Source organism: Pecten maximus, chromosome 4 (genome assembly GCF_902652985.1).
Source record: "Pecten maximus chromosome 4, xPecMax1.1, whole genome shotgun sequence".
NCBI lineage: Eukaryota > Metazoa > Mollusca > Bivalvia > Pectinida > Pectinidae > Pecten > Pecten maximus.
This window is the reverse complement of record NC_047018.1, coordinates 21,320,645-21,431,180: the sequence shown is the minus strand read 5'-3', so window position 1 is coordinate 21,431,180 and position 110,536 is coordinate 21,320,645. Positions and strand designations below refer to the sequence as shown.

At 34.4% G+C, this 110,536-nt stretch overlaps 2 protein-coding genes and 2 long non-coding RNA genes across 36 annotated transcripts; 1 reads left to right on the top strand and 3 right to left on the bottom strand.

Annotated features, from left to right (window-relative positions):
* Nucleotides 1–11,345: 11,345 nt before the first annotated feature.
* LOC117325485 (structural maintenance of chromosomes protein 2-like) lies at nt 11,346–44,001 on the bottom strand. 2 transcript variants are annotated; one of them, XM_033881741.1, is made up of 24 exons: nt 43,734–44,001; nt 41,418–41,567; nt 40,581–40,742; nt 39,654–39,764; nt 39,149–39,286; nt 37,785–37,862; nt 35,494–35,706; nt 35,129–35,318; nt 34,088–34,142; nt 28,427–28,547; nt 28,019–28,137; nt 27,601–27,739; nt 27,234–27,380; nt 26,282–26,486; nt 25,755–25,890; nt 25,270–25,394; nt 20,854–21,047; nt 20,200–20,343; nt 19,238–19,432; nt 18,324–18,524; nt 16,232–16,357; nt 15,856–16,007; nt 13,799–13,946; nt 11,346–12,503 (listed from the first exon to the last, which is right to left on the bottom strand). In XM_033881741.1, the coding sequence occupies exons 1-24, from the start codon at nt 43,899–43,901 to the stop codon at nt 12,291–12,293; spliced, it is 3,630 nt and encodes a 1,209-aa protein (XP_033737632.1). In that variant the 5' UTR covers nt 43,902–44,001; the 3' UTR covers nt 11,346–12,290. The 2 variants fall into 2 exon arrangements, with proteins under 2 accessions (XP_033737632.1, XP_033737633.1); XM_033881742.1 differs by lacking the exon at nt 34,088–34,142 and adding an exon at nt 30,870–30,924.
* LOC117325486 lies at nt 28,941–30,026 on the bottom strand. The gene is made up of 2 exons (XR_004532272.1): nt 29,807–30,026; nt 28,941–29,250 (listed from the first exon to the last, which is right to left on the bottom strand). It is a non-coding gene; the product is annotated as an uncharacterized LOC117325486 (long non-coding RNA).
* Nucleotides 32,148–33,244, bottom strand: LOC117325487. Its single transcript, XR_004532273.1, has 2 exons — nt 33,025–33,244; nt 32,148–32,468 (listed from the first exon to the last, which is right to left on the bottom strand). It is a non-coding gene; the product is annotated as an uncharacterized LOC117325487 (long non-coding RNA).
* A 271-nt stretch (nt 44,002–44,272) lies between the features above and the next one.
* Nucleotides 44,273–107,165, top strand: LOC117325482 (trichohyalin-like). 32 transcript variants are annotated; one of them, XM_033881728.1, is made up of 25 exons: nt 44,273–44,578; nt 46,316–46,417; nt 50,275–50,376; nt 55,091–55,183; nt 57,436–57,567; nt 61,940–62,101; nt 76,305–76,439; nt 77,540–77,719; nt 80,596–80,721; nt 81,757–82,284; nt 84,280–84,408; nt 86,619–86,720; nt 86,997–87,161; nt 88,786–88,956; nt 93,065–93,208; nt 93,738–93,881; nt 94,165–94,302; nt 95,355–95,519; nt 95,702–95,734; nt 102,032–102,178; nt 102,755–102,814; nt 103,191–103,249; nt 103,582–103,668; nt 104,095–104,176; nt 104,690–107,165. In XM_033881728.1, the coding sequence occupies exons 2-24, from the start codon at nt 46,331–46,333 to the stop codon at nt 104,171–104,173; spliced, it is 3,168 nt and encodes a 1,055-aa protein (XP_033737619.1). In that variant the 5' UTR covers nt 44,273–44,578; nt 46,316–46,330; the 3' UTR covers nt 104,174–104,176; nt 104,690–107,165. The 32 variants fall into 32 exon arrangements, with proteins under 32 accessions (XP_033737619.1, XP_033737618.1, XP_033737622.1 ...); XM_033881727.1 differs by having other exon boundaries at nt 55,088–55,183; XM_033881731.1 differs by lacking the exon at nt 50,275–50,376.
* The last annotated feature ends 3,371 nt before the right edge of the window (nt 107,166–110,536 follow it).

The following is a 110,536-nucleotide window of genomic DNA, read 5'->3' as shown; positions in this document are numbered from 1 at the left end:
CCATTTATGCAAAATCTGTTCCCCTTCCCCCTATGATGTTTTTGACCAAATTCGGTTCTAATCCTTTCATAACTTTATGATTAGTAGCGATTTAAAGATATTACCTCTGTGCCCCCATTAGGCCCCGCCCCTTTGGTCCTTTGGGGGTCAGAGTAACCATTTATGCAAAATCTGTTCCCCTTCACATAAAAATGTTTCTGACCAAATTGGGTTCAAATCCATTCATACCTTTATGACTAGTAGCGATTTGAAGGAATTACCTCTATTTCCCCATTAGGCCCCGCCCCTTTGGCCCCTTAGGGGTCAGAGTCACCATTTATGCAAAATCTGTTCCCCTTCCCCAAAGGATGTTTCTTACTAAATTGGGTTCAAATCCATTCGTAACTTTATGACTAGTAGCGATTTAAAGGAATTACCTCTATTTCCCATATGGGGCCCCGCCCCTTTGGCCCCTTGGGGGTCAAAGTCACCATTTATGCAAAATCTGTTCCCCTTCCCCCAAGAATGTTTCTGACTAAATTGGGTTCAAATCCATTGATAAATTTATGACTAGTAGCGATTTGAAGGAATTACCTCTATTTCCCCATTAGACCCCGCCCCTATGGCCCCTTGGGGGTCAGAGTCACCATTTATGCAAAATCTATTCCCCATCCCCAAAGGATGTTTCTGACCAAATTGGGTTCAAATCCATTCATAACTTTATGACTTGTAGCGATTTAAAGGAATTGCCTCAATTTCCCCTATTGGGCCCCGCCCCTCAGGCCCCTTGGGGGTCAGAGTCACCATTTATGCAAAATCTGTTCCCCTTCCCCCAAGAATGTTTCTTACCAAATTGGGTTCAAATCCATTCATAACTTTATGACTAGTAGCGATTTAAAGGAATTACCTCTATTTCCCATATGGGGCCCCGCCCCTTTTGCCCCTCGGGGGTCAGAGACACCATTTATGCAAAATCTGTTCCCCTTCCCCCCAAGAATGTTTCTTACCAAATTGGGTTCAAATCCATTCATAACTTTATGACTAGTAGTGATTTTAAGGAATTACCTCTATTTCCCCATTAGGCCCCGCCCCTTTGGCCCCTTGGGGGTCAGAGTCACCATTTATGCAAAATCTGTTCCCCTTCCCCAAAGGATGTTTCTTATTAAATTGGGTTCAAATCCATTCATAACTTTATGACTAGTAGCGATTTGAAGGAATTACCTCTATTTCCCCATTAGGCCCCGCCCCTTTGGCCCCTTGGGGGTCAGAGTCACCATTTATGCAAAATCTGTTTCCTTTTCCCAAAGGATGTTTCTTACTAAATTGTGTTAAAAACCATTCATAACTTCATGACTAGTAGCGATTTAAAGGAATTACCTCTATTTCCCTTATGGGGCCATGCCCCCCTTTGGCCCCTCAGGGTTCAGAGTCACCATTTATGCAAAATCTGTTCCCCTTCCCCCTATGATGTTTTTGACCAAATTCGGTTCAAATCCTTTCATAACTTTATGATTAGTAGCGATTTAAAGATATTACCTCTGTTTCCCCATTAGGCCCCACCCCTTTGGTCCTTTGGGGGTCAGAGTAACCATTTATGCAAAATCTGTTCCCCTTCACATAAAAATGTTTCTGACCAAATTGGGTTCAAATCCATTCATACCTTTATGACTAGTAGCGATTTGAAGGAATTACCTCTATTTCCCCATTAGGCCCCGCCCCTTTGGCCCCTTGGGGGTCAGAGTCACCATTTATGCAAAATCTGTTTCCTTTTCCCAAAGGATGTTTCTTACTAAATTGTGTTAAAAACCATTCATAACTTCATGACTAGTAGCGATTTAAAGGAATTACCTCTATTTCCCTTATGGGGCCATGCCCCCCTTTGGCCCCTCAGGGGTCAGAGTCACCATTTATGCAAAATCTGTTCCCCTTCCCCCTATGATGTTTTTGACCAAATTCGGTTCTAATCCTTTCATAACTTTATGATTAGTAGCGATTTAAAGATATTACCTCTGTTTCCCCATTAGGCCCCGCCCCTTTGGTCCTTTGGGGGTCAGAGTAACCATTTATGCAAAATCTGTTCCCCTTCACATAAAAATGTTTCTGACCAAATTGGGTTCAAATCCATTCATACCTTTATGACTAGTAGCGATTTGAAGGAATTACCTCTATTTCCCCATTAGGCCCCGCCCCTTTGGCCCCTTAGGGGTCAGAGTCACCATTTATGCAAAATCTGTTCCCCTTCCCCAAAGGATGTTTCTTACTAAATTGGGTTCAAATCCATTCGTAACTTTATGACTAGTAGCGATTTAAAGGAATTACCTCTATTTCCCATATGGGGCCCCGCCCCTTTGGCCCCTTGGGGGTCAAAGTCACCATTTATGCAAAATCTGTTCCCCTTCCCCCAAGAATGTTTCTGACTAAATTGGGTTCAAATCCATTGATAAATTTATGACTAGTAGCGATTTGAAGGAATTACCTCTATTTCCCCTATTGGGCCCCGCCCCTCAGGCCCCTTGGGGGTCAGAGTCACCATTTATGCAAAATCTGTTCCCCTTCCCCCAAGAATGTTTCTTACCAAATTGGGTTCAAATCCATTCATAACTTTATGACTAGTAGCGATTTAAAGGAATTACCTCTATTTCCCCTATTGGGCCCAGCCCCTTTGGCCCCTCAGGGGTCAGAGTCACCATTTATGCAAAATCTGTTCCCCTTCTGCCAAGGATGTTTCTGACCAAATTGGGTTCAAATCCATTCATAACTTTATGACTAGTAGCGATTTAAAGGAATTACCTCTATTTCCCCTATTGGGCCCCGCCCCTTTTACTCGGGGGTCAGAGTCACCATTTATGCAAAATCTGTTCCCCTTCCCCCAAGGATGTTTCTGACCAAGTTGGGTTCAAATCCATTCATAACTTTATGACTAGTAGCGATTTAAAGGAATTACCTCTATTTCCCCTATTGGGGCCCCATCCCTTTGGCCCCTCATGGGTCAAAGCCACCATTTATGCAAAATCTGTTCCCCTTCCCCCAAGGATGTCTCTGACCAAGTTGGGTTAAAATCCATTCATAACTTTATGACTAGTAGTGATTTAAAGGAATTACCTCTATTTCCCATATGGGGCCCCGCCCCTTTTGCCCCTCGGGGGTCAGAGACACCATTTATGCAAAATCTGTTCCCCTTCCCCCCAAGAATGTTTCTTACCAAATTGGGTTCAAATCCATTCATAACTTTATGACTAGTAGTGATTTTAAGGAATTACCTCTATTTCCCCATTAGGCCCCGCCCCTTTGGCCCCTTGGGGGTCAGAGTCACCATTTATGCAAAATCTGTTCCCCTTCCCCAAAGGATGTTTCTTATTAAATTGGGTTCAAATCCATTCATAACTTTATGACTAGTAGCGATTTGAAGGAATTACCTCTATTTCCCCATTAGGCCCCGCCCCTTTGGCCCCTTGGGGGTCAGAGTCACCATTTATGCAAAATCTGTTTCCTTTTCCCAAAGGATGTTTCTTACTAAATTGTGTTAAAAACCATTCATAACTTTATGACTAGTAGCGATTTGAAGGAATTACCTCTATTTCCCCATTAGGCCCCGCCCCTTTGGCCCCTTGGGGGTCAGAGTCACCATTTATGCAAAATCTGTTTCCTTTTCCCAAAGGATGTTTCTTACTAAATTGTGTTAAAAACCATTCATAACTTCATGACTAGTAGCGATTTAAAGGAATTACCTCTATTTCCCTTATGGGGCCATGCCCCCCTTTGGCCCCTCAGGGGTCAGAGTCACCATTTATGCAAAATCTGTTCCCCTTCCCCCTATGATGTTTTGACCAAATTCGGTTCTAATCCTTTCATAACTTTATGATTAGTAGCGATTTAAAGATATTACCTCTGTTTCCCCATTAGGCCCCGCCCCTTTGGTCCTTTGGGGGTCAGAGTAACCATTTATGCAAAATCTGTTCCCCTTCACATAAAAATGTTTCTGACCAAATTGGGTTCAAATCCATTCATACCTTTATGACTAGTAGCGATTTGAAGGAATTACCTCTATTTCCCCATTAGGCCCCGCCCCTTTGGCCCCTTAGGGGTCAGAGTCACCATTTATGCAAAATCTGTTCCCCTTCCCCAAAGGATGTTTCTTACTAAATTGGGTTCAAATCCATTCGTAACTTTATGACTAGTAGCGATTTAAAGGAATTACCTCTATTTCCCATATGGGGCCCCGCCCCTTTGGCCCCTTGGGGGTCAAAGTCACCATTTATGCAAAATCTGTTCCCCTTCCCCCAAGAATGTTTCTGACTAAATTGGGTTCAAATCCATTGATAAATTTATGACTAGTAGCGATTTGAAGGAATTACCTCTATTTCCCCATTAGGCCCCGCCCCTATGGCCCCTTGGGGGTCAAAGCCACCATTTATGCAAAATCTGTTCCCCTTCCCCCAAGGATGTCTCTGACCAAGTTGGGTTAAAATCCATTCATAACTTTATGACTAGTAGTGATTTAAAGGAATTACCTCTATTTCCCATATGGGGGCCCCGCCCCTTTTGCCCCTCGGGGGTCAGAGTCACCATTTATGCAAAATCTGTTCCCCTTCCCCCCAAGAATGTTTCTTACCAAATTGGGTTCAAATCCATTCATAACTTTATGACTAGTAGTGATTTTAAGGAATTACCTCTATTTCCCCATTAGGCCCCGCCCCTTTGGCCCCTTGGGGGTCAGAGTCACCATTTATGCAAAATCTGTTCCCCTTCCCCAAAGGATGTTTCTTATTAAATTGGGTTCAAATCCATTCATAACTTTATGACTAGTAGCGATTTGAAGGAATTACCTCTATTTCCCCATTAGGCCCCGCCCCTTTGGCCCCTTGGGGTCAGAGTCACCATTTATGCAAAATCTGTTTCCTTTTCCCAAAGGATGTTTCTTACTAAATTGTGTTAAAAACCATTCATAACTTTATGACTAGTAGCGATTTGAAGGAATTACCTCTATTTCCCCTATGGGGCCCCGCCCCTTTGGCCCCTTGGGGGTCAGAGTCACCATTTATGCAAAATCTGTTTCCTTTTCCCAAAGGATGTTTCTTACTAAATTGTGTTAAAAACCATTCATAACTTCATGACTAGTAGCGATTTAAAGGAATTACCTCTATTTCCCTTATGGGGCCATGCCCCCCTTTGGCCCCTCAGGGGTCAGAGTCACCATTTATGCAAAATCTGTTCCCCTTCCCCCTATGATGTTTTTGACCAAATTCGGTTCTAATCCTTTCATAACTTTATGATTAGTAGCGATTTAAAGATATTACCTCTGTTTCCCCATTAGGCCCCGCCCCTTTGGTCCTTTGGGGGTCAGAGTAACCATTTATGCAAAATCTGTTCCCCTTCACATAAAAATGTTTCTGACCAAATTGGGTTCAAATCCATTCATACCTTTATGACTAGTAGCGATTTGAAGGAATTACCTCTATTTCCCCATTAGGCCCCGCCCCTTTGGCCCCTTAGGGGTCAGAGTCACCATTTATGCAAAATCTGTTCCCCTTCCCCAAAGGATGTTTCTTACTAAATTGGGTTCAAATCCATTCGTAACTTTATGACTAGTAGCGATTTAAAGGAATTACCTCTATTTCCCATATGGGGCCCCGCCCCTTTGGCCCCTTGGGGGTCAAAGTCACCATTTATGCAAAATCTGTTCCCCTTCCCCCAAGAATGTTTCTGACTAAATTGGGTTCAAATCCATTGATAAATTTATGACTAGTAGCGATTTGAAGGAATTACCTCTATTTCCCCATTAGACCCCGCCCCTTTGGCCCCTTGGGGGTCAGAGTCACCATTTATGCAAAATCTATTCCCCATCCCCAAAGGATGTTTCTGACCAAATTGGGTTCAAATCCATTCATAACTTTATGACTTGTAGCGATTTAAAGGAATTGCCTCAATTTCCCCTATTGGGCCCCGCCCCTCAGGCCCCTTGGGGGTCAGAGTCACCATTTATGCAAAATCTGTTCCCCTTCTGCCAAGGATGTTTCTGACCAAATTGGGTTCAAATCCATTCATAACTTTATGACTAGTAGCGATTTGAAGGAATTACCTCTATTTCCCCTAATGGGCCCGCCCCTTTGGCCCCTTGGGGGTCAGAGTAACCATTTATGCAAAATCTGTTCCCCTTCCCCAAAGGATGTTTCTGACCAAATTGGGTTCAAATCCATTCATAACTTTATGACTAGTAGCGATTTGAAGGAATTACCTCTATTTCCCATATGGGGCCCCGCCCCTTTGGCCCCTTGGGGGTCAGAGTAACCATTTATGCAAAATCTGTTCCGCTTTCCTGAAGGATGTTTCTGACCAAATTGGGTTCAAATCCATTCATAACTTCATGACTAGTAGCGATTTGAAGGAATTACCTCTATTTCCCATAATGGGCCCGCCCCTTTGGCCCCTTGGGGGTCAGAGTAACCATTTATGCAAAATCTGTTCCCCTTCCCCAAAGGATGTTTCTGACCAAATTGGGTTCAAATCCATTCATAACTTTATGACTAGTAGCGATTTGAAGGAATAACCTCTATTTCCCCATTAGGCCCCGCCCCTTTGGCCCCTTGGGGGTCAGAGTCACCATTTATGCAAAATCTGTTCCCCTTCTCCAAAGGATGTTTCTGACCAAATTGGGTTCAAATCCATTGATAACTTTATGACTAGTAGCGATTTAAAGGAATTGCCTCAATTTCCCCTATTGGGCCCCGCCCCTCAGGCCCCTTGGGGGTCAGAGTCACCATTTATGCAAAATCTGATCCCCTTCTGCCAAGGATGTTTCTGACCAAATTTGGTCAAAATCCAATAAAAACTTTTTGACTAGTAGCGATTTGAAGCAAATGTTGACGGACGACGGACGACGGACGCTGCACCATGGCATAAGCTCACCGGACCTTCGGTCCAGGTGAGCTAATGAAGTCCAACAACGCTGACAAAGATTTTCTATAAATAGTAACGGTGACCTTGACCTTAACGTTGGCGCCCTGAAACACGAACTTGTTTGAGGTATTGCCATGCTTGACCCATATATGAAGTTTGGTCAGGATCCGTTCAAAAATGACGTCGCATTACAGCGCTGACAAAGATTTTCTACAAATAGTAACGGTGACATTGGCCTTGACCTTGGCGCCCTAAAACACGAACTCGTTCGAGGTATTCCCATGCTGAACCCATATATGAAGTTTGGTCAGGATCCGTTCAAAAATGAAGTCGCAAGAGTGCTGACAAAGATTTTCTATAAATAGTAACGGTGACCTTAACCTTGACCTTGGCACCCTGAAACACGAACTCGTTCGAGGTATTCCCATGCTGGACCCATATATGAAGTTTGGTTAGGATCCGTTCAAAATTGAAGTCGCAAGAGCGCTGACAAAGATTTTCTATAACAAGAGGCCCATGGGCCTTAACGGTCACCTGAGATTTGAAATATTTCAGTTAATTTAATTTACCCTTTTTGGCCCCGCCCATCAGCCCTCAGGGGTCAGTCAGGGCCAACATTTGCATATTATCAAACTTTCATCCCATGCTGAAAATGTTAACCAAGTTAGAATGAATTCCAATAGAAATCAAACAAATCAGTCAAAAATGTGATTTCCCTATATAAACTATAGTAAAATTTAACCCCTCCCCAGGGGCAAACTTATGACCCCCGGGTCATTAAATTAATAAATTTTAGTAGAGCACCTTAAGACCCTTCCAACTATGAAGAGTATTTGATTCTACCTTATTTCAGTCTTTAGAAGAAGATTTTTGAAATTTCAGCCAATTTGACCATTTTTAGCCACGCCCATCAGCCCCTCCGGGTCAATCAGGGCCAACATGTGCATACCCTCAAACTGCCATCCCAAGCTGATAATGTTAACCAAATTAGAATGAATTCCAATAGAAATCAAACAAATTATAGTCAAAAATGAGATTTCCCTATATAAACTATAGTAAAGTTTACCCCTTCCCCAGGGGCAAACTTGAGACCCCGGGGTCATGAAATTCACAATTTTAGTAAAGCATCTTAAGACCCTTCCAACTATAAAGAGTATTTGATTCCTACTTATTTCGATATTGAGAAGAAGATTTTTGAAATTTCAGTCAATTTGGCCCTTTTTAGCCCCGCCCATCAGCCCCTGGGGGTCAGTCAGGGCAAACATGTGCATGCCATCAAACTGTCATCCCATGCTGACAATGTTTACCAATTTAGAATGAATTCCAATAGAAATAAAACAAATAAAAGTCAAAAATGTTATTTCCCTATATAAACTATAGTAAAGTTTACCCCCTCCCCAGGGGCAAACGTGAGACCCCGGGGTCATGAAATTCACAATTTTGGTAAAGCACCTTCAGACCCTGCCATCTATGGAGTGTATTTGATTCCATATTATCCGAGAGTAGAGAAGAAGATTTTTGAAATTTCAGTCAATTTGGTCCTTTTTTAGCCACGCCCATCAGCCCCTGGGGGTCAGTCAGGGCCAACATGTGCATGCCATCAAACTGCCATCCCATGCTGATAATGTTAACCAAATTAGAATGAATTCCAATAGAAATAAAACAAATAAAAGTCAAAAATGTGATTTCCCTATATAAACTATAGTAAAGTTTACCCCCTCCCCAGGGGCAAACGTGAGACCCCTGGGTCATGAAATTTACAATTTTGGTAAAGCACCTTAAGACCCTTCCATCTATGAAGAGTGTTTGATTCCACCATATCTGAGAGTAGAGAAGAAGATTTTTGAAGTTTTAGTCAATTTGACCCTTTTTAGCCCCGCCCCTGAGGCCCCTGGGGGATGGGGACCATATAATTTACAATTTTGGTTGACCTTTAGCCATAGAAGCTTCCTGCTAAATTTCATTGAATTTGGTTTAGGGGTTTTGGAGAAGAAGTCGAAAATGTAAATTGTTTACGGACGCACGACGGACGACGACGGACAAAAGGGGATTAGAATAGGTCACTTGAGACTTTGTCTCAGGTGACCTAAAAAGTAATGCTGATCTTGACCTTGACCTTGGCACCCTGAAACACGAACTCGTTCGAGGTATTCCCATGCTGGACCCATATATGAAGTTTGGTCAGGATCCGTTCAGAAATGAAGTTGCAAGAGTGCTGACAAAGATTTTCTATAAATAGTAACGGTGACCTTGACCTTGGCACCCTGAAACACGAACTCGTTCGAGGTATTCCCATGCTGGACCCATATATGAAGTTTGGTCAGAATCCGTTCAAAAATGAAGTCGCAAGAGCGCTGACAAAAAGTGAACATACGTACGTACGTACGAACGGACACTATATCCCCTCCCCGACTTTCGTCGCGAGGGGATAATAATACTCCTGGTAAATTTTGAAAGGCATATAATAAAACAATGATAAAAATTGAATCAGTCCAATCAGTATCGAACTCCAGCAGGTACAAGTCTTTAACTTGTTAACCACTAGACCAAGGTAGTTTGAATAAAAGGTGACACAAGTACACTGTGTGTACATAGATTATTTGGCTATATGAAACTAGCCTTCTTGCATATATTAGGATGTTATGAATATTCTGACTTATACAGTGTAACAATATATTGATTTTCTGAGTTATAGATTCTTTATAGAAGATCGTACGTGGCAAAAACAATATTTGAATACAAGTTTGTGATCATAGATATCGCATGGCTAGTTCACAAATTTGTGTGGAAGGGGTAAAAATGCCATCATTTGTATATTCTTTTGGAATGCGGTAACATTATAAGCTTGCCAAAACAAGTGGTGCAGGTGCAGAATTCAGTTTGTGGTAAATACATCTACAAATGTACATGTATATAGTTTCAGTTTTGATGAAAACTAGGATTTATCTGGACATGATCTTGTACAGGCAGGCAGACAACCTGCTTTCAGCATTCCCCTTCAGTCACAGGAAGGATCGATATACTGCGAGAGCAGGTGTGACCAATTTACCTTATACAAGATAGAACTATTAACAACAATTAACACGTGCAATCAATGATTGTGAAAGCTCACCGGCGGCAGCAATCACACTATGCATTCATTTTTTATGTATGTATAAGCATGTCATTTTGAAATTGTACGTCACATAATATCGCTCCTAGACCTCTAATGGATGTATAAACCAAATCAGAAGGGCGTGGACTTACAAGCATTCCAAAAACTTACCCCAAAATCTTTAAAGCGAGTTTTGGTGCTAAAAAATTTAAGTCCACAAAATGGTAAAATTCGAAAAAAATCACATTTTTTTCTGCAAGATTTTGCTATAACATCACTCCTAGACCTCTAATGAATGCATAAATAAAATTAGAAATGGGTGAGGTGTATACTTTTGAACTAACACGCTTTCCAAAAACTGATCCCAAAAACTTTTTAAAGTGGGGTGGGACGCCAACGCTGGGGGTACAGCATTAGCTCACGGTTACTTGTAACCGGTGAGCTAACAAGAACAAGAGAAGGGATCACTGACAAAGACTATTCAAGAACTAATATAAGATGGGTACTGTCAAGCAAAATATATGGGAATACACTCCCTGAAGCAATTGCTTCACCAAGTGTGAATAGTTCTGAAACATTCCTTCCAGGCCCTCTTGCAGTGATATATTTCGGCCCAAATATGGTTTCAACCTGCCAATTTCCTTTCGAGGCCCCACCCTCATAACACTATATGCTCAGTCATGCCATACAGTGGCTAGGTGGCATGTTATAACTCATCTTTCACAACAACTTTATCTTAACCTTAAGTGAATACCAGTTCCTCTGCCTTGTGTAACATCTCTAATGCCATCATGTTGACGCTCTTTGACAGTTTGTCAAATTGGTGAAAAGGATCAAATACAAGCAGTCAGGTGCATACCAAAATTCAACCACTTTTCAAGCACCGTTTCTCAATTTTTCAGATGCATTTTTTGTCAAAAATTGTAGAGAATAGAGGTAATTTTTGTCTTTAACATGATGGAAATGAAAAAGATTGTGATGTGTAAGTAAAGTGCTCGAAAGACTGCGCTTGTAATAAACAACCAAACATTGCACTTTGGATGTTATCATGCTGGTGATTCAAAGCTTTTTATAACTTTCTTGTGATAGATTACTCATAAACATGTTTACAGCAAGGAGGTATGAATTGCACTCTTTTTCATGCACTGACCCCAAATTCTGGCAATTTTTATCTATATAAACAATGAACTACTCTCCATCCACTTCAGAGATTACATGAACATATCAAATAACTGCATATTTCTTATTTAAATGTTTTATTGCATAGATGTGTGTGTGTATAAAACTAAAATATCATTCATAGATAAATAGCATGAGAAATGTTCAGAAGTGTTTCTCTTGTAAGAAAAACACACATACATGCATATAGTACATGTACAATGTATTGTTATTTTCTAAAAAAAATATTGAATGTTCAATGATATATGGAAATTATACAAAACCAAATATTATTCATAGCTGAATATTCAAAGGTTTCAATTTCTTCAGAGAAATATTCGTAATTAGGCGATAAAGAAGCTATTCTGATTCACATCAAACTGTGTAAATCCACCTCCCTGCAATAACCTAAACTAAGGTGGCAGGCGAACTCTATTAAAGTGTCCACCACTAGAGAGTGACCCAGAGAGATGTTATCAAACAAATGCTCTCGGTAAGTTATGGTGAAAACTTATCTGCAAGAGTTTGAATTCAACTTATAGGTCCAAATTAGCGTCAAATCATCCCATTATAAGTTCACCTACCTGTATCAGACAAATTGTAAAACAAGTGCATTGTATTATAAAAAACAAAGAGATATAAACAGTATCATCTTTTTTTGTGTTCTGTGTCAAACTGAATGTTGAGGAAAAAATAAGTGAAAGAAAAGAAAGAAATGTAAGTAAAAAGAATTTGTGAATGAAAAAAGTTAAGAGTTGATATGCGATAGAATATACATGAATGATATATTTTTGTGGACATAAATATTAAAAATTTGAAAAAAAAAAAGAAAAGAAAAAAAGACAAAATTGGTCATCATATGTTAAATCTGTTGTACTATTTCTGCAATGATCTTGATCAGCCTATTGTAAGTATTGTTTCTGATTTTAACAAAACATTTGATATGAATTGTCAATGTATGAAATAAATAAGACAATAAGTAATTCATAATAAGACTATTATGGCATTTTGTCTGGTTCCATAATAAACCATAAATCCACATGATGATGAAAATTGTTTAAATCCATTTTTTCCCCAGGAATAGTTTGAATTCAATGAAATTCTGTTCGACATCAATGATGTTAACGTTGCTATTTCTCATTTCACGCTAATTTGATGTTGGTCAGTTTGTGATTTCTTCAAGTCGTGCACGTTTGGAGTTCTGTTTTTTCTTGTTTGTCATCTTTTCATTTTCTTTGTTGGAAACAACAGAAGAAGACCCAGATCTGGAGTGCTGCACATAACGAGTCACTGTAGAAACTCCATCCACGAATCTAGTCTTGTATAAAACATTGGCATTGTTGAACATACCATCCTTCAAAGACACCACAATGAACTGAAAAAGATTAAAAAAAAATTGTTCATACTTTCATGAAAATCTTGTCAACTCAGTTGCAAGTAGCAAAACTATTGAGATTTGAGCACAATTACTTTAACCAGAGCCCATCCTCCTAAAGACATCTTTACTATTTCTTTTTTAATAGGCTTATCTGTTAGGAGATAATGCACCTTGTGGTATTATAATCTTTTTATTAAAACTTTGTGTTGATGTATTGGACAATGCCTTTTCAAAGTGAGATTTACAAATACTTCTTATTTGACATGGACTTTGTAAGGTATGTAGACACTTTTCTGAAACAAATGAATGCCACCCAAACTTTGGATTCCTTTCAGACTGACATATAACTCATAGCGAAACCAATTAGAGCAATGTCGGACTATAAAGATCACATAATCATTCTGTATGTGGAAAACGTCCGAGATCAGCTGCCACTGAATGTTTGATGTATATAAACCTCATTTAAAGATCATAGACCAAATCATCATGTATGCAGAATGACAGATCGGAGAAGTTACAGTGCTGCACTTGAATAAGCGCAATGACTTGAGCATAACAGGCGCTGATATTAGAATACTGCTAAAATAAGTACACATACAGTATCAAAATCCAAGATGGTTGCCTGTTTGTTTTGTCCTTCTTGGCATGGAATTGTCTTCAATCAAGAAATGAGAGAAAGCTATTGATGGATTTGGGAAAGACCAGTCCAGTATTTTAATGATAATAAGTACTGTTTAAGAATGATGGACAGATTTAAATTAAAAAAAAAAAAAAATGCACATACAGTTAATCACCTAAAAATGAATTTTTCCTTCCCACTTACATATGACAACTATATACAGGGATGTTTGTTCATACTCTGGCATATTCTTATCTCTTTCCCAAATGTGTAGAACATTATGACAATTATTCAAAACAGTAGAAAACTGTAAAATTACTTTTTTTGTGGGTGATCTATTTTCATGGTAATATGTGAGGACAGGTGATCACAAATTCAAATTTTATTAGTTAGCGATATAGGAATATTGTGGTGTACATGACTGTTATAGCTAATCATTCAGTAAGTTGAAGTCATTCCTAGATCAGCATTCGCGAAATCATATATTCTAGAAATACGATAAGTTTGCGAAATATAAGTGATTTACAAGACATCATGAGAGAACTATTGTTTGTGAGTGTTTAGGACACATAAATTGAAAGTAGTACAAGTTCATATTCTATTAAACAAATTATAATGTAGTGACAACCATAGTTCTCTGCAGTCTAATGCAGTATATTTAATTTTTTTGTACCTGTGAATGTTTGAAGTGGGAGCGGATCATTTGACCAATGTTCTGTGTATGTGAGATGTCCAATGCAGCGTCCACCTCATCCAGAATATAGATTGGTGCAGGTTTGAACAGCAACATGGCCAGGATCAGGGAAAGGGCAATCAGTGATCTGAAAAGGTATAAGTTAATCATGTGATGGTAACATTTCTGAATGAATGACAGCAATCCCCAGATATATGTAGAAATGGAGCTGACCATAAAATTCTTACCCTTTTAATGTCAAAAGTTAAGAATGATATTTTTGTTCATAATTTGAAATTTAATTTACCAATTTGACTGCAAAGTAAAGATGTCTGATCCCAAAAGCACTTTCATGCAAAATATCAGATCCTATCTGACACTATCAATAAATGAATGACTGCTGTATAGACAAACAAAGGGTAACACTACCGTATCGCTGGTTAATGCCACAGGGATGATATTTTCACTAATTTACAGTTTATAGTTGTGATCTGGAAAATTTGGTCCATTTAATAATATGGAAAGCATAAATGTTATCTGTGATATAAATGACAATATTAGTAGCGTCACTAGCAAGCATGTTCATATTGGTTTGTAAATTGATTTGTTCAATTATATTGTAAGGCACTAGAAGACGAACATATTAGAATATTATTTTATACATCCTATTGATTCATGCTGATATATATCCCATGTTCCGCCATTTTTTTAATTGTAAATATAGCATTCCGGAAATCACCTACGGAAATACCCATTTAGTAAAGAATGTCTCTATTGAACTAGAAAATGTCTGTCAGACATAAATGCCCCGCTGCCACTTGGCACCTCATATCACAGTTTGGTGAGGATCACATCAGCAGTTCCTGAGATTAGCTAGTTACATTGCATCATGACGGGACGGGACAGACATGGGTAACACTATACATCCCCTCATTCATGGCGGGGGCAAAAAAGGCAGAGGAAACTGAACATAATCTACACATACAGCTGTACAGGTTTACACACTGAGATCAGTTCAGTGGTGAATACAGATGATACATTGGCATTTATAAATAAACTGAGAACAATTCAATAGTGTATACTGGTTATTCTCGAACGTTTTCTTCAGGTTGGTAATGTAAATATGATAGAAGTTATTTAACACAACCAATATGATATTTAAGAGTATAACATTTCCATGACTACACTGTCAACTTTATCAGACTAATGACCAATGTGAAGCGTACTAGCACTGACATATGTAGTGTCCGAGATGGTACTGGACTCGATTGACTGTCTCTATAATAATCCTATTAACACCAAGTTAGCAAATAGTGTGAGGAGATGGTAAAAATAAAAAAGAATCAAAGAAGTATACGAGATGGTATGATGTACTGTAGTTGAATCGGCTACACTTTGTTTAACATTTGGTCATTGATGTGAGAGTGAGTCTGTGGTCCCTATCGCCCCTGTTTAGTTTTGGACCAGTGCGGCATATCCAGATGGCCTCCCTGACCAGCCATCTGGACAAGTTGTTTTCCCTGTCGACAATTTTTGAATTCTCCCAGTCAATTTTGTGATTTTGCTGCGCAGAATGGTCCGTAAGTAGCGATTTATTGAGCTGGGACTGGGATTGCTTCTTCTCTGATCTGGTGAATTTTCCCCCCTTTTGGGATGCCATATCTTCTGATTCATATGTATGATGAAGGTGACAGTGTAGTCATCAAATGTCACACTCTTAAATATCATATTGGTTGTGTTATGTAACTTCTATCATTTGTATACTGGTTGTCATCATTTTTAGAATTACTTCAGTACACAGTCATCTGTACGGGATGATAGGCCATTTACAGTAAAAAATACTGAGACATATGTGAAAATAAGTTACTATCATATCTGTAAATCAGGAAAATTTAATTCGTGTAAATTTAATTTCATCCTTTTGAGTAAACATTGGGAAAAATTTAGAACTGATAATAAAAGCCCAATACAACTTTCTTTTATCAATATCTTAAACCAATATCATTACAAAATCAAAGTTATCACTAGTCTTTGACAATCTTGTCAGTGAAATATACCTTTGTCCTCCACTCAGTTCACCAAGCGACTCTTTCCAAACATCTCCGAATCCGACCTTGACCTCTAATCCATCAAGAACTGTTTGACCTTCTGGAGGCATCAGTTTAGCACACGCTCCAGGTAAGAGTGTGGAGAAAATAGAGCCAAAGTCCTACAACAAAACAGCATTTTTTACTTATAGGTCTACTTATTGATGTTTATCATACAAGAAAATTCTGAAGATAACTTTGATCAATTATAAATGTCAGATGAGACAGAAAGGAAAGGAAAATCAACAGAGAAGGAAGAAGAAATATAAAACAACATTCATTTGTCAGAAACTATTGAGATGTTTTCTAAATCTATTCAAGTGGAAAGTAGCCTAGTTCTTCTTACCTTGTTCACTTGTTCCCATGCCTTTTTTAATGCTTCGTTTTTCTTCTGATCCAATTCTGCTATAACTGCAGCAATCTTCGCTTTATCGTGTAGTACAATCTTTCTCTTCTTCAGCAGATCAGCATACTGGAATTCAGGTATTTTAAAGCTAATCAGAGTGGTAATCATTTGAAAATTTACACACAGTAAAGTATATATGTACAAAAGATGAAGATCAACCAATAATTTTATATAATCCACCTTTTCAACTGTATTCAGTTCTTGAAAAGTAACTTTCCTGTTCACCCTCTATATATACATACAAGGTAATTGTGGATTGAGACATTTAAGTTGCTGCCGTCTGTGGACAATGAAAGTGTAACACCAATGTGATCAGTATCAATTGTAAAGAATTAAATCAAAGGGACAAAGGCCCTGAGAAATGTCAGGGTCTGAGGTCATATAATAAGAAATTTAAAATTGTATTTTATAGTCAGACAGTTACATTTGTATCAGATGAAATGTCTTAATCTGGTTATTCCTATTCTATATATATTCAAGAAAACATGTATAACATATTTATCTACTGACAACTTTCCAATAGCTGAGTATATATAGTTCTTTCCCTATTTCTTTGATGCTTGTGGAAGATTATTGATATACTCCTGAATCAGTAAAGCTGCTTGTAAACTTTGGAAAAAAAAAAAAAAATCAACTGAACGACAAATCGGTCTATTAACAGAATATGTTGTACAACCAAAGATAAAATCCAAGATGTACACAGCCTAAGTTTTTTTTTAATTTTATTTATATAGGCCTAGCAAACATGACACCTAGTAACATATTTTAACTCCGATAGAAAATTGCGGTCGCGTTGTCTGACGAGACATATCTAGTTTTGACATTGACGCCAGTACATCAGTCACGGATCATAATCATTAGATTCTTTTCAAATAAACAAATAATAACCTTATTTAATAAAATCCTCACGAAAAACGGCAATGTAGTTTGTTACAACTTGCCTTCAATTCCTATTTCCTGGCGATATTTCTTGCATATTCTAGCGACATACAAATGAATATGAAACTGCGAACGGTCGTTGGTTTAGTTACATTAGACATAACCGGAAGTTATCTCGTGGAATGCTCGGGTGCATTTGACTATGTAAATAGGATTGGTTTTAGGCTTATATGAAATGTTCCTGCATATGAACTCAGGATGAACATATGAGTCTAAGACATGTGGATAGTTTCTCTGTGAATGCATGTAAATTTCCACGACGATCACTGTGAATGCATGTAAATTTCCACGACGATCACTGTGAATGCATGTAAATTTCCACGACGATCAAACTGATTTTTTACTTTCGTTTTCAAGGCAGGATCGAGACAGAACTACGTAATCCTACGCCATCAAAATTGCATATACTGATGAGGAAAATGTTTATATTTATACTCTAAAATAGTCTAGAACACAAAACATTCATATTTCATTTTAAATAATTGCAGTAAACACGGCTTACATCAGTTAAATCGTGTCAATAATTGCTATCAAAATAGAACTATATTAGGCTGCGGATGTATATCATTTGTATGACAGAAAAGAGGAATTGTTAGCCGGAAACAAAAGTGTCACTAATAACATTTTCCCACCACGACTATAATGGGAGGTGCCAAAGGCATCATGACGTTAAAAATTTAAAAGAATTTTACTTAAGTTATCTCCATATTAACATATACTGAAAATCAGGCTTACAGCTTCCAACTTTGAAATCTGAGTTAGCCTGTTTTGGAAAATAATCTAAATTTGATGGTTGGGTGGCAGTTTTGACTCACTTGCCTTTCACCGAGGTAGCTGGGGTTGATTACCAATCAGACATGTAATTGTGTAGGGACACCTGTCTAACTATGTGGGTTTTCTCAGGGTTCCCATTCCTCCCACACCAAGACCCCTCACAGCCTTCCATCCAAGTCAAAAAGCATAATTAATGTAAGTCGATATAATTTCTTTCCCAATTGTTGTAAAATAAATAAAGTTTATATTAGAAATTCAGTTCTAATTTAGTAAATTTGTAGGATATTTATTTAGTTAATATGTTACTTTCAGTTAGTACCTGTTCCTCTGCCTTGCCTAACATGTTCATTGCCCTCATGTTGACACTCTTTGACAGTTTGTCCTTCGTCTCCATCAGCTTCTGTATCCGCCTCTCTGCTTCCTTTGGGTCATTAGCCTTGAAGTCATAGGCAGTGTTTGCCTTACCGAAATACTTCTTCTCGTCCATAATCCATTGATGAGATTGGAGCAAATGTTCAACCTGTTTTATAAACAAAATAAGTGCGATAAATGATTGCGAAAGTTCATCGGCGGCAGCAGTCACACTATGCATTCATTTTTTATGTATGTATAAGCATGTCATTTTGAAATTGTATGTCACATAATATCGCTCCTAGACCTCTTATGGATGTATAAACCAAATAAGAAGGGTGTGGACTTACAAGCTTTCAAAAACTAACCCCCAAAATCTTTAAAGTGGGTTTTTGTGTCAAAAAAAGTAAGTACACTAAATAGTAAAATGCCAAAATGCCAATTTTTTTCTGCATGATTTGCCACAGCATCCCTCCTGGATCTCTAATGAATGTATAAACCAAATTAGAAGGGTGATAGGTGTATACTTTTGGACTTACCCCCAAAACTTTAAAGTGAGTTTTGGTGCAAAAAAAACAACTTTAAAGTGAGTTTTGGTGCAAAAAAAGTTAAGTCCCCAAAATGGTAAAATGCAAAAAAATCACAATTTTTTTTCTGCATGATTTTGCCATAACATCACTCCTAGACCTCTAATGAAGGTATAAACCAATCTAGAAGGGCATGAGGTGTATACTTTTGAACTTACAAGCTTTCCAAAAACTTACTCCAAAAACTTAAATTTTTGGGGTGGGACGCCGACGCGGACGCTGGGGTGACAGCATTAGCTCTCGGTTACTCGTAACCGGTGAGCTAATAACCCATGGATCTGATGGAAAAATATACCTGTCTGGCAGCGGCCTGGGAGTCACTCTGGAATTTGGACATCTTGTGTTCCAATTCTTGAATCTTTAGTTCAGCAGCATGGTGCTCCTTTGTGAGGCTATGCTGTTCTTCCACTTTCTGGTTGATGTCTGAATTACAAGCCTTCAGCAGTTCTTTCTGTTTGTTTAGCTCCGATTGGGCCTCTTTCACCAATGCCTAGAAATGAAGAAGAGAATAAAGAGTGGTAAAGCATACAAAAAATGTAACATTGCATTTTCATCTCCGCCTTCAAACACTAAATAAAATGTGGCAGAATTTGGCAATTGTGTTCTTTTCCAATATACTGAAGACCAGCTATAAGAAAATGTGTTCCTTTCATAGGACCTAATTCAGGTCCCAGCCCACACAAAGGCTTCAACAACTTTTATTCCTTTTAAGGTCACAGGGTATCTACAACCAAAACCACTTGGCTGTGGCTTTTCTAGAATTGAGAGTTTTGAGGGATGCCAAATGTTGGTGAACATCAGTCACAAATATTGCTTCTTTTGAATAGGCATGTACATGTACAGTTGCATTGTTTATAGTTTTCATGTTGAGGCTAGTGAAAATGTAATATTAAAGTTTGTGCTTGTAGAACTTTTTTTTTTAATATAGGCTTGTAGAACTTTTTATAAAGTTACAGGCTGATACTTGCATACCAGGTATAACTGAAAAGAAACATGTGTACTATCAAATAAATTCTTTGAACAAATGATTTATTCTCCTTGCTTCATCAAGACAACATAGATGTTTAGCTTATCCTTTCTATTCCAACTGAGACAAAAGTTGGTGACAACGTGTACTTGTTTTCCTCTTTTCTACAGATTCACTTAATAACCGTGTCACATACAGCCACAAAACAAACCATGCTTTCTCCACATTCAATACCTGCTTTATTTTCCTTGGACTTTACCTAAAGTTGCTGTGCCACACACAACACATACCTTGCTTTCCTTGGCCTTCTCTGTCAGCTCCTCTAACTGGGCCTCGTACTGTCCAACGGTCTCTGCCACTGTAGCCAGCTGTTCCTCATAACCCTTGATTCCTTTCTTTAGCTCTTCTATCTCGAGTTTAAGGCTGTCCACCTCCTGTCAACAACCATGGTGAATATTGCAATAGATTGTGTTTTTTTTTAATATCTATAGCAATTATCTATAATGTTCATTTTCAATATCCTTTAACAATTGTTCTATGTTGGATTCCTAGTACAAAAATTGTTACTTATTTTAGCTGAAAATTGTTGTATGTTAGTGCCAAATGATGATAGCAAATAATAAAACAATGTCTTCCTGCACAATATAGATAGCTGTATGGCTAACATCAGGAGATGTTTGTATCTTTAAAATAAACATGTCTACTGTAAAATATTGTAAAAATACTAATGTATATATCAATACTCCCCTCCCCCCTACAAACACGCACAAAGAAAAGAGCATGTGCTTCTCTCAACAAAATATGAAATCAGCTTAATGAAATCTCACATGCAAACCAGCATTCATTCTAAGATTCTGTAACATAATCATAATTATAGACCAAACATCTATGGGTTGATACTCATCTGACCCTAAACACAAAACCAAATACCTATTGAACCATACCTGGTATTTTTCCTTCATCAATTTGCTGGATTCCTCCATCTTTTTCTTGGCCTTTGTGACAGCCGTTTGAGCTTCCTTTAATTCCTGCTCCCTCACGGCCTTAGCATTCTTGATCTTGTTTTCGAGGTCCTTCACCTTCTTAGATGCCTTATCTTGGGTCTCCTTGGCTTTCTTCAGCAGTTCTTCCTGTTCCTCTGTGTAATGTAAAATTGCTTGTAAGAACAAGGTAGCACTATTGTTTTTGTAATGGATAGGCTCATGCTAAAATGATAACAAGAGCATTCCGGAGTGGAACAATATACAATGTTTGAATGCCATATTATTATATAGTGACATATAATATATTGCAATGAAGTAAAATTTGCATCCATTTATGAGTGGTTAGATGACATGTTATAAACCTCGCCTTTCATTACAATGTCAATGTTTAATTTTCAGGAGTTAGTCTCCAACTCATTAAATATAACTTGATATCATGATTACAGGAGTGGGTATCTTTCAATGATAGGCTAGTTTTACAATGCTTTGAAAACAAATACAGAGGAGCCCACTTATTTGCATATCGCTTATTTGAATAACCCGCTGATTTCCATAAAATTCTCAGATCCCGATTTTCTTCTTCTTTATCTTTGTATTTTAATCCCATGTATTTGCATCGACTAAAACATTGACTCCCGCTTATATGCATATAAAAATTCCAAAAAATCGAAAATTTTTAATTGATTTTAAGGTATTTTTGTGATTTTCCCGTAATAAAAGTTTTATGAAATGTGTTTTAACTTGCATATTGATTTGACACAATGTACGTTATCTAATCATTGGTTCACACTTCGTCATTACAGGTTACGTTCGATGCATCGATATCGACATTTAGTTATTACCCAGACCATATCAGTAGCATTGTACAGAAGAATTACTGAATAAAATATTTATATGCCTCATCTTTTGATGAGATTTGCTTATTTATTATAGCATCGATCCAAACCTGTGTTCTGTGCACTTGAACAATCGCTGAGGCAGGTTGCGTTCGTCATGATTGTTTACTAGGCGCGTTGCATTGTGGGGGCATATGTGTAATGAACGACAACTCTTTGTGTGTGTGCGCCATTTTCCAAAACAAACCCAACCAACAATACACATGTCACGGTCATTTAAGACAGTCTATTGTTTCAACCCGTGTATTTCGTATTTACTCTTATATTTTAAATAATATTTTTTTAAATATATTTTTAATGCAAATAACGTAAACAATCATATATGTAGCGCCAATTTTGAGTACCTACCTGACAATCTACATGTGTATAATAGGGGCCAAAACCCAACTCCGCCTATACGAATACTCCAGTTATTTGCATATTTTGTCAGGAAAAAAGTGCTATGCAAATAAGCAGGTTGCTCTGTAGTTAACATTAAACACAGTGATTAAGTCCCAAAGTGTTTTAGATTAAATTAGTAGTATTTTCTCTTAAATCTTGGTGCACATAGCATTAAATCAGGTCAATAGGTTAAATAGTGTGGCTACCTATGGAGGCTTGTAGAGAATTGATCTCCTCTAACTGTTGGTGATGGGAGCTCTGCTCCAATCTTGCTTTTACCAGTTCTGCTTCTTGCACTTTGAGGTCGTATTTTTGTTTCATACTCGTAAATCTGAAAAAAATATCCATAAGATAAACATTTTGATGGTCCATTTACAACCTTTTTTCTAATGATTTTAAGTGAAATCATGTTAAAATGTCTTCTAGATAACCACAGCTAGGTTACTACTATTAGTGGGTGTAAAACAAATTCATGCATTTCTAGTCAATAGAAATAATTCCTTGTACCAGTTATTGACTGGAACACCTATTCCAAGCAGTGCCAAGCTTTAAGATTTTAACTGCCATCTAAAGTATATTCCTTAACTGCCTTTCTAAGGTTTTACAATAGAGACAATTTCTCAAGTCCTGGTGAGGATCGCATGCTAATAGGGTCAAACCCAGTGGGGCTGGTAGGGGTATTAACACTTACTTCTCAGCAGTCTTAGTGAGAGTGCTCAGTTCCCTCTCTACCTCGGAGAGTCTCTGTTGTTTGCTGTGCAGCTCTCCTTGAATGTCCTGAAACTCCTGTAACTTCTCCAGGATTGAACTAGTTTGAGCCCTGGCACCTACACCACACAGCAGGATAAATCTTATAGACATTGGAAGAGTAATGACCAAGACATCATTAAGCGATATGCACTACTGGTAAAGTTATGTTCAAAAAGTGTTGAGAATAATGATGTACAGGATGACCAGACAGCAACAGCCAGTGTAGTGCACAATCACACTGTAAACATGTCTGTATCATATAGAGGTTTGACCAAATGTAGACTACCGGGTATTCCAATTTGTGGCCATGCAATGTTGCACATCACTTTCAGGATGAGACATAACCTACATTACTACATTAGCACACCTCCTTACTCAAGAAATGATGCAATTTGCTTAACTGCAAAATCTGAGCTCAATAAGAGATAATACTAAAACACCTTGCAATAGGGTTAGGTTAATATTTACCTCCTGTTAGTGTACCAGCAGGATCAAACGAGTCACCCTCCAATGTAACAGATTTCTTCATCACCCTCTCATCAAATGTAACTTTCTTGGCTGTATCCATATCCTTACATACAAATGCTGAGCCAAACACAAACTCCATAGCAGCTTGAAGATCCTTCTCATACCCAATCAAGGACAGAGCAGTGTTAACATTGCCCTTCCCAACCTAGATAATAGAATTTTGAGTAAAATCAAACAACAAATCTTATTCATTTAAAAAAAAAAAAAAATCATGAGCATTTACATTCAAATAACATCTAGCCTGTCCCACTTTGTCAGTACCTGTACCCATATTGTTTTAAGCAGACACCAGAATTTACTAAAATTTCATTCCCCCCCCCCCCCCCCCCCCAATCTTTAGTTTGATAATATGGAAGCACTTTGTATACGTTATAGAAACATGTAAATTCACCTAAATAATATCATTTTTATCAAAAAAAAAAAAAAAAAAGTTATGAGGAAAATACATCAGATATATTATAGAATCAATTCCAATTGGATTATAAACTAATTAGACAATTAGAAGTAATAAAGATTCCATATCAATTTGTCAAAAATCTAAAGTTTTTAAACCTTAGTAAAAATGAATGAAGTTTTTTTTTAAATTCACATAATCTAAAGGATGTGTTGAAATGTCCATACTACAATGCAAATATATTTCAGGTTTGGTTAGAACAACTTTTTGAGAAACTGACCTGATATTTTGCAAAGGAAAGGTGTGTTGAGATTTCTACTATGTGATCTAACTATATATCGAGTTAAAATTGGTTTTATCTAAATACAAAACTTCATAAATGCAATGTTGAAGGTGCTGCCACAAGAAAAGTAACACCATAGTCTCGCCTGACAACTTTGTCAGAGGCAAGACAAAAAGAGAATATTAGCTAAATCCTTTCAATGAGGTAACTACCAGTTGTTCAGCCCGTTTGACTGTGTCTGCATTGATACTGCGCGCAGATATTTTGTTGAGGGGAATGATGGTGTATCGTCGCCTCAGCTCTCCCTTCTGTAGCAGCTTTTTACCCGTTACCTCGGTGTCTACAACCACATTGTACAGCTGGAATCAGATGGAAAAGGATATTGATTATATTGCACCCTCAGCTATAATACACAATATTAAACAGTAAAACTCTTAACAGAATCATATTGCAAATTTCAGGAATTGTATGTACCAGTTTCTAATATGCAAAGATTTTTTTTTTATCAATATTGTATGAGAATAATGGAGAAATTTTGGAATACAGAACCAAACCCTTAGTGGTTAGATGATGAATATTTAGAGAAATAAGCTGGATTTTCAACAAACCTGTGTTCTGTGCACTTGAACAATCGCTGAGGCAGGTTGCGTTCGTCATGATTGTTTACTAGGCGCGTTGCATTGTGGGGGCATATGTGTAATGAACGACAACTCTTTGTGTGTGTGCGCCATTTTCCAAAACAAACCCAACCAACAATACACATGTCACGGTCATTTAAGACAGTCTATTGTTTCAACCCGTGTATTTCGTATTTACTCTTATATTTTAAATAATATTTTTTTAAATATATTTTTAATGCAAATAACGTAAACAATCATATATGTAGCGCCAATTTTGAGTACCTACCTGACAATCTACATGTGTATAATAGGGGCCAAAACCCAACTCCGCCTATACGAATACTCCAGTTATTTGCATATTTTGTCAGGAAAAAAGTGCTATGCAAATAAGCAGGTTGCTCTGTAGTTAACATTAAACACAGTGATTAAGTCCCAAAGTGTTTTAGATTAAATTAGTAGTATTTTCTCTTGGATCTTGGTGCACATAGCATTAAATCAGGTCAATAGGTTAAATAGTGTGGCTACCTATGGAGGCTTGTAGAGAATTGATCTCCTCTAACTGTTGGTGATGGGAGCTCTGCTCCAATCTTGCTTTTACCAGTTCTGCTTCTTGCACTTTGAGGTCGTATTTTTGTTTCATACTCGTAAATCTGAAAAAAATATCCATAAGATAAACATTTTGATGGTCCATTTACAACCTTTTTTCTAATGATTTTAAGTGAAATCATGTTAAAATGTCTTCTAGATAACCACAGCTAGGTTACTACTATTAGTGGGTGTAAAACAAATTCATGCATTTCTAGTCAATAGAAATAATTCCTTGTACCAGTTATTGACTGGAACACCTATTCCAAGCAGTGCCAAGCTTTAAGATTTTAACTGCCATCTAAAGTATATTCCTTAACTGCCTTTCTAAGGTTTTACAATAGAGACAATTTCTCAAGTCCTGGTGAGGATCGCATGCTAATAGGGTCAAACCCAGTGGGGCTGGTAGGGGTATTAACACTTACTTCTCAGCAGTCTTAGTGAGAGTGCTCAGTTCCCTCTCTACCTCGGAGAGTCTCTGTTGTTTGCTGTGCAGCTCTCCTTGAATGTCCTGAAACTCCTGTAACTTCTCCAGGATTGAACTAGTTTGAGCCCTGGCACCTACACCACACAGCAGGATAAATCTTATAGACATTGGAAGAGTAATGACCAAGACATCATTAAGCGATATGCACTACTGGTAAAGTTATGTTCAAAAAGTGTTGAGAATAATGATGTACAGGATGACCAGACAGCAACAGCCAGTGTAGTGCACAATCACACTGTAAACATGTCTGTATCATATAGAGGTTTGACCAAATGTAGACTACCGGGTATTCCAATTTGTGGCCATGCAATGTTGCACATCACTTTCAGGATGAGACATAACCTACATTACTACATTAGCACACCTCCTTACTCAAGAAATGATGCAATTTGCTTAACTGCAAAATCTGAGCTCAATAAGAGATAATACTAAAACACCTTGCAATAGGGTTAGGTTAATATTTACCTCCTGTTAGTGTACCAGCAGGATCAAACGAGTCACCCTCCAATGTAACAGATTTCTTCATCACCCTCTCATCAAATGTAACTTTCTTGGCTGTATCCATATCCTTACATACAAATGCTGAGCCAAACACAAACTCCATAGCAGCTTGAAGATCCTTCTCATACCCAATCAAGGACAGAGCAGTGTTAACATTGCCCTTCCCAACCTAGATAATAGAATTTTGAGTAAAATCAAACAACAAATCTTATTCATTTAAAAAAAAAAAAAAATCATGAGCATTTACATTCAAATAACATCTAGCCTGTCCCACTTTGTCAGTACCTGTACCCATATTGTTTTAAGCAGACACCAGAATTTACTAAAATTTCATTCCCCCCCCCCCCCCCCCCCCCCCAAATCTTTAGTTTGATAATATGGAAGCACTTTGTATACGTTATAGAAACATGTAAATTCACCTAAATAATATCATTTTTATCAAAAAAAAAAAAAAAAAGTTATGAGGAAAATACATCAGATATATTATAGAATCAATTCCAATTGGATTATAAACTAATTAGACAATTAGAAGTAATAAAGATTCCATATCAATTTGTCAAAAATCTAAAGTTTTTAAACCTTAGTAAAAATGAATGAAGTTTTTTTTTAAATTCACATAATCTAAAGGATGTGTTGAAATGTCCATACTACAATGCAAATATATTTCAGGTTTGGTTAGAACAACTTTTTGAGAAACTGACCTGATATTTTGCAAAGGAAAGGTGTGTTGAGATTTCTACTATGTGATCTAACTATATATCGAGTTAAAATTGGTTTTATCTAAATACAAAACTTCATAAATGCAATGTTGAAGGTGCTGCCACAAGAAAAGTAACACCATAGTCTCGCCTGACGACTTTGTCAGAGGCAAGACAAAAAGAGAATATTAGCTAAATCCTTTCAATGAGGTAACTACCAGTTGTTCAGCCCGTTTGACTGTGTCTGCATTGATACTGCGCGCAGATATTTTGTTGAGGGGAATGATGGTGTATCGTCGCCTCAGCTCTCCCTTCTGTAGCAGCTTTTTACCCGTTACCTCGGTGTCTACAACCACATTGTACAGCTGGAATCAGATGGAAAAGGATATTGATTATATTGCACCCTCAGCTATAATACACAATATTAAACAGTAAAACTCTTAACAGAATCATATTGCAAATTTCAGGAATTGTATGTACCAGTTTCTAATATGCAAAGATTTTTTTTTTATCAATATTGTATGAGAATAATGGAGAAATTTTGGAATACAGAACCAAACCCTTAGTGGTTAGATGATGAATTACCTTTCCTCCAGCAGACACTTCCAAAGCCGTGGCATTTTTCACATTTGCAACCTTTATCAGTTTACATACAAGTCCATGGACCTTGCTTCTATCAAAGTTCTTCTCAGGATCTTTGTACTCAAACTGTAATTGTGGAAATCTGAAACCAAACAATCCAAATATGGTACATCAAAAACATATCAAGGTTTAATTTCCTAAACATTTCAAGCATTAAACTAATTAGAGTTTTATATTATTGAAACTATTTTCTGATGTTTAAATCACAATAAAACCAGATAGCATCAAAACTTGGGAAAGTTTTCATGTGGCATAAAACACTGCTTATTTGATATATCAAAACAAGAGGAACCTAGGCCTTAACTTGAATGAAAGTCAATGTCATTAATTTTAACAAATTTGATAGCATCATCACTATTACCTTGCCTCCAGTGTCTCAAGTTTCTCCTGCAGCTTCTGAACTTGTTGACTGAGGCTTCTCCTTTCCGCAGATAATTTGTCATCTTTACCTTCTTCAAATCCTAACTTCTTCATCTCCGCCTACAAAATAGATATCCGTTTCATTTTCAATAAAACTTTTTATAAAACCTAAATAACCTTGATTATTGATTGTCTGTCTCAACAGTTAATTATGTTTTTATACTGATCATGAATAGTGGCAAAAGGTGTGATGTTATTTGTTTTAATAGACTTTAATTCATATGCAAACCTAGGCATGCCTTCAGGGTAAAATTCAAAGAGTATATATTAAAAAAAAAAAATGATTTGCTTTTAAAAAAAAGCATGACCTGATAAAAAACAAATGTTTGGTAAAATATAACTAACTAACCTCAAGACCAGCCATGTTTTTGGTGATAGCTTCATAAGCAGTCTGGTCTTTTGTGTATCCTTGTTCAGTTTTCTTCAGATCTGTCTGTTTCTTCTTAATCTCTTGTTGGGCATGCTTTAACCTGTTGGACATTACAAATCAATAATTCAAATCCCACCCTTTTCCCTTTACTTTTTGTAAGCAAGGGATTTTGTTGATACTTTGGGAATAGAACCCCATCCTAAATATGGAAAATTTGTCTGCGTTTTTTTTTGGGGGGGGGTTTCTGTTTACAGCGCTGTGCGCTGAAGTGTGTACGGTACTTTTTCAATAGTAGTACAGCAACTGTTGATTGTATTGAATCGCCAACCGATAAGCTTGAAACAATGTATCGACCTTCCTGATTGGTTCTGTGCCGAAAGGGGCGGGGCGAACACGGAGTATGTACTGTACCAGGACCGTGGCTGTGTATACACACGTGTGCGATTATATATAATTACATGACTATGCAAAACAACGACAACTTTTACGTTACGTTTTAAGCATTTAATAAAGATCTGGTACTCGTTGAACACATGGGTTGTTACACACATATATATGCCATGTTGTTATGAACAACTTATATGATACCTTCCGTGATTATACATATCCACACTGTCGGAAAAATCCAGACATGAACGAAGCAGGGAAATCCAGAGCATCTTAAATACTTGGCTTACATTTCTTTTTGAATTCGATGAATTCCATAACATCTTGAGTCACCTTTTTACTTTTCAGTGGTTTCCGTTTGACGATGGGCGCTAAAGACTTAGTCGCATAAAAAATCTTCATAATTTTGCGACATCCTGATTAGACAAACCGGTCTTATCACTGATGGCTGAATATGAGAGTCCTTCCGAATGTAGATTATAAACAGTTTTTTCTCGTTTTTTTATCTTCACTTTTCCCTCTGGTGTAAACACGGCCCTTGGAATTGTACATGTTTGAAGTAGTACGTTATATGTGTACCGTCGTGTACACCGGCTAGACCTATAGTTTCCCTGTTTTTTTGTCAGACATGTAAGTAACCAAGGTGATTTGCATTACATGTATAAGCTCACAACTATATGTGTATAACTGCAACTTGCAAGGTTTAACCAGCTAAATTTACAATATATCTAATATTTATACATTTAAATGTTTATTATGCAGATGTTCTTTCAATATGGACAACACAGTCAGTGTATTTTGAAAATTACGCACATATTGATTGATGATCGTCAAGCTAACCAGCCCTTCGAACTTTGTCACCAGCTGACCAGGTCGACCCTTCAGTTCGGTGATATATTTTCCCAATACACTGATTTGAGAGTGGGAAAGTCCATTGTATAGGGTAGATAGCATTTGCACTTCCTTTCACACCTCGTGTACAAGCTAAACTATCTGGGTCACGATAGCGATTCAGTTTACATGTAATTTGGAAGGGTCAAACATCAGACAAAACTGGGTTCCGGAGCACAGGGGCTTGGCACGATGGTGATGACGTTCCATATATGTATGTATAGTATATACATAAAGAATACATGGTCAGTGTCTTAAAATATAAGCTGTATTTTGGCGAGGGTAAAGAAATCGCCACTTTTGTCTTTCTGTCCCGAGCCAGAAATACAGCTTATATTTTAAAACACTGACTATGTATTCTATTTATCCTCCAACAGTCATGAAAATAATCATCAAAAATAATCATTTTTATGTGAAACGGTGTCAAATATCACAGAAATATGTTCGTCTTTTAAACGTAGTTTCACTTTGAAGTAGGTCAGTCGAACTGACGCACGTGCTAAGATTCCAAAATACAGCTGTTTTCCGTCACTGCCGTATATACAGCAAAAATATATATACGGTGGGTGTATTCCGACAATGCGGTGGCAGTTGCAGGATAAATTCATATATGGACCTTCATTTATAAACTTGTCACTGAATATTTCACTTGAAGAACATTTTCATAACCCGCCATTCTCGCAAGTTTACTCATGTGCACACGAGTGCTGAGAAAGGTGTGTGTATTCAGTTCGACCAATCAAATCAACGCTTACTCAGCGCGATCGACTTTGTTAGAGTACTGTCGATACACAGTAATGTAGTACCAATACCTGTCGTACTTGTGTTACACTTTGACCGTACACACTTCAGCGCGCAGCGCTGTAAAGTTGGGAGATAGTATCACTGTTCTGACAGCCATATTTTACTGGTTTCCAGAACATCATTATTGATTGAGAAAATTAAGCTAGAATTTGGAAACCTACAGCAAAATCCCTGGAAGTATAGGTAAAGTTTGTTTCTTGTTTTAATATCTTATCTTTTTGACGGTAGACAATTAGTCTTTTATATAAAATTAAACATACATTTACAGAATAGTGGATATCAAACATATGCATATTCATAAAAAATCTACACAAATACTATATTTTTTGGATGAATTTACCTCATTTGAGCCTGCTTTGTCTCGGTCTCTGCTGTACTGATATCATTCTTGGCAGCTGAAAAAAATGAAGAAATAGATTTAAAAGTAGTGTTTTACTTGAAGCTAACTTAGTATCACATGTAAGTATAATAGTAAAAAAAAGTCACAATATCCGAATATGTAAATAACAATATATGTCATACACTGACTGGGTTTTTGGCATTGTGATAGTACTATGGTGAACTACAAATTAAATCAGCTGAGGGATTCATGAAATATTTTGCACACAAACAATTTATTTAAAAAAAAACCAACATCAACTCTGATCTTTGACCTTGAATGTCATGACCATTGATGACCACCTAAATGCAATAAAAATATAAATAATTCCTAAACATCAGTTAAAATGATTTTTCTAAAATTCTAAAGCTTTTTTCACATTGCATACTTAACAGTTTTATAGCCTACTTTTTCAATTCTTCTATTCTTAAAACCTGATTGGGAATTGAACCTAAATCAAATTAACATTCAAAACATATCACGGTTTTTCCTACATGTTCAAGCCTGAACTTGAACTTTTTTTTGACTACTTTTTATCCACAGATAATTCATACTTCTTTTCAATCCAACTTCTTATTCGCATACAAAATAGATACGTTTATTTTCAATAAAACTTTTTATAACAAATACTGATATATTCTGCCCAAGTTTAGTTTTCTGCAGATTGAAATGTGTGAGTTTTCTGTTTTTGACTTTACTTCCAATGCAAACCTGGCATGCTCGGGTAAAATAAGAGTTTATTAAAAAATTTGTTTAAAAAAAAGCATGACCTGTAAAAAATTTTTTAAAATATCTAAATAGACAAAGTGTTTTGTATGCTTATAGCTTGTCATTGTACTGTTCAGTAATTCAAATTTTTAAAAAAAAAATTTGTTTTGACTAAACCTGAAATACAAATTAATTCAAATACCTTCCCCTTTATTTTAAGCAGGGATTTGTTATTTGGATAGAACCCTCTATTGATTGTTGCGTTTTTGTTGATTAATATACCCTTTTCTTTTTGAGCAAGGATTTTGGCGTGGGAAGTGTGTACGGTACTTTTTCAATAGTAGTACAGCAACTGTTGATTGTATTGAATCGCCAACCGATAAGCTTGAAACAATGTATCGACCTTCCTGATTGGTTCTGTGCCGAAAGGGGCGGGGCGAACACGGAGTATGTACTGTACCAGGACCGTGGCTGTGTATACACACGTGTGCGATTATATATAATTACATGACTATGCAAAACAACGACAACTTTTACGTTAAGTTTTAAGCATTTAATAAAGATCTGGTACTCGTTGAACACATGGGTTGTTACACACATATATATGCCATGTTGTTATGAACAACTTATATGATACCTTCCGTGATTATACATATCCACACTGTCGGAAAAATCCAGACATGAACGAAGCAGGGAAATCCAGAGCATCTTAAATACTTGGCTTACATTTCTTTTTGAATTCGATGAATTCCATAACATCTTGAGTCACCTTTTTACTTTTCAGTGGTTTCCGTTTGACGATGGGCGCTAAAGACTTAGTCGCATAAAAAATCTTCATAATTTTGCGACATCCTGATTAGACAAACCGGTCTTATCACTGATGGCTGAATATGAGAGTCCTTCCGAATGTAGATTATAAACAGTTTTTTCTCGTTTTTTTATCTTCACTTTTCCCTCTGGTGTAAACACGGCCCTTGGAATTGTACATGTTTGAAGTAGTACGTTATATGTGTACCGTCGTGTACACCGTCTAGACCTATAGTTTCCCTGTTTTTTTGTCAGACATGTAAGTAACCAAGGTGATTTGCATTACATGTATAAGCTCACAACTACATGTGTATAACTGCAACTTGCAAGGTTTAACCAGCTAAATTTACAATATATCTAATATTTATACATTTAAATGTTTATTATGCAGATGTTCTTTCAATATGGACAACACAGTCAGTGTATTTTGAAAATTACGCACGTATTGATTGATGATCGTCAAGCTAACCAGCCCTTCGAACTTTGTCACCAGCTGACCAGGTCGACCCTTCAGTTCGGGGATATATTTTCCCAATACACTGATTTGAGAGTGGGAAAGTCCATTGTATAGGGTAGATAGCATTTGCACTTCCTTTCACACCTCGTGTACAAGCTAAACTATCTGGGTCACGATAGCGATTCAGTTTACATGTAATTTGGAAGGGTCAAACATCAGACAAAACTGGGTTCCGGAGCACAGGGGCTTGGCACGATGGTGATGACGTTCCATATATGTATGTATAGTATATACATAAAGAATACATGGTCAGTGTCTTAAAATATAAGCTGTATTTTGGCGAGGGTAAAGAAATCGCCACTTTTGTCTTTCTGTCCCGAGCCAGAAATACAGCTTATATTTTAAAACACTGACTATGTATTCTATTTATCCTCCAACAGTCATGAAAATAATCATCAAAAATAATCATTTTTATGTGAAACGGTGTCAAATATCACAGAAATATGTTCGTCTTTTAAACGTAGTTTCACTTTGAAGTAGGTCAGTCGAACTGACGCACGTGCTAAGATTCCAAAATACAGCTGTTTTCCGTCACTGCCGTATATACAGCAAAAATATATATACGGTGGGTGTATTCCGACAATGCGGTGGCAGTTGCAGGATAAATTCATATATGGACCTTCATTTATAAACTTGTCACTGAATATTTCACTTGAAGAACATTTTCATAACCCGCCATTCTCGCAAGTTTACTCATGTGCACACGAGTGCTGAGAAAGGTGTGTGTATTCAGTTCGACCAATCAAATCAACGCTTACTCAGCGCGATCGACTTTGTTAGAGTACTGTCGATACACAGTAATGTAGTACCAATACCTGTCGTACTTGTGTTACACTTTGACCGTACACACTTCAGCGCGCAGCGCTGTAAAGTTGGGAGATAGTATCACTGTTCTGACAGCCATATTTTACTGGTTTCCAGAACATCATTATTGATTGAGAAAATTAAGCTAGAATTTGGAAACCTACAGCAAAATCCCTGGAAGTATAGGTAAAGTTTGTTTCTTGTTTTAATATCTTATCTTTTTGACGGTAGACAATTAGTCTTTTATATAAAATTAAACATACATTTACAGAATAGTGGATATCAAACATATGCATATTCATAAAAAATCTACACAAATACTATATTTTTTGGATGAATTTACCTCATTTGAGCCTGCTTTGTCTCGGTCTCTGCTGTACTGATATCATTCTTGGCAGCTGAAAAAAATGAAGAAATAGATTTAAAAGTAGTCTTTTACTTGAAGCTTACTTAGTATCACATGCAAGTATAATAGTAAAAAAAAGTCACGACATCCGAATATGTAAATAACAATATATGTCATACACTGACTGCGTTTTTGGCATTGTGATAGTACTATGGTGAACTACAAATTAAATCAGCTGAGGGATTCATGAAATATTTTGCACACAAACAATTTATTTAAAAAAAAACCAACATCAACTCTGATCTTTGACCTTGAATGTCATGACCATTGATGACCACCTAAATGCAATAAAACCCACATCTGCATATACTATATGAGAGTGTATCAACATAATTTTGTTCAGAAAGTTTGGCCTTCTGTAAGGGCCTCATATTATTATGACGTACAACTTTCCCTTTATTTTTAGTAATAGCGACCTTCAGATCCTTTTAATCTCCAATTGCACATTTGCACTTCATTGTATTTATACGATGATAAATTCAAGAAATTTGGCCTTCTAGATTCTGAAATCATCTCCAGGAACTGTTACAAAATGCTGATGGACAAACTCTCTCAGAGCCCTTAAACTTTTCTTTATTCTGCCAAACCTCCTCAGACAGTACAAGATATCCAGAAAATGTCATACCTCTAGTAGTGATTCACAGCTTTCTGTTGTGTACCCTATTACACAGAAAGAGGGATATATTTTCCCAAACAGAACACTTTTATCAAAATGACGTTGGCGGACAGAATACAGGGCTTTCAGTTCACTGTTGTCTTCCAGCTTCAATTTCAGAAATCAAATACAAATTTCCAAGAAATGTAATGAGTCAAAATGTATTTTAACATATGTAGCTGTTCATCACACCTAAGAGTCGAATCTCCATTTTAGGAAACAAAAACATACTCTCACAGATCTACTGAAGCTCTGTTAACCTCAGCCATCTTCATATGACCACAGCAGTTGTGGGGATGTCAACTCTGAACAAACATGCTTACTCATGAGTTGGTCGTTAAGACTGGCATCCTCCCCGTCCGTGTTTTTGGACAGACCAGAGGTGGCAGCTTGATAGTGTTTCTGGGCTGCCACATGAGCCTCCTGGTCACTCTTACTCTGCTCCTGTAGCTTCTCCAGTGTACTGTCCACCTTACCACATTCCTTCTCTTTGGCCTGCAGTGTTTTTTTGTCCTGTAGCAAAATGTTTTCATAATTACATGCAGTCAATATCATTTCTAATAATATCAGCATACAGAAATATCTGACCCGAATGGACATGATACTTAAGCTCTTATAATGCTTATGATTTAGCCAGATTGATTTCTGATGAATATTATTATGTCATTGAAGACACAATATGACCTACATCCTCCGAGTGTTTAGTGAGCTCTTTTCTCTTTTTTTGCTCTGCTTTCAGTCCTTCCTTCTTGTTGTCAATAGCACTTTGTGCCAGAGCCTCTGCTTTCTTCTGTTCATTTAGGTTTTCCTCTAACTTCTGCATCACACTACCAGATTCCTCATCCCTCTTACGCTGTAGGGCATCAATAACTCCATCCAATTCTTTAACTTTGCCATCAATCTGTGGAGAAACAGGTTTTAAGATATTGCTACCGACAGGAATATTTGAGAACAGCACATGTACTTGATATGAGTATTGTAACCAGTGAGCTAAAATGTTCAGTTTCCAAGTTTAATATATTGCATTATAAACCTTAATTGAATTAGAAATTCTAAACAAGAAGCCCAATGAGCCTGTGTCGCTCACCTGCTTTTAATGCAACTTTGAAGTTGGTCTAGGTCATTTATGAAGATGCTAAGCTGATAACCACTATATTCAAATACCAGAGTAGGCTAGGTTTATTCATTTGATTAATTTTATCATTCTAAGAGCAAACTTGGTAATACTTCACGCTAGCATGCTACAAGCCCAATATCGGGTCTCTGGGCTTCTTGGTTATTGAGAAGTCACTTAAATTAATGTGGGCATGTGGATGATTTATGTATTTCCGTCAAGTTAACATGGTATATGTCGTATATAGTTTTCGTTTCTTAATGTTAGTAAATGTAAGCTATCAATGCTTGTTGAGATTTTGTTTTACCTGTTAATGGCTTTGGGCTATTCTTTTGTGTAAAGCGCGAGCGTGCAGGTAGGATTGAGTTGATTGTAGTAGTTTTTCATTGGTCGTTTTATTTTATGTAACCAATTGGTGCACATCAGTTTGTATAAGTGTCGACGTTTACCTGTGTAATATTATAATGTACTCACGCGAGGACCAGGTATCAATGGGTGGATAATTCGTGCACGTGCTCTGTCGCCAAACCAGGTATGTTTGTATTGCTGTTTATATATTGTAAGAACTAGTGTTTGTTCACTTCTTACTCTGTTTAATAATTATATTTGTTTGGTATTTATGTTCTATATTATTAGTAGTACTTACGTACCTATTGATATTTAACACTGTATCTTAATTCCTACATAATGTATTGTCCATGTTATTATGTTCAATCTTTAGATGCAATTGTATTAATGTTGTATATTGCATATTGACTTATATTTTGTATTGTTTGTTTTGTAGATGTCCATTGCCTGTTTATTCAATAAACATACATGAACCTGAGAAACTTGAACTTTATTTCTACTTTGCTACATTAACAATAGGTCCATGGGCCTTAACGGTCACCTGAGATTTTAAATATTTCAGTTAATTTAATTGACCCTTTTTGACCCCATCAATCAGTCAAGGGGTCAGACAGGGCCAACATGTACATACAATTAAGCTGTCATCCCAAGCTGATAATGTTAACAAAGTTAGAATGAAATCCAGAAATCCAACAAATCATAGTCAAAAATGTGATTTCCATATATAAACTATAGTAAAGTTTACCCCCTCCCCAGGGGCAAACATGAGACTCCAGGATCATGAAATTCACAATTTTGGTAAACCACCTTAAGACCCTTCCATCTATGAAAAGTATTTGATTCTACCTTATTTAGGTCTTGAGAAGAAGATTTAGAAATTTCAGTCAATTTGACCCTTTTCAGCCCTGCCCATCAGCCCCTGTGGGTCAGTCAGGGCCAACATGTGCATACCATCAAACTGCCATCCCAAGCTGATAAGGTTAACCAAATAAGAATGAATTCCAATACAAATCCAGGAACAAATAATAGTCAAAACTGTCATTTCCCTATATAAACTATTGTAAAGTTTACCCCCTCCCTAGGGGCAAACTTGGAGACCCCAGGGTCATGAAATTCACAATTTTGGTAAAGCACCTTAAGACCCTTCCATATATGAAGAGTGTTTGATTCCACCATATCTGAGAGAAGAGAAGAATATTCACAATTTTGGTTGACCCTTACCTATAGAAGCTTCCTGCCAAATTTCATTGAATTTGGTTCAGCAGTTTTGGAGAAGAAGTCAAAAATGTAAATTGTTTACGGACACACGACAGACAAAAAGCGATTAGAATAGGTCACTTGAGACTTCGTCTCAGCTGACCTAAAAACTACATCCATAGTGTATATTTTGAGACCAACCAATCTATGCCTGTCATTTCAACCAGTTATGCAAAAGTAGCCATATTTATTCTATTAAAAAAATATCCTCAAGAATTTTATATGAGAGGTTCCTTGAATTATAAATCTTTGTTAATCACCTCCACCATTCTGTCCTTCAGGGCCTTGATGCCTTCCTGCATCTGTAACAGGTCTTCTGCTGATTTCTTTTTCCTTTCCTGGAAATATAAACACCTTTGTTTTAGTTCAGATAAAAAATCGGCTTATTTGTAATGGCTAGAGAAAGAGATTAATTCATGACAAAAATGTTAATACTTTATACATCTTGTATTTTGTTTCTTGCTTTAAACAACACATTGGATATGGAATTCATTTCATGGCTGGTCAGGTGGAAAAGTGGTAACACACTTGCCTTTCACCTAGGCAGTCGGCATTTGATTTCTCAATGGGACGTGAAACGGTATGAGGGTCACCTCTCCGGCCATGTGAGTTTTCATTAGAATTTAAATCACCTGGAATGACCTCTATATGTAACCCACATACAGATCACAGACAAGAAACTACTACTTGTCACTCTCTACTTTGGAATATCCTTGTTCTAAGTAAGTGGTTCAATCTCTTTACTCTGGAGAAAATCAGTGTTTTTGTCATTTGCAGCTCCCTCTCACCTCCTAAAGTGACCACAATAAAGATTATTCCCAACATTGCATATGTAGCAACTGAGAAATAATTCCTGAAGGCAATATTTTCGAAAACTGTAGCATCAAATTCAAATAAGCATGTTCCAGAATAAATCTAGTCTCCTTTATTAATCATTATCGAATTTATAAATGCAGTTCACTTGAGGTGTGTAAATGGGCTGTATCATGTTTACAAAGCAATCGCTATTTGGAAGCTTTGTGAACTCTCCAGAACTCTTCCTTTCTTCAATTCCAATTATGAACAAATGTGATACGTCTACCAAGACACAATTTCACATAGGTGCCTAGCCGTTTTTAAAAGCCTATAAAAAACATCACACATCTATAAAGGACCATGCATAAAAGTGGATTGTTAGCAACATCCACTGCAAGTAGAAGTGATATTTTTGAGAATCATATTTCTATTTTTCTGCTGTCTTGGGGTGGGGTAGATTTTTTTACTGGAAAAGTCCTTAGTGGAATCTTTCAATTCTTTAAAATCATTTTCAAAACAGTTTCACAAGAGACAAGACAGATTTATGGGACAGAAATCCAGTAGAAAAAAAAAAAAAAAATTAAGCAAGAAAATCATCAAAAAAAGTATGAAAAGGAATTGCATGAAAGCAGAAATGAATTAAGTCAAGTTTGAAAGAAACTGCTTCAGTACTTGATAAGATACACTTGACCAATAATTATACCACTACTGCAGACACTCCGACAGAATGGTACCTATACTGGTATGATAAAACCCATAAAGCATTGTTGCTGTTGGTAGAATAACCATGTGATAAACAACTAACATTAAATATGAAAGCTTGATTTACCTCAGCACAGACAAACTGGTATGCTACGTAGAGTTTGTTAAGATGTTCCAATTCTCTAATTATCTTCTGATATTCCAAATAGGATGACCGTTCCTCCTTCAGCTTACTGAGAGTTGGTGCAATGTCTTCCTTCAAAATCTGAACAAATACACGAATAAAACAACTGATTATCTTATAAAGAATCAATTCATATCAATCACAAAAATAAGAAGGAATTTAAGCAAATGGCTTAACCAGACACTGTACCCAGCACGTTAAGGGGAGATAATTACACTTTATGAATGTTGATGTAAATCTCATGCAGAATGATGTCATAAATTTAATAAGAAGTTTCATTCAGTAACTTCAACCAATATATGAATTTCATAATTGAACAAAATTGGTTGTGTAACATACCTCTCTATTATACTTAATCACTGGGATACTTGGTCACTCTTTATTTTAAGAGCACATTATTAAGTATAATTAAGATTTTGTATGGAACAAAATAAAATAATAGAATTACCGTATCTATTTCTCTTAATTTAGCATCTTTTTTCTCAATGGTTTTCTGAGCAGCTTCCTTTTTACTTTCATACAATCTAGTTCCTGCTGCCTCTTCAATCATGGACAAAATCTGTAAAAAAAAAAACCCAAAAAACACACATACAATCTCAATCCCAAAGACAGTTATTACAAACTCTATTAGTCCAACCCATATTATTTCCATGGTAAATATATGCCCTCTTCCAGACTCACTCCTCATCTCAAGTTCCAGACTAAAACATACTATATGGGTGTTTGGCTTCTGGAATTGTAAACTTGGTACAGCATCAAGCTAAGGCATCTCAGGTGTAGATCTTATAATTGAACCCTACCGAAGGACTGTGCTCTAAGACAAGGAATTGTACCATAAAGCTCTGAAAAGGATCCAACTGGCCTCTTGTATGTTATTCATAAATTATGATCACTCAGCCACACCAATCATAATTATTCCTCTCAATCTCCATGGAGTGATAAACCCACCAGAAACACAAAGCTATGGAATTATATACTTGGGGAAATAACTTACTTGAATTGTTTAATATAACATCCTAGGCAGATTAGACAGGACGTCTGATTGCATGATTTTCATAGGCTTGATTAATCAAGATAGATTGAAAAGATTTCACTGCTTAACAAATATTTAAACAAACAATGCATTGTACTCATTATTATAGACAGAAAATGTCTTGTATCCTAGATGCATTTATTTTAAAATTCAATGCAAGAAATGGGAAACTCTTGATATCAAAATTGGATATTTTGAAGTAAAAGAAAAAGTATATCAAATAATTGAATTTTCTTAATAGCATCATTTCATACTGTGACATGTCACAGCATCATTTCATACTGTGACATGTCACAAGTGACTGCAATATAAAATTTAATGAAATATTCTTATAAAAAATACCTCTGGTGGTTTCATGTTGAGGACTTTTGTTATCCGTCCCTGCATGATGAGGAAGTGTGGGTTGTTCACATTCAGTTGGACAGACCTAAATAAGTCCTGGACACGGGTGTTGTTAGCATTGCTACCATTGATGAGGTATTTATTTCTGCCACCAATTACAACCTAGTGAATAGTGAAAATTTAGTGTCATTTAAAGCAGAGATTCTGCAGAAATTATTTTTTTTAGCAAGTATCAATGTAACTATATATACGAGTCAATATTTCAAAACAGGTTGAATTCCATATAAATAAATAGGACTAACCATATCATTTTAATTTTGAAATATAAATAGTACACTATATATATATATATAGAGGATATTGAATGGTTTCCTGTTTAATATAACATATATTTCATGAGTATGACAGAATATCGATTCAATTTTCTTTTTATTGCATTTCGTTTGCTTAAAAATAACATTGAAAACATCGAAAAAATTAATAGTGTCAAAAAGTGTAATGACGTTATCCATTTGTGATGTTACTCCACGTCAACTTGCTATTTTGAAAGAACAGATCAGTGCAATTTAAGCATTTTCTTCAGTTATCAGATAATCTGTGCATGAATAACTAACGTCAAGTAAGTATTTTGTCAAAAAGTAGCCAAAATATTTCAGAAATACTGCAAAATAACCAATCTATCACATCTATCTCCTCTTCAACTGGAAAAATGAGCAAGTTTCAATGAGGTGAATACAAAGGTTAGCTCTGATTGGTCATAGCTGCAGTGAAAATATAAGTTTTATTAGTTGATAAATTTCTATATTTCACTGCCAAAAATGCAATAAAAGAGTCTACCTGTCTTGTGACTGTGAACTCATTGTATTGTTCATATCCAAGAGGACTCTGTTTCTTGTCCATGTTGTCAAAAGTAATGCTGACAGTCGCCTTTGTGATACCAGCTTGACCATTCTTGTACACCAGTTCTTGCAAATTTGTTGCACGTACCTAATAAGTAAGAAAATGCATCATTTCAGTAAAATATACATGGCATTTCTTATACTACTAAATCTGTAGATTTGAAGTTTTGATTTGAAAGTGATTTGTATTGGCCATATATGTATGAGGTGGCATTAGCTCCAGTGAAATGAATACCAAAAAGGCCAACGCAGCAAATGGGGCACACATACACCACTCACTAGAATATTCTGCAGCTTGACTAAACTCCTTTTATCAAAGGGTAACCCCTACATAAATGAAAGCTTGACTAATTTCCTAATTGATTATAATTACATGGTTATCAGGGTATTTCATCCCAGTAATAATCTGATGTAGACACACATTAAAAAGAATACAAATTCAGAATTGTGTAGCAAAACTTGGTAGAGCATGCACATCCGACAAGGTCCAGGGTTCAAACTCCGTTCTGGCTGCATTGTTAGTTGTTAGGTTTTTTGGGGTCAAAGACTTCAAGAGGGAGGGAAAAGTGTAGCAGAACTAGACCGGGTCAAACATCGACGACCAGGTAGCTCAATTGGTATCCGACTAGTGCTTGGAGGTTCTGGGTTTGAACCCTGGTCTGGCTCCTCTAAAAATTGTTTTAAATTGTAAAAACTCATTTAACCTTGGATTTACTTTTCTTAGATCACAGTGGGGAAAACTATGTCACCACATTACTAAGATAACAATTAACAAGATGGAGGATTGATACATCGCTTGCTTCTATCTATCTTCTAGATCTGTCCATCTTACTTTTTACTCTTATCCTGTAACTTCCTATTTGTCGATAATTTCAAACATTCAAAGACCATGTGACGAGATGAAATCTATAATAATTTAGTCGTCACTAAGGCTGTACCTGTAACTAAAATTTTAATAATTTTGACTATCCATGGCAAAATGAATGCTAAAAGTTTGTGGTACTCCTAGGCCTGCAGTACATACATGTATATCAAATGATCAGTTCACAAAAATCTTATTCAGTTTCAGCAAGCTAAAAGTCCAAAAAGTTTTTTCTTTTTCTATATCCTGATGTAAATTTTACCAAACCTATCTGAATTATGTCGGTATTAATAATGACCTTTAAACACGACTTATCAAGTCAGATTTGAAACTTAGGGTAATTATTCCTTTATTCTTGGGCCGAGAAAAAAATGAAAACAAATATGAAACAACACAACTAGGTGTTAGACATGAAATAGATTTAGTAACATGTGAAAGAGATCTCGGTGTACTTGTAGACAAAAATCTAAAATTCAGTGAGCAAGTTAACACAGTAATCAAAAAGGCAAACAGAAATTTGGGCCTAATATTGATTCAAGACCTTTAGTTGTATAAATGTAGAAATGTTTCTAAACCTTTACAAGTCACTAGTACGCCCCTATTTAGAAACAAATATCACTACATGGTCTCCTATGTTAAAGAAAGACAAAATGTCACTAGAAAACATCCAGAGAAGGGCCACTAAATTAGTTCCATCACTAAAAGATCTATCATATCCAGAACGCCTGCGTCATCTGGGACTTCCATCACTTGAATATAGGAGATTAAGAGCAGACATGGTTCAAACCTATAAATTGATTAGCAATTTAGACATATCTAACTAACAAGCAATACCTACACTTGATAACCTTAATACTAGAGGGAATTCCAAAAAACTTAAAAAGATTAGGTACAACACTAATATTAGGGGACAAGCTTTTAAAAATAGGATTGTAAATACATGGAATCGACTTCCCACATCAGTAGTAGATTCCCCGTCCCTTAATACTTTTAAATCTAGGCTCAATAAGCATTGGGTCAATCATCCAGTAAAGTTTTTACCTTCTTGCTACTAATGTATATATATAAAAGTTGTATACGTGTCCTCTGCGCAACCTGCAAATGAGTGTACAACCATGAAGATGCGTCGACAGAAGCCACAAGCTTACAAGGACGTCGAATACTATGAACTATGAACTATTTTTTTAAACTTGACCACGTAATATCCATACAGCCAGTACAGATCGGACGACTTGATCAGCTTTTATTAGCGATTTTGACCATTTGAATCATAACTTCACGTATATATACCATGCACACATTCTGTCATGCAAAATAGACTTAAGGAATTACACGGCATATGCGACATGAATATGAACCAGGAAAATGTATCCGTCATGCAGAAATACTAACATGTGACAAATTTGTAATGCCAAGAAGAAAACAAATTGAATCCAAAATGTTCGACTTTCCACTTCCATTCAAACCCGTAATTGCGTTGAAGAGGGGATCGAAACCACTGACTTCTGTCCTTTGTGCATATGACTTAAAGCCATCGATCACGACCGACTTAATATGCATACTGATTTACACAGTTACTTCAAATTATAGATGCCTGCATTTGATGAAGCAGTGTGTTTTGAACAGCAACCCTCGAATCTGGCGCTCATTTATTTATGAAGTTATGCGCATGCGTGACGTTATTTTGAACCGGAGGTCACGAAGCGATTCTAAAATTAAAATTGAAAATTTAATATCTAAATATTATGAAGAATAATAGATTTTCCTTATATAACTAATTTCTACTGGAAAATATGATGAATATTTTTATATTGTAACGAAGATAACATCTTTTGTGTTTATGGATATAACTACCGTCTTTTCTAAAAATCCGGAGTTTTAACCCATATCTAACGTTAGCGTTGGTTTCCTGTTTAGTTCTTACCAAGCAGTGCTTTACTGACATGGCGGACAGTAGCACTCGGGGTATTTGTTTACATAGGGATATGCATTAATTTGATTGTTTTAGGGTTACAGCTCTTGTAAGGAAAAAAGTAATCATAAACGAAAACATTATTCAAGTGATTTAACGTATACGTATGTGCTTTTTGTCGGAACAGAGAGGAGGATTTATTTGTGATTTGAGTGTTGCTAACCACGCGATCATATCTTTGTACCTGTCAACCACATTGTCTTTGAGAATATTGGAAGCGGATTCTGACCGTTATAGGATTTGACATTCGCTACCATAGATACAGGTAATTTATATAAATTCTTCATAATAAGAAAACATTGTTATTGTCACCAGAATCTTGTTCTAATGCCATTTCCAATGTTAAGTAAAATTGTGAGATAAGTAATATAGTAATAGGTCCTAACTATACAATTTTAGTGAAGTATACAGTAAAGATTCTGTAGTTAACATCTGGGTTTATATTATATAGATTCAACTACACAAATTTAGTGTACTTAAAACTCTCCTTTTAAAATATAGCAATCAAAAGTTTGCTTGTATATTTTAATCAACTTACATATATGTGTATTTAATGAACAACATGCATATTAAGTAAAACAAGAATAATTTGAATTTTATTGCTATTTCTTTAATAATTACAGTATCTATTTGATAAGATTTGACATATGAAACTAACTCTTAAGTAATCAAACTTTTCTTTATATTTTAAAGAGTTGAATTAAAGAGATTCGTTAAAAGAGTAGCTATGTTTTAACACATCAGGAATTCCTTACATATTTAAAGTTGGTAACAAATATGACATTTAAGAAGAGGTAAATTGAAAAATACTGTGACACATTTTAAGGAATCATTTAAAAATTGTTGTTCCAAAATAGATGGCTTAGAAATATATTGATAATCTTAATCTTTAACCTTAAGAAAGTGGATTAATCTGACTTTGAATTGAGAGCTTTTCACCACAGTACAGCATATAATCAGGCTATTGGCTTCATGCATGTTTGTTGACTTGTAACATACTGGTCTATGGCACCTTAACATATCACCTAAAAGCTCTTTTTGGTGTATGGGTGGCCTACCTGGTATATATACCTATAGAGGTTTGATTATGATTGATCATTTTAAAAGCTAGCGGTTTGGATCCTGGTAAAGGAGGTGTACACTCCAATACATAAGTGATAAATCCCTTTTTTTGTAGCACTAAGTTTGAATGGTCAAATATTGATTTTGTTATTCTGTTGGATGTATAGGTAAAAGAGACCTCTTCATCAACGGTTTACATACATATAGTGAATCAAGCTATGACGAAAAAAATACTTAATTATTCCTTAGCACAATGGTTTTATACCATTATAATACTTTTTTCCAACAGCAAAGTTATGTGTCTCTAGAGTTTATCTTAAGTAATAACTTTAATTACATTTTAACATTCTCAAAAAATTTAACTGAAAAGTAATGCATTGACCCAGACTAGACTTTCAAATTTTATTATATATGTATGTTACTATGGATGATTAATTTCATGGTGTTTGCCAACTTAATACTACTTATTGAAAACCAGTGTCATATATCTCCTGGTCATACACTACACTTATATCAGCGGATGGTTAAAATACAAATTGGGTAAGCCTCGGTCACTGAATTGTAGATGGAATCGGTATCCAACCACAGGAAAATTTGGTAACCATGCAGTAATAGATTGATTAAACAATTTGAAATAACACTTTTTTTGTACCAGATGTGTTAGAATAGTCTGTTCCAAATAAACATTTCTATGATTTTCTCAAATTACCATGTGTACATACATGTACAATGTAGTATAGTACCAAAGATATGCTGCGTGTTAATTAATTTAAAAAAAAAAATCCTATTAGGCCTAATGTAGAAAAAAAAAAACCCATGATCTTGTTGAGTATTAGTCTTGAATTTCAGGAAGTTCTTATTTCAAATCCTACTTTAGCTAATCCTGTTTAGCAAAGTTGTTGATATGATTGATGACACAATTGTCCATTGTTTTTTTCAGTAATACAGAAGCACCATGTCATCAGCAATTGTTGGAAATAGTTATCCACCAAATTACAACACATATAACAGCCAGTCTGCTCCTAACCATGGACAAAATGTGGTAAGATATTCAAATTTCTAGGTGGATTTCAGAGTCTAAGCTGAGATATGTATTCTAAGTTAGTTTCCTTCCTAAGGTAATTCTTCTTAACCCCGTTGTTGTGTATTGGGTACATGCCAATAAAATGTATCAGTATTAGTATAATTGTGCAATGTGTATATCAAATGCTTTATTTAGAGCTAGGTGTCAAGAATGATTTGAAGGTTCCTGCCCCCAGAGAGTTGATTTTTCTGCATTTGAAATTTTAAGTGACAAATATCCAGCATGTTGAGAAATATTTTGTACATGTTAATGAAGTTTTTTTCTTAACCCTGTGGTATGTGTCCTGTTTATGGTAGTATACCTTTGTGATCTTGGCAAGATTTCAAGCTGCCCAAGGCTGAATTTTCCATTCTAATCACGGCTACATACATATATATGTGAATACATATATACAATGTACTTAATAAAATTGTAATAAGTTCTATACTCCATTTGATTTGAAGTATCCCAGGGTATCTTTCAAGAATCACTAAGTATTACTATAGTACCATATTAGTTAGGTCTATCTGGTTCTTATTGATCTTGATTTGTTTTTAAACAGGCAATTAAGTAAAGAAAAATTCTTATACATATACATCAATATTGTTCAATTATACCAGCTGTAGAAAAACTTTAAGAAAAGAATATATTTGGTATAATTTATATATTATTATTTTTTTTTTACCAAAGGCAATGGGATAAAATCTTGACTCATATTCATACTTTTTATGTATCTACCCTTAAAAGTACTTACCAAATTAAGAAACATACAATTTATTCTGATAAGTATACTAATTGCTAATGGACCATAGATGATACGAGGGTGTCAAGTTTGATAAATCAAGTTGTTTAGATATACCTGGGTGTATGTAAAAAAATATTTTTTTGTGAAATAGTTATTGATAGTTTCATATTTACCTTGATAATTTACCTTTATATATTTGATATAAAATATGATCGATTTGGTCACTGGAGTACTGGGTGTAGACATAAATGTCTATAATTATGATACATTTCATGATATACTGCAGACTTGTTCTGGTTTCATTTTGATCTACTTGTATTCCTTTAACTTTTTGCTTATTGATAATTAATTATTGATTAGTTTTGGCTAAACAACAGATACTAAAAGTGAAATAAAAGCTAGTAACATTTCTGAAGCGTCTAAATAAGAAATAAAATCTAAAGCTACATTTGAATGATTTAAAGAGAATATACCTCTGTACTAGTCAGTAAGAATATGTAATTATAGAGGTTTCAGCTGGTGATATGAAGTTTTTTTTTCTATAGCCATTTGTTGAAAATGAATAAAATACAGTATACAGTGAGAACCTATTTCCCAAAGGATTTATATTTTATTATCTAACAGTAATAAGAACAGTATCAGGAACTAAAGGTCTGCAATTAATCATGACCTCAGTGCTTTAACAAGTCAATATTCGTGTTTAAAATCATTCTTCATATGACTGTGTAGTATACTTACTGTTATAAACTGTAAATTATCTGTTGAATCTCGGATATGCAGGCATACTTTTGTTGATGTTAAAGATAGGTTTCAAATTAAAATGCTATAGTCTTTATGTCTGCATTGTTTTACACAGCATTTTGCCGTACTTGGTGTTGAGATGAGTTGATCTTTTAAGAACTTGAAACCTGACGGAACATTAATTTATACCTATACAGTAGATAACAATGTTCACAGCTTATGCGTGTATAGAATTTAAAAACACTTAAAGGTATGTAATCGATTTAATGGATATCTTTTTAAAACAGGTCTTGAAATATGATAGATCCTTCCGATTCAGGTAGACATGCTCTTATGGTGCCAGCCTATATACGATACTAAGACTAAATCCCACAACTTGTTGTTATTTATGTGTAGGTAGCTATATACATTAAATGGCACAAGACAACCATTCACACAGGGTTCTATGTAACATCGAGATGGGGGTTTAAATCTCGCACCTGTACGTATATATATATTGGTAAGATTGGTCGTTGGTTCGTCCATATGAGCTGATTTGTTGTCATTGACAACTAGAAGAAAGACACATTTGTACTCCAATGACAGAAGCACTATCAGTACCGCCATCAATCGATCATGTGTGACAAGTTGACTGTGTCATGTATAACACTGAAGTACACGTTCAGTTGAGGTACAATATATGGACTCCATGTTTTAGTTAAAATATTCAGGGTTTTTAGTCAGTCATTATTTCAACATTTTATTCATAAGCCATTAGGTAAGATTGTATGCATAGATATATATATGCCTACATGTACATTATTTGTGTATTAGGGATATTGTGTTTTAGTTTCTTTCACATCTTTAAAAGAGTAATAAGTCAATCCTTTACTTTGAGTGAAATTATGTTTTGCCCCCTGCTCCCTTCGACATATTATAGGGCACATATCATAATGCAAATATAATTACAATAAAACAAAATCTTATTTGTTTTTCATCCATGAAGTCTTGATCAACATATGCAATTTCCTGTAACACTAATTCATTGTATAAATGTTGATAGCTGGTATTTTGAATTACATGTATTATAAAAAAAAAAGCACAACAAATAGCCCACTATACATTTTTACCCACTGAAAATTCAACACTAAGGTTTGACAATCAAGATACCTCATTGTTGTTGATGTTTAATTGTATGGAGGATTGCATGAGATATACATACAGTTACCTCTTGTCCAATAACCGTTAAAAACACCAAATCACAATTCTTTAATTGTAATGGTTATAATTCATGGGTCTTAGACATATGACACACACATCAATATGTATGTGGTAATCCAAAGACTTCTTTTTGTTTTTTTTTGTAAGCATGGTCATAATTAATTTACCAACTCAGCATTTATTTCTTTATTAAATAAAACAGAATGAAAAAGACAATGAGCTTTGTAATCATTCACAACATTTACATTTAAAAAAAGTCCAACATTTTATATTTATTAATATTATTCAATAAGCTAATTTGAGGCAAAGTTCATAAACTCATTGGCCCCTGGACTTATTACAGGATACATATATATGGTATATCAGAATCTTGGTCTGTTAATTGTGCTCCTAAATATAACAGTTCAGCAACTATTAAGAGGTGTATATAGCAGCAGAGGACATCTACTTTGGGATAATTTCATTTTCCACCAAATAAAATTTGTGGACTTTGAAACCGCCTAGAAAATTTAAACACATATATTAAAATCAATCTGAAATATTAATGTGATTACATATTAATTGAATCATATTATGGTAGAATGAATATATTCAAATCTACTTTGGCATATTAGTTATATTTCATAAAGTATACATTGCAGGTTTCCGGCAAGGTAGAGTTTCTCCGACCCCTTTTTATCATTCCTTTTTGGATTGATTCAGATTTTTTTTTATCAGTTCAAAAATAGACTCTTTTGAAATTATTTAATGCACATGTATGCATATATATCAGTTTATGGAGATAAGATCTCATATATCTTCAACGATGATCATCAAACATCATCAGTTTCTGTGTTTTTACATTGGTACAAACTTCTGTGATATCATCATTTTCTTTTTACAAATTATGTGTTTACATTAGTACAAACTTGGGTGGCATCATCAGTTTCTGTGTATCTACATTAGTACAAATTTGGGTGGCATCATCAGTTTCTGTGTATCTACATTGGTACAAACTCGGGTGGCATCATCAGTTTCTGTGTATCCACATTGGTACAAACTCGGGTGGCATCATCAGTTTCTGTGTATCCACATTGGTACAAACTCGGGTGGCATGATCAATTTCTGTTTATCCACATTGGTGTGACATTGAATATGGATTTGATTACAGATCACTACAGGCGTGTTGAGCAATAGTGATGATCGCCACCAACAATTACAAGAAATTCTAGGCAGCCAGCGTCAGAAGGAATATAATCAATTTTTACAAAAGGTTAATTCTAAAATAACTATAGAATATTAGACATATTCATCTTTTAACCTTACTAGTAGTAAAATAGTTCAGAATTTACCTACTTAAATGCTTTTGGCTTCCAAAACATTACTTGCTGATTGGTATAAGGTATTTTCTTTTTTTTTTTTCTTCTTATCATTAGACATTTTATTAATATAACTTGATCAATGTAGTCAGAAATTAACCATTACATTGGACCAGTTCTCCCTCATTATACAGGATTGGCCACTCACAGGTCTTATAGAGAAATAATCTCCTTGGGAGAGACCAATAAATACATCTTTTCTTTTTTTCCCTCAGAATAACTCCTTCTTTGGTCTCGTTCTATGTATAATTACTATCTCTCTTCCACTTCTGAAGAATTTCTTTGCATGTACATGTATTTGTATACAAACCTAATTGATTTTTCCATATTTTTTCAATGTTATTTGTATTGCAGGGAATAATTTTAAAATCACTCCCTACTATCTACCAAATAGAGAGATAAAAGGGTCTCTTTGGTCTCCTCAAGGTTAACAATTGTGTAATTATCGCTACTTTCTCCTAGATTTTTTTTATTTTGATAGTGCATTAACCCCTAGATTTACTTTGCAATGCAGACATGAGTATTTGTGCTTTGCTCAATATCCACCTTTAACTAGAACCACTTTTAGATAATAATGTAATAAGTGTTAGATGTTGTACATGTATTTACTTTTATTGATATAAAAGTTGTTTTTTTCCCATTCATTCATTCATTCATTCATTTATTGATTTCATGCAATAATTGCCATATTTCTTTGTGTTACATCCTTTATCAGGTTTAAAGTATATTAAATGTGGCAGGTTTTAGATGTAAATAGCATACATATCGTTAGAGTGGTGTACAAAGGGCCAAGCCACAGAAATTATCCTGTGGAAGCACAATATTTGCTTTCCTGTTACATTAATAATCTGTGTGTAATGTGAGTAAAAGGTTGGAGTATGTCCCTTCAGATTTCTAGATATGAAATGTGGTTACTTATTTCTTCTGTCTATATTTATTTAAATTTTCATGTGTATAAAACTTAATAGCTTTAGTTTGTCCTTAAGTAGGGAAATAGATGAACATTGTAAAGCAGTACTCATATAGCATGAACAGGAATGACATTCTAGGAAAAACAGTGCTGGTCAATTTTATTGTACAATAATGTACATACATCGATATATACACTCCCGATTTGTGTAAATTAAGGATACTCTTAATTTTTTGATAGGTACTAATTAGTGGTAAATTATATGGACCAGTCTTACTTAAGATTTTAAGGGTGGGCAGAGTTTTTTGAAATCTTGTTTAAATCTCAAGGTCACATTGCAACCCATTATACTAAAAATAATATTGATGTTTGATTGAATGTTAGGTTTAAAATGTATATTACATAATTAACAGACATGTCATAGAATATGTACTGCTGGTAAGTGATTTCTACCTTCAAATGTTTTACCTGTCCAAATACCAACAGATTTTACTAGTATCAGGCAAACATCTAATGTACAAGCAAACATGGTTTATAGACCACCTGTCTATAACTGTAGACAAAAACCTCTTCAGAGACCACTGTCTATAAATACAGTCAAACCTGCCTTAGAGACCAGCTGTCTATGACTACAGTCAAACCTGCCTTAGAGACCACCTGTCTATGACTACAATCAAACCCTCCTTAGAACGGACCTGACTATGACTACAGTCAAACCTGCCTAAGAGAACACCTGACTATGACTACAGTCAAACCTGCCTTAGAGACCAGCTGTCTATGACTACAGTCAGACCTGTCTTAGAGACCACCTGTCTATGACTACAGTCAAACCTGCCTTAGAGACCAGCTGTCTTTGACTACAGTCAGACCTGCCTTAGAGACCACCTGTCTATGACTACAGTCAAACCTGCCTTAGAGACCACCTGTCTATGACTACAGTCAAACCTGCCTTAGAGACCACCTGTCTATGACTACAGTCAGACCTGCCTTAGAGACCACCTGTCTATGACTACAGTCAAACCTGCCTTAGAGACCACCTGTCTATGACTACAGTCAAACCTGCTTTAGAGACCACCAGTTTAATCAAACCTAACTACTTGTGCCTGTCTATATCAATCCTATATTTAGAAGCTTACAATTATTGATATAACCATTCTCCAAAAGCATGTCTTTACATTGACAACCTGTCTATGAAGGCTACCTGACTATGTAACAAACTGTCTATAGCAGCCACAGATGTTTGATTGTATATAAAGGTGAAGCAGAGGTTCGATGGATAGTTCATCCTTGTTTATTGGGCAGCTGAAAGTTTAGATTAAAGTCTTAATTAATTTGGATGGTTTGTGTCACTCCCAGATTAGACCTGGCTAGATTACAAAGGCTCAAATATAGAAATTAGCCCAAATTACATCTGGATATGTCACAGGTAAAATAATGTTGTAGGTGATCATAGGTGTGCAGGAAATCAACCAAGTACAGTGACACCTAAATAAGACCTGATTAATTGTATAGTCATTTGCTTACAATACATATTTGTTTTAGAGGACCCAATTAAGGAAGATAATTGTGTGAAGTTTTAATATGGTGTATGGTTAATAATGATTTAGGCTGATATATCTTAATTAAAATGTTTTTACAGCGTATATATATAGTATGAGGTAGTGGTTGGCTTTGACATTTGGTCTTGCCTGGATTGTGATGTTGTTTAATGTGCACCGAGTCTACCCTGGTCTGTGTTTTTAGATCCGCATTAAAATCATATCTTTCTACACTGTGTGTATAAGCTTAAATCAATGGTAAGTTAAAACTTCCCCATGAGTTTGAAATATCCCTTTTTTATCTGACACAGTCTGACAGCCTACAGATAAAAACTGCTGGGGATTATATATTGAATCTCTTGTGGCAAATTTGACATTAGTGTTATAAGACAATATTCAAGGAAATCCTAAAATGAAATATTTTCATTAGAACTCTTATATGAATGAATTCAAGTTAATCATCATGTGGTGAAAAACACAAAGTACACACACACACATGTGTATGGGTAGTAATTCATGACAATCTGGAACCTGCAGTATGAATAGCAGTCAATCTATAACTTAATGTAGAGTCCAAGTGTTCTGTTTTGTATCTCTAACAAAGAAGAGTTCCATTTGTTTAAGATGTCCATTTTAATATAGTAAAAAATACATAAAAAGGGATTATTTATTGTATCCTTTTTCAAAAAACATTTTTTCAACAATGATTTGAACCCCAGATTTTGACCAAAATCTCATAAATTTCACTGAGAAAATTTGTTGGAACTAGCAAACATTGTATGTACAGACAGAAAATTGGTTGGACTCTCTACTTTACATGAGCTGAGATAAGACCCTTTGTTACACATCTTGCTTTCGTAACCTAAAGACATCAATGACATAACATATAGATCTATATGACATATGCTGCAGCAGTTACACAGAGACACACTTAACTCAGGCTCAGGATAAGTCACAGATAGATTTACAAAATGTCATTTCCAGTTGCCCATAGATTTATCCTGATGTAAAACTCAAAGCTGTTGTCAGTCATGAACCAACTGAACCTCAATCTGTACATCAGCCAATGATACACCCATCTGAACAAGCTCCAGGTTCCATATCCTGGCTGTGGAATGGACAAGGCTTAGGCAACTCAAATACTCATTGTGGCAGATGTGAAGTCTTAAATTCTTTGACAACTCAACCTCTCATCATCATGGATTTAAGGTCAAGAGTGTTTCAAGGTCCCATCATTATAGGTATAAGGACTTAGTTTCTTTGAAGGGCCCACCATTATGGGGGGAAGGTCTTAGATTTTAGACGGTCCCATTGTTATGGGTGTACGGACTCAGATTCTTCGATGGGCTCACCATTGTAGATGTAAGGACTTAGTTTCTTTGAAGGGCCCACCATTATGGGTATAAGGTCTTAGATTTTTTGAAGGGCCCATCTTTATGGGTGTAGGCCATCTTAGATTTTTGATGGTCCCATTTTCATGGGTGTAAGGTCTTGGAGTCTTCGTAAACTCTCGTACCTCATTATGGGTGTAAGGTATCAAGAGTCTTTGGAAACGCCTGCTTCCATTGTTATGGATATGAAGTATAAGAATCTTTGGCAGCTTCAGGTCCATCGTTATGGATGTGAGTTGTTAAAACCAAGGCAATGTTTATATAGTAATGTCAGTGGTAGGTATTCAAGGCATTGCTATTGTAGCCTTGCTCTCTCTGTTTTCATATTTTCCAGTAGCAATTCTTTCATAGCATGAAAGTCCAAATGACAGATGTATAGTTTTCAGGATCTTTACTTTCTGGAAGGAGACGGTGTTGAATTATTTACCATTGAGTAATTTAAAGAAATTATCAATATTTTAAAAATTTGATTTCAGAGTAAAATGACTAGAAAAACAACTAGGTGCTTTAAAACCCTCTAATGCATAAAATTGATCCAATTTTTCTTTAAGATTAAGCAGGTGGCCTTAAAGAGCTTGTTTTAATTAGAATTTATTTCTTCTGTCAGAAAATATAACATTGTTAACACGTCACTTTACACTGCAGTCAAGATATTTTCTAATTCATACAAAATTAAAATGTAAATTTTCTTTTTCAACATTTAAAAGTTTAGAGCAACTTGTTGACTACTATTTTAACTATTTGTTGTTTTTGTATTGGCACACAGCAGGAAGGCTATCATGACCCCCATCCTTCATCACGACATACAGGCAATGAACAGCAACATTACAGATCATCCCCATCACAGCCACAAAGTGTTCAGGTAGAACAACCAATCAAAAGCCTTGTTTCAATTTCACTGCTTTTCTTTAATCTTCCGTTCTAAATTTCTTGTGTTTTCTGACAGTTTTGTGAAACTCATCCTTAACAGTAACGGTTTGAATTTTGAAAAACTAATTATGGATAGAATAGATGACATATTGGAGTTTGTGTTTGGCTTTGAATTAACGGTAGAACATCATATAGAAAGCATTTATTCTAAATCAAAATTTAATTCGGAAAAGCAAATCTTATCTAAATGAAAAGTACTAGCCCTGAATCAGTGACAAAGCACACCATGGAGGATATGTTTATTGATTGCACTCCAGACCTTTTGATACGTTCCTTCAACCTGTTTACAGTTATCCTAGCCTTCCAATTCCTAATACAAGCATCACACCTTTTTCTATCACTCTTTCTCACATAACATGATGGTTATATTTTTCTTATTTCATTCCCTTTGTTTCCATTTCTGTACCTTTTGTATTATGTTTATCTCACAATTATTAATTTTTCACAGTATATTGTGTATCTTTCTTCACCCTGTCAAAACTGATACAATTCTCTCAGATTTTCTCATGTACATCCCTCCATTGCCTTGAAACTTTCATGTTTCTCATTTTGCCATTGAATATCAATGAAACTTTTCAGCAGTCATCAAAATATATATTTTATTCCATATGAAGAAAATTTGATACAATGTCATGATTTTTGTCTGACTTTACAAAAAAAAAGTCACAAAATTTATCATGGAAGGGAGACACAAATTAATCCATGAAGGATTGATATTGGTTTATAATATATTTTCCATTTGGACTTTATATTTTAGCTTTGAGTAATATGATGATGCAAAACAATAGAATCAATGAAAACTTTCAGCTTGTAAAGAAGGTACCATCTTCTTACAGAGGTGAAAAAACAACAAAATGTGACGATGAAAATACTTTTTTGTTTCATTGCATGATATGTTTTTATAGTTCCATGAAGTGATGGAGTCTTAGGTCGTTTTATTGATTAGCAATAAACCTATTTGGATATCTATTTTGTCAGGTCTAGTTGCAGAAAGTCACGGCTCATTGCAAAATGTCATTAATAATGTATGTTTTTGTTACAAACTCAAACACCGAAGCATTCTTTAATCAAACACGCGCTGTATTGACATAGTGTTGTCCTGTTGAAGTGAGAGGAATCCTCAGGTATCTAATGTGTTTGTTTATACAATCGTCTGAGGCTGTGTTTTACATAGTTACCGTATCCAATCATAGTGAAGATACAGATGTACACAGGTATGTACAGGTGATAGCAACACACACTTCATTGTTTAGGTTAAACATATTATGCTTGAAAAAAATCAAATGGAATTGGACATATTAAGTTAAACAACTTAGGAGTGTCCTCTTCCATAAACTATTCTACGATGGTAACATTACAGCATTTCATTTAAAAGGTAATATCAATATGTTATATAGATCAAACTTAACATTTCATAAACAAATATGTCTAACCTTGATTAAACTGTAGGGGTTTAAGTAAAAAATTTTGACCTATTGAAAGTAGAATTCCTCAGATGCAATGTGTACTTGGCTGATTGAGCTATAGCAAATTGAAAACTTCTAGTTGTTTTATCAAAGATTATGACCACTCGGACATTAAGTTTCTGTGATGGATAACTATGTTTTTCCAGTCAAACATTTCATCGAAAATGTTGACTAAGTTAATCATTTTTATAAAGAAATATTCAGAGTCACGACTTTCCATTAATCAATGGCCAAAATCTGGTAGCTATTGACATAAGTTTTTAATGTGAATGATTATCAAGGGTGTCACTTATGAGTGTGTAGAACTGATATGATTTAATTAAGGGTATTAGAAGAGTGAAAATGGTTTATAATTAAATGTATCACAGTTAAGTTGGACTCAAACTCCTACAAGGTACCAAACTCACTACGGTTCTGTACTGAAGCCAGATGTAATTGAACATAAACATTTGAATTCCTTAGTTTTGATCCTTTATAAACTTACAAACTTACACCAACTTAACAATAAGCAGTCTGTAATTTGAAATTACAAATGGATAAGGAACAGTTTTAAAGTGTATTAACAACTACTTTTGGAAGCATTAATTATATTTTCCTTCGGAAGACTTATACTTTTTCAGGTTGACTTATGTTACCACAATCAAGAATTCAATTTTTTTTTAACATTTATAAATGTCAATTCAATAATTGTTGACAAAAGTTGTGTTGTTTGCTGTAGACGACTCCGAGACGTGGGGTGTTCTATCGCTTGGTGAGCCCAGAAGTGGGGCTACCTCTCGGTCAGTATGAAGAGCAAAGAAAATCTTTAGACGAACAGAGACAAAGGGACTATTACAAAATGATGTCCCAGGTATAACCTTTACTGATGTGAGCAAGGGGTGATGGTGTGTTTGTGTACATGTTGGTCGGGCACACTTGTATGCTAGTGGTGTGTGGGTGCAAATATATAGCTTTTTCCTTCTGTGAGTTAACTCCCCTTTGCTGTCACGTTTGATTCAAATTTTTTATAATTACTTTCATTAACAAAATAAGGAGTTTTTTTTATTTCTTTTACAATTTTTATACCCACCCCTCCAAGTTCACCAAAGAAAATATATCATGTTTAACAATTTTTCTAATTGTATTTCCTTTTGCTCACTGTATTGGGATATGGTGTATTAATCAATAAAAATACATTGTATACTCTTTAGATACCTTTTTATGTTTAACAAATAGATTTATCTATACATTTATTACTCAATATACCCAGTAACCAATATACCTGCTGACCAATAAATAGGTTCAAACTTTAAGGTAATATTTTATGCTAGTTTTGGTGTGAATTGCTATAATGTATAGCTTCAAGAATCAGCAAGACATATAAAAAACAACCTTACTTTCACAAGTACAAAAGATTTCTGTTTAATTTCCAAGAAATATTATGTCTATGTTAGATACAATCAAAAAGTTATAATAGTCAACATTTTATCTTAACAACATGAGGGAATAGATTTGGTAAACATGAATTACAGCCAAGAGTTCAAAAGTCGATAGACTTCCTTCTGCCTTTTAAGTACATGTATAGCTTAAGCTCTACTCTAGCCTACTAAACTTAACAGAAAATAATCAATTTCCATGAATGAAAGATGTTGAACTTACCCGCTAGCCTACCCAGTATTTATTTGCTGTAGTGAAAAACATTTCCTTGATTAGGGTTTCTTTCCTCCTGAAACACTCAATAGTGGAAATATTGCTTGGTTAAGGATATATAACAGTGTCTCGCAGAAATAGTTTGTTTTCTTTGTAATTACATGTGATTTAGTGCAAAAAATTAATTGATTTTGATATCTTGAATTTTTTTTTCCATCAAACATATTTGTTGAAACATGAATAGAATGTAATTCTGAAGAAAATTACAATGGAGTCATGCTCAGATGAATATTTATTGATTTCTAGTGTGAAAGTAGGCCAACAGAAATACAGCTAGCTTTTTCATCCTGTCAAATTATGATAATATTCCCTGTATTCACTAATGATCGAAGAAAACAACTGATTTAAATGTTGTTTAATCTTTTGAATATTCCTTGGTGTAATATTTCTTTAGTTGCTTTGTACAGTTTGGTTAACAAATTTGACAGATAAAATTACTATTTCGAAATCTTTTAGTGATGATACAATAATGTTGTTCAGTATTGCCTAGTAACCAGACTTGTTATGAAATTTACTTTGACATTCCTTGTGTAAACACTGAATAGAATAAATAGAAAAACATACCAGTAACTTATTTCAGAGGGATGTACTGCCCATAGAGTTTATTGATGAAAGAACTTCATAGTTCTAAAGGTTTTGAAATCCTTTAATAAATTTATAATGTGCATAAAACCTTGATATAATAATCAAGCAAATGTATTTCATGATACCTGTTCTGAAGTTTGTTCTAAAACATTAAATATTATGCAAGGTCAAAAGGTCAAGGTCATATTGAGTATATCTTTTAAGTACGCTATTATTGTTTTAAAATTCTTTGACTATTATTTTAAAAATCAACAAAGGTGGCTATGGATAAATCAGAAGTTCCGTCATCCCTATTAACTTAATAATTAAATTAGAACATAAGAAGATTTACAGTTTATTCATTCTAAAATGATTTGTCCAATATATCTGTAAAATGATACGAATATTTCACAGTAGTTTAACTCATCAAAGAATTAATACTGGTTTAAACCTTCCTCTTGTTATATTCATTATATACCTGTATCTCAAATTGAATTTTGGAACTCATATTTCTATCACCCCAACTGGAAAGAATATTGACCTGGTTTAAGATTACACATATCTTAACAAACCCATTGTGATTTGATATAAAGAATTTTAGATGGCTATTATTTGGTAAAACATTTGTGCTATGTAGGTTGACAAATGATTTAGCTCAGCCTATCATTCAAAACTGAAGAATACTGCCACTTCTCACTGCCAGCTCAATCTCTCCATGAATCCAACATTATTGCATTCAGTCTATGTGGTATTAAATACTTCAAATTCTTGCAATTTATTTAAGCAAATATTAATTGCTTTCATTAAAATTAAAAAATGGCCACCTTGCCGACAATGAAAAACACTATATTGTGTTTGCCTTGAGTTTATTACGACAATGTTTTCTTAACCAACAGTGATTTTCCTCTGTTGAATGTGCTTTTGTTTACATTTCCTCCATAATGACAGGATTTATCAAAGGAGGCTCTGTTATCTCTGACAGAATGTTCATAGTTTAAACATACCTGTATCTGGAGATGTTTAAACAGTTTCTTACATGATCTGCATACAAATATCTTTTTTCAAAGCTCATTGGAGTCTTACTCTTTAAAAGTCTTCTTTTTAAACTTTCATTGTAGATATAAGAATTGTCTATATTTCATTATAAGATAAGAATCTCCATGAATTATTAGTATATGTACAAATGTACATTGTTCCCTCCTTAGCTCCCTCCATAGTTCCCTCCATAGTTCCCTCCATAGTTCCCTCCTTAGTTCCCTCCATAGTTCCCTCTGTAGTTCCCTCTGTACTTCCCTCCATAGTTCCCTCCATATTTCCCTCCATAGTTCCCTCCATATTTCCCTCCATAGTTCCCTCCTTAGTTCCCTCCATAGTTCCTCCATAGTTCCCTCTGTAGTTCCCTCTGTACTTCCCTCCATAGTTCCCTCCGTAGTTCCCTCCATATTTCCCTCCATAGTTCCCTCCATTGTTCCCTCCATAGTTCCCTCTGTAGTTCCCTCCGTAGTTCTCCCCCACGTAAGTTTCCTCCATAGCTCCCTCCATAGTTCCATCCATAGTTCCCTCCGTAGTTCCCTCCATATTTCCCTCCATAGTTCCCTCCATTGTTCCCTCCATAGTTCCCTCCATAGCTCCCTCCATAGCTCCATCCATAGTTCCCTCCATAGCTCCCTCCATAGTTCCCTCCATAGTTCCCTCCGTAGTTCCCTCCATAGTTCCCTCTGTAGTTCCCTCCATAGCTCCCTCCATAGTTCCCTCCATAGTTCCCTCCATAGTTCCCTCCATAGTTCCCTCCATAGTTCCCTCCTTAGTTCCCTCCATAGTTCCCTCCATAGTTCCCTCCATAGCTCCATCCATAGTTCCCTCCATAGCTCCCTCCTTAGTTCCCTCCATAGTTCCCTCCATAGTTCCCTCTGTAGTTCCCTCTGTACTTCCCTCCATTGTTCCCTCCATAGTTCCCTCTGTAGTTCCCTCCGTAGTTCTCCCCCACGTAAGTTTCCTCCATAGCTCCCTCCATAGCTCCATCCATAGTTCCCTCCGTAGTTCCCTCCATAGTTCCCTCCATAGTTCCCTCCATAGTTCCCTCCGTAGTTTTCTCTATAGTTCCCTCCATAGCTCCCTCCATAGCTCCATCCATAGTTCCCTCCATAGCTCTCTCCATAGCTCCCTCCGTAGTTTCCTCCATAGCTCCCTCCATAGCTCCATCCATAGCTCCCTCCATAGTTTCCTCCGTAGTTCTCTCTGTAGTTCCATCCTTAGTTCCATTCGTAGTTTGCCTAAGATTAATGCAATAACAAAGCTAGAATTTCTCCATTAATATTTACCAAATTATTTAGTTTTAGAAAATTAGAATAGAATGCATTATTGACTTACTGTGGGTTTGATATGATCGAGTAATGCTAGTATAAACATCTCATCATTGTACATAAACCTCGCATCTTTGTTTTCACCCCCAAGTAATACTGCATAGCTAGACATAGGTTATTGAAATCTATTTTACTGCGATGTGGTTTAATTTTTTCTCTCTCTCAGTTTTGGCATTGTTCAGGAAGTATTTTTTTTTATAGATTTAGATAAAATAGCAAGCTAGAACTGTTCGCTGTACCTGTAGTCTAGACTGAATATATGCACTGTGTGTGTTGGGGTGGCACAATTGCTTTTAATAGTACTTAATGAGATCATAGTATATACTGTCGAAACAATTTTGAGAGATCGAAAATCAATAAAAATGTAATAAAGTGTTCAAGTAACTGATTTAGATGCTGATTTAAAAGTGTAGAGTTTATCTATTCAGTAATTACCTGGTTTATTGAATATTGATAAATAAATTTAACAAGGAAAACGTTTATAATATTTACTTTATAATTTACAAATTTTACAAGTCATTTCAATACAAACGTTAACTGCTTTTATCTGGCTGAAAAACAAGTACTTGTTTTTGAGAAATCTTGTTTTTAATTGGTCGTATAAAGAAGGAAAAACAGGCGATGCAGAAAAGACAGGAGGAAAAAATGAAAAAACAAGCTCATGAACAGCAAGTCCAAACACAAAAACACCAACAAGAGCTCTATAATTATGACGAAGTTCAGAAACAACTTAAGGAAGAACGACGCAAGGACTATGATGAATTTGTGGTATGATTTGCTTCCTTTTTGTAGATTAGCTAGATACCAATGTATTTGTCTGAATAGTATTGGTGATTTAGTCAAAAAAGGAAAAGTAGAAAAAGTATTTTGACAATCTTATTATCATGTAACGTGTTATCTCGTTCACATACAAATGATGCTTCAAGATAACCACACTTGCTGGGTTTTTAAGATGCTGATATTGAAAATATTTGCGATAAATTTGATGTTGATGCAATGATTCTAAGGAGTTAAAATGCAAAGACATGTTAAAAATGTATTTGTGGTTTTGCGCATTCAATATTGGTTTTTTTCTGGTCTCATTCATTGGAGTTCCTGAGGTACAGTTGATCTGTTGTCTGCTCAGTTGCTATTTCTCATATGTGATATTCCTGGTTGACTCCTTGTGTTGGATATTGTCCATTTTTAAGGACATTTTAGATACTGTTAGGATACCTGGATGCCATGTAGGAAGTTTTCTTTTGATGTTTTGTTGCCAACCCATTTAAGTCTGGTAATACTTCGCAGCCTGTAGATAATGATACCTGTGACATGTTCACACAGAAGGATAATGAGTGTCCTGTCCTCTTTATTTGCCTCTTTTTAGATATAAAACATATCCTTTAATATTTCGCAATAATTACCCACTCAGGCAAATGTTTCCTTTCATATTTCATCGCACTTGTCTTTTTGTGAAACAGGTTTTACTTGAAACATTCCCTTACCTATCATCGTGTTTCCCCTCTAATTTATCGTACATATATTATTAAATTTGTCACTCATTCTGGAGGTGTCCTTTCAATTTAGAAGTGGGTCGATGATTGAGATAGTTATGGTATTAGGTGTGATGATTGTAGATGACAATCATCCTTAGTCCCTTTCCTCTATGGTGGTAGCTAATGTGTACAACCCACTTATTGATTGTTTTCCTAGCTTCATTACAAATCTCTCGGGTGCTTTGACCTCTTGGTCAAAAGGCACCCTAATTTAGCAGTGTAATCTGAGATGGACACTAGAGCCGATAACTCCTGGTAATTAATCTCAATTACCCCAATAATTAATATACCGTTGGATACAATAATTCCCAACATTGTCAATAAAACCTGAGCTTGTGCCAGTCGAAGGAAAACTTCGTTTTGAATATAGTAATAGATGAATATTCAGAGATGATTACTTGACCACAGAAAATACTCTGGTTAGTTTGATGCCCAGTTAAGTTGGTAACTGTCCCTACTCATTAGATATATCTATCTATACATTACTTTTTTCCAGTCAGCTAATATACTTTGTCATCTACAAATAAATGTCATGCTTGGATATAAAATTGTCACATTCTGAAATCTTGTATGTTGCCTCATTACATACAGAGTTATGGCTCTTTATTCATTTTCATATAAAAAAAAATTGTGCAAAGAATTGTGGGACTATAGATTTTGCAATAGTTAATGCTCTTGACTACAAGGATATGCCTCCACATTACCTCAGAATTGTGATATGAATAAGAACACCATATAAGGATGTGCTATAGCTATGCATAATCTATACCTTATTCCAGCCTATGGGTGGTATACCCCGACGAGGGAAGTATGACCCAGCATTAGCAAGTCAGACATTGGCGGAACAGAAATATAGAGAATACCTACGGGTAATTGTGCACTGTTATGTTTGTGAAGGTTTGCAATAGCTTTTATATAGCCGCAATCACTTACTGAATTCATGTTAGGGCACAAAAACCGTATAAATTGATAAATTATTCATGGAAGAATGAAAGAATTCTGTGAGATGTTCTATATGCAAGGGAGATAACTAGAAATGTTGAGCTCTCTGTGTTTTTGTGTTTGGTGGTGAAGGGAACAAATCAAGCGGTAAATGGATACTGATAAAGAAACATGCAGTATAAGGGCTGTTTTATTCTAAACAAACTAATGTAATTCCGAGTCCTTATGGTACATTATTTTATATTGTACTTCATTGAAAAAAAATGTCAAATTCTGATAATGGCAATCATGTTGACTGATTTATGTGTCACTATCAGTATATTATCAAGTATATGTGTTTGCCTAGCTCAAGTTAGAATTGTTTGTTTGTATTAAACAACATAACAACATTAAATATCTTAATATCATTAAAGTAGATAGAACAGACATGCAGGGTTGGAGTGCATGATTTGGCATGTAACGGGATGGGCTGCCTTGATGTAGTTTGTAGGAGATGTGGATTTTTTAGTTAGAATACTAATTCTGTGTATTTTTGTAAAATGTTGATTGGAATTATGGGGTATTTTGTGAATATATCTTGGTGAAATGTTGATTGGAATTATGTGGTATTTTGTGGATGTCAATTTGGTGATAAGTATTGTATGTCATTAATTCATCATTCTCACTGCTTTAAGTTCTTAATTAAGAAATAAGATTTTTTTATCGTAGAAATATAAGAAATTATGTACAGCTTATGTATGTTAACAATTATCATAGATTTTTGTATGTTATATTTTGAATACTTCATTCCATTTAAAAACTATATTCTTTATATACATATTTTTCATTTTTCAACGCATACAAATTTCATTAGTTAATTTTATTAATGACAAATCATTTGATATAGCATTAAAATATCAGGTCATTTGTTCTAGCTGTAAACAGTAATAAAACCAGTTATTATTTTGGCCCTGTTGGCTTTTCTCCCTGGCTGATTAAAAAGTGTTATCGGATGTCATGTGACCATCTGTGTACAGATCTTAAAAAAGTACCATACAATATATTTATTTCATGACATAAAATATTTTTTCAGACATTTTAAATTTTTCTTTTCATAAAGTCTTCCTTATCAAACTGAAGCTCACATTACTTCACCCCAAATAATAAGAATCTAAACATATGTGTATATTTGGAAAAATTATTATTCATTTGTTAAAACAGGAATGGCCTTGATAATTCAGTCATTACAGTGGTAAACGTTTACTTGCATACCTATACACGTTTGCCTGAATAAAGTTTTTGGTACAATAGTTCAAGTCACAATACTATTTACATGTCTTGTCCCGATAGAGCCACACAAGCAAGCCCCGTACTCCGTCTTTTCATTTCTTAAATCTTTCATTGACTCTAAGTTCAAACCACCTCTTCATTTTCAATCATATTCTAAATATTTTTTCATTCAATGAAATTTCTGTATTAAAAAACACGACATCATTGAGCTGATATTCTATACACATGACTCAGGAAAATCACAATAAAGTCAGTTGCTATGTAGAGTAGGTCGTGTTTGGACATTCTGTGTATGTCTTATAGTAAAGCTCAGACAAAACAATATCAAGCTATTTTACCAGTTGAAGAATAACTGTAAAATCTAGAGTTTTGAGGTCAACTTCTGATTACAATTTTAAGAATCAGCTGAGCGAAGAAGAAAGTGATTCTAGTGATGAATTGGATATAAATGATCATTCCAATCGTCGCAAAAGTCGACATTTGAAAGACAGTGAGGAGGAAGACCAGCAGCATTCTCCATTACCCTGGGATAGTAATCTTTTCGAGGGAAAGCACACTGACGAATTCCTGGTAGGACAAATTGTGTTAAACATGCATGGTATTCATGTAGAGGCATGATACATCAGTTCCACCATCCTCTTTTACCGTAATATCACCTTAGATGAGAAAGTGTAATTATCTAAATATAAAAAAAAAATTGATAAAAAGAAGTATATGGTTCCAAAAATGCTGAATTTCATTTTCTATTTTTAAGCACATAAAAGTGTCAAAATTAATCTGGTTAGGTGTTGGTATACAAACATAAATACCTATCTTTGATATCATCAAGTATGGACACTTTGAATTTCAAAAAAGTTATCAATTTCTATTTGGCACACCAAAAAACTATAGGCACGGGGTGGAATTCCGAGACGAAGGAAACAAAAATACACTCGGAAGTCTGGCAGGGCCAAGGAAAGGAAATATGAATATATGGCTTTTCTTCAATCGGTAACCATGACACATTTATTTCATGTCATGTGCTCTATAATATTAGATCGTGTAGATTTTAGTTCTAGTCTGTGATGAGTACACTAATATATATGTGATGCTGTCTTGGAAAGCTGTGTGGCTGTATGTAGAACAGAATTAATACATTTGTTTGTAGTTCCTGATTTAAAATGTTTTCTGTGACTTGTTTTTGTTTTAATATGAATTAAATGGTGGTTGGGAGGCCTTTTGAATGTGGAGCCATTTGGGTGGGGATGTTAGGGATCTGTGAGTATCTTAAGTAGCTGAAAGGCCATTTAGACAGTTAGTTTCTTAAATTTTGCATTAAGCTGAAAACATTGGTCGGTTATAGTTTAAAACTGATTAATTCAACATGGACCAGTGTACATGTCATTACCTAATTTTCTTTATAGTTTTATCATGACCTATGGTGACTGAGAATTACATGTAATTTACCTGTAGAAACAGATATACATTACATGTTTACAAATATAACCTGTTTACAACAGTTTTACTTCTATGGCAACCATCGATGCACAATGACTTCTGTTACTTCTATATAAATGACTTGTCTATTGATTGATTTGTATCATCTTGTACATTTTACGATGACGGCCATGCCATGTACACCCCTTTCTAATCCCTGTGTAACACTGTACATTTTACGATGACGGCCATGCCATGTACACCCCTTTCTAATCCCTGTGTAACACTCATCAGCTCCATGCACTATTCAGTTTCTGTTACCTGTGGTACTTCCCGTTTATTTGCATGTTGCCATGGTGACTTATGAATCGGGTTACAAAACACCACTGAGGCATTTCGTTTCTGTGATTGCTTTGAGACTTTTATGTTTGTTTAGTTGTGGGGTATATTTTCAGGAAGAAATACTTTGTATGTAATCCTCAACGGCTGTAATTGCAGCACCTGTATTAGTTCAAGTTTAACCGATATTTTATCGCTGGCACACCAAGTTAATGTATATCCGTCACTGTGATCTCGAGGGAAAGCTTGCTTTATTATTGTGAGATTATTATTCTCTGGTTCATTGCATGTGTATACAGGAATCAATCGGTGATTTATGCACTGTTAATCTTACAATAACTGGGTACATATCTTTGTTTTCATTCTGCCATCTCAGTTCCAATCGACTTACTGGTTGATTTGCTTTCCTACATTCTATTTCCTGTACACAAACATTACTACATACCATATGTTGTCCTACTTTCATTTTTTTTATTGATTAGATCTTTCTCATGTTCCCTTTGAACTTTATTGATTTTATTTGGCACTCCGGCAATTTTTTTATTCCATGTAATTTTCATTTAAAAGCACGAACGTATTTGTAATAATATACTTTGATATTTTTCATTGTTTTTGAATGATATGCAAGTTGTGTGGTATCTCCCTGTATCTGCCAACAAGACATCAGGCAGAAATTGTAATGAATTAAATTACATACATTTGTATGTTATCATGAGAAGACCAGATTCACCAATCATATTTTATATTAATTGTTTTTATTGATTAAGCATATCAAGTTTTAGAATACTTGGTACAAATAGACCGAACTATCAATATTTTCACAGTATTCATTTCCTGGCATGTTGTTTGCTATGCATTGTAACTGGTAACTAACAGTCCATGTCATCTTCACATTTATAGGCATTATGGGATACCTGTAATACCTGTAAAAAAACACGGTTCAATGCCATCCTGTCAATTAATACAACAACCAACACAAGAATTACTGAATTTTCAAAGCTATTTTTAATGAAAATTTTTTTTTTTTTCAACTGTGCTGAGGTCTATTCTAAGTAGCAGAAATGTTCTGCAGTATTTAGAAAACCTGTCATTGTATTTTTTTTATAAACTGCAGGAATTGATCTGGAAATTGTGATAATTATTTGATGTCATCTCTTTCCTATTAATTAAAGAAACTACTGGAAGTACAAAAACAGATAGAATCACAAATGAAAGAATTGAAAAATCAATCTGGAGAGGAAAGTGAAAATGCAGAGGATATGCAAGACGGAAAGAATAAAGGAATACATACACAAGCCAACAGACTAAAAAAACTATCAAAACGGAAGAACGAACCACAGAGGAAGCTACTGGTTCATCAGCGAGGGTTACAAAATCCACCATGGGCAGAACATTTTGAAGTAGAAGACATCAAAACAACAGAAAAAATAGGACATGGAGATGATAAGAGTGGAGATTTATCTGAAGAAAAAAACCTTGAAGAACAACCTTGGTATCAAAATCACCAGAAAAACATTCTCCCAATAGAAAAGGAGGCCATTAAAAACCGTCATCTTCATGAGAAGTATGAACCTAGTCAGTTTAGTCAATCTGATCGAGGTTATTCGAAGTTCAACAATAAGAATGACCTTCAAGCTTCGCCCGGCACGAACAGACATCACTGTAACCAAACAGATGAATTGAAAATGAATGGATACCAGGCAGAAAGAAAAACGAACAAATATGACAATGGTCATTATGAAAAACATTCTTATCCAACACTGAATCATCATCAGAATGGTTCATTTTCTGTTCAGGAAGGGCGTCCTAATGGAAATCCAGAGAGTAAAGATCAGCAATCAAATACTAGAGAAAGTGAGAGTCATTTGTGGAACAATAATAGAAGAATGGAATATGACAAAAGCCATCCCCGGAATAAACGACATAGCCAGGATCTATCGTCGCAGGATTTAGATAAACATACCAGACATCAAGTCCAACATAGAGAAGAACATCCCAGACAACAAGGTGAGAGTAGACATGGTGAAGGTCATATGGACAATGGTCAAATGGCCCAAGGTCAACATGAAGATTTGCGGAAGAAATATATTGATCAGAAACGAGAAAGTCAAATACAGTCACAGGATAAAAAAATATATGAAAATCGGTCTGGCAGAGGTCAATGGGACAAAGACCAATGGGACAAAAGTCAATGGGATAAAGGTCAATGGGGTGAAGGTCAACTAGATAATGGTCAGCTAGAAATGGGTCAGAATAAGGAATATCACCTGGAGAATCTGAAAGAAGAAGAAACCACAGAGGAAGGAAAGACCTTTGATGATTTTATGGTAGGCATTGCACCAAAACCCCTTTAAAGAAGAGTTATTATGGAATTGTTTCAAATACATGTAGAATGACATTATTTTCCCTGTAACCACTTATTTCACTTATTTTTGATAGTACAACTTTGTTTGTATGATGGAAATGTATTTGGAAATAATGTAAAGTTTCATTTTTTATCTGTAATGCTAATTGGAGTTCACATATTGGTTATTAATGTTTTCTATAAACAAAATCAATATTTTTTCATTGTATATAAAAAATGTATGCAGTACAATAAAACTGTGGTAATATATGTAAACAAAAACAACCAGTCTGGTGTAGAAGTAGCTTTATGTTATTTTCTTGTTGAGAACAATTGTAAACAACAGTACAAGTAATGGTAATAAAAGCATATTTTCTTATCTGTCCAAAAAAAACACCAAAGCTTATTGACCAATAATGTTAAACAGCCCAATTAAGTTAATGGTGATTACAGACGAAACCATTCTGATGTTAGCATTTTCAATCTGTGATACAGCCGTTTGGTGGAATGTTGAGGAGAAGAAAAGTTGACCCAGTAATTCTAAAAGCAGAATTCTTGAAGGAAACACAGAAGAATCTCATTGAACGGACTATGGTAACTTATGAACACAGCATGTGGTCACAGTGACCTATATTTTGTTGTCTGTAATTGCACAGTAGTAATACAGTATGCATTGTTGTCACTACTCTTACAGTTTTTAAACATTTTATGATATTGATGTACTGTATTTTTGATTACATGTTTTAACTCAAAAAGATGTAATTTTTAGTAAGGTATTTTAATTTTGGATTAAGTTTATTGAAGGTGTATTTTTTATTGTGAACATGTTGTATTTTGTTTTTGGTTTTATTTCTCAATGTGCTGGCATGGATGCATGTACATCAGATTTATTTTGCAGGTTCCATGATCTCTTAGTTGACAGTTATTTTTAATTCAGATGTATATATGCATGCTATTTTTAGGTAAAAGCTCAGATATATTCATCAAAGAATCACAATAGTATTTGTTTAAAAAAAAAAAATCTTTAAAACCTGAGTTTGTATAGTTAGGTTCAACCCGTTGTTAGTTTGCAGTAATTTGTATTTTGACAATAACTTACAGGTAATTATGTATACAACAGTGATTCTTTATACACAATCTATGGTCAAAAATTGACAAGTAATACACTAAACAAGCTTATAATTGTTCATCGAGTGTATTTAGGGTAATTAAATATTGACTAATGTAGCTCACTGTTACAGGTATATTGACATTCAACCTGTGTCTGTTTAAGATAAGAACACAATTCTTTGTCTTAAATGACACTTGAAATTGACATGAATAGAAAATAAATGCATTTCTGTCACAGAGTGTGGTAATGACAACTGCATGTCATTAGTGATGAATAGGTTAATACACATCTGTTATACTGGAGAAATGTTCAGGTATTTTGGGAAACTATGACAGGTGCAATTTGTATTAGAACAGCCAAGTTCAGGGCTTAAATGTTGTATGTAAAAATAATCAAACACTTGATTGCTACCATAGCAATACATTGTATACCATGTGTATTGGAGGATTCGTGTCGGTAAAGGTATTTCGAACTATTCATATTCACTAAACTCCTGACAAAGATTAATGATCTGAAATGAGATCCTGTACAGATCTATGGTCTGAAATGAGATCCTGTATACAGAGCTTTGGTCTGAAATGAGATCCTGTATACAGAGCTTTAGTCTGAAATGAGATCCTGTATACAGATCTATGGTCTGAAATGAGATTCTGTACACAGATCTATGGTCTGAAATGAGATCATATATACAGAGCTTTGATCTGAGATGAGATCCTGTATACAGAGCTTTAGTCTGAAATGAGATCTTGTATACAGATCTATGGTCTGAAATGAGATTCTGTACACAGATCTATGGTCTGAAATGAGATCATATATACAGAGCTTTGATCTGAAATGAGATCCTGTATATAGATCTTTGGACTGAAATGAGATCCTGTATACAGATTTATGGTCTGAAATGAGATCCTGTATACAGAGCTTTGGTCTGAAATGAGATCCTGTATACAGATCTATGGTCTGAAATGAGATCCTGTATACAGAGCTTTGGTCTGAAATGAGATCCTGTATACAGATCTATGGTCTAAAATGGGATCCTGTATACAGATCTATGGTCTAAAATGGGATCCTGTATACAGACTTATGGTCTGAAATGAGATCCTGTATACAGAACTTTGGTCTGAAATGTGATCCTGTATACAGAAATATGGCCTGAAATGAGATCCTTTATACAGAGCTCTGGTCTTAAATGAGGTCCTGTATACAGATCTATATTCTGAACTGAGATCCTGTATACAGAGCTTTGATCTGAAATGAGATCCTGTATACAGAACTATGGTTTGAAATGAGATCCTGTATACAGATCTATGGTCTGAAATGAGATCCTGTATACAGAGCTCTGGTCTGAACTGAGATCCTGTATACAGATCTATGGTCTGAAATGAGATCTTTTATACAGAGCTTTGGTCTGAAATGAGATCCTGTATACAGATCTATGGTCTGAAATGAGATCCTGTATACAGATCTTTGGTCTGAAATGAGATCCTGTATACAGAGCTTTGGTCTGAAATGAGATCCTGTATACAGAGCTTTGATCTGAAATGAGATACTGTATACAGAGCTTTGGTCTGAAATGAGATCCTGTATACAGATCTATGGTCTGAAATGAGATCTTTTATACAGAGCTTTGATCTGAAATGAGATCCTGTATACAGAGCTTTGGTCTGAAATGAGATCCTGTATACAGAGCTTTGGTCTGAAATGAGATCCTGTATACAGATCTATGGTCTAAAATGGGATCCTGTATACAGATCTATGGTCTAAAATGGGATCCTGTATACAGACTTATGGTCTGAAATGAGATCCTGTATACAGAACTTTGGTCTGAAATGTGATCCTGTATACAGAAATATGGCCTGAAATGAGATCCTTTATACAGAGCTCTGGTCTTAAATGAGGTCCTGTATACAGATCTATATTCTGAACTGAGATCCTGTATACAGAGCTTTGATCTGAAATGAGATCCTGTATACAGAACTATGGTTTGAAATGAGATCCTGTATACAGATCTATGGTCTGAAATGAGATCCTGTATACAGATCTATGGTCTGAAATGAGATCCTGTATACAGATCTTTGGTCTGAAATGAGATCCTGTATACAGATCTATGGTCTGAAATGAGATCTTTTATACAGAGCTTTGGTCTGAAATGAGATCCTGTATACAGAGCTTTGATCTGAAATGAGATCCTGTATACAGAGCTTTGGTCTGAAATGAGATCCTGTATACAGATCTATGGTCTGAAATGAGATCTTTTATACAGAGCTTTGGTCTGAAATGAGATCCTGTATACAGAGCTTTGGTCTGAAATGAGATCCTGTATACAGAGCTTTGGTCTGAACTGAGGTCCTGTATACAGAGCTTTGATCTGAAATGAGATCCTGTATACAGAGCTTTGATCTGAAATGAGATACTGTATACAGAGTTTGGTCTGAACTGAGATCCTGTGTACAGAGCTTTGGTCTGAAATGAGATCCTGTATACAGAGCTTTGGTCTGAAATAAGATCCTGTATACAGATCTATGGTCTGAAATGAGATCCTGTATACAGAGCTTTGGTCTGAACTGAGATCCTGTGTACAGAGCTTTGATCTGAAATGAGATCCTTTATACAGAGCTTTGATCTGAAATGAGATCCTGTATACAGATCTATGGTCTGAAATGACATCCTGTATACAGAATTATAGTTTGAAATGAGATCTTTTATACAGAGCTTTGGTCTGAAATGAGATCCTGTATATAGATCTTTGGACTGAAATGAGATCCTGTATACAGATTTATGGTCTGAGATGAGATCCTGTATACAAAGCTTTGGTCTTTGGTCAACACTTGTCACTCTGTTCAGGGTATTACCAAATTTTATCTAGGTACCTTGCAGGATTGTTAAGTTTCACACTGAAATCAGGTTGTATGTCCTAATAACTATATTACAATACATTATGGCCCTTTGTTCATCACCTTGAGTCCTATATCATATTCATATACTCCATCACAATGGCCAACTTTTGTATTTTAATGTCTGTTGGGAGTGCAGAGTGTAGCAGGCTAAAATTAGATCTCATTACATAGTTTTGAACTTATTATGTGCTGTCTATCTCTAAATTGTCCTGGATCAAATCTCACTAATCTTGAATGCTCTCTTGTTACAAATCTGACAAATTTGTAGATTGTCATACACTGCACTCGGTCCCATGATCTTTTACAGTGGTATTGAAGTGTTTGTTGGGGTAGAGTGGAGGGTTTGTGTAAAAGGTCAAACTGTCTACCACTTATTGTGAAGCCTTAAAAAAACATATATAATAGACAAGTTGATATGTGTTTTATGAGTATATGTGTTAGAACATGGTCTACCTATAATACTAGTGTCTTGACCTGAGGGCTTTAAGGGTGGGATGATAGGAGTAGGTGAACGTCCAAAAGAAATACCTACCATAGAGTAATGTTTTATGATTGAATGTCTAAAGTATAGATTTACCTATACGTGAGTATACCCTAGATAACAGGCTCATTTATAAACTCCTCATTGAGAGTCACTGAGCCTCCCATTAAGTCAAAGATCCATAATCTATATAGAACTTTAAATTGGTATATTATTGATGGCCATACAAAAGCCTTGACTAGTTTGTTTCTTACTCCTTGGTATGTTATAGGAAAAGTTTATAAAACACCCTAATATAATTGATGGAGTCTTGCGTCAGTCCTAAGAAACAGTACTATGAGATGTCAGTATCAGTAGATAGGAGTAATAGTTCAGTAATACAAAGTTTGGTGGTATGATTGGTAAATCAAATAACTACTACTATCAATAGTTGCCATGGTGACAACTAGCAAGGTTCTGATTGGCTCTAAGTTCCCATTATTTTGACTTAATAGTATTACTGCCATTGCGACATCACAAAATGAAATTAGGTTCAGACTCAGAAAAATTATAAGTAGGTTTTATGATGTATCAGCACAGACAAATGTGAGATATGCTACCCATCTCTCACGGAATTTGAAATACGTTACACATCACTCACATTTTATGAGATCTGTTGCCATCACTCACAGAAAGAAAGATGTGTTACCCATCTCTCACAGAATGAGAGATTTGTTACCCATCTCTCACAGAATGAGATATGTTACCCATCTCTCACAGAATGAGAGATATGTTACCAATCTCTCACAGAATATGAGATATGTTACCCATCTCTCACAGAATGAGATATTTGTTACCCATCTCTCACATAATATGAGATATGTTACCCATCTCTCATAGAATGAGAGATTTGTTACCCATCTCTCACATAATATGAGATATGTTACCCATCTCTCATAGAATGAGAGATTTGTTACCCATCTCTCACATAATGAGAGATATGGTACCCATCTCTCACAGAAGGAGAGATATGTTACCCATCTCTCACAGAATGAGAGATTTGTTACCCATCTCTCACATAATGAGAGATATGGTACCCATCTCTCACAGAAGGAGAGATATGTTACCCATCTCTCACAGAATGAGAGATTTGTTACCCATCTCTCACAGAATAAGAGATATGCTACCCATCTCTCACAGAATCAGAGATTTGTTACCCATCTCTCACAGAATTAGAGATTTGTTACCCATCTCTCACAGAATGAGAGATAATTGTTACTAATCTCTCACATTATATGAGATACGTTACCTATCTCTCACATTATATAAAATATGTTACCCATCTCTCACATTATATGAGATACGTTACCCATCTCTCACAGAAAATAAAATATGTTACCCATCTCTCACAGAATAAGAGATATGTTACTAATCTCTCACATTATATGAGATACGTTACCCATCTCTCACAGAATGAGATATTTGTTACCCATCTCTCACATAATATGAGATATGTTACCCATCTCTCATAGAATGAGAGATTTGTTACCCATCTCTCACATAATATGAGATATGTTACCCATCTCTCATAGAATGAGAGATTTGTTACCCATCTCTCACATAATGAGAGATATGGTACCCATCTCTCACAGAAGGAGAGATATGTTACCCATCTCTCACAGAATGAGAGATTTGTTACCCATCTCTCACATAATGAGAGATATGGTACCCATCTCTCACAGAAGGAGAGATATGTTACCCATCTCTCACAGAATGAGAGATTTGTTACCCATCTCTCACAGAATAAGAGATATGCTACCCATCTCTCACAGAATCAGAGATTTGTTACCCATCTCTCACAGAATTAGAGATTTGTTACCCATCTCTCACAGAATGAGAGATAATTGTTACTAATCTCTCACATTATATGAGATACGTTACCTATCTCTCACATTATATAAAATATGTTACCCATCTCTCACATTATATGAGATACGTTACCCATCTCTCACAGAAAATAAAATATGTTACCCATCTCTCACAGAATAAGAGATATGTTACTAATCTCTCACATTATATGAGATACGTTACCCATCTCTCACAGAAAATAAAATATGTTACCCATCTCTCACAGAATGAGAGATATGTTACCCTTCAATCACAAAATGTCAGATGTTTTACCCATCATTTATGAATTATGTAAGATACATTGATATAGTTTGTGGTATTTGATGTAATTGAACATAAATTCTATTTGAAGGTAAACTAAAGTCTTCTTTTATAAAAATGTTCTCTGCTGTAGATCCATCATTAAGACCCTTAATGGTGGTATTTTTTGTATAAACTACAACTTATATGGTACAATTCTGTGTTTTCATGTTGGTATAAAGTATGGCGTGGTTGAGGAAGTTGATACAGAATACCTTTATGTTGTTTTACTCCTGGTTATCTCTGACTGAATGCTGTCTCTGGCCTAGTTGTCTGTTTTTTGAATGGAGAATCATTGCATCTTCAGAAACTGTAGTGAAGAATTATATTAAACTTACATTGCAAATAGCCTTCCTTTGAATAAATTTGCTCTTACAGACTGTTAAAGATATGGAAATTAATTGTGTATGAAAGAATGTGAAGTATGAATTAATATTGTACAATCTACAACAGAAAATGAAAGAAGAACAGTCAAAATATAAACAACCCCCGACTCCCCCTGGTGGCTTGAACGTTGGCCAGTACGAATTGTATCGTAAACGTCTCAAGGAAGACTTGGTGAATGAATATCAAGCTTCATTAAAACAGGTAAAAACTGCCTTTGTTTATTTCTTATAATAGACGTTTCTTTTACCCCTTTCTTTCTCTCATAGTTTTAGTCATTCCTTTCTCATCCATTCCCGTATTTAAAAACATAATAACATTGGAGCTTCCTTATAACTTTCACTATTTTTTGTTCACCGTTTCTGTTTCTCTGGTATTTCCACATCTTCACAAGGAATTTCAACATTGGTTGACTCACAAGTTTCTAAAGGTCACATAATTATATAAGGTAAAGGTCAAGGATTCTTAAGTGCAAGGTCAGTTCTATTTTGGGATTTGCATGTTGGTGTTTGGTGCGTTATGATGGGAAATCTTCCTACATGAATTTCTAAATAATTTCAAATCATTTCTTTTTTGACAAGATGTATACTCAACATGTATCTGTTTAAATAAAAGATGTCCGACTCTTGATAAATAACAAAAAAATATTTATATGATAATCGTTATGGAGTTTTCCCCATATATCCAGTTATATGATATCAGGTTTCTTCCCAGACTTTCTCAGTTTCCAGTTTACCTGGCGGCTTCCTCGCCTGTTGTCAGTTTAGTGTATTGTGATTGGCTGTTAAATGACCTACTTGTAGTTCATTAGATCTGAACATATTGAATTCAAAATCAATTTAACTTATTATCAAATTATTTCAAAACGAAAAAATTACTTGTACCAATTATTCTAAAATTTATTACTGTATATAAACTTAGTGGTGTAAAGTGTCAGGGTGTGATTAGCTCAAATTGTATCTGTCGCACTTACTTACATATACATGATACATAAGTATGTATAATCACTGGTGTCAAATAATTCCTTTAAATATGCCTATGCTATCAGAAGGGTGCATTTTCATTGACATAAAATTTCTGTTTTCCTTTTGTTTCACAATGGTTTAAGATATTGTTTCTGGGATGTATGTGTTTTGTTGTGTTTGAAACAATGAAGCAAGTTGATGTGGAATTCCTAGAGAGTGCTAGCCGCTGATCTTACAAAATTTCTTTGAACCTTTACTTTTTATTACCTCATAAGAACATATGGTATGTTTTTCAATATGGTATATTATATTATGCTGTGTTTTTCTTCTCTGAATCAGCAACAAATAGAAAAAGTGCAGTTACAATTAGCTAAAGCGAGGCAAGAATACTCCAGCTTGCCCGTGAGGCGGGCAGTTTCACCACTTCCTGTTAAACAAGTTGAGCTTTTTGATCCTGAAAAGACAAGACAACAGCTACGAGATGATCTTCATAAAGAATACAATGAGTTTCTACATGAGGTATTCATTGACCAGCGTACCAGTTTATAGACTGTTCCCTTGGAAATCTCAATGATGTAGTGCTGTCTTGTATCTACAAAGCTTTTTCTTTGACAACTTCTATAGAGAAGTTTTGACTTAACTTCATTATATCTTTTCTTTCTTGTTCTACTGACTTCACTTGGATTTTCAAAGTAGCCGTATAAAGCCTTATAATATCCTTATCTTGGACTAGCAGTTATTCTCCGTCTATGTCTAGGAGTTGAAGCCGTCTTGCTAGAACTTAGTAGTTAGTAGTTATGTGCTACAAGTTTTATATTTTAGCATTTTTCACAATTATCCAGGTTATGTTATAAATCTACTAATGAAAACAACAACTGATCGAGTGCCATAATAGGCGCGAGCTGATTTTTTTTGGCAAGGGGTCTGGGGGCCAAAATTTCGGTAAATGAAAATGTTATAGCAAGTTTTGTAATCTTTCAGGGATAAGAGTTTCGATTCAACTTATTCTTATTATTGGATCAAGAACTTAAGATTAATGATTTGTTCCGCAAACACTGATTCTGTGTACTTGGTAAATTTAGAAAGTTAGAATAATTGTAGGACCATATAAATGTCATAGACAAAATTAGACATATCTATTTAGTAAGAGAGTAAATTATTGAGTAGCAGTGGTATGCTCCAGCCTCCAGCTACTAAGACTGAAGTCTAACTGTCCTTAGAATTGATGGGTCACTAAATATGTGGAATATCATGGTATTCAAAATATGACCTTTAACTTTTATCTCTTTTACATCAAAGTGACAAAACAAGTTTTATCAACTTAAACAAATCAGTCTTGTTGGCTGGGATGGTAGAGTGCGAGGAATATGTTACTAAAACAGGCGTACCTAGAGAATATCTGCATGGCCCAGTAGATTAACCATTTCACCTGTACAATACATTTTCATCTTCGATCATGTAATCAAATCCATTTCTAATATTCAAATAAGGCATTTAAGTTACGACCCTCTTAATATCTTGGTACAAGACATCAATTAAACAAAAGGAGAGTTGGCACTTTATCCTAGTTGTTCAATGTGGTTGAGAGATTCAGTTCTATACCACGATTAATCACACACATATATATATATATATATAATCACATGTAATTTGGATAGGAACAATGGAACACCTAGTATGATATTAGTTTGGATAGGAACAACGGAACACCTAGTATGATATTAGTTTGGTGCATTTGGTGTTATCATTATACAAAATATGATTAGTTAAGTAGTATCCTTTAATACGCTGAAGCTGGCCAATGGTCACATCAATCACACCGAGAAGATTGAAATATACTGAATTAAAAGGAAATAAAGTTGATTAAAATTAATTTTCTCTTCTGTTGTTTGTCTTAATTATTTTGATTGTATCAATATCAAGGTGAGTACAAATATACTTGCATGTGCACTTTTAATACATTGTGTTTGAATTAGATGGTTGAAATTAAAACTAATAATCTAACATTGTCTGTTTAATTTTGTCTACAATTCGTGATTTCTTGGTCTATTTCATTCAGTTGGATTCCCCAAGTTTTGAGAGTATGGACAGAAATATTCTACATGGTTTCTTGATAATATCTTCATTTTATTCTTTGCCGAAAAGAATTTTTTCTCTCACATTATACTGCTACCAATTGGGCACCCTGTGGGACACAATATTTGGTTTTAGAGCCCTGTCTAGTTGGACACTTCTAGGACACAATATTTGATTAAATTAGACATGCTATTGGCACACAGAGATTCTATCTTCGAGTTTTTATTAGAAATCAGTAATATCATTGAGTTGGACATTGACCTGATGAGACGGGCCTCATGCTACCAAACACTCCTTAAAGATCCCTTCCTGTTTTGTTTGACATTATTTTCACTTGTTTTACTGGTGATATACAGATTATCTGTTTGACAAATTATTTTTATTTGCTTATATTAGAAATGAGGAAATAATTATGAGAAACAATTTAATATTTCCTTCCCACTCTCAGAAGCTGAGGAACAAAACCAAATGAATTTGAATGTAGTATATATTAGATAGCTAACAAACATATTGTGATCTACTATTGTAGATAGGGTATGTAGTTTGGAACTTTTTCGTTGTGAAAACTTAGAAAAAATGGAGATTACTTAGTCCAAGCAATCTTGCAGTCCTGTTAGTTTGGACTTTCTGTTTTAAAATATGTCTTGTCTGGATTTTATATGTAATTTAATTTTTCAAAAAAACAATATTGATAAATATTACCAGAGTAGAAAAAAAAATTGAAGTGAATATTGTTTCATTCAAAGTTCCAGGCTAATCTAGTTCTTTGGTTAGAATTGCTTATATTGTCATTTTGTCTCAAAATTAGAAAAGTATGTAAACATATGAGCATGTATAGTATACTTGTAGTTAAGGCATTGCATGGATACTTGTAATTGCATGTGATATTACGATAAAGAAAATGTTCAATGTAAACAAATTTACTGTAACTGTTGCACTGATGTACATATGTGCAAGTTATAACATATTACAAAATGTACTAACAATTCGGAAAAAAGGCTGTATTACAAGAATGCGCTCTGTTTGAAATAATAAATATCTTGGTGAATAACTTTATTTTTATCTACTTTAATTTATACTCAAGTGCTATTATAATTTGATGATCATGTTTCAGTTTTCTTATACAAGTAATTATTCATATTTGTTTCAAGTGATTAAAATTATCTTGAAAATAACAATTTTTGTTGGAAGATTTTTATATCCTTTTTACAAAAAATGAGCATGGAAAAATTTTCTAGAAATAATATACATGTACATAATTTAATGTGTAATTTCACTTTTAGGTTATTCTTGAATTTTGACCTTTGTTTCGTTGACAGAAGGAACAAAATCCTTCTCCTCGGAGAGCACCCACACCTCCCAATGGTCTAGATATCATTACCCAGGACGAGAGGACAAGGATGGCTCGAGAGAAACAGAGACTTTATGGACAGGAGCTACAGAGGGTAAGAGAGAAAACTAGGGAGAAATAGCAATCAGTAACCATCTTCTGTAAACTTCAGCCCCATGTTGTTTTTGAATGCAAATTACTTTGAGCAGTTAGAATCTTTTACTAGATAATAGTGGGTTTTTTGTTTATTTGTTGTTCCTTTCAAAGATGCTTGAAATACTCTAAAAGGGCCTTGCTAAAACTATATTCATTTAAAAAAAAAAGTTTTTAATTCATTTTCGTGAATAGTTTTAGCTTTGGGTTTTAAAATGTTTTTTCAACAGATAAGAAAGAATGTTTAGCTTTGGGTTTCTAAATGTTTTTTCAAAAGATAAGAAAGAATATTTAAAAAAAAAAAATAGTGAAATCAACCTTGAATTAATGTGTATTAAAAACAGATGTGCTTTATGTAAGTTTGCTGTCCACCTGTCCTTGTGATTCTTTTCTCTGTTGATGGGGCACATAGCACTCTTCTACGGAATTAACAATGACAACAGTTTTTCTCTATTTCTTTCTGTATTAACAGATATCTGATTCAGTTTCAGTTTTTAATTTGCCTCTATCTTCTGAAAAGATGGAAAAATAGATACTGGTATGCTTCCAGATGTTTGGCATGATTGTTTACCAGATATTTTGATTTCAAAAATGAGAATTAAGGTTATTTCATAATTCAAAATGATCTTAGTAACTCAGAACTTTTTTTGTACTGGAAAACTTTTGATATCATCAACAAAAAAGGCATTTGAAAGTGTAATACATGTAAAATATTTCTGTAACGTGTCAGTGATTTATTACTCCTTCTACACTTACCCAGTATACTCATATCACCTTGGACAAGCAGATCTTCTTTCCTCTGTCTTGTGTTCAAGATTAAGACTCTGACTAGTCAGGATCATAACAATGTTTTAGAACATTAGTCTTGGTTACTGGAATGTTTTCTCTGCTACAAGTTGGCTTAAGTTTTCTTACGATTTGTTTATTTGGTTTCATATTTTGTTGAAGTGATTTTCATTTGTAGCTTTCAGTATGATTTTATTTCAATCAATTGCAGCAAACACAAGAACAAATGCTCCAGAAAATCCAGAATAATATTTCAGTCATTGATAGGAGAGGCCAACAGCCAACTGGTCCAAATCAATACAATCACATCCCTCCACAGCAGCATATGCCTCCACCCCAACAACTTGCTTCACCTCCTCCCCGTAATGTTGCACCGCCACACCCTCCCCCACAGAGCTCGTCTCCTCCACCACCACAACACTCACAGCAGCCGCAATCTCAAATGAAAACCCCCCAGTTACCTCCCAATCAGATGCAGAACTCCCACAGGGAACATCACCAAGGCACACCTGCTGGATATCAGTCCCCACCCCCCAGGCACAGGAGTCACCCCACCCCCCAGAGAGTGGAACAGGGGTACTATCCAGAGTTTAACGGGAAACAACACAGTCCAGTAGAGTCGAGAGATGGCCACCGTCCTCCACCCCACCCAAGGAGATATGCCACACCCGATAGGCCGGACTGGGCCCGAGGACCACCCAGACAGAACGGAACTCCCACAGGCAGATCTTCCCACAGGGTAATTAATATATGTGTATATTCCGAATACATGTATTGCACCATGAGGACGCATGCTTGTCTGGTTTGGAAAGTATAAAGATCAAAGTGATGACCGTCCGAAATTTCAGAAGTTAGAAAAATCACAATTCTTTAAACTATTTATTTATTTTCTGTAACTTCACTGTGTTGTTCACATTTTTTTCACTTTCCTCAAAAGAACAGTAAAACATGTTTATACCTATAACAAAAATGTTATTTTTTATATATATCCATTATGATCTTTTCAAATATGTTTTTAAAGTGCAATATAGTAGCCTATGATTCATGTTTTAAGCATGTTTTACTGTAAGAAAATCTCATGAGCAATTCTTTGTTTTCTTTTTTCTTTCTTTTTCTAAACATCTATGAGAAGGAGTCCCAGTAGTTTCCTATGAATTTATTTTTATTAAATTTTGATCTTTGAGAGTGAAAAGTATCTATTGCTTTTTGATTCTAACTGATTTTTTTAGATGTGTTTTGCAAGTTTTATATTATTCTTTTTTGCAAGTATACATGTATTTATAAAAGATATAGCTGGACTTAACTGTTGCCCTCATTTACCTTAGTATCAACTGGTTTTGGATATCATTTACTACTCTAGAATGTCCTTCAATGGGAGTTAAGGTTAGGACAGATCACCTGAATTTAGTTAACAGGACTTAAAGGCAGGGTGTCATTTTTTTGGTGGGGCGGGGCAGGGTTGGGTGGGGAAGGGTGTCAGTTTTTGGTGGGGCGGGGCAGGGTTGGGTGGGGAATGTATTCGACCTAATTAGTAATTCCTGGATGAGAACATTGAGTTTGTTTAACCATCCTGATGGATGTTTAATGTCATGTGAAAGGTTGTGAATAATTATGGGATGGTTGTGTGTTTAGATTTTAGAATATAATTTCTGAGTTGTATAAGATAACATGGTGGTGGCTGCTATTTTTAGATTTTCTAATTTGTGATAATATTACAATATAGAGATGAACTCAAGCTTATTGTAAAAATAACATTCGAGCTTAGAAGTTAGCTTTATTTGATAAAAAAAATGAAATTAGAATGACATTGAAAACTTTGACTGTTACACATTTTTAGAATTAGAATATTTGGAATGGAAATCAAGGCAAGGCACTGACAAAGATTGAATTATTTTCAAAGGTTATAAGGTCAAAGTTGAATGAAAGTTCCTGGGAAGCTTGGCAACACATAAGTCAATATTTATGTATTCTTTGTAGGTGAAATACTGAGTAGATATCTGATCAGTGAAGCTTGATTGAAAAAAATTACCATAATCATAGATTCTAAGATCAATTTTATTGGAGTAAAGTTTTAGTTGATTTGTGCATGCTCTATGCTGTTTTCTTATCTATTTATTCTTTGTTTGTTGTTGATGTTTTTTTTTTCTTTTCTTTTTTTTTTCAATAAAATTGTAGGATTGCTAATCAGGTCGAATCATAATAAAGATACTTGTCATTTCATCAAAAACCATTTTTCAGATGTTATGCTGAAGCTTTAAATCACCATCATATGCTTTAACTCGGCTAGTACATATCATATACAAAATATAAAGGATGACACCAAAGAGGACCAAATAGGCCATTGTACTGATATATTTCTCTAATTTCAAATAGAATTTTCATAAATATGTTAATCAAAAGGCAAGATGGTAGAATTTTCAGTATTTCCTTATAAAAACAAACTATTTATTAAAACTTTGTGTAATTTTTGTAGGCAGATCAAGCATTGGCAGAATAGATATTTTTGTTTTCTTTTTTGAATATGAATATAATACATACTTAAAAAGAAAAGCAGCATTACAAAGAGCTTTCTCAGACATGTACTTCCTTATCTATTGTAATTGAAATGTCACATCTGGAAAGATGTGTGAAGATATCAATTTTTCATGCAGCGTTAAATCCTTGTTTTAAAATCTTTTTAAATATTTTACTAAAAATCACTGACATGATACCTACCGATTCTGTACATGGTTAGCGTGACGATCGACAGACTCCTAGTTACTGGAATGGCGGAATCCCTGTCAAGTCTCCAGCGACCACTCCCAGTACTCGCACGCCCAGCACACAACACTCTAATAGGACTCTGACCCCTAAAGATACCCAGGTACCCTTTCACTGGCTGGTCTCGATCATGTCGTAGTTTGATGTTGGGGACTTGTTGGTGCCTAACATTAGCTTGGTTTGATGTTGGCTTCATTTGTTTTTGACTTTTGCGTAAGCCTTGGGTGCTGTGTACCCATTGCTATTTTTATATGTAGTAAGCTTGTATTTAATTTTATAACTAGGAATAAAATACGTTTTCAGAGGTGTAAACATTTCATTGCCTTGAGTGATAAAAGATCTTAGTTTCATTATATCTATACCTATTACCTTATAAACTTATGCCATTGGTGATAAAATTATTTTGATAAAAAGAAAAACCCAAAAAACAGGAAAACAATTAATCCATGCCTATTACTAAGCCCTACCATGTCTTTTGCATTTCAGTACAAATATTAGCATTTCATTTTCCTGTGATAGGCCCATCCCAAAATTGTGGACACATGTTTTGTTGATTACCAGGGCTTAAAACAGGATAAACACTTTTTTTTATTTTTCTAAACATGGTAATGAATAATGTAATTAATTCTTCTGGTGCCTAGGTTTTTTTTATTCTACTCTAAATATAATTATCATAATAGACTTCTACCAAGCATTTGTAAAAATAATTCTAGTCTATCCTCAATTTCATAACAAACATACACTGTATTAGTTCCGATCACCATTGCCTTCATGGTTAGATACATTGTAAAGCCAGTACATTAATGTTCTCAGGCAAATGAATCTTTACATGTCTGATCAGTGTTAACCTCTAGCTTGTCAAATATTAGTTTACATACTAGATGTCTTTCTACTAGATATATTTTCACTGATGTAGTAAATTTAGTTATTAATTTAAAATTCTCAACTTCTCTTTTGCTTTATTAATTTTATTTACATTTATTTATTTCAGCACTTGTAATCAGATTAATATGTTCACATAATTTATAACTGATTAGTGGTGAGATTAACCTTGTCACATAAATGATGTTATTTATATTTTATTTTTCGAAGTAGTTACACATGTTACCAATACTATATGTACGTAACCTAAAAATCCTGTCTAAACCATGTGTTCTGTGTTACAGGTTAAGGGTTGTTTTTTTTCTATCACTTCCTTCATAGTTATTGCAAAAGGTCAATTTTAAATATGATATTACAGAAAACAATTATAGGATAAGATAGGGTAGTATACTTAATGAGCTTTATTTTGTTGTTTACAATTGATTTCTTTATGTCAATTTGATATTTCATTTATTTTTGTAGAAATACTTGTTAAAGAATAAAATCCAGAAAACAAAAGGGCCTACCTTCGATTTACTGTCTAGTGCGCAAGTTACGCTGTTGGCTCAGAGCTGAAAATATAAATTGCCTGTTGATATAATGATTATTGAACCAGTTGAATACTTTTTCAGCTAGCTCTCATTCTTCACCCTTTGATGGAAATTGAGAAATGTAGCTATGGTGTTTCATTCTGTCACGTTTTGCTGTGGTGTTTAGTTTAGGCAGGTTTCAATATAGAACTGCCTGTTAGTCTGGCGGTTATCAATTTTTAATCAACTTACATTTGTACCACTAGAACGTGTACTGTAATATAATCAGAGATGCTATGGAATAATACAGATTTAGTGCATGGTTTTAGGCTTGTAGCACAAAACTCACCCTAGAATGAAGGCATACGTCCTTTAGAGATTTATGAAAGATTACCATTCTGCCTTTGTTAGCATTTTATATGACAATACTTGATAGTGTTACAGTTTCTTTATAAATATTGAATTTTCTTCATTTATTGTTTTATAGTTAAAAGGGACATTTTGAGAGTAGAATAAATTCCGACAATCTTTGTTGCTGTAGCAAAATGGGAAAAAAAAACATAACATTTTTGTATTGTGTACTTCCAATTGTTATTTTGGTCATTTATGTATTGTGTGAATGTCACCTACTATAAATACCTCTCCTGACCATTTGTGTATTGTGTGAATGTCACCTACTATAAATACCTCTCCTGACCATTTGTGTATTGTGTGAATGTCACCTACTATAAATACCTCTCCTGACCATTTGTGTATTGTGTGAATGTCACCTACTATAAATACCTCTCCTGACCATTTCAACCCGACAGTACAGTTTATAGTACTGAGGATGCAATGAAGTTATTATTGATTTATTTGTTCTTGAATTTCTATTCTTTAAAAAAAATCAATCTAACCTATGACCTTTTGTATTACTTTGTAGGAGAACATGCCAGACATACATCTAGAATCCTACCGCAAAAATCCCATCTCAGAATGGCGCCAAAAGGAAAGGAATAAAGAATACAATGCTTTCCTGAATGAGGTAAATCCTTCTGGTAATTTGATCCTCGCATTACTGGTGAGACAGGACACATCAGTATTCTATCTATTGAAGGTGAAGACTGGTCCTGAGAGTATCTGGGCATTGGAACTTTTAGAGAGATATAGCTGTCATACCGCCTGGTTTTTAGGGGAATCTCCCTCAATTTCTCTCCAAATTGTTACATTTGAAATTTGCATTCTTGTGATACATTCAACAATGCTTGGTACATTTACTGTGAAATATGTTCAGTTCGTTGTATAAATACTGTGTTTGTAGGAAGACAGGAAGGCTCAGAAGAAAAGAGAGAAGCTAGATAGTATGAGGAGGCAGCCAGCAGTCCAACCAAAGTTCGACCATTATTCCAACTCCGATAACCATGAACGTCATCGTCAAAACTTGGAAACAGAACGTCGTGAACAATACCAATCCTTCTTGTCACAGGTATTACTGCATGGTTGTCATAGCGATTGCATCACATCTTGTTTTAGATAATTTCAAACACAACACATCAAATCATTGAATCTACCATACGTAGCATGTCCAGTGACAGATGTAATGGAAATAAGGAAATGTAAGGGTATTGAAAACTGTAATAATTCCCATCTGTGATGTATTTGAAACTTGTGTTCTAGTTTGTTCCAGTAAAGGATGAATTATTGTAGCTTTCAATGATTCAATACACCTTCATTTGGTTTGAGATTATTGAAATAAAAACAAGTGATCGCTTTGTAAAGCTGTCATACCTATATCAAACAAAATAGCATCTTACATATCAGTCGATTTTCTATAACTGACAAAAACTAATATTTAGTTTTCTTATATTGAATTGTCTTTTTGTGATAAAGTTTATATGTGAAAAAAGCCCATCGCCATAATCCCTATCTTCCTCAACTTTTGTTAGTTTTTCCATATCTTACAATGATCAATTATAAATTAATGACATTACCACCTTATTCTATAAAGATCAATTATCAATTAATGACAATACATTACATAATGATCAATTATAAATTAATGACAATACATTACATAACATCTTATAATGATCAATTATAAATGAATGACAATACATTACATAACATCTTATAATGATCAATTATAGATTATTATCAATGACATTACATCTCATAATGATCAATTATAAATTAATGACAATACATTACATAACATATTATAATGATCAATTATAAATTAATGACAATACATTACATAACATATTATAATGATCAATTATAGATTATTATTAATGACATTACATCTCATAATGATCAATTATAGATTAATGACATTACCATCATATCCTATAATGATCAATTATAAATTAATGACATTACATTACATAACATATTATAAGATCAATTATGAATTTATTACATTACCATATATGTGCATAACCATTAATCATTAAAAATGTTGACACTACATATAATATTGATGTTGGAATTTCACATTTGTTGGGAAATCTTTCTGATTACCTGTGTTAATGTGATCTTTGCATGATTGTTGTATTATAGCTGTTACATGCTGGAGATGTCTATGGATGTTGTTCTGTAATGTAATTAGTGTCAGTAATATAACCTGTGTTGTTTTCTTATTTTGTTTTGGCAAAAGTTATGGAAATTTATATTTTTATTTCATATTTATAAAATGACGTTCTCAGGTTAAATCTATATTAAATCAAAATGGATTGTTTTCTTAGAATTGTTTTTGCTTTAAATTGTGTCATTGATGTCTTTTGTTCTGAAGTGTTTTTGTATTGTTTACATGTATTGCATATTTTGTTATTTTAGATAATGATTGCAAAGGAACCTCATTAATCATGTTCGTTTAGGATTTGATAATCTGAAAATGTATTTTAATTTTCCAGGCCTCTCTATTAGAAATCAAATCATTAATAATTATATAACATTTAAAGATATTTTGATTAATTCAAGTTTTATTATTGAAAACAAAATAATGAAGATACAGTATATTGATAAGGTTTCACTGTGGTAATATTTTGAATGTTTAAATGTTTAGGAACACTTTTCTGTATAGTATATATTTTGATGTGTGCGTGTGCTAGAATGGAGAGCCGGTATATACCTATGCTAGGAATCCGAGCTCAGATTTAGCCCACAGTAGGCTCTCGGGCGGGCTGGTGGGTGGCATATTTGGTGATGTACAGCACGAAATGGAACGCCGACGAGCTATGGTCAATCAGCGAAACAAAGAGTATAATGACCAGAAGAAAAAGGTACATGTACCCCATTCTTGGAGTGTGGCACTATCCCCCGGAGTGTTGCTGGAGTGACTGATTGCTTGGCTATAAACACATCATATCCATTAATGCTGTAATTGATATATTGTATTTTGATTTTTTCGTTAACAATGAATACACTGCTAGATACCAAATGCAAATACAATTCAAATGTATTTTGAATATGCTGTTCCATTTAAGTGTCAAGTCTCTGTGTACAAAGTCATAGACTACTATACAATATCCAAATCACTGTCTGTCACAATTAGAATCATGGCTTATCTATCAAAATTCACTATTTTGCAATTTTTTTTCTTTCATGATTTCCAAACTTATCAGACATAATTATTTAGTTAATTACTTAAAACATATTCAGAATTCCTCTAAATTTTGTTTTGGTGATTGAAAATACACAGAATTCTGTTGACAAGTATATATGTGCAAAAGAAAAACTGAAAAGAAACGCTGATGTGGTTTTTAAAAACTAATGAACAATCAGATTTGTTCAAAATGAGTTTGGAACCGGTTTATTTTAATTGAACATATCGACCAATGTAATATTTCTACTATAAAACTGATCCATGCATTTTTATTCCTGGATTCATGACTTCATACTCAGAGATGCTTAACTGTGTGACTTGCTTCTATCATGTATGATTATATATTATTATGTATGACTGCACATTGGTTGGTTGGATTTCTTACCTATTAATGAATATGACACTTTCAGAAGTTCATGATATGTGGACTTTTATTGTCTATTTTGGAAATTGATAAAAAGTCTGGAAGAAAAGGATATAATATTGAAAAAAAGCTGGAATTTGAAACAGTTTGAGATAAGGGAGATAACTCCTACAAAGATATTACAGGTGGCAGTTGGTAGTGTCGTTTTCCTTCAACGTCATAATTATGGCATGGACATGTATCAAATTTAGATGTAAAACTGATGTTGAATACCAAAATTCTTTTATTCCCCCAGTATCACATTTGCGTATGCAAATTTCTTGCTTCTGTTTATGGCATATAAACTAAAAAAACCAAAAACATCCAGATACCAGATACCAGATTTTAGGACCTGCAATATTATGGTCTTAGCGTTTGTAAAATTGCTTCTGGTTGCAATTGTAAACAGTTATTTTTCCATATGCATGAATATGCAAATGTGACGCTAGACAAAATTACAGATGGTTCTATATAGATTGCGTTGTGACATTTCACGTTGGTAGACTGATCTAAGAAATTAGAATAATGATTAAAGTAGTCCCGTACTTGATTATTATTGTGTGACAAATGTACTACAGAAAATACTACAGCTAACTAGTAGAATTGGTTTACTACTAATCGTTACATACTAACCGACGAAGTGTGTGTGCTACAGCCAGGAGTAGTGTAATAAACGGTGTTTAACATACTGTATACTAACACGAATTAGTGGAGAGCTTAGTCCAATTAAAAAATAATGCAGTTACAAGCTCAAAGTGCAATATGTATTTCATTTTATCATGTAAGACATCGTTTTCTTCACTAGATCTCATTTTGAATGAATGTGATAATTTACCACAGTCATCAAAGTAATATAATAATCATAGTTATAATTATATAAAATTACTATGATATTAATTAGAAGGACTGCATCACAATTAATAATGTAATCGAAAAATTAAACCAAGAAATTATTGTACAAAGTCTCACATTGTAAAATAAGTGTCGATACTGTAATGTTCAGACGCTAATGTAAAATAAGTGTCGATACTGTAATGTTTAGACGTTAATGTAAAATCAGTGTCGATACTGTAATGTTTAGACGTTAATGTAAAATAAGTGTCGATACTGTAATGTTCAGACGCTAATGTAAAATAAATGTTGATACTGTAATGTTTAGACGTTAATGTAAAACAAGTGTCGATACTGTAATGTTTAGACGTTAATGTAAAATAAGTGTCGATACTGTAATGTTTAGACGTTAATGTAAATTAAGTGCCGATACTGTAATGTTTAGACGTTCATGTAAAATCAGTGTCGATACTGTAATGTTTAGACGTTAATGTAAAATAAGTGTCGATACTGTAATGTTTAGACGTTAATGTAAAATCAGTGCTGATACTGTAATGTTCAGACGTTAATGTAAATTAAATATCGATACTGTATGTTTAGACGTTAATGTAAAATAAATGTTGATACTGTAATGTTTAGACGTTAATGTAAAATCAGTGTCGATACTGTAATGTTTAGACGTTAATGTAAAATAAGTGTCGATACTGTAATGTTTAGACGTTAATGTAAAATCAGTGCCGAAATTGTTATGTTTAGATGTTAATGTAAAATCAGTGCTGATACTGAAATGTTTAGACGTTAATGTAAAATCAATGTCGATACTGTAATGTTTAGTCATTAATGTAAAATCAGTGCCGAAATTGTTATGTTTAGATGTTAATGTAAAATCAGTGCTGATACTGAAATGTTTAGACGTTAATGTAAAATCAATGTCGATACTGTAATGTTTAGTCATTAATGTAAAATCAGTGTCGATACTGTAATGTTCAGACGTTGAAATCCCTTCAGGCCTATAAATTGGTTTATGTCAAGTAACCTGGATAATATGTAATTAAATATGATTAAAGTTGATGTTAATATCAATCATTTTTATTAAATAAATAATAATAACATTATAAACAGGATCACGGTATAGATGACTTATTTAATGTGGTCCTAGATTAATTTTCGTGTATATTGAATAAAATATATGGATACCAGATAATTAAAAAATAAAGTCAATGAAGGTTTCCTTTCAACAATATTGCTATTTGTTAAAACTCCAAAAATCGGAACAATAGAAAAAATATATTTCTAGCATTTTTTAACTATCCTGTCGTGAAAAAAGATAAATCGACAGACAGGCATTATCTCCATTATATATACAAATTTACAACGGAATACATTACAATATCAACTGTGATGAAAGATTTTGTTTTACTTACGTTAAAGAAACAATTTAGTGCTTGTGATAAGACAATAGAAATTGCATTAGTTTTATACATGAAGCTATTCTGAAACAAATCATTGTTCACACATTTTCAAACTTTTGATTAGTAATTAAATATGTGAATATTTTATAAGAGTTGTCACATTTTTAATTTATTGAGAAAAAAAACTGATGAATATTTGGTTGTCATATTTCAACTTAGCATTGGTTTGTCATCTGTCAATGTGCTCTCTATGTTCGTGGAGTTTGTGATGTGTACCAGACGTTCATAAACTGACCACTCGTGTAGTAACTAGAGTTTCCATGAGACGTATATCACATAGTCTTGTAAACTTTATTTATTTTACAGTTGTAGTAGTAGTACATAATGATATGTAGTATATATATGCAATACATGTATATATATTGTTCTGAGAGCATATGTATTTATATATCTACTGCTGGGGGCATACAATATTTTGTACATCGTATATAGTTCTTTAAGGAAAGTCATTGTTGCACATTTCTACAGGTTGTGGATTGTATTCATAGACTCATATGTAGAATAAGGACTGTATTTTTATATATGAATTCATTATAGTTTTTGTTTGATTGGAACCTAGGTAGTTTAAATTTTAATACTAGGGGAAATTGGTAAGAGATTGTATTATTAGTACATGTATTTATAATTTCATTTATCATATGAGATTTGCTAAATTTGATAACATGAATAAGAAAGCGGTTTACAACACTTACCTTGGCAATACTGTATGTAGGCTGATAGGCAATGTAATTGGGGAAATGTCAGATTCGAATGTATATACATCTTTACAAATAATACATTATCAAGAGTGATGTTCGATGTAGGTCATAGGATACATCACTGTTAAAGCGAATCTATACATAGATGGTCAAAACATTGTTTATCATGGAATGAAGTAGATTTTTGACACTTATGTATGTGCTGTTACGGCTTTAGATAAAGCCTAAGTGCATTCGTATATTTCACATTTTCCCGTGATATCCTGGCTATTTTTCATGTTTGGTTTGTTAGAGGTCCTTTCGGGTTTTGTTAGACATGTCACCAGGTCAGATGTACTTGAGATCAGCGAATTAAACCTCCTTCCTGCTTGTATTAAATAGAGTAAAACAAAGGAAGCTTCGCATGAGTTCGACAGACATGCTGCTGAATTCGGTTTACCTCTTGATAATGAGATGTCAAATGAAATGCGCCGACGGCAAGAAAACGTTCGAAATCGGGAATATAGGATTTTTTTAGAAAAAAAGGTATGAATAAGCTTCTAAATATAAATTAGAGCTTAATTGCATATCTGTAGCTGTTGTATTGTTATAAAACTTATAGAAAGAGTGTTTTACATTCTGTTGAAAAATGCAGATTTGAAATGCTTAAATGTGTCAAACAAAAGGTATACAAGTAGAATCGTATTATTGAAGTGTCGCAAAAGAGGGACTAAACGTATCATAACTGTATGTCATTGTACTGCATTGTAGTTAATACCTATGTATCTATATTTTTGGTTTTTGAGATATTATGTGTTGAAATATACACGATGTACATGCACATGTTTTGTTTGTGCACATGTATCTGTACATGTTTAGTTTGTGAGCAGTTACCATGTGTTGAAATATACACCAGGTACTTGTCATGGTTGGTTTATGATAAGTTATATTTAGGTGAAAGTGGGTGTGTATTTTTTATTTTGTTAGGTGTTGCATAAAGTGGAATGTTATGCTATTTTACCCGCTTAGTATTTTTGTCAAAGAATTAAATTTCCTTCCGTCTTATGTTACATAGAGTAAATCACAAGAGCCTTCACAAGAGGTCTTCAGAAAAGCTCCAGAATTCGGTTTACCTCTTGATAATAGGAAGTCAAATGAAATGCGTCGACAGCAAGAAAAAGATCGAAATCAGGAATATAGGAATTTTTTAGAAGAAAAGGTATGAATAAGCTACAGAGGAAAATTAGATTTGTAGCGCTCTATTGAGATAGAATTCGTCTATCTTCTAAGTACAAGAAGTTGAACTAATGTGATGATATTTTGAGTACCGATGATAACATCGCTGTATGGTTTTTCTAAATGTTCAATTATCCTATTATAGATTTAATAATAATGAAGGGTGTGTTGACTTAAATCGTGACAAAATGGCAAAGACATCTATACATAATCTAAAAACTGAAGATGCATTCCCCTTTAACCAGCAATCTCCTGAATCATTTTAGAGACATTCACCACGGAGGTACCAACCACCTACACCAGAGGAAAAACAAGGGCTTCCGTTAACACAAAAGCCCTACGATGATATGAGGGCATTTAAAGAAAAGCAGAGAAACGTGGAATATAACCAGTATCTCGCCAAGGTATTGACTCGCTCTCTGCCTGCCTGTATCCCCTCCTAATAGTTTGGAGTTCTTCTTGAACTTTGTGATGAATCTGGATCCTAATAATGTTTTTATAACAGGAGTTGAACGCTAAACAACACAGCACTTTATTTATTTTGAAATAGTTGTCACTCTTTTCGCACTACTTATATTTTTCCGACACATAACAAAGTGTTTTATTTAATTCTCTTGATTTGATTGTGGACTGCCATATATATACTGTTGTAGTGATTTCCTTTACTCTCACTCTCTAATATGTGAATTTTCTTGAAGTGAATATTCTGATAGCAAAACTGAATGTTCTATATGCCGTATGGTCACAGAATAAAATTTCTTCTGTTCTTCTGTGAAAATAAAGGCAAATGCAAAGGTTTCTCTTTTTCTATTTGGACGATTCTATAAAATACTCTCTATATAGGTCACATGACCAATTAGGGATCTTTAATTGGCGGTTGCAGTGACATGGCCTGTCCTCATCTGTTTGACGTACTGTGGCTCTATTTACCCATATATATTCGTGGTGATGGCCTGTGTCGTTTGACTTTCAGTTTGTCTTCTGCATTTTCTAGAGTTGGCTTCTGATAGTAACTTCTTGCCTGCGCCATTGCCTCTGTATGGCTTCATCTGAAGTGGATAACATTGTGAATCCTTTGAGTTTTATGGTTTTCTTGAGGTGCATCACTTACTGAATGAATTTTGAAATGACAAATTCACTTGAAGATAATTGATTTACCTTTTCTTCTGGATTTTGATTTCAATTTCTTGTTTAATGCATTGGAATTATCTAAAACAATTGGTCAGAAATTCCCTTTCTCTTATATCTGATCTGTATTTGGAAGCTTTTTTTCAACTCTGATATATTCTACAATGTAACGAAATATTTTGACCTATGATGTAAAATGATTCTTTTATGAAAACGCCAATTTCTCATGTATATATACAATGTTGACTGTTGACAATGTAAATGAAATAGTCGGTTTATACTAAAACGTGAAAAAAATTTATAGAGATAGTGTATTATGTCCATGTAGCACGGACTCCCATATGATAAGATGAGTTTAAAAGGAAGTGCCCAGCAATCAGAAAGACAAGCAAACGGCTACCATTCAGAAACGGAGCAGCGTCCTCCTCAGAAAATGCACCCAAGCAAGAAACACGACCGAGAGGTTGCGCACAGAGTTGAGGAAGAGAAGAAGGTAAAATGGCTACCAGATGCAGCCGTGGCTACAAGCTTGTTGTCGTGGCATAGTATGCCTCTTGTTTTGTCTTGCCCGCTTCCTTAGATATGTATTCAAGCAGGATTGGTAGAGATTATGTGTAGCCTTATGAACGAGTAGAAACATTGCTAAAGCTAGAGGTATAAATCATTTCTTTTCAGAATCATACCAGATATTGGAATATGTTGAACGAGGTAACGTGATACATTATACATATAAACTTATTAACTTTTTCACAGGATGGTACTTTTTCACGAGATTTCCTTTCTCTCACGGTTGACACCTTTTCTTTCTAATGAATTATTTATCTGGTATCTATCAAGAAGTTTCCTTCCTTAGCTCCTCAGTTAACAAATCACTTTGGTGAAATTGCAAGGATTTTTTTTCGCTTCCTCTTCTTTCACTCCCTATGAAATAAGTTTCTTTTCCTTGATTATATTATTTTCATTACTACTAATGAGAAAATTGTTAGGAATAGATCAATAATGTTGATTTTTATGTAATTATCAAATTAGTTAGCTAAGATTGTTAGGTCAAATGAAAATCTGGTATTTTTTTTTAAGAAATTTTAACAAATAACGGTATGATAGTATCTTAGATATACATTTGAGAAATATTGTGCACCGCTGTAGGAAGTGGTAAAGACGTGTAATAATAAGGGATTTTGTATCTTTAGGTTTCCTCGTAACAAATTATTGTATTCTTTAAAACGTAGAGTTAACATTTTATACAAGCTAACAATCATTACTTATGCTTATTTTCAAAATGTGCAATCGACGATTTGTTGATTTTACTTGGTGTTAAGTTTTAAACAAAATTGTAAAAATTAAACCTTGCTTCAAAGAACTATATTCTGAAGATAATTTTGTGTGTAGCTTAGGTGATTGTGACACTTGATTGCAGATAAGTCACTCAGGTGTATGATGTCATACAATAAATATGTATTTAACAGACGTGTACACAAGAACTACACACTTTCTACATCAACAATATATTTATATGTGTGTATGAGATGTAAATCCTTATAAAACACATTGTATGTGTTTATGGGAAGTGTTTACAAGAAGTAATGATGTTCTATATGAAATTAAAACAAAATGTATACATGTACATATGTATCTGAGAAATATATAGAGGATATTGAATGGTTTCCCGTATAATATAACATATATTTCACGAGTATGACAGAATATCGATATATTCACGAGTGCGAAGCACGAGTGAAAAATATCGAAATATTCTGTCATACGAGTGAAATATATGTTATATTTAACGGGAAACCATTCAATTTTCTGTTTATTGCATTTCATAAACTTAAAAACAAAATTAAAAACATCGAAAAATTGATAGTCAAAAAGGGCGGGAATCAGTAATGACGTCATCTCTTTGTGACGTTACTCCACGTCAACATGACGGCGCCATTTTGAAAGGAGTGATCAGCGCAGTGTAAGCGTTTTCAGCTGTTATCGGAGAATCTGTGCATGAATAGCTAACATCAAGTGAGTATTAAGTCAAAAACTGGTCAGAATATTTCAAAGATACAGCAAAATAACCAATTCATCTATCTCCGCTTCGATTGGAAAAATCAACGTTTCAACGAGGTGAATACAAAGGTCCGCTCTGACTGGTCAAAAATGGAAAACTTATATTTTCACTGCAAAATCTTATATTTTCACTGCAAAATCTTAAATTTTCACTGCTCATCGCTTCAGTTTTTTATTAGTTTCATAAATATCTATATTTCACTGGCAAAAATGCAATAAACACAAATATTACGTCAAAGAAAATCTGTTTACGTTATATGATTACTCACGTAGAAAAATGACTTAGTAAAAGGTGGATTTCCGAAAGTGCTCGGATCAAAATTGATATCTGACACGTTGGATATTTGTTTTGTTTGATGTCTGCTGGTTATAACAATGATATTTGATGGGACGTGTGATAGTTGCTCACACGATATGTATGCGATCAAGGTTTACCATTCATAAGCAGTTTATTATTACATGTATCATACAATACTACCGTGTGTTTTTCTATTCTTGACAACAGTACATGAATATTAGCTTCCATAACAGAAAGGGCTGGCGAATAAGTTAGTGCATGTTTTTTCATCAGCTTACTTGAATTTAGTTGTGATAGCATGGTTTGTGGTTGTTTTGCAAAATCAGTATCATACTTACAATGTAGAAAATGTATAGTTTTTGAGTGGAAACTAACTAAAATACGGGTAAGCGGCGGTTTCCGTTCTCGGTTGTGCAGATTTCTCTTATGCCACCCATCGTGCTCCCAGCAGAAAGATCCTCTATTCTATAGCATTAGGTGGAACGGTTCCTCTGAGTGGTCAGTGCCGTCATGTATTGTCTTATACTGTTATATGTTGTGTGTTAAAGATGTTGAGACAGTGGTTGTAGTCATTTAATATTTCCAAATCTAAGCTGCCACAAAAATCCGTCCGACATATACCAAGCGGAGGAAGTAGTAAGGAGGTCGACTTTGAAAATCAGAAGGCATTTCCTATGGGCAACGACTACGCTGTGAAACAAAAGAAATTGAAGGAAGAATGGAGGAAGAGTTATGAGTTACAAATGGATAAGGTTGGTCAATCCATGGTGTGTATTTCTTTCTTTCATATTTTATTACATATATCGGTAAGAACACTACCCAGCATCACTTCATGTAACCATAACTGCCTTGCTTGAGGATATATAGTGAACTGCTGATACCTAGTGCTGTTACTGTTGTTTTACTCATTTACAATACGACAATATATTTCTATATATTAAGGTATGATTTTTTAAATTACGATAAGCAACGGAACATCATAGGTATTTTAAAACTTTATCATAATCTCCGGTCGATGCCCGACTTTATCACGGACTTAATTCCCAATTCCTGAAATAACAAATAACTTTTAATGAATTTATTATAATATGCTGATAATATCAGACACGTGTAAATCGACCTAATGAATTGAGTTCCTGAAGCTACTGTTAATGAAATGGTATTCTGATGGATTTTACGATTTCTTCAGTTTCATAAGAAATCGTATACGCCACACGTGCAAATACAGGTAGGCGTCTCTTAAGAGACGCGTCATTTGACATTTGATTTTAAAGTAGACGGCTTATTAATTTGGTATATGGGTATGTTCTGTAAGCAATCTTCGCATTAATATTTTTATAAGTCTTTAGTTTCTATTAAAACCACTTGTCATTTGTCGATTAACTTCGGTAATGATGTTCGGTGTTGTGTTCAAGCCGATCACTAACGTCATTTTGACATGACAATAGCTTTGGTATGATGTGGAAGAGGAACGAGTGTTAAAGTGTGGTCATTCATGAAATAAAATCCTTCGACTTGAATTTGTTTTATCTAATTTCGATTTGATTTGCATGAAACATTCAATATTTCTCCAAAACAACCTTTTCTCAGTTTTAATCAGCTGTGATAATTCCGAATAAACGATGTTTGTCTAAATTTATTTTTGCTATGTTGATAGGTATATTATTATTAAGAATCATTTGGTTAAAAATAGATTGCAAAAGAAGATGATGCACGAAGCAAGAAAGAGGATAATTTTCGCCAATCCTGGGAGCGTAGTATGGAATCTCCTCCTATAGTACCTGCGGGTACCTACGATCTTAAAAGGGAGCAGATCAGAGCTAAACTCCAAGCCGATTATCAAGTCTATCTTGCCTCGGTACATATATTTTAGCTGGCTTGTTGACGATTGGAATACATTGTTGGTAGCGTTATATGGCATGCTACATGTTCTAATAAGAATTCTCACTCCTTAATACGTTCGAATTTAAAGAAAACTAATACAATACTACATACACAAACATGAATATCAACACACTGTAACGATTCAAAATTGATGCTATTCAATAATGTAATTCGGTTAAATAATTCTAACATAATGTATATACCCACAGAAATATTCGAGTTTGAAAAAGTGATAATATTAAGCGATTCCCCAAAGAAACATGTAATGTTTTAAAAAAAAACCTGGCCAAATACTCTTTAACTTTTGCTCTTGTTTCACTAGGTACTTTTAGGTATTATACTATTAATACATATATCGTGTACTTAACAGCAATATATATGATTTTATGTTTTGTGTTGGTTTTCACGGAACTGCATTGTAATACATACTACCTACAATACTGATTTGTTGAATGAATAACAGTATAAACGGCTTTGGAGATTGGCATGCGAGAAGTGTGCGAGTGTTTGCGTGTGTGTGTTTGTTTTAATACTGGATCTTTTAATACAATGCAATTGACCGCGATTGAATAATGTTATGATGTGACTAATGAACTTAACATATGTATGTTGACAAGAATGTTGAGTTGCCATTGTGAATAAATCTCAATTCGGTGAACGTTTCGGAGGATTTGGGATTAGAACTCATTTGCTTTACTGGCTTCTGATTTACTTATACATTAAAATGTTTTCAGTTTTACTTGTGATTTGAAACTAAGTTGTTAATTTCTACACAGCGTTTATTATAATTTTCTCGCTGATAGTTATGGGTGTTCTTTCTTATATATTTTATTTTTAATAATACAAACAGATTACGATTTTATAAAGCAGTTTCATTTTTTTTTTTTGTCTTTTCTTTAACTTTATTAAAAAAGTTTTCCTTAGTGTATATGTATACAACTTAATGCATTATCGTTTTCATTTTGGTTGTTTCTTTTCCGAGTTGTACCTGTCAAATGTCTTCACCGATTGGTTGTGATGGTTCTCCGTTAATGCTGTATTTATAAGTTGATTTGGTATGATCTATTGTTAGCAACAGCCTGCAAACAGAAGCAAAGAATTCTGGGGGTCTAATGATAATCCTAAGATTTATCCCACTTCCGGAGAATACAAGAGACGAGGAGAGAAAATGAAAGAAGAATTACGAGAGGAATTTCACAGCTTCATGGACAAGGTAGTAAAGTGCTTGAGGGGACATGTATAAAAAAACTCATAATCGTTAATATTGACACGTAACATTTAATCAACTTTGCTTAAATTACGACATAACATGTCAAATCATCGCTTTGAACTCAAGTAATCACAGACCTCGTTACTCTGAGCATTATTCGTCATGACGTTTCATTAAGTTTTTATCTACTTTGGTTGATTAAATTCAAACGTCTTTTCAATTCGGAAACCTGAGGTCTATACTAGCGAGCCATTAGTGAACTTTCCACTATAAACACATGTTTTCTGGATATTTAGCAAGAACCGCCGAAAGAGAGGAAGAAGGTATTTGGCGATCAAGGTAGTGTGCTTTTTGTATCAAAATACCCGGACACAAGAAAACACATGAATGCGGAAAGAAAGAAAGAGATGCTAAATTACCTAGAGGTATCGAGTGGTCCCCCATGTATAACAGTGTGACGGAGTGGCATCAATGAAATAGCATATTGTGTATTTTGTTTGGACACTTTACAAAATATGTGTTTTTCAAACATACCATTTCTGGTGTTTGTTTTGTTTTTGTTTCATATTTTTTTCTGTTTTAGATATGTTAATGGATGTTAAGTTTAGAATTAAGATTTCTTTGAAGCAAGGTTTTATGGTGTTTGTATGGTCAAGGTTTTTACAATTGTTATGCTGATCAATGTTGATCATGATGTAATATTGCAATAAAATTATATATAATTGAAACATGCTGATTTGCTGTGTGTACTTATAGTGTAACTACATTGTTCATTTGAGTGCTATATTAATACATATTAATGATCATCGTGTTATTTATGTACATACGTATATTGTATTAGTGTACAGAAGTACATTGTGTGTATGAATGTACAAATTTAGAAGTGTTCCGTTATAATAACCTGCTTTGTGTCTTAATGCATGTTTCTTGCATGGTTCGTTTTTAATACCTACAATAATGTAGCTGAAAACTGTTAACATTTATCTTACCATATACTCGCCTCGTGTATGAGGAAACTTAAATGCAAATGATAGAGAGGGATACGTATTTTCATTAGAATGACAAATTATGTAACTGATAATTTTTTGTATTTGAATCACTTGTAGAAGATATTTTATAGTACATGTATATCATTATAGTCTGTAAAATGCTTGTTTAAGACTAATACAAAACCTTTTATCCTCTATACTCGTTATGGACTCCTATTTTCTTTACCTTTATATGTTGTCTGTGTGGTGTGTGCATTATGGTTTTAAATGCTTCATATATGGATCTGCAGTTTCTTACAGGTGACAATTGACATCATAATCATGTCATTGTTATTTTTATTATGAAAAGTGATTTTCAATATCCTTATTCTAATATTTTACAAAGCTTAGATGTATTTTAAGGATGACGGATAGTCTATAAGTTGAATTACTGTTCCTGTTTTTTTCTTGTCACAAAGCGAGTTACACAGATATAAGATCTTAATGCAAGCGGACCAAGAAACAACCGTCGACCTAGAACAAAACAAAATGATGCATTTTCTGTTATTCCATTGACCTTCTTACAGAAAAAGAAATCTGAGGTACCTAGGAGACAAGGGGATCCTTCTATGGACGAAAAGAGCATGTTCTCCGATATGGGTAAATCACAGGAAGCTCACAAACGAAGAATGCATGAGAACGCTAAGCAGGATTACAAGAATTATGTTGATCATGTTAGTATATTATGGCCAATGATGTCTATATAAATGTCATGTTTTTCTTTCTCATGTTTTATAATTAAAGAATTATTTTCCCTTACTTTGTCATTATATTCAAGAGATTTATGAATTTAATATATACACAGCATATGCATGTTTTGAATCTGAAATATTTCATATCATGCTAGAATATCTTTCAATATTGAACTATCGCGTTAAAAGCGTGTGTTGACACAACATTTTGTTTTGAAATTGATTGCGTGTGTATATATCTATATCTTATAACCGTGTGATGTCCTGTTTCTGCTAGACACTACCGTTTTCTGTTATGCTATGGAGTGACACAAGCACATATCTCGCCTTGTATCTTTTAATGTGGAATGCTATTTTGCTTGCATGCAGAACATCCGATTTTCACGTACTGGCCTTCCGTTGTTGAATTACCTCATATATTACACCCGAGGACATATAAGCCATATTGTGATAGACTACTGAGAAAGGAGACGCATAACATAATGTTGAAGGTTATGATAGTAATATTTGGTTTTGTGTTAGTAAAGTGACTAGTACATAATATACGTCTTATTACAGGCCTTCCCAGAAGGTCTGAATAGAGGCCAGCCATCCTTTGCTGCTAGAAAACAGCCACCTGTAAGTCATAGGCTAGAATGAAGGAGGAGGCAACTCTTGTCACAACGTTAAGGAAATGAATAATATCAGATGTGAACTGAGGTTTTGTTCTATGTATTCTTTCTGAAGTTATGAACCATTATTAAGCCGACACTTCATGAGATGGAAAACAATAATGAAAATGCTTAATATTTCTGATATAACTGTGTTCTGGTTGTTTCTATATATCTTTGTTGATGCACTTATCTTCTGCATGTGTGCGCGTATATATTTTTCACTTTGACTTTTGCACGAGTGTGGTTTTCTCACTATTGTTTCAATCTCTGTTGCATGCAGATATCTAGATGTAAATATACATTAATTCTTCCTTTAAATTGTGTACCTGTTTGTAATTCAGGATAGTTGGTATAACGCCCAACCCCCAACACACAGACACTCACCACCTCGTGACTACAGGTACGTTGTGTTATAGCTAAATTACCTGATGACAAGACTTTAGGAACCCACCCCCTAAAGTTTATTGTAAAGAATACTTGCCTTATAAAGTCATTTCACAAAACGTTCATGACAAAACATTAAATAAAGTTGAATATTAAAACATTATTTTGCAATACTGTTGTAAACGTTTGTACTTCACTATTAATTTGATATTCTTAGACTTTTCGAGACACCTTTTGTATATATCAGAAAACAAAAGTTACTGTCATATGTTATAAAAGAAATGTATAATACAAATATATTGTAGTAAAACAGATTTATTTTGATGATCTTATTCAAATATATTGCAGACCAGAACAAAGTAATCAGAAGAGTTACGGTAATGACCCTTACGCCGAACGCTTGGAACAAGCACGAGCAAACGAGGCTATGTACAGGTACGTGCCTTAATACATTTAAAACTGAACCATATGTAAGCTGAATACCAATAAAAGACTATATCGATTTCAAACCAAATTGTACATCAGGGTATCATCAATCCTCGTCATTGTTTAAATGTCATATTATATTTACCTCTCCTGGGTATGCTATACTTGTTTGTCTAGTTGCCCGTCCGCTGTCTAATACTGTACTTCATAACTTATTACCTCCCCTTCATGTTTATATTTACGACATACCATAGTAACATCCAAAATCAATACTAAATCATTAAAGTCACACGTGGTCAGGTTTAAAAACCCGTTTGTATGAACATGAATCCATCAATTGGTCATATATCAATATTGAAGTGTTCGAGATGCTATTTTAATATTTGACGTGTGGTGAGTATAGCTATGTAAGCCCCATTCATTTTCTTTTTCTAGGAGACAAGACCATGAGATGAACGGTCAGGGACAAAGGCATCCCCCACCTAGACAAGAGGCCCCATATGCATTGCACTAAAAGGTAATTGCATACAACGTTTGCCGATTGTTTCTTTCTTATATTGCTAATTTGCATGAACATATTTACGAACCTATCGATTAGTTATGCAATTCTTTGTGTTCATGTTCGATCGTTTTATTTATTCCACTGATAATAATGACCCCGTAAATACCAAATCATTGCATATTATTTCAATATTCGAAAAGTGAAAAAAAACTACACTCGAGAATTGGTTATTATTGGTATCCAGACTGTCAACTTTATTCTGATAAGTAGATTTCTGAAGGTAGTCCGCACTTTTATCGGTTAACATTAAAAATGGCGTCGTTGTGTGTTACTTTTAATTTGTTATTAAGGCTGCAAAAGGATTTAAGTAAAACCAATTTGTGTTGTATACCAAATAGAATAAATAACAGTTATGAACTTCTTTTCATTATGTGTCATAGCACACAAATCGTAGTATACTGGTTAACTCATTTGTAGTACGCTTTTTATTTTGTGTTTTTGTTATGATGTACTATTAACTTGTTACAGGCAGGAAGAAGACGACTTCGCCATACAGAGCTGTAATACAATGTTCATGACATCTATGCAGAGGTATCCACATAGCCCTGATAGACGGGTGGTCGATGTTATCAATATCACTTGTATTAGTGCTTGTAATGCTGCGAATTATTTTTGACGGACATGCATGTGCCGAGCACAACGGGAATCACTTATATATGTATCTCTGTTTAAAGAATTATTTATTCTTAGTCGCAAACTATTGTAAAATATTTTTCTCGTTTTGCTTATGAAATGCAGAACACTGTATAAAATATTGTATAAGAAATCAGTATAGTCGTATATGTGTATCATTCATATAATAACATGTATGTTTCAACACTTCATTTTGTTGTAAATAATCGGATGTTTCAATGTTGCATATTCTAGTTGTACAGTTGATGAATTGTTATGAAATATTCCATTTGCACTATGGTATAGTATTTGCCGTCATATAAATGTAGACCCTAAACTGCCCAAGTTACGTTATTCCATAATGTAACCGTAGTATACAGTATCCCATCATAAGATATAGTGCTGGATGGCTATCGATAAACATTTGATTATTTGTTATTTGTTTTAATTCGCTAACCTGAAGCCATTATCGTCTTTAAAATATAAATTACTCATAATTGTCATTACTAATTTCGAATTTTCGTGGAAATGACAACTATGAAAAAGGATGATTATTCGCACTAGGATTGTCTTATTAAAATCATTACTTTCTCGTTCTAGTAAACGGTTTACCCTCGTAAGATTCGAAGGGCAAACACTAATGTAACTAGCTTGTTTTCATTAAAAGTATGCAAGAGTTTGAGTGAGTGTAGCTTAGATATATATTTCAAATTACTTTTGTTGAAATATGACTGTGATATATAATGCTGTGTTCACTTTCGAGTTGTGTGAATGTGCCTTTCATTTGCCCGTAGGATAGTCATATTACCTTTTGCCCTGGATGGTGTTGACGCAAAGTGTATAGTAGGTAAAATTAGACCATCATAGATCTATAGCTATTTATTGTTATATGTATCTTACGTTGTGTGATATACAAAGACAATGTATATCTATTACTTGTGATAAAATATCATTTAAAATTATGACATATATATGTTCTTTGATACATGTCACGTGTAGGTCGAAATTTATTTTGTGTGTTGTGATATAGCTTATATACCTTGATATATCCTACATATTGATAAATATCATACATATTGTGATATGTATCGTACATATTGTGATATATGTTTAACTTTTGTATTATTTTACGTTTTGTGATATTTATCTTACCTATTGTGAAATATATCACACTATTGTGATATTTATCTTACCTATTGTAATATTTATCATACTATTGTGATATATATCTTACCTATTGGGATATATATATAGTACGTATTGAGAAATCTCTTACGTATTGGGATATATATCATACTATTGTGATATTTATCTTACCTATTGTGATATATATCACACTATTGTGATATTTATCTTACCTATTGTAATATTTATCATACTATTGTGATATATATCTTACCTATTGTGATATATATATATATATAGTACGTATTGAGAAATATCTTACGTATTGTGATATATATCTTATGCATTATGATATATATCCTGCCTAATGTAATATCTTACGTATTTTGAGGTATTATTTATGTATATTATGATTAAATTATATCTTTCATGTTGTGATACAATTCATAGGTATGTAAGATTATATATTATAATATACGTATCATGGTTATTATATACAATGCTGTGATATGCGTCTGTTAAGTTATTTTCCGTCCGTTTAGAATTTAGTTTTTATGTTAACTACACATAAGTGTTATTATATAAATCCATTTTCACATACATATCGCTAGTCTTAAGTTTTTAGATTCATGTTCTATGTTCCTATGTTAAATGCTGGTGATTTTACTTGAAACGACCCCAAATGGCATACACGTTAATCTACATAAGATATTATTTGAATGCGTCTAATATCATTTTAGGAAGTGAATATTAAAGAATATGTAAGCTTAATTTTTATTTTGAAAAAAAAAATTGAAATGGTTTACTCATACAGTGAACAACAAACACGAAATCCTTTTAAACGACAAACTAGCGCTTTTTGACGTGTCTTGTTTCACATTTAGTTAGTTCACAAAAGCGATGTTTTAACATTTTGATTAATTGGTTCGTTTTAAGTATTATCAATATTTGTTGTTAGTTATTTTGTCAAACTCGATTTTTAAGAACAGGACTTCACTTTAAAAAAAAATCTGATAGGAATACTATATCCAATCCTTGTCTGTCGACTTTAAGTGCTGGGAGAGGGAATTTGTTGAGAGAATATACAGTGTTTTGTATATTATATAACTTATTTTGTATTAAGAAGACTATACTCTCACCTATGTGATACATTTGAACTATTTTTAGAAGCTTGTATTTCTCAAAAATAAATAAGCTTCCAAGCTTATATATTTGTTTTCTCTTATTTTTCGAATTCATATGAACCATTCGCATAGTATGAAGATAAACTTTTTTCTTTAAAAAGGTATACGTGTAATATACCAATACTAAATTTGTTCAGACATAATTCATGATTGAATCTGCATTTTTTGATATCTTTAAAAATATATAGTCCTGTCGAAGGAAATCACGAAGATAGTCGAATACACATCTAGACAATATATTGATAACAACATATCTATCAGATACAGTTTAAGAGGTACACGATCAACATTTCACAGACAACAACAGATAAATCAGATACTGTTTAAGAGGTACACGATCAACGTTTCACAGACAACAACAGATAAATCAGATACTGTTTAAGAGGTACACGAACAACATTTCAGACGACAACAACAGATAAATCAGATACTGTTTAAGAGGTACACGATCAACATTTCACAGACAACAACAGATAAATCAGATACTGTTTAAGAGGTTCACGAACAACATTTCAGACGACAACAACAGATAAATCAGATACTGTTTAAGAGGTACACGATCAACATTTCAGACAACAACAGATAAACAGATACTGTTTAAGAGGTACACGATCAACATTTCACAGACAACAACAGATAAATCAGATACTGTTTCAGAGGTACACGATCAACATTTCACAGACAACAACAGATAAATCAGATACTGTTTCAGAGGTACACGATCAACATTTCACAGACAACAACAGATAAATCAGATACTGTTTAAGAGATACACGATCAACATTTCAGACAACAGATCAGATGCATTGTACATTTAAAGTGTCTATTTAAAGGCATCTCACGCACAAATATATATAAATATATAGTTTATAGATGAAAAGACGAATAACTGCAAAAAGGATTGGAATCTTTCAAAACTTTTTAAATGACAGATTCGATCAATCGCCCTCAGATTAACGGAAACCTGCGTAAGACCATTTATATGTTTTAATAAGAGTAAACAGAATGTACTGACATTCTTACACAAGAAAGGAAAAATATATAAATCATTAACGCTACGTTTATTTAGACTATTATTTCAATAAAATTATGTTTTGTATTGGTAGGAGTTATCTCCCCTGAAACACTGATTTTGGAGACTGATATTCTTAAAATAAATCACTGAACAAATAAGTAATAGAGCCTTATTTGCTTTCTATTAAACTATTCATTTAAGTTGAATGCCTCAGGTTAATCCAGTTTAATTGATCTTTTACCTCATAATCTAGATGACTTTTATCAGAACGCCAACACGGCATAGCAGTTAGGTTTGGTAGACATTTGGCTATTAACTAGAATAATAGCCTGGTCGTCAAATGGCTAGTGATACAGCATATTTCCTTACTAACATGTTATTATGACCTCTCTGGTGCAGAAATCAGGTCGAAATCGACGATCCATGATTTCTTCCGCAGAATATATAGTCAGTAAGTCATTCTATAATCCATGGGAAATAACTTTTTTTTTATTTTTTTTGGGACAAGTAGAAATAGTTTTTCCCCTCCTTTATTTTCTATAGATATATGAAAGTACACATATCACAATATACAACACATCTGATACATGTTATTCGGTTTTCGACATTGATGTAACCAATAGATGCTTGCTTTTTGAAAGATGTGACCGTATAACAAGCTATATGTCAATGTCTATTGGGTTATATAAGTCTTTTATGACCAGAACAGGACATTTTTAATTGTATACCGTTTCACACTTAATTTAGCATATTTGTACGATTATTGACTATGGTAATATATCAGTGTCTTCAGTAAACAAGTTCTGTGGAATACAATGTCGTTTAGCCATCTCTGGCGCCATAAAGTTCGCCGGTGTGAGAAAAGACGTCATGTGAGCCTAGTTTGGTAAAGATGGTGTTTTGATTCGCAATACCAATTTGATTCCCCGTCCGATATAACTGCCATGTAGATATGATAGCAGAGAAATATAGTAGAGATATATCTATACTAGTGTGTTGGTTAATAGTACACACACATCTACACGGTTAAGTCAATTAAGGACTCACAAAATGTAAAGGAGAAAGCAAATCAAGGAACGGGATGCCATGGGCAATAGTATAAGCAGTCAACATAAGTTTTGATTGAACGAAAATATATCATTGAGTCATCTACAAAAGGAAGGGTGCCACAACTCGGGGATCATACTGTATGCAAAGTACCTCCCTGCAAAAGACTATGTTTATGATTGATGGGCCATAGAATGGCACCAATTGTCACTCGTTCTTTTAGAAATTAATTTTATCTAATACTTCAGATCTCTATGTCCATGGTTACAACCACGCTATATGATAAGCACGATGATTTAAATTTCATAATTGTTGACTTTCCAATTCTTGGTAGTAACATCCCTGTTTCCCCTACATATGATATTTACATGCCCAAGTTGATTTCATATTTAAGTACGTGGAAGACTACTAACGGAAAACATAACCACACAAGGTTTCGAGAGATTCAGGTTGATGAATAACACGGGGAAGTTTTATGGTTGGCCACAGGCGTCTTCACCTGGTTAGTATTTATAGAAAAATATTAGCCCCTTCTCCTACTATATCAACAAGGTGTATCACTTTAAGGTCTGATGATGCATCGACTGTGGAAGTGAAAAGGGATATCTATCTTAGAGCTGTTTTAAAACTGGGAGTCTGGTTGGTCGATAGTTAGTATTGTTTACAGAGTTGTCGACCAATCCGGTTGTTTGTTGCAAAACCGCTTTATAGTAGATAGCCGCCACACCACCCAGTTTAATCCTTTTATAACATTAAAGATGCCAAGTTTGATTGTTTAATATAATCGCCTATTGTTTAACAGAAATCTTTAAGAGAACGAATGGCACAAATTAGTTATGGCAAGGATATCCATCTGTATAATGCCGGCTTAATGTTCATGCTCTTTATCTGTTACACAGATCAACACCAACCATGTTTTCCCTGTTGTGCTTTACAATACTGATATTACCTGGTATTGGTGGCACACTAGTTATATAACATGAATGACGTAAGATATTGACAGCATGGGAATATTACTTGACAGGACAGACTAGTAAGGTAATAAACAAATACTAGTCCAGTATGGCTATATTCGATTGAATTTGTTTACTTGTTGAATTTAGTGTAAATTTCAACTAATAATTAGATCATATATATAGAATGAGCCTGACCGACTATCTATCCGGTTATATAGACATTTTGTATCATCAGCATTTTAATGTGGGTAGGTGTCCATACTCATTTCGTTTATATTATATGTGTGATGGTTTATTTGAATATTCATGACTAAATAGACATTGATACCCCTGCGTATTAATATGATTGGAGTTTTCTTTGGTTTCTACATGTCAG

What these genes read in the sequence shown, in the direction of transcription:
- LOC117325485 (XM_033881741.1), bottom strand. Translation starts at nt 43,901, where the DNA reads ATGCATATTAAGTCGGTCGTGATCGATGGCTTTAAGTCATATGCACAA. An exon ending in ACCAGTTTGTCTGTGCTGAG is followed by an intron (nt 37,863 to 39,148) that starts GTAAATCAAGCT and finishes TTATATTTCCAG; the next exon opens with GAAAGGAAAAAGAAATCAGC. An exon ending in TCTTAACGACCAACTCATGA is followed by an intron (nt 34,143 to 35,128) that starts GTAAGCATGTTT and finishes CATTTTTTTCAG; the next exon opens with CTGCCAAGAATGATATCAGT.
- LOC117325482 (XM_033881707.1), top strand. Translation starts at nt 46,331, where the DNA reads ATGTCATCAGCAATTGTTGGAAATAGTTATCCACCAAATTACAACACA. An exon ending in ATAATGACCAGAAGAAAAAG is followed by an intron (nt 88,957 to 93,064) that starts GTACATGTACCC and finishes TGTATTAAATAG; the next exon opens with AGTAAAACAAAGGAAGCTTC. An exon ending in GAGTTGAGGAAGAGAAGAAG is followed by an intron (nt 95,520 to 95,701) that starts GTAAAATGGCTA and finishes ATTTCTTTTCAG; the next exon opens with AATCATACCAGATATTGGAA.